Source organism: Bos javanicus, chromosome 8 (genome assembly GCF_032452875.1).
Source record: "Bos javanicus breed banteng chromosome 8, ARS-OSU_banteng_1.0, whole genome shotgun sequence".
NCBI lineage: Eukaryota > Metazoa > Chordata > Mammalia > Artiodactyla > Bovidae > Bos > Bos javanicus.
The window spans coordinates 49,478,827-49,623,005 of record NC_083875.1 but is presented as its reverse complement, the minus strand read 5'-3'; the positions used below and the strand labels follow the sequence as shown (position 1 = coordinate 49,623,005).

Below are 144,179 nucleotides of genomic sequence, written 5' to 3'. Positions count from 1 at the left end.
GTGTGCCTGGCTTCCTATTCCCTGCCCCATTGCAGAGGTCTCCACACCAATAACCAGCTTAATCTGGGACCAATTGAAGGTGACAGCTCACACCATGTGCAACCAGTCTTGCTCTTTTAGTATAATGCCTCTTGCAGCTCAGTTTTGATGTGCTGGCTTCTAACGGATTATCATTCTTTGGCTTAATAGCATGGAGTCTTGTTTTAAAGGGACAATCCCCTTTCTAGTGCATTGGTTCTGGTTTGTGCAAATTGCCCCACAGACCCTCTTGGTGGAGCAGGACAGGAGGTGTTTGTGAGGCAAGACAGGAAATGGCCAGCTTCATTGGTTTGGAGAGCCCCTCCCACCCGCTCCAGCTCCAACAAGAGCATCTCCTTCTGCCTATGCAATAGGTTTTTAGTTGAAAAAGGGTTAGAGAAAGGTTGAATACTTTTGGACTGGATTGACTTCCTCCCCCTTTTGAAACGGGCCTAATAGTTTAGGGTGGTGTGACTCAGTGATCACAGGAGCCTTCACATTCCAACCCTGCATCTCAGATTAAAGCTATGACTTCAACTTCACATCATCTTCCTTCATTCAACCAATAACAACTATCAAGAATGTATTCTGTGCAGTGGATCTGAGCAGGACATGATATCTTCTTCAGACCAGAGTTAGGCCCTCTTTTGTGTGAATGTCTTAATTCTGGTTTCCAGGGACTTAATTCTAGGCCCCCAAAGACCTTTTTAAAAGTGTTTCTCTTAGGAAGTTTTCTGGCTCTCATGCCTGCCTGGGTAGCCCAGGGTCCCAGTGGGATGCACTGTGTGTTAGACTCTGAAAGACCCTCAGGGTCACGAAGAGCAACTTCGTGGCATCATTTAGTAAGTTTACCACTAACAGGTGCTTCTCACATGCACCAATAGATTGTTGTTTTTGTTTAGTTTCTAGGTTGAGTCCTACTCTTTTGCAATGCTATGGACTACAGTCCACCAGGTTCTTCTGTCCATGGAATTTTCCAGGCAAGAATACTGGAGTGGGTTGCCACTCCCTTCTCTAGGGGATCCTCTTGACCCAGGGATTGAATCTGCATCTCCTGAATTGGCAGGCGGATTCTTTACCACTGAGCCACCTGGGAAGTCCCCAGTAGATTATGATGTTTTAAAATTTCTCATTTCTTGCAATGATGGATATGTCTCATTGGAGAGATAATAAACTGGGTCTCATACCACAACGAAATTAGAGAAAAAAGAGAAGAAAAGATTAAAAAGGGAAAGATTTGCAGTGGGGCCTGTAATATCCTCTGGGCACGGTGATGAAATCTAGTCTCCTGCCGGAAGGAAAGAAAAAATACTCCATCCTTTTTCCTAGAGATTTCCCCAGGTTTGAACATAAAACTCAATCTAGCCTGAATAGAGTCCATCCCATGGTATGGTTCAGTGAACCAGTAAGTTACTTTTTAAGAGCTATCTCTGACCTGAGAAAAATTTTTTTTAAACATCAAATTCTTACTCTCTCTCTCTCTCTTTCTCTCACACTGCCCCTATATACACACGCTCACACCCACCGCGGCTGCTAAGTTGCTTCAGTCGTGTCTGACTGTGTGTGACCCCATAGACGGCAGCCCACCAAGCTCCGCCATCCCTCGGATTCTCCAGGCAAGAACACTGGAGTGGGTTGCCATTTCCTTCTCCAATGCATGAAAGTGAAAAGTGGAAGTGAAATCGCTCAGTCGTGTCTGACTCTTCGAGACCCCATCGACTGCAGCCCACCAGGCTCCTCCGTCCATGGGATTTTCCAGGCAAGAGTCCTGGAGTGGGTTGCCATTGCCTTCTCACACCCACACTCACAATCAAATAGGAAACATTCCCATATTATGTTAGTGGCAGTATAGGCTCCAAATTTCCTGCAATATTTCTTCTGCCCTGTACTCCCATATGTTTGATATATACCACTTTTCAAAGTTTTGGCAGCTTCATCTATGCATAATAAAAGAGGGGCTGTAGATGATAGTAATCATCACCAATGATTTCTTCTTGTCACATGTCCCAGAAAAGAAAGAAATCATTCTGGGATAACTCAATACTTTGAAGAATGGCCCAGAAACACAAGAAAAAGGTCTCAGTGCTTGTCTAATTGCTATTGCTACAAGAACAAGGTGTTCAACTCTTCTTCTGAAGAAGCATTAAATGCACCTCACTATTTCGGAATATGTCAAAAGTATTTTAAAATATCACCCTTTGATTTCCTTGTTTTGGTTTCGTCCCGGTGCTTTCGTGGGACAAGAATGAAGGAGATAGAAAAAGTGAAAAGGAAAAGACAGAATTGTTTCTCTTCCTGAGTTCTTGCCACTAGAAGAAAAATGGTATTATAATAATAATAGTTACTGTGTATTAAATTCTGCTAAGCACATCATGGCTTCATCTAATTCCTGAAGCTAGTGCAAAGAAGTTATTATCTCCACTCCAGAAATGAAGACTGTGGCTGGGACGATGAGGATGGAATTAGCCCAAAGTCATGGCATGTTCTAGCTGCTAGGAATTACTATCCTGAACTAGCCACTTCACATTGACTGTCTGGTGAAATCTTCAGAGCATCCCTAGAATAAATATATGACTGAAATTAAAAGATGCTTCCTCCTTGGAAGAAAAGTGATGACAAACCTAGACAGCATATTAAAAAGCAGAGACATCACTTTGCCAACAAAGGTCCATTTAGTCAACGATATGGCTTTTTCAGTAGTTGTGTACGGATGTCAGTTGGATCATAGAAAAGGCTGAGTGCCAAAGAATTGATGCTTTCAAACTGTGGTGCTGGGGAAGACTCTTGAGAGTCCCTTGGACTGCAAGGAGATAAAACCAACCAATACTAAAAGAAATCAACCCTGAATATTCCCTGCAAGGACTGATGCTAAAGCTGAAGCTCCAATACTTTGGCCACTTGATGTGAAGAACTGACTCACTGGAAAAGATCCTGATGCTGGGAAAGATTGAGGAAAGGAAGAGAAGGAGGCAACAGAGTATGAGACAGTTGGATGGCATCATCGACTCAATGGACATGAGTTTGAGCGAACTCAAGGAGATGGTGAAGGACAGGGAAGCCTGGCATGCTGTAGTCCACAGGGTCACAAAGAGTCAGACACAACTGAGTGGCTGAACAACAACCAACATTTTTATAACTGGTCAAAGTTGCAGGCTAAGTGGTAAATTCAGGGTAGAATTCAAACCTAGGTCTTTTTCATTCCAAAACATACACTCTATTGTGCCACAAACATTCTCATACCTTGTCAGAATAAATATCCTGAGCTTAGTTTGAAATGTATAGTTACCATGCACAGTCCACAATGAGAGGATTAGCCTTTTGCTACAGAGTTTCTAAACAGCATTTTTAAAAACATCCTTAAACAAGCATTTGCTGAGGAGTCCTTTGGGCCAAGCCTCAGACTAGACAGTGCAGGTTGGGCTGTGATAGAGGTGACCCAGAACTTGACCCCACGGAGATCATGGTCCAGGAGAATTTGGGGTGGGGGTAGGAGAGGAAGGGAGAAGAAGGAAGTGAGAGCAGAGAACACAATACAATAATAGAGAACACACACAGCATATACTTACACAACAGTAGGTGGCACAGGTGGAATTTGAATCCTGGCCTGTCATCTTAATCAATGCACTGAGATGAACAACATTTTTAAAGTCTTACTAGGCTCACTCACTTTCTTTGCACATCCATAGACTAAATATAGTACTATCAACATAAGAGAATGAATATTTATAAGCTTATATGTAGTATAATCTTTTTGTGGATAGTCTGTCTTATCCATCCTGAAACTAATTAACTAGTTTATTTTGGATGATTCAGTTGGGAGTCATGCCCATATAACCAGGGAAAATAATTTTTAATTTTGAAGAATAGAATAAGTTTCATATCTTGGTTTATCTTTTTGGCAGTCCCAACCTCTGTGTGGAGACCAAAACAATCCCTAAAGATAATAAAATACTATTGACTGAGGAGACTAAATATATTGAGTTGTTTTTATTGGAATGACTTAACAACAGGCCAGAAAGCAAACCTGGAAGTCTCCTCTTCTTTAAATAAATACCTGAAAAGATCGTAAATCAGGGTTACTAGAAAGTTTTCATTTACATTGCCAATTCTGTCATTCAAATGATGCAAGTAAATTTACATTAGTTATATTGTCTAGGTATTTCTCAGAAAATTCTAAGTGGAATAGTTCCTTTACAGGAAGGGTATTTAAATAGTCCATATGCTTGGCTGAGATACCTAGGAGAGAATACTGACCATTTTATATTCATTCTTTTACTCCAGTAGACACTTAGGATCTGCTTATTGATTATTCAATTTTTTCCTTTGTATCTATGGTCTATTAGTACATTATCCAAGATCTAGTAAGTAGGTGTTCCTAGGAACATCAACATAGGAATTAGAATTGTCACTGAAGCTGTATGAAATCGGTGGGTTTGAGACTCCTGTCTGTGAAATCAGGACTTGAGGAAAAATAACATTCTGGCTCAGGGCAGCCAACCCACTAATTTATAAATGGCCCACTACATGTGAGGAGTCAGAGAGGACCAGGACTGAATGTCAGACCTCTGACAGTCAAGTCCACATTAGTGGATACAGTGATACCAGATGCATGTCAGGTGGTGTCTTGGGATTCTCAACGACTTGATTTCAAAGAAAAATCATCTGCAGGTAGAACAGTGTTTATCTACCTGGCTGAAGCTTGCCTTTGTGCCATTTTAGTGGTGAGAAAACAAACCAGATTTGCTAGTTAATGAAATAAAATTCCCCCAAAAAGCAAGGAGTTTGGCCAACTCAAAATGCAAGGCAAGTGATCTTCATGCATTTTAAAATTATTAGGAACAAATGTTAGGGAAAACTGTGCTAATAACAAATTTATCATCTCTACCTTCAATATCCATATAAAGCAAATATAAAGTGAAGACCCAATCTGAATGGACGAGAATTGTTTATTTCACAGATTTCCACAACTAAGGGCTTTCCCTAATTCTGAGAGGATGTCCTTTGTTCACCACAAATGTGTTCACCCATATTAAAATAATCAGCTCTTTAAAGAATAAGCCCAGTGCCCATGTATACATAGGAACTGGTTAAATTTTGCTCAAACACTTTCTAGCTGAGCAAATTTCCTGTTCCACTCTAATTGTGCTGACTGCTAGTTGTCTTTTTAGGTCTAAGTTTAAACATCCCTTAAAAAACATTTTTCCCCAACCTCCTAATTGCTGTTAAGTTTCCATATTACACTCTATCTTAAAAGCTGCATATTTTATTCATAGCATTTATAGTAATTTATAATTGTATGGATGTGTATTTATTTGTTTAATGACTCTTCCCATTTAATGTTCATTTAATGCCATATGCATCCTTGTATCTCAAGTCTTCAGCACCAGAGTGGAGACTCGGTGCATATTCAGCAAATGAATAATGAATAAATGAGAAACAGAAATGAGAGTGACCATGTGTTCCCTAAGAGAGGCAAAGAGCAGCCCCTGCTCCCAGTAGGCCTTTGCTATATTTCGTTTCTTTTCCAAAAATGTCTGTGATATTCCTTCTTGTGTATTTATAATAGTATTCTCTTTTCTTGAGCCAGCTGGAATGAGTCTCTATCCCTTGCAACACAAGTATCCCAAGTCACAGCCAGAGAATTGTGCACTTTGACATAACAGACAAAGCAAGTATGATAATAACAAGGTAACATTTTAAAAGGAAATGTCAGAGGAAAGTAGTCCCCTTGGTATTGTTTATCTTTGCTTCATCCAATCTGAAAATGAAAACTCTCAACTTTCTAAATTTAACCCTTTAACAAACTAGCCTCTACCTCCACCTGGTGGAGACATAGAAACCTGGGGAGACGAACCAATCCAAAGCAGGATAAAAAAGCACACCTAGTGGATTTCTCAAAAAGAAAACACATACTCAAAAAGCCAAATAGATGACCTCCTGGGGTGTGTCTTACCCTGAGAAGAAAAAGGTTGTAATGATCATTTTCGCCTTTTACTCTTGGCTCCCATTTTTGCCCTTTTATGTACTGCAAGGTAGTCTAAGAGTCCAGGGACCTGCATATTCCATTTTCCCAGATTATTTGCCAACAAGCTTCTGGTTAGTTTCTACCAATGGGAAGTACTGATGGAAGTTCAAAGGGCGGGAGTAGGGAAAGGGGGTTTGCTTCCTGTTCTAGAATCTGTTGGTATTTTTCAACAACTAGAGCGCTAACCCTCTATCCTCATCTTCCAGCAATCATGCAGCAAAGAGTCTTAGCACTGCTGAATAGCAGCCTCTCAGCTGTCCCAGCACCCTCTTCATTTGTGGTTTCAACAGTGGCTCAGGCAGGCCCCTTTCTCCATGATCTTGTGTCTTGTAAAACCATTGCCCTCATTTATGTCTTCAGAAGGGTTGTTGATGCTCCCAGCAGCTACTTTGCATAGAGTTACTGGGCATAACCAATTCAAAGAGGCTAAATTAATGTTTTCCTACCCCCACCACCCACATGTATCCAGAATCTAAATTTTGGTCTTTAATACTATTGTGGACTATAGGGGAACAGGGTCCCTCGGAGAGTAACTCTTTCCAAGCCATAGAGAAGGAAGATGAAAGTCTATGTAAATCTGGATTACACTGCTTTTGCCAAAAAAAAAATCTCATAACAACAGGACAATGAATTAGTACTGTTGTCCATTTTAAAGTATACATTATTTCTAGAATTTTAAAAACAAATTTCATAATATTCATAAACTAAACTATCCATAACCAAACAAGGGAAATCCGTTATTAGAAAGGATATATCCCAAGTAAGTGACTCAGTTTTGTGTCATTTTGGGTTCTGCAAACTACTAAGAATCAACTTATCGAGAGAGTGAACCCTAGACCTTGGCAAGTCTGAGTATTCTTCTGCTTTGGGGTTTGGAAAGATTATTTCCTCCTTAAAGGAGGTATAAAAGTCAACATCTCCCCATGTGCTATTCAGTGAGTTGTTATTGATTATCCATTTTAAATATAGCAGTGTGTACATGTCAATCCCAAACTTCCTAACTGTCCCTCCCTTCCCCACTTAACAATCTAATTGGGAAACGAATTTGAAAAAGAATAGATACATGTAAAACTGAATCACTCTGTTGTACACCTGAAACTAACACAGCATTGTTACTCAACTATGCTGAATGCTAAGTCGCTTCAGTCGTGTCCGACTCTGTGCGACCCCATGAACAGCAGCCCACCAGGTTCCTCTGTCCACGGGATTCTCTAGGCAAGAATACTGGAGTGGGTTGCCATTGCCTACTCCAACATAAAATAAAATGGTTAAAAAATTAGCATCTGGCACGATTACTACGATCTTGGAACAGTAAAGCAGAAGAGCAAAAATAAGAATATAAATGTAAAATGAAATTATTAGTAGTGTAGTTATATGTTTTCATCATCACATTTATAACTATTTCAGTTTTACTGTAATACTTGTAATTAATATATTTTATGTGTAGATTTTCTGCTTTTCAAATTGTTTAAAGCCTTTAAGAGAATTTTGTATTTCATGTTTTGATTTCAACTAAATATTTAGAAGAGTAAAATTAAATGTATTCACGATCATTTAAATATTTGAGATATTTTTAACTGAACTCTGTAAGTACTGATGGATTATCCTTGTAAGTAATATAAAAATATTTAGAGAGATTGTGAGTGTTCAATGTTTAAGTGAATGTTTATAACAAAATGGTTTTAGGTTTAATGAATTAAGCATTAAAAAAAATAAAAGAGAAGGTTGCATTTTCCTTCATGGAGCTAAAGGACCCGTTAACACTTTTAACTCTCTGTAAAATGTCACATAGTTAAAGGAGGATGTATTATTCACTGCGGTTGGGGGAAGGATTTGTCAAAACATTAGTCTCCCCCAGCACCAACACTACGGATACTTAAGAGACCAGGAACCTAGCAGGCACGTGGCTTCAGCTATATTCGGCTTTGAATCTAGCCATGCCTTTTGAATTTCTTATTTTTATATTTTACCTATCATTGTTATATGTGTGAAGTAGATGTGGCATTGCCCTCATATTATCTAGTGCCATCTTAACTGGGAAATTCTCTCTTACTGAACTTTTAAAATTAAACTGGAAATACATACTTTTAAGACATCTGTCTCTCCTACTTAATCACAAACTCCTTTAGACATTGTTCTTCTTTGTATATACAGACTCCGGCACATAGTAAAGTGATCAATAAACATTTTTGAATAAATTATTGAGAGGGTAACATTTTATGAATCCTGGAAATGCTGGAAAGGGAAGACAGAAGCTATTGCTTATGTATTATTGATGGGAAAGTAAACTGGTGCAACTCTTTGAAACTGAAGTTAGCAATGTCTTATAAACTTGTTCAGATAAGCTTTGACTGCCTTTATAGGAATCTGGCCTTAAGTAATAATGAAAAAGAAGCAAAACAACAACGACAAAATGGGAAACAAGCTGCATGTTCACTTACGTGGAATTGGTTAAATAAATTATAGTTTATTCATTAGATAGAAAATTAGCCCTCCAGTAAAAATACTTTAAAATATGATATAGAAATTAGAAAAGAAAATATTTATGGCATCAGCTCATTTTAAAGGCAGCATTTGGAACAATTATGACATTATAAAACACATGGGTTAAAAATTAAGGGAAAATAACACAAAAATTGTAGCAGTGTTAATCCCATCCCCTTTCTGTTTTTCAAATTATGTAAAATATGGCTCTGTAAATTGGCCTTATATTTACATTATAATTAGCTGAATTTTTAAAATTTTTTTCCTCTAACTATATATTCAATTGCAGGAATCAAACAGAATATACATTTTTTAAAATGTGATGTTTAATCTAGGAACAAACTCTACTTTCAGTTTTTAGCTCATAACAAGCATGAATTTCAGGGATCCTATTATATACTTTGATATTTTTTTAAACAATTTTTCTACATATGGTTAAATGTAAGTAGATGTTGCAACAGCCTTTGGGAAAATAAAAAGAAAGAGAAAAATACTAAGTTGAAACCACAATGAAATAAGGCTTAGGGAGACTTAAAAATATTATGAAGCCTATCAACCAGTGACCACCACCATCACAAGAGTGAGGCCATCTTGGGCCTTCCAGCCTAGCCCAGTTATTACTTGCAAACCATGACTACATTTTCAGTCAACAGCAGTTTCCCTCTGAAGAAGAGTCCCTGTAGTAGTCCACAGTATTTAATGTTCTCATATGATCTTGATAGTAGAGATCGTTTGGCACTGCCTCAACACTACTAGCAACTGAAATTCTTAACACAGGCTCAACAATCCAAGCAATTCCAGGCTCCCTCTAACTTCACCTCTTCTTGGGATTGGGGCAGGGGTTGGGGGTGGGAGCAGTGGAGAACACATTTTTTCCAGGGACCTCATTTTACATCATCCCATTAGTCTAAATAGACAGGAGTAATTGAATGTTTGGGCACAAATGCATCTACAGAGGCCATTAAAAACAGATTTTAGGGCTCCACTCAGCAGAGGTTGAAAAACTTTAAAGGTAGAGGTATGAAATGTATATATTTAATGAGCATTTTTAATGACAATTCCCACCCTTATCAGTGAATCTGATGAAGATGATGGGACTCATTTGTTGTGAGTGGCCCTCATTTAATCAGTTGAAAGTCTGAATACAAGATGAAGGCTAACCTTCCTGCAAGTAATAGAAATTATGCCTACCTAACTGTCTTGAGCTTGGACCTCAGCTTTTCCTGCCTTCAGGCTAAACATGAAACACTGGTTTTTCCCAGGTCTCAAGCCTGCCAGCTATTTGACAGAAACTACGCCATTGGCTCTCCTAGATCTCCAGCTTGCCAACTAGAGATTTTGGGGATTTGTCACCTCCATAATCATGTAAGTCAAATCCTTATTATAAATGAATAAATACATATGTTTATAGATTCAGGTACACACACATGTACACACATCTTATTGCTACTGCTGCTGCTGCTAAGTCACTTCAGTCGTGTCCAACTCTGTGCAACCCCATAGACGGCAGCCCACCAGGCTCCCCTGTTCCTGGGATTCTCCAGGCAAGAACACTGGAGTGGGTTGCCATTGCCTTCTCCAATGCATGAAAGTGAAAGGTGAAAGTGAAGTCGCTCAGTTGTGTCCAACCCTCAGTGATCCCATGGACTGCAGCCCACCAGGCTCCTCCGTCCATGGGATTTTCCAGGCAAGAGTACTGGAATGGGTTGCCATTGCCTTCTCCAACACATTAGTCCTGTTCTTATTAGTCCTGTTCTATTTCTGTTTCTCTGAAAAACACTGATTAATACAGGCAGGACACTTGGATACCAGATACCCCCAAATTGACAAACGTCTACTACATTAAAACTTCTCATCATTTTGAACAGATTCTTATCCATCTCAATTCCACACCTCATTGAAGAGCTATGAATAGATTAGGATTTACCACTTAAGTATCTCAATAAGTATCTCAGTACCATTAAAGATCTCAATTTTTATCTCAAGCTTATTGTTACTTGTTCCCTTTCAAATTTGTTTGTAATTTTTAATAAGATAGATAAAAATGCCACAGTTTGCAAAACTGATTTCAACAAAAAAACTCAAAATTGTTTCAAAAGGAAATAAGCTTACAGAAAGCAATATGTATTCTTATACCCAACTTGAAGATGCTTTTGACAAGTGAACAAGTATCAATGTATGTGTTCATTGCATTATCAATGCAAATATCAATGCAATGAAAACAATTTTTGTCATGAAACAAAATCAAGAGTACTAGATAAGACAACTAATGCTTTGATCTTAGAGTTCAAGAATTTTAACTTGTAAACATTAAGTATATATGATATAATCTTTACATTTAAAATAATTTTTATTTGACATTTTTCTTTTTATGTCTCCTCTTTCAGTGTTTTCTATAACAAAATATAAATATCAGGTAGAGATGAATCTATTACTAGAAGATAAAAATTTTTTTCGATATACTGGCTTATAAGAATAATAAAGAAAACCTCTGAACTTTTAGCAAAAACCCTGTGAGAAAAAAAAGGGCTTTTGTTTACTATTATGGTCAAACACTACTTCCTAAGGCCCACTTGACTTCTTATTTCAGAACGTCTGGCTCTAGGTGAGTGATCACACCATCGTAGTTATCTGGGTCACTAAGATCTTTTTTGTATAGCTTTTCTGTGTATTCTTGCCACCTCTTTTTAATATCTTCTGCTTCTATTAGGTCCATACCATTTCTGTCCTGTATTGTGCCCATTTTTGCGTGAAATGTTTTGCATGAAAGATCTCTAGCTTTTCCCATTCTACAGTTTTCCTCTATTTCTTTGCATTGATCACTGAGAAAGGCTTTCTTATCTCTCCTTGCTATTCTTCGGAACTCTGCATTCAAATGGTTATATCTTTCCTTTTCTCCTTTGCCTTTTGCTTCTCTTCTTTTCTCAGCTATTTGTAAGGCCTCCTCAGACAACCATTTTGCTTTTTTGCATTTCTTTTTTGGGGGGATGGTCTTGATCACTGCCTCCTGTACAATGTCATGAACCTCTATCCATAGTTCTTCAAGCACTCGATCAGACCTAATCCCTTGACTATTTGTCACTTCCACTGTATAATTGTAAGGGATTTAATTTAGGTCATACCTGAATGGTCTAGTGGTTTTCCCTACTTTCTTCAATGTAAGTCTGAATTTGGCAATAAGGAGTTCATGATCTGAGCCACAATCAGCTCCTGTTCTTGTTTTGCTGACTGTATAGAGCTTCTCCATCTTTGGCTGCAAAGAATATAATAAGTCTGATTTTGGTACAGACCATCTGGTGATGTTCATGTGTAGAGTCTTCTCTTGTGTTGTTGGAAGAGGGTATTTGCTATGAACAGTTCATTCTCTTGTTAAAACTGTTAGCCTGTGCCCTGTCTCATTCTGTACTCCAAGGCCAAATTTGCCTGTTACACCAGGTATCTCTTGACTTCCTACTTTTGCATTCCAGTCCCCTATAATGAAAAGGACATTTTATTTGGGTATTAGTTCTAGAAGGTCTTGTAGGTCTTCACAGAACCGTTCAACTTCAGCTTCTTCAGCGTTACTGGTTGGGGCATAGACTTGGTATGATATTGAATGGTTTGCCTTGGAAATGAACAGAGATCATTCTGTCGTTTTTGAGATTGCATCCAAGTACTGCATTTTGGACTTTTTTGTCGCCTATGAGGGCTACTCCATTTCTTCTAAGGGGTTCTTCCCCACAGTAGTAGATATAATGGTCATCTGAGTTAAATTCTCCCATTCCAGTCCATTTTTGTTCACTGATTCCTAAAATGTCAATGTTCACTCTTGCCTTCTCTGTTTGACCACTTCCAATTTTCCTTGATTCCAATTTCCCTGAATGGACCTAACATTCCAGGTTCCTATGCAATATTGCTCTTTACAGCATCAAAATTTACTTCCATCACTAGTCATATCCATAACTGGATGTTGTTTTTGCTTTGGCTCTGTCTCTTCATTCTTTCTGGAGTTATTTCTCCACTGATCTTCAGTAGCAAATTGGGCACCTACCAACCTGAAGAGTTCATCTTTCAGTGTCCTATCTTCTTGCATTTTCATACTGTTCATTGGGTTCTCAAGGCAAGAATACTGAAGTGGTTTGCCATTCCCTTCTCCAGTAGACCACATTTTGTCAGAACTCTCCAGCATGACCCATCCATCTTGGGTAGCTCTACACAGCATGGCTTATAGTTTCATTGAGTTAGATAAGGCTGTGGTCCAGTTTGGTTAGCTTTCTGTGATCGAGGTTTTCAGTCTGTCTGCCCTCTGATGGAGAAGGATAAGAGGCTTATGGAAGCTTTCTGATGGGAGAGACTGACTGAGGGGGAAACTGGGTCTTGTTTTGATGGGTGGGGCCATGCTCAATAAATCTTTAATCCAATTTTCTGTTGATGGCCAAACTATGGTGGAGGTAATGAAGATAATGGCAACCTCCTTCAAAAGGTCCCATCATGTACTGACGCATTCAGTGCCCCCAACCCTGCAGCAGGCCACCCCGGACACACGCCTCTGCCAGAGACTCCTGGACACTCAGGGGCAAGTCTGGGTCAGTCTCTTGTTGGGTCACTGCTCCTTTCTCCTGGGTCCTAGTGTGCACAAGGTTCTATTTGTGCCCTCCAAGAGTCTGTTTCCCCAGTCCTATGTAAGTTCAGGGAGCTCTGTGGTGAGGTTAATGGCAATCTCCTCCAAGAGGGCTTATGCCATACCCAGGTCTGCTGCATCCAGAGCCCCTGCCCCTGTGGCATGCCACTGCTAACCCATACCTTTTCTTTTTTTTTTTTTTAAACCCATACCTTTTCAGGAGACACTCAAACACAGTTCTAGCTCAGTCTCTGTGGGGTCTCTGAGTCCTGGTGCGCACAAGGTTTGTTTGAGCCCACTGAGCATCTCTGGCAGGTAAGGGGTTTAATTCTAAATGCGATTTTTGTCCCTCCTACCGTCTTGCTGGGGCTTCTCCTTTGCACATGGACGTGGGGTATCTTTTTTTGGTGGGATCCCACATTCTCCAGTTGATGGTTGTTTAGCAGCAAATTGTAGTTTTGGAGTTCTTGCAGGAGAAGATGAGTGCAGTCCTTCTACTCTGCCATCTTACATCCCAAATTCACTACTAATTTAAAATATGCAAATAAGAATTTTTAAAAGTACATAATGATATCATTTCAAGAATTCCTGGGAATCCTGATTCTTCTTTCCCAAATCCTAGAAATACTAGTTTGGAAACCCTATAATAATCTAAACCCAGAAATGGTGAAAGCCAGGAGGCACACAGTACAGGGAGACCAGATAGACAAGTCCATCACGGCTCCTACCCATCTCATGAAGCAGTGCCTGAGGAGATGATGGGCTGCCACCAGGGGGCAGCAGTGAGCACAAGCGCTTAGTTCTGAAACCCAACACAGCCAAAGAGAACTTGAGAGAACCCACATTCAGAAGCCTCTTAGGTTTTTAGTTTTAAACTATCAAGATATTTAACCTGTCAACTGCCTTAATTAACCTATTATGATTATCTTTTCACTTGCTTTTGATTGTTAAACCAAAAAAAAGTATAGTGGTCTCTTGTTTTCAAAGTAGGAAGCATGCCTTAGCTAGAACAGTGGCATATACCTGGCACTCAATAAATAGATGTTAAGAAAATTAAAGTGTGACATTAATTAATGAGAGGAACAGAGAAAATTTTTATTTGGAACTGGCATTTTTCCCATAAGTCAAAATTATGCAAAACCAAATTACCTGTAAAGAAAATGTAATTGAATATTAGATTCTCTGACATAATCCTCATACAAACTTTTATACAATAACTACACACGATTTTTATCTTTTTAAACTTCAACCAATTGGGTGAGTGGAGAATCAGCTTTAATAGGAAGCTTTTAATTTCTTCAGGGATATGGTAAGGATTATCTTAGCTGAAGTTAATAGGAGATGCAGATGTATTGATTAGTTATAAGAAAAGCAGGTTAAAGTAAATAGTCTTGTTTTCTCATCATAAACTTACGTGTTCATCCGAACATAAAATTAGATACAGACTATACTGCATATCTGGCTTCCCTGGTGGCTCATATGGTAGGGAATCTGCCTGCAATGAAGGAGACCTGGGTTCAACACCTGGGTGATGAAGATCCCCTGGAGAAGGGAATGGCTACCCACTCCAGTATTCTTGCCTGGAGAATTCCATGGACAGAGGACCTGGCGGGCTACAGTCCTTGGGGTCTCAGAGAGCCAGATGCGACTAAGCGACTTTCACTTTCACACTGCATATACTGTATATAAAAATGGGATCTGGTTATTCAAAACTCTATGTGGTTTTCTTTTTTTGTATGTAAATACATCAGAGTATTTGCCAAGATTAGAAGTATATATCAAAGTCAAGGCCTGTGTTAGCACTGCTAGTCAACGACTAATTCTTAAATTTCATTACGCTAAAGATAATTCAGAACATAATATTAACAATTTAGCTAGGTATTTTTTTTTTTAAAGTTCTCCTGAACACTGTGAACTATGTCACAGTTTGAATCCCAGGAATGTCACTTCAATAAGATGCACTCATATCAAATGTCTGCTATAATAATTCCTAGCACATATGGAATTCCATGTGTCAGACCCTGCATGGAGCACTTCACAGACTTCAACTCAACAACCTCTTGCTAAGCCTGTGAAGTATTATTATTCTCCTGGCTTTACTGCGGGGGATGCAGGGGAGGAAACCAAGAAAAGAAACAACAAAGAAATCACACCTCCATTCAGGGCTTGATGTGTGGGCTGATGAGAAGTTCATGGAGACTCCAAGAGAAACAGGGCAGATAAAGCTGGAAACCTATGAAAAGACCACGTTCTAAGCCAGAGTGGCATCTTTGGATACCTCAGCCCATTAGGGCTAACCATTGGTTTTCCTTAACATATTTCCTGTCTCAGAGAATCCTGGGTTGTTGTTGTTGTTGTTGTTGTTTCCCTTTTTTTCTATTTTAAATTTAAATTTGAATTCTAAGTTATAGGACTCTATAGAGTGGTTCCAAACTCTATATTGTTTTTGCTTCTTTACTTCTGCCTTGAGAATATATCATGATATAAAAAAGTTAAATTGAATATATAAAGTAAAAACCATAAAATATAAAATAAAAATTAGACTACTAGGCTTTAAGATGAGTTTTAGGGGGGTTTGTAGTCTGTTTTTATAGCTAGTGAAATAGTTCTTAATAAAATCAAGTCACATAGGCAGTTTTAGCAGGAAGAGGTAACCTAAAATGTAGTATGATAATAGTTTCAGGTTTTGCATGAACTAACGTTGATTTCGGAGAAGGCAATGGCACCCACTCCAGTACTCTTGCCGGGAAAATCCCATGAATGGAGGAACCTGGTAGGCTGTAGTCCATGGGATCGCGAAGAGTCGGACACGACTAAGAGACTTCCCTTTCACTTTTCACTTTCATGCATTGGAGAAGGAAATGGCAACCCACTCCAGTGTTCTTGCCTGGAGAATCCCAGGAACGGGGGAGCCTGCTGGGCTGCCGTCTATGAGGTCGCACAGAGTCGAACACGACTGAAGCGACTTAGCAGCAGCAGCAGCAGCAGCAGCAGCAGCAGCAGCAGCAGCAACGTTGATTTCAGGTAAAACTTTAAAAAAAAAAAAAAAGAAGTTTGAGCTCCCCCTTGTGGTAGTTGATGAGAGCTAAACTCAAATTTCTGGTTCCTAGTGAAAGAAAGTACAGATATGTCTTAATGAGCCAGGAGAGAAACCTGCATTCTTTTCAAAGGAGAAAAAGACCTGAAAAATATTGACAAATGGTTTCTAAATGTGCAGAAGACGACTCTTTATCTGAGGGACTTCTAGTATAAGAATATCAGAGCGCACCCTTGGACAACATCCTGCCGAGAGATGGAGTGTATGTGTGTATTAATTTGTGCTAATTACTAACATTTAAAATATTTTAGTACCTGCATGAAAGTCCAGGTTTCCAGCTTATCTTTGACAAATCAGAAGATCTGGGAGCCAGAGGTCTGCAATAGTTAGCAAGAACTGAGTATTCACGTTCCCTAAATACAGGACAGAGCTCATTTCTCCACGGTCCCACTGGAACTGCACTTACTGTACTGTTCTCTTGACTGTTGCTGGCTTCTGGGTTTGAATCCCTGTTAAAGGAGGAAGACGATGACAAAAAGGCTCAGATATGATTGAAAAAGCATAAACCACGAAATAAAAGACCCTTCTGCTTCCCAGCTTTGTCATATGTTGGCTGGATCACTTTGGTGGGGGGGTGGGGGGGGGTGGGGGGCGGGGAATGGTCTATATCTTTTAGCCTCTACGTTTTCATCACTTTCTATGCTCATCCAATCATGCTGAGCTTTTATTTTTACTAAATAGAGTAGTTTGTAGAGAAGGTAGGGATTATACTCTACAATACTATTTTTAAAGTGATGTTGATTTCTCTAAAACGTGCAAATTATGGTCTTTTCGAACTATCTAAATTCATGGTAATTTAAACACTTTTTGTAGCCCCCCCCCTTTATCCCCAAGGGATCTTAAGGAGAAAAAAATTCAAAGAATTTTTTTGTTTGTCCCTTTTTCATCAGTTATCTCTCAACTCTAGTGTCATCCTCTCAAACAAGCTTTCCTGGTTACCTTGCTAAAGCAGCCCTCCCAGCCATTTACCTTATTTTACCCTTTTCTTAGGGCTTCCTAGGTGGTGCTAGTGGTAAAGAACCCACCTGCCAATGCAGGAGACCTAAGAGACTCGGATTTGATCTCTTAGGTCAGGAAGATCTCCTGGAGAAGAGAATGGCAACCTGCTCTAGTCTTCTTGCCTGGGAAATCCCGTGGACAGAGGAGCCTGGTGAGCTACAGTTCATAGGGTTGCAAAAAGTCGGAGGTGACTTAGCACAAACAAGCACCTTTTTCTTAGCCATTATCAGCAGAAGCAGTGGCTGAAACCATGAGTAATGAGTAAATTAATAAATCCATTTCACCTGGCTTCACTAAGTAAGGTCGGTTGACGACTTACACATTCTTCAAGCGGCAGGTAACCTAAGCAAACAAGAAGTTTGCTTGTATTGTCTTCCAGAAACTGGCAGTCAGCTGTGTCTAGTTAGAGCTAGGCTGGTAACGATTGGACAGGACCACCCAGCCTTCAGCGGGGCATGTGCCTTTTGACCTCAGCAGGCAGGAAAACTCCACCCCACAGCATGGAGAGGCCTGTCGCCCAGTTACGCCTGCACAGAACAGCGACTCCCACTGCTTTCTCCAATCACCCTTCCCCCGCTTCCCACCTCAGACCACCTGCTTCGTTATTCTTTATTCTGTATCCTCTCAATATACCCTGAGCCCCCTGCCTTCCAGGAGGTGGATGTTTGCCCACCTGTCTGCTTGGCTGCCTGGTGAATAAACCCTCTCATTGCTATAAACCTTGGTATCTCAGTGTTTTGTCTTTCTGAGCATCAGGCAAGCGAGCCTTTCGGGAACCTTGTTCTTGTTTTAATTTACTCTTTCACTTATTTGGTTCAATAGTTTGTTTTTGTAATGGTTTCTTGTGTGTAATACTTTGGCCACCTCAAGCGAAGAGTTGACTCATTGGAAAAGACCCTGATGCTGGGAGGGATTGGAGGCAGGAGGAGAAGGGGACGACAGAGGATGAGATGGCTGGATGGCATCACAGACTCGATGGACATGAGTTTGGGTAAACTCCGGGAGTTGGTGATGGACAGGGAGGCCTGGCGTGCTGCGATTCACGGGGTCGCAAAGAGTCGGACAAGACTGAGCGACTCAACTGAACTGAACTGAACTTGTGTATTTCCTCCCTATGGAAAGAGATCTGCTATGTTCAGTGCTGTGTTCTAGAACCTATTCCAGTGCCTGATACTAACTGCCCACAGATGCATCAGTGTCTTATGAGGTAGTGTTTCCCAAGCTATACTGAAGACTCGTTGGTTGTACAGTCTCACATGCTGTCTCCAAAGAGATTAGAAGAGGAGGGACAAATGAGTATGTCAGAAGTCAAGCTGATGTTCTCAAGGAAGGCAAAGAGACATCACCTAGAATCAAGGTGAGGATTCATCTTGCTGGGCAGTGCACAAGCAGGTGGGGTTCACATCTCAGCAGTCAGTCTGACCCTGAACCTGACACCAAGATTCCTCCTAAAAAGGCTTATTGGATTCACTTAGGAATACTCGGTATCACTTGTGACTGACTGAGTTGTTACATTTATTGTTGATAATTTTTTGGATCTGGTTCTAAACTTCAAGATGAGTTTTACAATTAAATATCTTGGAAAAATGGGAAGAGAGCTAGTCTCTTCATCCCTAGGGCCAAATCTCTCTTATTAATCTTTTGCAGTATATCACAAATCAGTGTGTATATCAACAACAGTAAGAGGCCAATCAAAAGCCATGTGACCAACGTGCTTAAGAAAAATTAACCACAGATGCTTGTCACAAAATGATAACTTAATTTTTTTTATGAGAGGCTCAGGAAATGGTATGACTTAACATTCAACCTTGTCATTGACTCAAGAATATTACTCTTGTATCCCAGAAAACTCTATGATTCCCCATTTATACTCCACTGGTTATAAAGCAGTAGAAAAGACAGCACAAAAAAGACAATGTATGTTTGTCAGATCTTCCTTCACACCCCGGACAAGACATTTCCCTGCCTCCTTCACACCCCAGACAAGACACTAAGCATGCTGCCTTCCCTATGACCTTAAATGTCATTGCTTTTAAGACACTTTGATTTTAAAAGGTTGTTATTGCTACGTAGCTGAAAAATTTCCCTAGACTTTACCAGGCTTAGGTCCAAAGGAGGTATTCATTAACATTAACATCCCTAGTATTATTGCGCCCACTTTGGGGGAAATGAACATTAATACTCTGTAAAGGGACACTTGTTTGTTGAGCTGTAGTCTATGGACTGATCAGTGAGGCTCATTCACTGTGAAGCTTGCTCTGAACTCTTATTTTGCTCCTCCAGTTCTTCAAACCAGTGCCTGAGAAGTGCCTGTCATGGACGTCTGCCTTGAGGACACCAGAATCCCTTCATGTGGACCATCTCCCCATGCTCCAAAAGCTGTCCCTTGATGATGGTGTCGGAGCAGTGACATGCTCTGTGCGCTGTGAGCAGAATGTCTCTCTTCCCTTCTGTACATTATGTGTGCTTTCCAACAACCAATAGAATGTCAAATGTACCCCAGAATCCTCTCTCTACCAACTGGCCCCATCTGATTGTCTGTAGACTCTGTCTCTACAGGACTCTAATTGATTGCCGTTCTTCTCTCCAGCTTCCTGAAAGGCGGCTTCCCTCCCCCTACCCAACCCCCCAGTGCAAATCGACTACTCCAGGTGAGTAGAGGCCACTAGCTCATATCAGCTTATCAGAAACATCTTCGTAGCTCTGAAGCCCAGCTCTGTGTACAATTTAATTGAAACCTTCACTAAAATTTATTCTATAAACTCAGGTTTTAGAGCAGCACTGTCCAATAGAAATGGAACACAACCACAAGTGCCAGCTATGTGTCATTTAAAACTCAGTAGCCACATTAAAGAAAAAGAAACAAATGAAAAGAATTTTAGTAACTTTTTTATTTAACCAAATACATGCAAAATAATCTCTCCAATAATCAAAATGAAAAAAATTATTAATGACATATTTTACATTAGTTTTTCATATCATCTTCAAAATCAGTGTGTATTCTATATTTACAGCACAATTTAGTCTCGTGTTTCAAGTTCTCAATAGTCACATGTGGCTAGTGGTTACCATATTGGGTCTCTCAGCTTTATAGCACAGGAAAAAATTTTGAAAATTTTGAAATATTTTGCAAATGAGACTTTACAAGGTTACATGACTTCTAACAAGTCAGACAGCTAACCAGCAGCAGACACATGGCTAGAACCCCGAGATCCTGAAGCTCAATCATATGCATTTTTATTCATTTAATGCTGCTCATCTTAAATTTGTTAAGCCACTCTATTACTAAAACAGTTCTATGTAAAAAATAACTAAGAATGTGGCAAAATAATTTGGACCACTGTTTTTGTTGATCTATAAAAGATTTGGTTTCTCCAACTGAATAAAATCTTCCTTGCAATTGTTTTTTGATATCTCCTTACAGTTAGAACTGGACATGGAACAACAGACTGGTTCCAAATAGGAAAAGGAGTACATCAAGGCTGTATATTGTCACCCTGCTTATTTAACTTATATGCAGAGTACATCATGAGAAACGATGGGCTGGAAGAAGCACAAGCTGGAATTAAGATTGCTGGGAGAAATATCAATAACCTCAGATATGCAGATGACACCACCCTTATGGCAAAAAGTGAAGAGGAACTCAAAAGCCTCTTGGTGAAGGTGAAAGAGGAGAGTGAAAAAGTTGGCTTAAAGCTCAACATTCAGAAAACGAAGATCATGGCACCCGGTCCCACCACTTCATGGGAAATAGATGGGGAAACAGTGGAAACAGTGTCAGATTTTATTTTTTTGGGCTCCAAAATCACTGCAGATGGTGACTGCAGCCATGAAATTAAAAGACGCTTACTCCTTGGAAGGAAAGTTATGACCAACCTAGATAGCATATTCAAAAGCAGAGACATTACTTTGCCAATAAAGGTCCGCTAGTCAAGGCTATGGTTTTCCCAGTAGTCATGTATGGATGTGAGAGTTGGTCTGTGAAGAAAGCTGAGTGCCGAAGAATTGATGCTTTTGAACTGTGGTGTTGGAGAAGACTCTTGCAAGTCCCTTGGACTGCAAGGAGATCCAACCAGTCCATTCTAAAGGAGATCAGTCCTGGTTGTTCTTTGGAAGGAATGATGCTAAAGCTAAAACTCCAGTACTTTGGCCACCTCATGTGAAGAGTTGACTCATTGGAAAAAACTCTGATGCTGGGAGGGATTGGGGGCAGGAGGAGAAGGGGACGATAGAGAATGAGATGGCTGGATGGCATCACCGACTCGATGGCATCACCGACTCGATGGATGTGAGTTTGAGTGAACTCCAGGATCTGGTGATGGACAGGGAGGCCTGGCATGCTGCAATTCATGGAGTCGCAAAGAGTAGGACACAACTGAGTGACTGAACTGAACTGAACTGAATTAAATCAATTAATATCTCATTTTAAAAATAGAACATTAATAAATTTTTCAAAGGAAAATATTTTACAAAAAAGGAAAATGAGAGGTAATATTTATCCAGCTTTTAACTAGGTACTAAATGATGTGCTACATGCTAAATGGTGCTCAGTGATTTTCAGCTTCATCTCATGTAATCCCTGCAGCAATTTGAGTGGAGACAATTATCTATCTAAAGATGAGATAATTTGAAGGCTAGTGAGGATAAGTGAGTAGCCTGAGTCAGAAAACCAATAATGACTACAAAAAAATTACATGGCCACTGAGTGACACTCTTTAAAACAAAACTTAAGCCTTGGCCCGGAATCCCAGGCCTGTACTCTTTCCCTCCACCACCCAGCACCCACAATTATTTAGTTGTCTGTGGACTTGAAAAACATGGAACCTTTTCTGTGACACAGACCCAAAGGCTGAGTGTTTCCACTGGCCCTTATCTACTGTTTCCCTGTGGAAAAACATTTCCCATGGAATCAATTCATTCCATGTTCCATTGAGATCAGCTGTAATTCCAGCTCTTGACCCCTTTTGCACCGGGTTAATTTTCATCTGCTGTTGGGTTATTCCATCATATTCCACTACAAATGTATTCATTAATTCTGAAGTCAATCCCCTAAGCACCTTACCCTTCAGGCCTGCTAATCTACCATCTTTTTCAGGGTTATCCTCTCATCACTCATAATAATATAAAATGTCATAAAATGTCATCATGCATAAAATGTCTCTTAATTAATGTCATTCAGTTTGACCTGCCTTAACACATAGAGTCATTTCTAAAAATTTATAAATCCACTTCCTCCGTTTATTTCCATTATCAAGTCATGTGGGAAATATTTGATCCCAAAAGGAAAAAAAAAAAGCACTTTAGGATTTTAAAATTTTAAAATACTCTCTGCTCCTGTTGACTCACAGTCCTTATGTATTTAGCCCATGTATATAATTCCTGAAATACTTGTCATGTCTATAGGCATATAGACATATGCTCTCTAATTTATAATCACATCTGCATTATGTACATGTGTATGTGCTCAGTTGCATCCAACACTTTTGTGATTCCATAGACTGTGGACCGCCAGGCTCCTCTGTCCATAGAAGTTTACAGGCAAGAATACTGTAGTGGGTTGTCATTTCCTTCTCCAAGGGATCTTCCCAACCCAGGGATCAAACCCATGTCTCTTGTGTCTCCTACCTTGGCAAGTGGATTCTTTACCACTGTGCCACCTGCATTACAGATTGCTAATTCCATGCCTGGGTTGCTTGACAAAACAAGTAAGTGGGTATTTAGAGACCCAACAAAGCGGAATTTTTTTTTTCCAGAAAGAAGCATCTTCTAAATGACTTTCAGGAGTCAAAAAGCATGACTTCAGTATACTTGAAAGTTTAGAGTTTTAAGAGTAGTATTTTTTTTAACTTAAAATTAGATATTGGGGATCACCATTAAAATTTCATTTTTCCATTCATAAAAATAATATGACCTTCACAAATTCTCATTTTAACAGTGTTCTCAATTTTTTCCCAGAGTTCAGAAGTACAGCCTAGCAGAAAAAAGGCATCCGAAATGGTTACCAATAATTAGCAAATTGGTGGCTGTGCTTTCCTCTCTGAAGCATTAAATGATCTCTTAATTACTCTTTACAGTTCATCCTCATCATTCCCTTAGTGTAATGTGTTGGCTGGTGTGGAACATTTTTGTTTACAAATGAAAGCTAACACATAAGATGGACTGTAATAAGGGGTCTTATACTGTCTAGACCTTTTAAATCCACTTTTATCTACAGATAAGAGACTGCTCTTAATAGTGGCTTTGATGTTGAGAAAGTAATCAATGAACCTAATCAGTTATTTTCAGGCAATTTATGGAGAGTTACCATTTTAGAATCTTACAAGGAGCATGGGTATTTCTAATCCACTCTCAAGATGCTATTTTCCCCTTAAAATTCTTGGGGAAATCTTCAGAGGGTCAGTTGGGGATTTCAGAACTTAAATCACCTTCTGAATTCAAGCTGGATATATTTGAATGTCATGATCCACTTGACATGATCGACTACTAATCTGCTATGTTGTGGAATATTCTATAACTTCATTTGGATTTAGGGAGTTTCTATTAGTTTACATAGATGCACAATGAGTGATCCAGAAATTAAAAAAATGTCCTGAAGTAATTTTTGTGACATGGGAAAATGTTAAATAAGAAAATAGGATAAAAACTAAATACATCTTGTGACTCAAAATATTTTATCAAGTCTGTGTGTGTGCATGAATCTGAGAAAAAAATACACCAAATGTTAACAGAAGTTATTCCAGCTGCTGGAATTAAGGATTCTTTTGCTTTTTACATTTTATTAAAATTCTCTAAATTTGTTTTAATGAAAATGTACCACTACTGTAGGTTTTTAAATGACCAAGGATTTGTATGAAAACTTCTGGGTGTATAGGAAGATGTGTGTTATATGTGTTATATAATATTTAAGTTCCCAGAAGAGGCCAAGTATTTCAGGTCCAGAGTTTCACAGACACATTGTTCCATTATTCATAATTACTAAGTCACCAGGACCCATTCTGATAAAGGCAGCTGTAGCATCCAAGGCAATCCATGACAAGAGAACTTTGAGAAAAACAAATTTTATATAGGAGCTTAAGAACTCCTGTCACGGTCCTATAATGCTGTTTCCTTCTCTTACTGGTTGTAAAAACAGGTTCGGAAGTGGCATTCCCTCTTTTAGATGCTTGTCCATGTCATAGGATGGGAATATTGAATATTTTCAGTAGCTCTCTGGAAACTGAAAGAACTAAAATTTCTAAAAAATGTTTAATTTAAATCAGGTAGATACTTAGGTCGGAGAAGGCGATGGCAACCCACTCCAGTACTCACCTAGAAAATCCCATGGATAGAGGAGCCTGGTAGGCTGCAGTCGATGGGGTCGCAAAGAGTCGGACATGACTGAGCGACTTCACTTTCACTTTTCACTTTCATGCATTGGAGAAAGCAATGGCAACCCACTCCAGTGTTCTTGCCTGGAGAATCCCAGGGACGGGGAGCCTGGTGGGCTGCCGTCTATGGGGTCGCACAGAGTCGGACACGACTGAAGCGACTTAGCAGCAGCAGCAGCAGATACTTAGGTGCTATAAAAACCTAACTTAGTTTTTAATTTATAGAAAGATTGAAAGTTAGCATGTGGTGTCCTAATGCTTCTTACACCACGAGCACGTGTTTGGAAAATACATTGCCTTGAGAAGGGTTTCCCTTGTTGCTCAGACGGTAAAGCATCTGCCTACAATGTGGGATACCTGGGTTCGATTCTTGGGTTGGGAAGATCCCCCGGAGAAGGAAGTGGCAACCCACTCCAGTACTGCCTGAAAAATCCTATGGACCGAGAAGCCTTGTAGGCTACAGTTGGACATGACTGAGTGACTAACAAAATTAGAAGGTGAAGCCCTTTGGGGACAATTTGTCATCTCATATCATCTTCCTTGTGAAGCAGATCAAGACAAGGGAGTTTCATCCATATTGTAAACTTGGCAACATGTGTAAATCAATTATCTAATCTTATTACTACACAGTACAAAAGTAATCCAAGTAGAAATAAGCACTAGCTTTATTTACTCATCTGCATTATAATCTGAGATAATAAATTCAGCCCATCAACAGAATTCCATTTTGTACAGCATAGTAAAGTTTTTCATACAGATAACAGAAGGTTCTTTTCACAGTGTTATTGCTGTAAGTTAAATTGATTCAATTTAATTAACAAGCATTTATTCAGTGCCTACCTGTGCACAGCACTATAACAGGCATACAAAAATTAGAAGATATGATCCCTGCTCATAGGGAGTGTACAATCTGGATAGGAAAGATGATTCATGCATATAATTTTTTTTAAATTACAAATTACAGAAAAATCAGTAGAATAACAAACTCTAAGTTAAAGACAGGTGAGTCCAAAGGGAGCCTATAAAGAGAGTTATATGATTGGTAATGGAGGCTAGTTAGGCAAATTTGACCAGAGGAAGTAATCTTGAATTTGGTTTGATGGAAGTGATGAGCACATGGATTGGCAGAAGAACAGAGTGCTCACTCTATGGCCAGAAAGAAAAACTCAAAGAGAGAGTAATACAAAATTAGTAAATCAATTGTAGGGAATGGCAGGCAAATTGGCTTAGCTGGGGATGGGGTAGGGGTGGTGGTAGAGACACTGAGTTAAGAGATATAACTGAAGTCATGAAACAAAGTTGGCTGAGTGCATTGATTGTTACTAGTCAAAGTCAATTTCAATTTTAACAAGATAATAATGTTTAAACATAGGTATAAATCACCCCCCTATAATAGTATGTATTTTCCTAACCTTAACAAAAAAGCAAAGAAAAGGTATAGAATTTTAGGCTCCAAACTCAGGAGATATGATTATTGGAGGTCGTGATCAGACTGTGATGGAATAGTACTCACTTAATGGTATCATTTTTCTTTTAACTCACAAAGTTATATTTAAAGTAAGCTGCTGCTACTGCTAAGTCACTTCAGTCGTGTCCAACTCTGTGCGACCCCATAGACGGCAGCCCACCAGGCTCTACTGTCCCTGGGATTCTCCAGGCAGGAACACTGGAGTGGGTTGCCATTTCCTTCTCCAGTATTTAAAGTAAAGTAAGACTCGTATACTTCCTCACGGTGTCAAGACCTTCAACCCAGTGTTGATAAGGCCCCTAATTCACTTGGGATTTTTCTTCTAAAAAACCCATTCCTTCTCATACTGAATTCAGCATAAACAAAAAGGTTTTGGGTATGCATTTGTGGATGAACCATGGATGGGGAGACAGAATGAAAAAGGAAAACAAGATAATTTCAAAAAAGTGAGTTAATGAATGATTACAATGAATACTTTATCAAGATATTTCTGAATTCAGAAGGAAAAAAAAGGGTGAAATACCCCCATTTCCAGACTAAGAAAACTAAGGCAGAAGAAATGTATAAAATGAAAGTCCATATGAGCAAAAGGTTTTTAAATTAACCTAGCAAGTAAGCTAGTGATCCATACTGCAGGATCACCACACTTTTAAACTCAATTCATTAAAGAAAATGTCAGGGGAGTGGTTCAGGGGAGAAAGTGGTGGTGGGGGAACAAATCCTTAATTTGGAATAAGGTAGAGATCCTTGATTTTTAGTTAGGGCAAGTGATGCCTTGATTGATCATCGAGACCTTGAAAATCCATCAGGTTTAGAACAGGGTAGAATCAACTCTTCATGCTTTGTCCTCTGGGCCTTCACGAAAGTCACTGACTTAGAAATGCGTGATGAGGAATACTTCTGGGCCTCCAGAATATCCATGAAAATTACTGGCCACCAGCAGCTGCAGCTATTCAAATTAAATAAATAAATAAGAGAGAGGAAGAAACAGAGAAAGAAGAAGAGATAAGGAAAAACTCATTTCAGTGTGCATAATGGTTCTGAATGAGATGGCTTAAAAATCTGTATCTTCCAAATGTGCTCCATGTTGCCATAATATTTTTTGCCAAATATCTCTATATTTCTTATTTTACAAAATCTGCACAAATTCTAAAGACAAGAGAATAAAAGTTCTCTTTTGGTAACATTTATTCATTCATTACTGCTTATGTAATTAATATAGAAATGTATTCCTTTCAAATTTTTCCCAGTAAAAGAATTCCTCATTGTCCAGTAGATATTTAGTAGGTATTTATTGAGTGACTGATATATAAAGTCCTATATTAAGTCCTGAGGAAACAACTATAAATTATATAGTCTCTGTCTTCACAAAGGTTATACACATTTTTAAACAAATTATGGAAAAATATCAGAAAAACAGCATGCAATAACATCATATCACTATTTAAAAGGATAAAAAAAAACAATATGCCTTAGCTAGAATTCAGATCTTAGAAGTCAGAACATTCTGTCAATTATATCTCAACAGAGCTAAAAAAAAAATTAATGCAGTTAAGAAACAAGTAGCAGAATGCAAAAAAAAAAAAAAAGCACACAAAACATAAGACAAATATAATCCATGGATATGGCATTGGAAGTTGCTACATCCATTTATGCCGCCATAAAGGTTGGCCAACATAATAGGAATGTAGTATTGAAAGACCCACAGAGAAATGGGGCTCAGTCCTGATTGCTTCTAAACTTGGGGTAAAATGTGACTGGAAGTATTACATACCACACTCCTGTTCATTTGTGTGAGCTAATACTTTTCTTTTCTACTTAAGCTAATTTGGATTAAGGTTTTTTATTATTAACATTATTAATTATGGGGGAATGAGGAGTCCTACTAATATAAAGAGTTTTAGAATTAGAAATGAGGGAAGAGTTAGAAAAGATTTTCAAAAAATTCATCACTTTTCCATGTATAAGGCAAAACATATCAGTAATTTTGGCAAATAGTTTAAAAATTAAGAAAGATAGCACTAAGTCATGTCTGACTCTTTGTGACCCCATGGACTGTGGCCTACCAGGGTCCTCTGTCCATGGAATTCTCCAGACAAGAATGGGTTGCCATTTCTTGCTCCAGAGTATCTCCCTGACCCAGGAATCAAACCCAGGTCTCCAGCATTGCAAGCAGAGTCTTTACCAACTGAGCTACACAGGAAGTTAAAAATTAAAGAGGTTAATGAATTCGAGAACGCTCTGGAAAATCAATAAGAGGATTCTCTTAGTATCTTCCCAATGTGTCCATCTATGTATAAAAATGGTCAAAATGGGCAGGAGAGATTGTATATCTGTCTCTGCTATTTGCATAACTATATGGATGTTTTCTTAATCTTCCGTCAATTAGTAAAAGCCCTTTCCTATCACTAATGCTACTTTTATGTTCCTGAATTTTTCTTTGTCTTTTCTTTCTCCCACTGGAAAATAACTGAACTCTCAGGATATGAAGCCTGAAAGGGCTGAAAAGGTGGACTGTAACGAGTATAAGATGACTTGCTATGGCAATAATGCCTCTCTGCACCAAATGCCCCATTTTGAGAGGGGGAAAAAAAAGGAAGAGCATACTGTTCATAGGGAAAAAGAACGCAAACATGACAGAGCTCAAACCTGCTCGTGCAGCTGCCATTTTCTTGTTTCGCATTTTGTTCTCCAAAGCTTGCTAGCAATAAAAAATAGTAAAAAAGGAAGAACATGAGATTTCCTGGTGTTTTCTACAACTTGACATGAATGAAGACAAATATTTCTCTGAAATATATTGTATCCTACCTGTTTCATCTTCTTTTTTAGATCCAAATTTGCTGCCTTCTGGCCCTTTGCAGTAGCATTGAGATAATAGATGGTCAAACTAAATTCAAAAAAATAAAATGTATGGTATTTTTCAGTTCCTCAAGATTCTGCTTAAATTTACATTAATTAAATCATAGAATATTGGCCCTGGAGCGACTTTAGGATATTTTCTACTCTGAACTTCTGTTATGTAGATAAAAGACTGAAGTACAGAGAGGTGAAGAAGCATGTTCAGAACTACACAGTGACTACGGTGGATCTGGGAAGTGGCACCTAAGGCTCCTCCTTCACAGCCTAGGGCATTCTGTCTGATATACCTTACTGCCTAATTTTAGCTGTTCCTTGGAAATGTAGCAATATCATTTTATGTTATAATTGAAAATAGCATTTTAAATCGATACCAATGGCATCCAAGGGAAGAGGAAATCTCTTGAAGCTTAGGGAATGTGTAGAATAAAAAGGAGACTGACTCTCCACTTTAAATTCCCTCCTTGGGCTTTTACAACTAAGACTATAATCCTCAGTCATAGTTAATTAACATGGCCTTTTTATCCATAGGATGTGTTGTTTGCCTTTCTCTCTCCTTCAAAAGAAAATGTCTCAGAAAAGAATAGTCTTGGCATATAAGTGACATTTACATTTTCTCAAAAGAGCAAATTCCAGCCAAACATTTTTGCAAAAATAAACACATTCATCTTCACTTAAAGCAAAATAAACAAAGGGAAAAATGCAGTTTAAAAAAAAGGTAACTGGCATTGCCCTTTATTGCAAATAACTGGATACTGGACACATTGCCTCTACTCCAACATGTCAGATCATAACCTTTATGAGCCATCTGCTGCTAGCATCACAATTATTAATATCGTTTCTGCTGGGTTTATTTCTTACACAAGTGTTAGGAGTTTGAATGACATTATATACCTGAAAACATCTGGTGTAATATCTGGCATGAAGTAGGTGCTTGATATATGTGTGTGTGTATTACAAGAATTTTCTTAGAAAAGTGTCTGGATTTGGAGGAATAACTCAAAGACCTCACAAATCATTTGCAGACTATAATTCTCTATTCATTCATTACTTTTTCTGTCTTGAGATACACCTTCAGTGAGGAATACTCATAGATCTTTTTTTAGTCTCCAAAGGAATGAAACTGCCTGCAGAATTAGCTTAAACTCAGTTACCCCAAAACCATCCAAGCTGATTGAATGTGATTCACTGGGGAAATTCAAAATGCTTGTAAACATTCTCTAATTAAAGGTAATAAAAAGCCAAACCAATTATATGGACACCATTAAGTGTTGAAGATGAGATCTCAGTATCTGAAATATCAAATCAACAATAAACTGAAATTCAGGTTTAAAATCAGAATGTCATAACTAAAATCAACCTTGTGGGACATCTATTTGATCTTACATCCTGCCAGGTTCCATCTGCTGCTGCTGGTGCTGCTAAGTCGCTTCAGTAGTGTCCGACTCTGTGCGACCCCATAGACGGCAGCCCACCAGGCTCCCCCATCTCTAGGATTCTCCAGGCAAGAACAATGGAGTGGGTTGCCAGTTCCTTCTCCAGCCTATATCAGGGGTTGTCAAACTATGGCCTCCAGGGCAAATCTGACTCCCAGCCTATTATGTATGACCCATGAACTAAGATTGGTTTTTATATTTTTAAAATAGTTCTAGAAGTATTTAAATCATATCCTCAACTTTGCCTCTTGGATCACAAAGCCTTAAGTATCTACTATTAATATCTTGGGCCTTTAAGGAAAACTGTGCTGACCATGGGTGTAGAACATCTCAGACAAGTGGCTTCCAACTCTTATGAGCATAATCATTCAGCCTGAACCAAGTGTTTGGTGCTAAATAAGTAGAGGGTGGGGAGGTGGGGAATAAGAAGACATGGGCTTGAATATACTTATTAGCCATTTGATTTGGGACACATCTTCCATGTGCTTTTAATAATATGATTAATGTGGCCAACTTCCTAAGGTTATTGTGGAAATTAAATGAGTTAATAAATGAATCGTGCCTGGAACAAGGGCAGTGTTCATTCCTCTCCTATACCCCCAAGGCAGCTTATTAAATCTTTAATTAGCGGCATTAGAACAATGTTGCTCCTTTGTTTAGAAATAAATCTGTCTCTCACTAAGTTAAGAATATAGTCATAAAATCTGACATTAAGTTTTGTGTGTGTGTTTTAAAACAAGACTTCCTTTATACTACTAAAGCCACATGATACTTAATATGGTCTCCGTAGCTGCTGCATCATAAAAACTTGGAGAAGGAAAATCACTTCCAGGGCTATGCTGCCTCCAAGCAGGTTATGTTCTAACACATCTGCACCAGAGATTCACTATCAGATTCCTAACACCACCCCATGATCAAGGTTCTGTAATATAAAATAATCTGTTTTACTGTTTAATTATCCCTACAAGCTATTAGCTGCCTCCAAGCAGGTTATGTTCTAACACATCTGCACCAGAGATTCACTATCAGATTCCTAACACCACCCCATGATCAAGGTTCTGTAATATAAAATAATCTGTTTTACTGTTTAATTATCCCTACAAGCTATTAGCTCTCCCTCAAAAACAGCACCGTGGTGTAACAGGTGAGTGCTGGATTTACTGTCAAAGGCTTCCTATCATTTTGCTGTATTCTCACCTAGGGAAAAACCAGTTCCTGCCTCTAAGTCCATTTCTCAATTTATAAACTTGAAGATGACACCTGCCATCACAGATGTGGCTTGTGACCACAACCATTGCAGAGACGATCACAACAACTTGGCCCAGACCCAGTTCATTTACTTAAACTACTGGGAGTTCTCCCCTAGTCTTACCTTTATTTAAACAAATCAGAGTGTCAAGAGAGTCCACAAGAGTGGTTTCACTGACTGAGAGCAGTAGCAGTTCCAGACTTTTCATTTATGAAGGACTTGGGGTTTGAAAGGAAGGGCTGGGGCACTTTTTGCAGCTCTTCCACAGGAAGCATATTTTCTTTGCTTAGAATGTAAGTTTATCTGTGGTGGCCAAGAGTCAGAAACCAAAGAAAGTCATATGGGAACAAAAGCACCCTCTCAAGTTGCCCTTTGGGCATCACCTCTGACTTTGAAAGGAAAGACTAAATGACCTTTCCAAGAGCCTTCTGGTCCTCTGATTCTATTATGGGCAGACACAGTTATTGATGGCCTTCTAGGAACAAGGACAGGGTAATTTTTAAGACCCTTTAAGCCTTCAGCCCTGAAACACAGCCCATAGGGCCCTCAAGGGGAATATTAACTTAGAGGCTCATCATTTCTATGTGTTTACAGCCATCTGCTTTATGGAAAAAGAGGTGGGGGCAGGGGCGGGAGGGAAGCCTGATGTGCTGATTAGATTTAGCATTTATGTTTCCCTTGCTTTAGCTGTTTACTGATAATTATTTTGGTTACTTGGGAACAAATCTTATAATCCTAGGCTGGCAAATATAGATGCAGATGGCTATGAATTACATGCAATAGGATGAGAATATGGCTCATGAATTTTAGCTTCTCACCACCGTGTAATCAGTGCTGAATTTGGTTAGGTTACAGCACAACCCCTGGGGAGAAAGAGAGAGTTGAAAACACTGAAATTTAAAAGGAGCAGGAAGAACATCACAAAGGCTCTTTCTATGAGGAGGGAAAGCACATACGCCATGACCAGAACAACAGCAATAACCAGTCCAGGATTAGAAAGCTGTCTCAAGATCTTTGCCATCCAGCTTGGGAAATCATGCTCCAGCGTTTCTCCAATGACTTCAAACATCCTATTTTTGCCACTGAAAAAAAAGAGAGACGTTTATTTTAAACAGATGTAAAAACCATGGTTACATCAAGAAAACGAGAAATCCTTCTCAAACACTGCCTAAGTACTCTTTCAGGTTAGAAATCTGCTGTTTAGCTACAGCTTCTGATACTTCAAACTCATACTGTCAACATATGGATAAGATATGAGAAATGTTATACCAATGCAAACACAGAGACCAAGCAGTTAGGAAATTAATAATAGAATCAGGAGGTTTTTTTTGTTTTTGTTTTAAATTTTTATTGGAACATAGTTGATTTACAATGTTGTGTTAGTTTCAGGTGTACCTCAAAGTAAATCATTTACACATATACATACATCCATTCCTTTTTAGATTCTTTTCCCCTGGAGGTCATTGAGCAGATTTCCCTGTGCTATACAGTAGGTCTTTATTAGTTATCTATTTTATAGATAGCAGTGTGTATATGTCAATCTCAATCTCCCAATTTATCCCTTTCCCTCAGGAGAAGACTTTTTAAAGTTATATTTCTAAGGTTTGGGTTACTTTGTGAATAAATATATAAAATATGAATATATAAAGTAATATCCATCATGCAAAATTATTTTTTTCTGAATATGCATATAGATTTTGCTATAAAATGTGTCATTTTCAGAAAAGATATTGAATTTTTTACCAGCAAATTGTATGTATCATGAGAATAAAGGTTGATATAACACTGAGTAGAATATTTTCACTTTACTTTTGTCTTTTGATCTTTATACATTCTTAACCTTTAAATAAACATGACCCACAAGTTCCAGATCAGATTTTTTCTCTCCTGATCTAACTAATTGTATCTTTTAGTAGACTGAAAGTGACTTCAACTATCTTGTTAGGAGTCACTAGACTACAGAGATATAAATTTTGCTTCACAAATTATAGATCTACACACTAATTAGCAAAACCTATGATACATAAGAGGGAATGAAGCTTATTGACAATTTAAGATTATATCAACCTATCCCACCAAAATGTATCCTTCCTCATCCATTCTAGCTGACCATGCTTTACCATGACATATGGAATATAGCCAGAGTGAGAAGACAGGCAGGGAGGACAAGAGAAGATAGAACTCACCCCCAACCCTTCTCCAGCCTCTCAGGCTGTGGCTAATGAATATCAGACTGGGGAAACTGGAATTTTACAAAATCATTCTTACCCCAAAAGTCTTCTCTGCATCTAGTGTATAAGAAATGTGAAGCTATTAGCATCTTTGAGGATTCTTGGGTGCCTTTTCCAGGTTAGGTCTCTTAGCAGGAGTCCAGATCTTTTATTATACACAAACTTTAGAAGCATCTACAGATCCCTGCAGTCCCTTTTTCTGACAGGTTAACCAAAATATGCCACTTTATCATACTCCCAGAAGTCTCTTCCAATCTGTTGTGAGTATACAGCTAAGTGAAATGCTACTGAACTTAAATTTACAGCTCTCTTGGGCATAGCTCCATCCACCCCAGATTAAAATAGTCTGTGTCTGTCTTTTCAGCCAGATGGAAAGGCCCACCTGACCATAATTGATGCCCAACATACCCCTACATCTCCTCTAGTGCTAGGTGCACAATAAACATTCTTCATTCATTAATTCAAATTACAGGCCCACACTCTACTGTGTTTGGACTTTTGAAATGAAAATATTCTGTCCCCAAGCTGTAGGGCTTCCTTTGTGGTTCAGCTGGTCTCAGGAGACTGGGATTCGATTCCTGGGTTGGGAAGATCCCCTGGAGAAGGGAAAGGCTACCCACTCCAGTATTCTGGCCTAGAGAATTCCATGGACTGTACAGTCCATGGGGTCACAAAGAGTTGGACATGACTGAGCAACTTTCACTTTCAAGCTGTAGAAGTCAGCTACACTATTAAGAAAAACTGATACATCAAATGAGTAATGTAATAACAGTGTCATGATATATAATATAAACCTATACATATTATATGATCTCAGTTTGAAGTCTGCATAAAAAAGAACACCATAACACAAAATGCCAAAATGCTGAGAGTTGTTATTTTGGGTCTTTGGGGTTATGGCTATGTGTATTTTCATTTGAAAATATTTCTATAATTTTCAGGTTTTCTAAGATAAACACATGTTTTCTTTGCAGCTAGATGAAAATACATAAAGTTATCATTACCATAACGTAGCAAGGAGGTGTGTGAGAACCTGTGTGTGTGCACGTTCAGTCGCTTCAGTCATGCTTGACTCTTTGCGAACCCATGGACCGTAGCCCCCCAGGCTCCTCTGTCCATGGGATTTTCCTGGCAAGGATACTGAAGTTGATTGCCATTTCCTTCCCTAGGTGTGAGAAACTAGAGAACTAGAAATTGTTCAGAATTATTAGTGAGGGCACTGTGGGGAGAAGCATCAAGTATCAGGAAATGTGGTCGAGCAATTAGAAAAATTTTCTTCATCTGGACACCAAAGAAATCATTTTTTAATTGTCAAACTGTTAAGGTAAATTCACTTCATGGCCTATTGGAATAATTTTCTGGAAAATTCACCCTCCCTGACCAGTTGTTGTGATACCAGAACAAGCAGAATATCTCATCAAATTGCTTTGCAGAATTGGTCTTCTAAGGTATTGTAGTCATCTTACCTGAAAATGTACCTGCACTTGGGAAAGATTGGCCATGACTGTGTCCCCATTAATTTACTTCAAATGCATGTTTATCAATTTGCTGCCCACCCAGGTGCCAAGTAGGGTCAAACCCCTCTCTAGGCAGGCTGGGCAGACCACCTCGAACTCAGGATCCCTTAGGATGGCAAGTCATGAGGTTCCTACTATTACGTGCTTTCTCACCTCACTACCAAGGTAGGAAAATGCTTTAAACTTTAAAATCCAATGAATAAACCAAGTATACATTCTTTTGCTCCAGGAAAAGTAGACTAAATAGTACAGATATACCCCTTTCCCAGTGCTCCACTAAAAATATTTACATTTCCTTCTTGATCTCAAAATAGTCATATATATATGACCATATGTATATATACACACACACACATATACACATACACACACATACACACACACACACACACATACACATACACACACACACACATATTGTTAATTTGCCAAAGTTTGTCAATTTGCCAAAGTTTGCCAATTTGGAAAGAGTTGGTCAAAATCAGATACTATTTCTTAGATACAGAATAATTTTTATTAATTAAAATAATAGTAACTCAGTGTGATTTAAAGAGAGGAAGAAGAATTAGGCTTCAAAAGCTAAAACTGTGCAGTAACCAGCTCAATGATATTTTTGTCAATGGACATTTCTTATCACTGCCCAGCTCCATGTTGGCCTTGTAGGGTTTCTCTTGAAGACTTCTCTTGAAGTGGATCCTGAGAAGGATCCGCTTCCAATTAAAAAGTTAAAACTTATCCCGGATATTTACTTGTGTGGGTAATTTCCAATTAACTAAAGTTTTTAGATGGCTTTCTATCCTGAGCAATTGCTTTCAAAACTGAAGTTTCACATTTAGCCTCCAGATGTCACTGTTTGCATTATTTATTTCAGCTCACCTGGGTGGGGCAAGGAACCAGGACTTGACAACTTCAGCTTTCTGAATGTATGACAGGACTCCAGCAGTTTGGCTTAATCAATAGGCTTAATGTTTTCTTTCTTTCTTTTCCAGTAAAGCAGTAATAACAGACTATTATTAAAATGAAAATATCTCCTTTATACTTAAGTCTGTGAGCAAGGAAATTTGACTTTAACAATTTAGTTCTGACGGCATGAAGGAGAAATTACGTATGCCCATTATTGCATCATGTTTGTCATTCACATGACTTTTCACCTTCTTATTTCCTCACTGAAAAGTAGAAATAACTCAGATGCATGCTGATCAGTGACTCAACATGCTGAGATTCATGGGGGCACTGGTGGTAGAATGAAATCAATCCTCCAGACCTGGAGCCTTTGCTTTCTTAGGTAAGTGTCACAGACAGAACTCTGTCATAGAGAACTGTAGAGAAGTATATTTCTAAGTTAAAGAGCCTTCTTGACTCTTTATTACTGACTTGAGTGATTTATCCTTGTTATTTGAGGAGCATATACATGAGGAGCATCCTTAAATTTTTTACTAGCATGTAGAATTTGGATTATAAATGATGTGACTATCTTTATATACATTATTATCTAATAAGGATCCCACTTCCTAAGTATCTGGTGGAGTAATCTTTCTTTCTTTCTCCTCCCTCCCACCTTCCTCTTTCCTTCCCTCCCTGCATTTCCTCCCTTCATTTCCTCCCTCTCTCTCTCTCTTGCCCCTTCATCCTTCATCCCTCCATCCCTCTGACCCTTCCTTCCTTCCTCCCTTCCTTCCTATTTTTATTTTTTTCAATTAAGTGGTTCATGTTAGAAGTAATGGTAGCTTTCCAATGTCTGAATGAGATGACCTAGCACCAAGAAAATGTTCACATCTAGACTAGTGTAATCAAACCTTTCTCTTTGCTATCTCCTTACATGCAAATAGCTCAGATTCATTGTACATATTTCATGTGGGCAGAGCCTGAAGCAGTTAAATTAGTTTCCCTTTTATGACTGCCAGTGAAAATCGATGGATCTTGCTTAAGAATTTCCATGCCCTATACTGAGTCTGAATACCCCAAAGATATCATTCCTATAGACCAAAATGTTTTTTGGGGGGAAAAATTATTGCTTATACAATGAGTGACCATTTTTTATCTCCACCTCTGAAAGAAAACTATGCCCAAAAGGAGTCGCAAAGGTAAGAACCTGAAGGGGCCACAATCAAAAGATGGTGGGAGGGACACGATCATGTACAGGACGGGCATGGTGGACAGGAAGAGGATGAGCAAGAGCATTCCCAGGTAGAAGTTATTCGATCTGGAAGCCTTGAAGACCCTGGCCTCGGGAACATTGCAGCACATCACAGCCCAGCACTGGAAGTACATGGATGTATGGAGCCGAAGGATATTGATGCCTGGGAGGCTGGGAGCGAAGAAGGAGCCCATCCTAGAAAGAAGAACAGAACTCTTCTCACCATGGAGCTTCACTCCACAACGAAGTCACCAAGCATCTGTTTATTTTACATCGTGTTTATTTGCCAAAGGCAGAAATGTGTTGCCACTTTTAGTCACATAAACCCTTTACATTAATAAACTTAATTTATTTCCATCTCTTATACACATTCTACCAATTCCCTGATTATTTCAGGTATTGCATATACGTCTTTCACAGAAACTATGTTGATCACTCACTATATCCACTTATCACTGGTAAATTTAAACAACAGACCAAACAATATATTATATTAGTTTTACTTCTCTCTTCTACTTCTAAAAACAGTTTACTTTACCTTAGTGTTCATATCATTGATTAATATATCAAAAAATTTAGCTTCAAAAAAACTGAGTTGGACGCGACTGAGAGACTTCACTTTCACTTTTCACTTTCACGCAGTGGAGAAGGAAATGGCAACCCACTCCAGTATTCTTGCCTGGAGAATCCCAGGGACGGGGGAGCCTGGTGGGCTGCCATCTCTGGGGTCGCACAGAGTTGGACAGGACTGAAGCGACTTAGCAGCAGCAGCAGCAACAAAAATTAAAAATTTCCTTTTTTTTTTTATAAGTAACTCTTAAAGCTATATTATATTCAAATAAACTGCAAATGTGTGTTAATTATTTTGTCATGGCTAGTTAATTTTTACTTAATGAAAGAAAAAGTTAAAACAAGTTTTTCTTATGTTCTTTTCTATTTGTGGTGGTTATGGTATTTTAGAGCTGATGGGAATAATCTGTGCCTAATAAGGACTATGTTTCTTTGATATTCAATTGTAAGCTTTATGTGTTTTTGAGATGAAAATTCGACACATCTATTTAATTTTGTTTATCTGTTTATTCTTTTACTTTAGTTTGTCCTGGAAGTCCACTGATCTGTACATGCAATTTTTTGAAAGTATTTTAAAATGCCACTTTTAAACAGGAACCATTTGGGTAAGGTCACTCTTGCTGACTTCAGTGGTTATTTCAACAAAATAAATTTCAGCTTCCATTGATGAGAAAATCCATTAGCACCATAAAGCCACATTAATTGCAATTTATTAATCCAAAATCCAAAAGTGGATACATGTACACTTTTTTCAGAAATACAAGCAGTGTCCTATCTTTTAAACTGTCCCAAATATAATAAAATCCAGCAATTCTAGTTAGGGTTTGCACATTCTATTTCCTGGTTACGTGGAAAAATTGTTTTAATTAATCCAATATAGATTTTGTATATTATATGGCAGAGACATTACTTTGTCAACATTACTTTGTCAAAGGTCTGTCTAGTCAAGGCTATGGTTTTTCCAGTGGTCATGTATGGATGTGAGAGTTGGACTATAAAGAAAGCTGAGCACCAAAGAATGGATGCTTTTGAACTGTGGTGTTGGAGAAGACTCTTGAGAGTCACTTGGACTGCAAGGAGATCAAACCAGTCCATCCTAAAGGAGATCAGTCCTGGGTGTTCTTTGGAAGGACTGATGTTGAAACTGAAGCTCCAGTACTTTGACCACCTGATGCGAAGAGCTGACTCATTGGAAAAGACCCTGATGCTGGGAAAGATTAAGGGCAGGAGGAGAAGGGGATGACAGAGGATGAGATGGTTGGATGGCATCACCGACTCAATGGATATGGGTTTGGGTAGATTCCGGCCATTGGTGATGGAGAGGGAGGCCTGGCGTGCTGCGGTTCATGGGGTCACAAAAGAGTCGGACGCGACTGAATGACTAAACTGAAGGCATAAGGGGTTGAGTTAGATGAAGAAGTTATTTTCTGCTATAATTGAACTTGTGCAACCCAATATTAAACCATTTCATTGAAAAGTGATAATTTGTTACAGTTTGTGTTGTCTTGTTGGTAGTTCCCATATAACAGGTCTGAAAAATATTTAAACACACTAAATTGACCAAGGACTTTGTAGAAAAATGGACTATTTTTTAAAAAATGGTATGGACTTTGAGTGATGATGATTTGTCCATGTAGGTTCATCGATTATAATAAAGGTACAGCATTGTGGAAGATGTCAACAGAGGCTGTGCGTGGGTAGGGGTAGGAGGTATATGGGAACTCTGTACTTTCCATTCAAAGTTGCAGTGAACCTTTAACTTCACTAACATATAAGGTTCATTAGTTTTTTAAAAATGAAGGTAAACTTTGCAACAACCTGGAACCCCAGAAATGTTAGCAGGTGAAAAAGTGACAGTCCCAGCTGAAGAGTCATAATTACAAAGCACTAGATTATATTCGCAAATGTCAATGTTTGTAATGCAATATACTTACAGATTATTATGCTTGCCTTCTCAAAGTCAGGCTTAGCCACGTGATTTATTTTGGCCAGTAAATTAGAGATAAAAATGAAGTGTCTCACTACTGGATGAAAACTTTAATCATGCTCTGGGTTTTTGTTCTCTTCTTTCTCTACTGCTCTGACCAGTGATGCTCCAGAAGGATCCTGTTCTGTCCCGATCTATGAGTCTATAATGAGAGTAACTTACAGGAGCAGAGTCCTTTACTAACTCACATTTCACATGGAATAAACAAGAAATAAACTTTTCCTTTTCTAAGTCACTAAGATTTGGGGATTGTATGTCATTGGTACACAACTTAGTCTATCCTAAGATACAGTTTTGCACATAATTCAGGGTGCAAACTTGCGTAATTTCACATACATGTGTATCTATACATAGGCATGTGTCATTTATCTGTATGCACACATGTACACTCATATACGTAAGTGCATATATAAGTAAATAAATTTAAGAATTTAAAAATAAATATCACACAGGCATTTCAAACAAATGACTCAAGAACATTAATCTAGAAAGAGAGATGCCAGCACAGTGATATCTGAATCTTAAAGCTCATTCCATCTTTGCCTGCTACTCACTAATCAGCTCAGCTCACTAAGTCCCTTACTCAGACCTGATCCCATCATCTGTCAGTTGAAGATCACTCTAATACCTTAGCCTTATAAAATGCTTTTCTTCCAAGAAGATCAAAGCAAATGAAAGCTTCTTTTATTTAGCTCTCCTTATTATTCTAGTGACATGGTACAGTGTCAGATAAATTACTCACATTTGATCAAGTGAGAAAACAAGATAGCAGACTGTGACAAGACTGGCAGGGAGATACAGGAGACGGTGTTGGAACAATGTCCAAACCCATCTTCTTTCTCACTGTGTGTTCTCTGCTACTACTATATCCTGCTCTGATAGAGACATGATCTTCTTCCATCATTTAAAAATATGATTACAAAATCTGTGCTGTCTGTTTTAAAAATATGTGTGTAATATAGTTTTACTGATCAGTTCATTTCAGTCGCTCAGTTCTGTCCGATTCATTGCAACCCCATGGACTGCAGCATGCCAGGCTTCCCTGTCTATCACCAACTCCCGAAGTTTGCTCAAACTCATGTCCGTCGAATCAGTGATACCATCCAACCATTTCATCCTATATCGTCCCATTCTCCTGCCTTCAATCTTGCCCAGAATCAGTGTCTTTTCTAATGAGTCAGTTCTTCGCATCAGGTGGCCAAAATATTGGAGTTTCAGCTTTAGCATCAGACCTCCAGTGAATATGAAGGACTAAATTCCTTTATGATTGACTGGTTTGATCTCCTTGAAGTCCAAAGGACTCTCAAGAGTCTTCTCCAACACCACAGTTCAAAAGCATCAATTCTTTGGCACTCAGCTTTCTTTATAGTCCAATTCTCACATCCATACATGACTACTAGAAAAACCATAGCTTGGACTAGACAGACCCTTGTTGGCAAAGTAATGTCTCTGCTTTTTAATATGCTGTCTAGGTTGCTCATAGCTTTTCTTCCAAGGAGCTGATACTGATCATATTAGCTAATTCATAACAAAATGGATTTTACCTATGATTGACAATTGTTTATATCTGTGTAAATAGCTTACACTACTCAGAAACTCCTAAAGCAGTTATTGAATGTCTCCAGTCACAAACCAGTAACATTGAACACAAAATCTCCATAATATTTCAATTGTTTCTGTAGAAAATGGCCAAATTCGGGTATCAGATCCTTATGCCTCATAAAATAGTGTGAGTACAAGGGAGCCTACTAAACTTGGACTACACACTCCCCACACCACATCCCTACCCCCTCACCAATGTTCTGGGAAGGAGGAAAAGACCGTTTGTACAAAGGGTTGACCCAAAAGTGAATGATACTTTTTTGCTTCTAGAACTCTGGGAAGCATGTAAATGTCTTATACACTCAAAAAACAGAATCACTTTCTAAAGTCCTCTTCAAACTAACCAGAAGCAAGATTCATCTGAAGGGTGAATATAGATAAAGTGAGAGCATAATGGTACTGCAAAGATTCTGATGATGGGTTTGCCAGAGAACTGAAGAGCATTTTTTTTTTTTTGATATTTAAGAATTTCAGTATGAATAATAGTGGACTAAATAAAGAGTGGCAAAATTACAGGTGAAACCAATCAGGACACAATTTAAGAGCTTTGCTCACAATGACAACAAATTTCTAGGTCAATCTGTTGTCTTCACTATGAAAGCACAGGAGAGAGGCACGCAGCATATGTCTGTACAAATGGTGCCCACCAGGCCTGAGGGATTTATGACACTCTGCATAAGAGCCAAGGAATTTTAAAACTGGTAGAAGGCAGTGGTTTCCCATTACCCCAACAGCAGTGTTAGCCATTTTCTGCCATGACAGCAGAATCCCCTACAGGAGATAAAAGAGCAGAAGGTGAGCCCTTTGCTGTCTCTGTAGACAGTCACACGTTGAGCCACCTTGACTTTCCTCTCTGCCTGAAGAAGGATGCCTTTCACTCCTTAGTGACTCTCTGGACATATGAGCTATAAATAATGTGTAAAACTTGGAGGAAGAGAACAGAAATCACATTTTAAAACATACCTGACAATGGAGAAGAGGATCTCTTTATAGTCTTCTCTTCACAGGGCTTGACCTAGTGAGGCCCAGGAATTTGACAGGCCCCAACACAGGATAATGGAACCCTTGACTATAGCCTTTAGTTTATTTAAGCAAGATCATTTTAACATTTGCAGAGAGGTCTGCTTTCACAAAGGTTTAACGATTCAGACTAGCCGTGGTTATAGGAGTTGAGTAATATATGAAGCTAATGCAAAACTGACTCCAGTAACTAGCATATGTACTTAGGACAATGTTGTGATCACTGGCACAATATTTGCCCTGTGTCAATGGGATAAGGAAGCTCAGTTATAACTGCTTGTTGGTTGATATGTGTTAGTTAATTGTGACAGATTTCCAAGACACATGGGCCCCCAGATGAATTTCCTGCTATGATTCAATTTTTATAGTCAAAAAAGTTTTCTACTGTATCAACTCATCTTAACATGTCAGGATTTACAGTGAAAATGCTTTCATTTAATAAAAGATATGACAATCCTTTGTACAGCAGAAGAAATAATTTTGATGTGCAAATGGCCCCATGAAAGTTACCAAAAAAAAATCATATTTCTAACTAAATCTTCCTAAAACATGTGTTTCATCTCTATCAAGTATTGAATTTGGTAAGGTAATATTTTTTTTAAGTAGCCATAAATTCCATTTAAAACATATTCAATAGTGACCACAAGTAAGTTTCTCAGAAAGGTCTTATATTAATTTCTTTCATTCTTAACATGCATCCATGGGATCATTAACATTTTCCCTGTAAGATCCTAGTGTCACAAGATATAAAACTATAAAAAGCATTCAAATAATCTAGAAGCCAGAACCTAGACTCCCAGTATTTGATGAAAAAGGGCTCTGCAAAACAGAAAGATGCCTTATAGAATTATTAAGACTTCAAATCTGGGCAGAAAAGTAAACTCTACACAGCCATTCACTCTGAAAAACACATGCTGAGTTAGGCACTGACTGTGGACTTCTCTGACACCAGGCTACAGTGCTTTGTGCAATAATGATCTTGCAGGCTCATTTCAAGTGATGAATTGTCCACAGTTGGCTTACCAGATCATTCCTTGATTGAAGATCAGAGCGAGGACATTGCCGCTGATGTCAAACTCAGTGTATGAAGGCTAGAGGAGACAGATATTCACATATGGATTAGCATCTCAAATGGCAAAAATTGAAAGGCAAGTTTTTCATATTTTTATATAATAGGTATGATTAGACTCTCAACTTCTTTCTAGAAGCAACAACAGCAGAATAATCAATATAATAAATAACTAGCAATACATAAAGCATCCTTTTTAACACCCCAAAACTCATTTTTAAATGCTATCATTTGATGTGGAAATGTGGTGAGACAGGCTCTCATACATTGCTGGCAAAGGTAAAACTCGGCGTATGTTTATAGAAAACAATTTGACAATATCTGATTCTCTTTGACCCTGTAAATTTACTTCCAGAAATTTGTTTTAACAAATTAATCCTAAATGCTGACAAATTTTAAGAAGCAGAGATGAAACCATCTAAATGTATAACTATGCTATGATATATATTGCAGCTAATACAATCAGTGTTGGAATGATATTTACCAGAGAAAACTATGCCCTAAGGTTAAACAAAAAAAATGTTAACATTATTTTTTCAACTCAATACAGAACTATTCATAAAGAAAAAACTTAAAAGTAATCAGTATATTAATAGTTGTTATACGTAGGTAATGGATTATACTTTATTTTCTTAAGTTTTGCATACTTAAAATACTTTTCAACAAAAAATGTGAATTTCTTTTACAATAAAAAAGAGCTAAAAATTCAACAAAGTTAAAAAAGTTATTCAAATCAATGTCCAGTGTTCATATCCTAGATAATACCAGCATGTTCAGGGCAACAGCACCTGGTTGTTCGTTGTATGCAGACACCACCAACTGGAAGTGAGCTGGGCATCTCAGCCAAAGGTTTCCTAGCAACACATTAGGCTTCTCAGAAGGAAAACTCTACCCATGGAGTAATGCTAGTTAGCCACAATAAAGCAGGCTCTATTTAATTTGATATAGGGAATAATCAATCAGGAAATCGGCTAATTGGTACCAAGAGAAGAGAACAGCAAAAAATATAAAGTGAGAGGACCACGAAGACAGAGTAATAGAGTGGCAGGACCCGATTACTGCCCCAGATCCTGACATTGGCAGATGTGGCTTCAGACCATGTGTATCCTCATAATAACTCCTCCTCAGCACATACACACACACACACACACACACGCATACACACAGAGATAACCTGAGAGTGTCTCAGTTCTTCTTAAACCCAAGAGTCCAAACATATGTTTGTAAGAAGACAGAATAGGTCTCTGATTTGGAACCCCAACAAATCTTTCACAAATTTTGAACACTCTGCCTCAAGAATTCTTGAATCCAGGCATCAACTTTGTCATTTCCCCAAAGGCAGCAGTACTCTCCTACTTAACTGAAAGATATGGATGATGTGCCTCGTGACAGATTCAGGGAGTAAATGGCAAATCTGACATAACAAGAATGGTTAAATAGCAAAATATAATAATAATATGATACATAATGAAATAATAAATAGCCCTATATATTTGGCAGAACAAAAATGACAGATGATTTCAAGGTAAGTTCACTAAGGATATTACTAAAGATTATACAGTGTTTCACTTAGTTTGCAGATGAAGCTTAATGTAAGATGCAAAGAGATTCAGTTGACAGTGTTTGTTCTAAAATCAACAACGAGAAAAGTGTGGTTTTCATGGAAAAATGAAGAAGATGAATTGCTTCTAATCTGGAGAAATGTTAGCTCTGAGTCTTTCTCTTTTTCAGGAGCCCTTTGCTCTGCATCAACTTCCCTTTTCTCCTGGAGCCCTGTGAGATCACAGAACGCATGTGACAAACGCTCAGTCGGTGGCCGGCACCATCTGTGGCCTTGAAACGGCTCTTCTCTGTGTCCATTTACGAATCAAACCTTCAACCTTGGCCTCTTTAGAAGAGTGTCAGATTTAGCCCACCAAACTGAGGAAAATGAAAAAAATTCAAACGTTCAAAAGTACATTTCTTTTATTTTCATAAGCACATAAACCTCTTAAAGGCCATTTGAGATGAGATATTTTTATAACCAAGTGACTAGAAAAGCACAAAGGACACACTAGGAACCCCTGGCTTCATACCGTGTGTGCGGCAGGGGCAGCTGAAGGAATGACAGCTTTGATGCATAAATTGATTAACTCGATTCAGAGAAAGGGTAGAGGGCCCCTACTGTGCCAGCAGGTTTGTGCTACGGACACTCGCCTGGGATTCGGATCCTAGTATGAGACTTTGCCTGCCATTTCCTAGCTGGGTGAGCTGAGCCAGTCACTGATTAATTCAGGCCTCAGTTTCCTCACAGATAAATTGATGGAATGAACTAGATCAGAGATTGGTGCATTATGGCTTAGGAGCCAAATCTGGCCACCACCAATTTTTGTGGATAAAGTTGTTTTTTAGAACATGGCTGCATTCATTCATTTATGTATTGTCTATTGCTGTTTGGGATGAAAACAGGAGTTTAATAGGTACAACAGAGATCATATCACTTGATGCAAGGAAAATCACTCATTTTCCTCCATGACTACACTTATTCATGATACTCCCCCAACCCCCAACCCTGCAAACCAACTGTTTCTCTCTGTAGACATCAACTGAATGTCCTACAATTTAACTCAATTCAGACACTAACAGACCCCACAGGTTAAGGTCTCATTCCCACAAGACTCATTCATTGAAAGCTCAGGTTGTCATCTATGCTGATTAGAGATTCCCATGACTCCCTCCTCAGGTTTGATCATTTGCTAGAACAGCTCACAGGTCTCAGGAAAACTGTTTACCAGATTACTGGTTTATTATAAAAGGACACAACTCAGGAATAGCAAGTTAAAAAAAAAAAAAAGATGCATGGGCAAGGTGCAGGGGAAAGAGTACAGTGTTTCTTTGCCTTCTCCAAGTGCACCCTCTTCCCAGCCCCTCAGTATATTCAGCAACCTGGAAGTTCTCCAAACCCCAAGGTTCAGAGATTTTTATGGAGACTTCATCACATGGACAAAACCAATCATTAACTCAGCTTCCAGCCTCCCTCCTTTCCCTGGTGGATGGGGGAATAAGGTTGAAATTTCCAAGCTTCTAATTATGGCCAGGTCTTTTGCTAACCAGCCTCCTATCCAGGAGCCCACCTGGAGCTGCCTCATTGGAACAAATAATGCTCCTATCATCCAAGATATCCAAAGGAATTTAGGAACTCTGCATCAAGAGTCAGGACTAAAGACCAAATATAAGAATACAAGATGTTCTTAGAACCTTCAATGCTTAGGAACCTACAAAGATTTTAGGAGCTCTGACCAAGAACTGGGATGAAAACCAAAATACTTTTCTTACATCACAATAACATACCTGCAGAAGTGAAAATATTTACTATGCAGTCTTTTACAGAGAAAGTTTGCTTACTTCTAGATAATTTCTAAGATCCCTTTCTAATCTAAAATCTATTATTGATTGACTCAGTTATTAAAGAATTGCTTCTCTCTAAGCACCTTAAAAATGGAATTTATATTCTATGTATTAAATTCAGAAATCCACACTCTAAAAGCAGAACAAATGTAAGAAAGCAAACACACACACACAGAGTGTGAAATTCAAGGCTCATTCTTTTTGAGGTGAATTTTTTTTAAAATATGAGATAACATTATAGTTTCATTTTTAAGACAATGCATTCATGAGTGTAAACCAAATTGCAAAGTTTGCCTCTAAAATATAAAAAGGTTAAAAGTAAATGATGCTTGAGGAAAAAAAAAAAAAACAAAACAGGTTTTCTTGAAACCTGAGATAACAAAATGATTCAAATGGAATAAACGTAGAGAAGTCTCTAAGGGCTGCTCACCAGTAATAAGATTTTTAGGAACTAGCAACAGGAGAACCTACTTGGATTTTGGTTGAGGTCCATAATAGTCAAGGAACTAGAAATTATCTTGCTTTATTTTTAGGCCTTTGTTTGCAGTGGGCTAGAGTCACAGTTAGCTACCCAGAAAGAAGACATATGGTGCTCACTGGACTAAAAAGTCTGAGAAAATCCATTCTCTCTCTGCGAGTTTAGTTATTTCTGGCAAATCATCAACCTCTGGATATTGTGACATGAAATTCAGGATCTCAGAGGTAATTCTGTCACTGCAGTGACCTGCTTTCTTCACACAAATCTCATTCCCCACAGCTGGAATCACCCTGCTGAGAGCTGCAGGCTGGCCTGGACTAGGGCTCCGGGGCAATGGTATGCGATGGTGGCCCCCAGACCATCCACACATAAACACCTGGGAAGTTCTTAGTAAATTCTCAAGCCCCATCCAGATCTACTGAATCAGAAACTCTGTGTTTTCATGTGCCTTCAGAGCACTCTGATATACGCTCAAATTTAAGAACTACTAACCTAGGGCAAATCCAAGCCTTATCTTCTAGGATAATTCAGCACCTCAGGGCTTTGTCTAACCCTCACTGCCTGTAGATAGATTCCATCCAGCCCAGCCTGTTCTTGTCCCTTTGCGCATGTTCTCATCCCCTCACTGGGGACCCATGACTTCTTACTGACTCTTTATCATACCCTCTTCCCTGGACCCCTGAATAGTATCTCATTCCCAGATAAGGAATATCTCCCTATCTCCTAATTCTACATCCCAGCTCCTCCTGCCATTTCCATTCTACAGTAAGAAACCTGTCTAAGCATTTGAGTAACAAATGCCATGGGCTGGCTCATGAATTAGTCATGCTTTGGCAGAGTCCTTGATGTTTCTAGGGGTAAGCATTACAGCAAAAATTCAATATGATGGAAGGCTGGTTCATGGCTTTGAAGTCAATCAGATGTGGGTTTCAGTCCTAGCTCCACCACTAACCAGTTAAATTGTCTTTGAGCAAATTATTAAGCATCTCTAATTCTCAGCTTACTATAAAGGAGGAAAATATCTACTTCATAGTGTTGCTGGCATGATTATACAGAATAACATATGTATTTTGTAGATGTTCTAACACATAGTAACCACTACAGAAAAATATAATACAGTGTAATATAACTAGGAATATCCTCTGATGGTCTGTGAATCATATGCCTCTTATTTATAGGTAATCTAGTACTCTTTTCATCAGATCTCAGGGAAATCTTCCATATTTTCCACTTACATAAAGTGGAATTTAGTGAGGACCACCTTAAAAATGATGGGGGAGCCTGGTGGGCTGCCATCTATCGGGTCGCACAGAGCCGGACACGATTGAAGCGACTTAGCAGCAGCAGCACCTTAAAAATGTAATTTTAAACAAAACACTGAGGTTTTAATTTGATTGAATATACTCTTACCTCATGCCATGTATTCAGTCCATGTCTTCCTGGATGCTCTTTACTTACTTCATTGACAAATGGCAAGGATGGTGTCAACATAAATTAAAGTGAGAGTAGTATCGAGCCATTATAAAATCCAGAGTTTACAAGAGGCCTCAGGGTGATTTTGCTGAATCAGGGTGGTTAAAATTCTTTCTGTGAGCAAAGCATTCCACTTCCACGAGCCAGTGAACTCTTTAGAAACATTGAGAACCATCTGCTATGCTCAGAGAAACCTTACAGAAAGATTAACTTATATTACATGGTCTAATAGTCTGCTCCTAGCCAGTAATTTTCCTACCTCAATTCATCCTCTTAGGTTTGTTGTGATGATACTTTGGCTGTGAATTTACAACTGGAAAAATATATAAGGTCACTTTAAACCCAATTTACTCAGATTTAATCAGTATGTAATTCAGTATACTAAACATAATAACTTTCAAAAAAGAAAAGAACACTTCATTGTCCTTATTTATCCTCTGACTAAATAACTTAAGCAACTCACTTCAATTCACAGACTCTTGATTTTTTTTATGGGTAAAATAAAAGCATTATGATTTATTTTGTCAAAATTTCACCTAACCTTAACATTTTATGGATCTCTGAGTCTAATGCTGGAGTCTGCAGAGTTTACATTTTATAGAGGTTAGCTGTAGAAAATGTGAATGTACTTTTTCAAAAATATCTTCTCTATGAGTGGTCAATTCAATTTAGAGAAATTTCTCATAAGGAAATAATTTGTGCATACCACTATGATTTATTTATGGAGATATTTATCTGCATGGATATAAATAAATGTGATCACAGTGTTTATTATAATAATAAACCATTAGGTACAATTAACTGATAACAAATAAAAAATAGCTAATTATAGTAAATTCATATGTAGAATCATACACTGTCATTTAAAAATTATAAAAGACCAGTTAATAACATAGAGAAAGATCACCATTAGGTGAAAAATGCAAGTAACTAGTCAATAAGATACATGCTTATATGTGTTTACAAAAGTCTATAGTAAAACATATAAATCTACAGTACGTGTTTATCCATACCTAAATAAATATTTATTTAGGTATGCTGGCGTGCTGCGATTCATGGGGTTGCAAAGAGTCAGACACGACTGAGCAACTGAACTGAACTAAACTGAAATAAATATTAATACTCTACAATTCAATGAAGTAATGTCCTGAATGATAGTATAACCTGTTATTTTTATTTTCATAGTAAGTTTCTATTACCTTTTACAGACTTTTTAACAATGAACTGGCATTATTTTTAAAGTTCAGAAAAAAAAAATTCTTTAGTAGCAGAAATGGACATCTTTTCTTTCATTCCTGAAAGGATTCTTAAAAGTATCTCTTCTGCCCATCTCAGGTTCTCCTTTGCTTCAAGCAAGGTACTTTCTGGACTCATATTGCCAGTCAGGAAGTCCAGAAGATCAGAAACACATTCTCATCATTCTCTTCTTCGCTAAAGCAGCACCATTTAGATTCTGCATCTCTATCTGCACTGTCCATACTTGCTAGCTGCTGGGCCCTGCCTTCCATCAGTCTGTCCACTGAGAATGCGTTCTTCCATCTCAATCTTTTGAAATTTTGATTTTTATTCAATATTTGGCTCAAATGTTTCTTAATTCATCCTGTCTTTGCATTTCTATTGATCTCTACCTCACAACCCCAACAAAAGTCATGGTGTCTCCAATGTGCAATTACATTTCCTGCTCTGTGCTGACAAGGGAAGCTTGTAGCAGAGTGTGAAGAATTGGTGAATGAATATTTTACCGAAAGAGGGCAGTATCCTCAGCTCCTGCCATTTTCTCCAGCGTGGGAATATGGGCCTTACAATATGTCAGGAAAAATAAGAGATCCATATTTTTTAAATGTAAACCTCCAAGATTTAAAATATTAGCTCATCAAAAAAAAAAGAAGAAACAATACTGCAGACCAGAATAAAAATATCTGTCAGCTGACTCTAGCCTGCAGGCCCACATTTGCAACCTCTCCTTAGGCTTACAACTTTTACATCTCTGTATCCTCCTATCTGGGGGCAGGAGGAGAAGGGGATGACAGAGGATGAGATGGCTGGATGGCATCACCGACTCGATGGACGTGAGTTTGAGTGAACTCCGGGAGTTGGTGATGGACAGGGAGGCCTGGCGTGCTGCAATTCATGGGGTCGCAAAGAGTTGGACACGACTGAGCGACGGAACTGAACTGAACTGATCCTCTTATCAGCTGGCACAGAGGTTTGCTCATGATAGTTTGTGACTAGTAGGCACTCAGCTCTGTAAACTATCCACCTGGTGGGTCAGTGATAATAAAATCCATATTAAAGATCCAGCGTCCAACTTTAATGTTTCAAAACTTGTTTCACTGCTGAGTTTCTCTCTGATGAGCCTTCCAAAGGTAACATGGAAGAAAATTCACTCGCTGTGACCTCAAACAGATTTTGTCTGTTTTCCTATACTTCATACTAACCCAAGAGCACTGTTAGCACTCAATAAATAATAAATTAGTGATTTAATTACAGCTTTTATGCATACAGGTCATGTTATATTGACTTCATATTTGAAGCAAAATTTTCTAGCACTTAAGAAGAAAAAAGGGATAAAAGGCAAGCATAAGCTGAGTGATGGTCTAAGAAAGAAATAGCAATTTTTATGCTTGCTTCAGAAGAGCTGAATCAGGCCAGGAAAATAGAAATGAAACCAAGCCAGCTGAATACTTCACAGCAGAGAACGGGAAAGCAACACAAGAGCATTCTGGATCTATAGCATTACCTCACCATCGTCTACCAAACAACATGACCTTCTGGCTCCTCCAAGAAGCACTTTCCGGAAGAAAGACAGAGATGACCTCATAAAAGGTACAGTCTCAAAGTCAGGTAGAGGATCTAGCCTGGAGTCTTAAAAATAGTTCTGAATATAGGACTTGACCAGAAACTAGAAGGCATGAGACAAGAAGAAGACCAGCAGGGAAGAATATCCCTTTACTGGGGAGAAGAAAAACATCATTAGCTCAAGAATACTAGGGCAGAACTTGACTCCAGGGCACATCCAGGAAGCAAGCAGAGTTCTGTCAGCAGACAGTGTTGCCTTAATGGTGTTGAAATGTGGAGGTTCAACACTGAGTCAGCCAGTCAAAATAACTCCTGCTATGTGACAAGCACAGCTCAAAGCATGAGGTCAAGGCCTCTGTTTTGAGAAAGCTTTCATTCCAACAGAGGGAGACAGATAATAGCACTTTCAAAACAGAAGATGTCAAGTAGTTATACATTGTATAAAGAAAATAAAACTGTGCTGAAACAGAGAGTGCCTGAAGGGCCACCTTAGATTGGAAGGCCAGAGAAAAGCTTGAAGGAGGTGACTTATAAGCTGAGTCCTTAATGATAAGAATCAGTCCCAGCAAATTCTAGGAAACTGCACCCCCAGAGGAAGAACAGCTAGGGCAGATGCAAGGAGCATCTGTGTTTGAGCATAACAAAGAACCCCAATGTTTATAGATTTTACAAAGCAAGAGCAAAAGTGATAGGAGATGAGTTCAGAGGGGAAAAAAGCAGAAGATCACAAAGGGTATCGATAGCCCTGGACAGAGATTCAAATTCATTCTAAATATTTAGAAACCACTGGAAATATTTGAGCAAATAAGTACTATCAACTCCTCAAGTCCTGTTTCCCAAAATAACAGTTTCATGTGCAAAAGGAGGACACAGAGATGTGTGTTCTGCTACCACTCTCAAGCTTTGTAGGGGATCTGGCATTGAACAAAGACGGGGGTTAATGATGGAATCAACACCAATGGGGCTCAGAGAAACCTGTGCTGTTGCTATGGGGAAGCAAGTCAACTTGCTGGAATTCTACCCCACCACTTACCAGAGCCCTAGCAGCACCCTGGGCCTCTTACAGCCCCCTGCTGTGTCTCTGCTGAGTGCTTATTAGACTGTGAGCTTTATGAAGCAAGCAGCATAATCACTGATGCCTTCATCCCCCAACATACTGCACAGTGATGCACTTGATAAGTGTCTAGGAGTTTGCTTAGTATTTTCAAAGGAATTAACAGAAAATGTACAGTTGATACTACTCATCTTGCCCTGCTTCTAGAAATGCCAGCAAACTTCATGGGAAGGGTACAGACTGTGGACCCAAGATTTACTGAGTTCACCAATTTAACATATGGGTTAAAGTCACTGCTTTTGCCACCTATAATTTTACTAGAATCTAATTTTGTTAGACTACTGCAAGCCATGATATTCAAGTCTTATCTTCTTCTGAATCAAAACTGTCCTCATTGGTCTTTGCTTATTGACATCTGAAAGACCATCCTACCTCCTAATTCTTCTTCTTGCACTGTATGTATAAATGATGAGTCACAAAGGAATGATCTGCTAAGAGAAAGATGAATATCACACTTACATATCCGTATTCCAAATCCCAGCACCAACAGTAGTTGCAAAACCTCACAAAACATGCTCGGAGAAAGTCCCCAATGAGAATTGTGACATAGGTGGTCAGAACATCAGAAACAGTCAGTCGCACAAATTCCTGTTGAAATAGTATGTGTATTAAAACAAGCATTTCTCCCTTCATGTGGTCCTAAGGTTGACATCAAATTTATCATGCTTTCTAAGCAATATTAACTTGAAACTGCAACTAATGGTAAACTAGTTAAGCATATCGAGCCAGTTAAAAATGTTTCACCCCTATTTTACTAGTTTAAAAATAATTATTTCCTGTGCTCAAACCACTGGATCAAAAGGCTTTTTACTGAGAAACTTTTATAAGCCGATACAAGAACACAAAACAGGAAAATACTGACAACACGGAAAGTTAGCAGTTTAATCTGACAAGCAGTGCTATTTATAAAATTAAAAGACAAACTTGTAAAATGTACTTGTGGCATATATGATAGAAGACTAGTTTTTCTAACACATTAAAAACTTTTACAAATCAGTGCAATAGATGGGCAATTCAAAGGAAAAGAATGGCAAATGGCACATATAAAAAATAAGAAAATATAGTTAATTAAAACATTCAAAAGTACTTAATTCCTTATAAAAATAAAAAAGGATTTAATTCCTTATAAAAATACAGTTGTTATTTACACAGTGATAAATATTTTAAACCCATGCTCTCCCATATTGATGAGAGTACGGTGAAACAGGCACTGCCATAAACTGATGGGGAAATTAAACTGGTGCATCATTTGGAGTGGTGGGGGCAGGACTTTTGTGAAGATCCATCCCATTGTAAGTGTGTGGAATTTGATGAAGAATATCCACATCTAGAAATGTATCTTATGGCAAGTGTCAATCTATACATATAATTATGAAAGCATTGTTTCTCCCAGATCAAAACTGGAAACAATTTAATAACACTCAAGGGGAAATAAAAATGGGTGTTAACACAAAAAAATACTGTGAGCTCTTAAAAAACAAATGCTATTGTGATTAACAACATCAGTTCAGTTTAGTCGCTCAGTCGTGTCCGACCCTTTGCGACCCCATGCCAGTCCTCCCTGTCCATCACCAACTCCGGGAGTTCACTCAGACTCACGTCCATCGAGTCAGTGATGCCATCCAGCCCTCTCATCCTCTGTCATCCCCTTCTCCTCCTGCCCCTATTCCCTCCCAGCATCATGGTCTTTTCCAATCAGTCAACTCTTCGCATGAGGTGGCCAAGTATTGGAGTTTCAGCTTTAGCATCAGTCTTTTTTTTTCCCCAGATGTTCAAGCTGTTTTTTTTTGTTTGTTTGTTTGTTTTTTTTTTAATTTTATTTAATTTAACTTTACAATATTGTATTGGTTTTGCCATATATCAAAATGAATCTGCCACAGGTATACATGTGTTCCCCATGAACACCCAGGACTAATCTCTTCTAGAATGGACTGGTTGGATCTCCCTGCAGTCCAAGGGACTCTCAAGAGTCTTCTCCAACACCACAGTTCAAAAGCATCAATTCTTCGGCGCTCAGACTTCTTCACAGTCCAACTCTCACATCCATACGTGACAACTGGAAAAACCATAGCCTTGACTAGATGGACCTTTGTTGGCAAAGTAATGTCTCTGCTTTTCAATATGCTATCTAGGTTGGTCATAACTTGTCTTCCAAAGAGTAAGCGTCTTTTAGTTTTATAGCTGCAGTCACCATCTGCAGTGATTTTGGAGCCCAGAAAAATAAAGTCTGACACTATTTCCACTGTTTCCCCATCTATTTCCAATAAAGTGATGGGACCAGATGCCATGATCTTCGTTTTCTGAATGTTGAGCTTTAAGCCAACTTTTTCACCCTCCTCTTTCACTTTCATCAAGAGGCTTTTTAGTTCCTCTTCACTTTCTGCCATAAGGATGGTGTCATCTGCATATCTGAGGTTATTGATATTTCTCCTGGCAATCTTGATTCCAGCTTGTGCTTCTTCCAGCCCAGCATTTCTCATGATGTACTCTGCATATAAGTTAAATAAGCAGGGTGACAATATACAGCCTTGACGTACTCCATTAACAACATAAACATTTACTAAAAACCATTGAATTCTGTACTTTAAAGCCCATGCAACCTTCTCAGATGGCATGCACTGCATTCTTGTAGTGCTTTGTTGACACTATAAAATTGTAAATGTTATCAATTCAGTTCAGTCACTCAGTCATGTCCGACTCTTTGAAACTCAATGGACTACAGCATGCCTACCTCCCCGTCCATCACCAACTCCCGGAGTTTAGTCAAAATCATGTCCATCAAGTCGGTGATGCCACACAACCATCTCATCCTCTGTCATCCCCTTCTCCTCCCAATTCAATCTTTCCCAGAACCAGAGTCTTTTCAACTGAGTCAGTTCTTCGCATGAGGTGGCCAAAGTATTGGAGTTTCAGCTTCAACATCAGACCTTCTGATGAATATTCAGGACTGATTTCCCTTAGGATGGACTAGTTGGATCTCCTTGCAGTCCAAGGGACTCTCAGCAGCCTTCTCCAACACCACAGTTCAAAAGCATCAATTCTTTGGCACTCAGCTTTCTTTATAGTCCAACTCTCACATCCATATATGACTACTGGAAAAACCATAACCTAGACTAAATGGACCTTTGTTGGCAAAGTAATGTCTCTGCTTTTTAATATACTGCCTAGGTTGGTCATAATTTTTCTTCCAAGGAGCAAGCATCTTCTAATTTCATGGCTGCAGTCACCATCTGCAGTGATTTTGGAGCCCCCCAAAATAAAGTTTCTCACTGTTTCCACTGTTTCACCATTTATTTCCCATGAAGTGATGTGACCAGATGGCATGATCTTAGTTTTCTGAATGTTGAGCTTTAAGCCAATTTTTTCACTCTCCTCTTTCACTTTCATCAAGAGGCTCTTTAGTTCTTCTTTGCTTTCTGCCATAAATGTGATAACATCTGTATATCTGAGGTTATTGATATTTCTCCCTGCAATCTCCATTCCAGCTTGTGCTTCTTCCAGCCCAGTGTTCCTCATGATGTCCTCTGCATAGAAGTTAAATAAGCAACTGCTTGATGTACTCCTTTTCCTTTTTGAAACCAGTCTGTTGTTCCATGTCCAGTTCTAACTGTTGCTTCCTGACCTGCATACAGATTTCTCAAGAGGCAGGTCAGGTGGTTTGGTATTCCCATCTCTTTCAGAATTTTCCACAGTTTATTGTGATCCAGTCAAAGGCAGAAATTGTCAATAAAGCAGAAATAGATGTTTTTCTGGAACTCTCTTGCTTTTTTGATGATCCACCAAATGCTGGCAATTTGATCTCTGGTTCCTCTGCCTTTTCTAAATCCAGCTTGAACATCTGGAAGTTCACGGTTCACGTATTGTTGAAGCCTGGCTTATAGAATTTTGAGCATTACTTTACTAGCGTGTGAAATGAGTACAATTGTGTGGTAGTTTGAACATTCTTTGGCATTGCCTTTCTTTGGGATTGGAATGAAAACTGACCTTTTCCAGTCCTGTGGCCACTGTTGAGTTTTCCAAATTTGCTGACATATTGAGTGCAGCACTTTCACAGCATCATCTTTCAGGATTTGAAATAACTCAACTGGAATTCCATCACTTCTACTAGCTTTGTTTGTAGTGATGCTTTCTAAGGCCCACTTGACTTCACATTCCAAGATGTCTAACTCTAGGTGAGTGATCACACCATCATGATTACCTGGGTCATGAAGATCTTTATTGTACAGTTCTTCTGTGTATTCTTGCCACCTCTTCTTCATATCTTCTGCTTCTATTAGGTCCATACCATTTGTGTCCTTTATTTAGCCCATCTTTGCATGAAGTGTTCCCTTGGTATCTCTAGTAATCTTGAAGAGATCTCTAGTCTTTCATATTCTATTGTTTTTTTCTATTTCTTTACACTGATCACTGAGGAAGTCTTTCTAAGCTCTCCTCATTATTCTTTGGAACTCTGCATTCAAATGGATATCTTTCCTTTTCACCTTTGCTTTTTGCTTCTCTTCTTTTCACAGTTATTTGTAAGGCCTCCTCAGACAGCCATTTTGCTCTTTTGCATTTCTCTTTCTTGGGGATGGTCTTGATCCCTGTCTCCTGCACAATATCACAAATGTCCGTCCATAGATCATCAGGCACTCTGTCTATGAGATCTAGTCCCTTAAATCTATTTCTCACTTCTACTGTATAATCATAAGGGATTTGATTTAGGTCATACCTGAATGGTCTAGTGGTTTTCCCTACTTTCTTCAATTTATGTCTGAATTTGGAAATAAGGAGTTCATGATCTGAGCCACAGTCAGCTTCCAGTCTTGTTTTTGCTGACTGTATACAGCTTTCTCACCTTTGGCTGCAAAGAATATAACCAGTCTGATTTCGGTGTTGACCGTCTGGAGATGTCCATGTGTAGAGTCTTCTCTTGTGTTGTTGGAAGAGGGTTTTTGCTATGAACAGTGCATTCTCTTGGCAAAACTCTATTAGCCGTGCCCTGCTTCATTCTGTATTCCAAGGCCAAATTTACCTGTTACTACAGGTATTTCTTGACTTCCTACTTTTGCATTCCAGTCCCCTATAATGAAAAGGACATCTTTTTTCAGTGTTAGTTCTAGAAAGTCTTGTAGGCCTTCATAGAGAGATTCAACTTCAGCTTCTTAGCATTACTGGTCAGGGCATAGACTTGGATTACTGTGATATTGAATGGTTTGCCTCGGAAATGAACAGAGATCATTCTGTCACTTTTGAGATTGCATCCAAGTACTACATTTCAGACTATTTTGTTGACTAAGAGGGCTACTTCATTCTTCTAAGGGATTCCTGCCCACAGTAGTAGATATAATGGTCATCTGAGTTAAATTCACCCATTCCAGTCCATTTTAGTTTGCTGATTCTTAGAATGTTGACGTTCACTCTTGCCATCTCCTGTTTGACCACTTCCAATTTGCCTTGATTCATGGACCTAACATTCCAGGTTCCTATGCAATATTGCTCTTTATAGCATCGGACCTTGCTTCCATCACCAGTCCCATCCACAACGGGTTATTGTTTTTGCTTTGGCCCCATCCCTTCATTCTTTCTGGAGTTATTTCTCCACCGATCTCCAGTAGCATATTGAGCACCTACCGACCTGGGGAGTTCATCTTTCAGTGTCCTATCTTTTTGCCTTTTCATACTGTTCATGTGGTTCTTAGGGCAATAACACTGAAGTGGTTTGCCATTCCCTTCTCCAGTGGACCACATTTTGTCAGAACTCTTCACCATGACCTGTCCTTAAATGTTATATATTTATTTAATTAATGGTTTTGTTCTTCCTAAGAGATGGTAATTCTCACAAGGACAAAGAAGAGACCCACTTTTGTTCCCCACTGGACCTCCAGTGTCTAGCACAATGCCCACCACTTAATATGCACTTAATAAACATGGAGTGAATGATTGAGTAACAGTAAATTCTTGCAGTTATTACTGAACATAACTTTTCTTTTCCCTACTCTTGTTTATTCTTCTTTCTATTCCCCAGGAAACTTGAGTTCAGATTCTAATAATTAGCATCCATTAGTGGCAGGCTATGAGGGATATTTTTAGGTTTCCACCATGAGCTTGAAAAGACTTCCTCAGTAAGAGATAATTTCAGAGTGATTTTGAAGTCCTCCACAAACTCCTAAGCACCCTCATCCCAATGGTTGAAGTCTGATTCTTCCCCTAACCAGTGTCCTAACTTTTACATAAAATAGCAGAAGAGGATTCCAACATTATGTGAAAATATTTATTAACACACCATAGAAGGAATATACTGCTTTATAAGAAAGGAAATTCCCAAAATGGTGGTCTAGCCCACTAAGGGAACATCATTCAGTCCCAGTTCCTAGTGTGCTAGTCAGGATGGAGCATGGCTTCCCTGCAGGCCTTCTGCAGACCACTGCACTCCACACCTCACACTTCACACTCCTGACATGTAGTAATAAAATGCTTGGGAAGCTTTGATCAATAAATCTAAGACTATCATTAACTAGCAGTGTTAGTGTTAGTCTCTCTCAGTTGTGTCTGACTCTTTGCAACCCCATGGACTGTAGCTCATCAGGCTCCTCTGTCCATGGAATTCTCCAGGCAAGAATACTGCAGTGGGTAGCCAGTTCCTTCTCCAGGGGATCTTCCCAACCCAGGGATCAAATCCAGATTTCCCACACTGAAGGCAGATTCTTTACTGTTTGAGCCACCAGGGAAATAATAGAGAAGGCGTATCACAAAGACTATAGATTTTCCATGGCAGGATCCTGGGGAGCATGCACTGATGCTAGTTATGTTTCTGGAGGATGATTCAGCACTGTGGAGGATACAAACTCTGATCAGACTCTGTAGGTCAAATTTGGGTTCCTATCACTGGCTTCCTTTAAGGTCTCCTTTAAGGTCTTCCTTTAAGGTCCCTTTACTTTTCTAAGTTATGGTCTCCTCATCTATAAAACGGGGATAATGATATAACTTGGAGGGCAATTTATTAATAAAAATTCAAAGAGATAATGCCTGGCACACAAGAATTTGATAACTGTGAGCCATTGTTGTCATTATCTTCAGTAGTAGTCTGCTTTCTCTCTGTCCCCAAAATGCAGACCTCAGTATACAGCTTCAAATAGTGATCTCCCAAGAATTGTTCTGCTGCCTACCTATCAAATGCCATTGGAGATGAGACTAAGTGACTACATCTTGAGATTTCCTGGAGACGTAAAGGAGTCACCAAATCCTTATAATCAAAGAGAGCCTGAGTTCCACGGTATCCTTGAAGGAAAACAGAGGAGAGGACATCCACAGAGAAGAAGAGGAAACATCTGGAATGTTCTCAGAGAACAATGAATAATTCTTTGGGATGCATCTCTAGAAGCTGCTGATACTATTTCTTCTGGAATGACTTTGTTTTAAAAGTGCTTAAAATTAATGTTTCCAGGTACATGGATATACCTATTGATCTCTTAAACGCCAGACCTTCCCAGCACTCAGGGTTTTTACATCCCCTGTGTTCTCTTTGCCCCCATGGATCCCACCTCCCTCATCAACATTCTGTTCAGAATCACAGCCCTTCCCTCCTCCAGCTCCCACAAGCTTTCCCACTAGTGCTGCCTGTTCCTTTAAAGAAAGGAAGGTGAAACAGAAAAGGGAAGCCCAACTACAAACAGCAGTCAGAAAAGATAATGAAGCAAAGAAAACCACTAGGGACAGGATCTTAAAAAAAGAAAAAGACAAGCAGCATGGTACAGGGGCTCCAAGAAGAATAATTAAATAAATATTTTTTATTTATTTTAATTCAGGATGCAGAGGACTATCCCAGAAGATTCTGAATAATCAGAAAGATGTTTTCTAGATTGCATTGACATTCATGTCTAATTAGTTGCTGCTTCCTCTTCAGAAGTGAGCAGCTTCCACCTTATTCTTTACAGTTAGTTCTATTAATCCTGTTTAATTCAGGTGTTTTCTTGGTAAAGAATACGTTTCTTAGCCCTCATGCCAGTCTGCATTCTGGGATGTCTATTAAGAGAATGTCTCAAACTCTTTGAGTCTGTGAAAACTACTTTTTTTTTTTTTTTCATTTCTCTCAACTTTTGCTGAAGATTTAGGGGACAGCTTAGAAGTGATAAAAAAAGACTCAGTAAAAACAGGCTCATGGCCCCCTTCCTTCACTTTTAAAGAGCATCACTCCAACCTCTGTTTCCACTGTCACATCCAGTTTTTCTCACTCTTGCCTCCCATGTATAAGCATGTTGCGATTTTGTTAGGCTCACCTATATAATCCAGGATACTTTTCCTATCCCCAGATATTTAGCTTACTCACATTGGTAAAGTCCATTTTGCTATGTAAGGTAACATATTCACAATTTCCAGGAATTAGAACATGGACATTTTGGAGTAGCTTTTATTCTGTCTACCACACCATGTATCACAAATTTCTCTCTACCAAGTGCAGGCAGTTTTCCTTTCATTTATTACTTCATACACTGTATGATCCTATACACATGTATAAAACATGGATGTCTGAAAACTGAGAATTTAATAACATGTAACTGGAAAAGGAAGGCCTATCTGGTCCCTGAAAGCTTAAAAAATAGAGTCCTTATTTATACTCTTCAGACTTGGTTCTCAATGATATCTGTCTAGCATTATACACATTTTCCTTATTTTTTTCCACAGTTGAAATCACAGATGAGTTGCTTAAGTCAGATGAGTATCTGAAGCTAAGGACATCATATCTATATTTGTTTAAATTAGTTTTATAAAACTAATGCTAATTTTCAATTTTCCATTTATCATACAAAATGTATACAAATAATAATATGAATAATTAAAAACTAAAAAAAGATATATTCAAATAATTTCCCAAAGATTACATTACTACTGAAACTGAGCTGTTGTCTGACAGAAGCACTGTGACATGTCTTTAAATGTCTATTCACCATAGTCCAAAATCAGTTTATGAAATGCACATGAGGAATGTCAATTCTAATGAGATAAAAGTAAAGGCATTTCAAAATATAAATTGGATTTGTATAGATATAAGAGACCTGAAGTAGGTTTTTGTTTTTGTTTGGTTTGGTTTCCCTTTATTGAACAGAAAGCCATAGGAAACACTATTTCTTTTATCTGCTAAAATACCATTAGTCTTGGACTGGGGTCATTTACACAGTCATCTGAGAACAACAAACCTAAAATAGCAGTTCCTTTCATGCTTAAGGGGCAATTATTTGACAAAACTCAACATTATTGAAATAAACTTTAGTGTATGCTCCCAAATGAACTTTTTCTCTTCTTTTATAGAAAACAGGTAACACTAACTAGAGTGCCATTTAAATATTTGCTTGGGCCTAGGTGCTAAATCTGGGTGCTTTATTATAATATATATAGAAAATATCTCCTCAGGCCATTTTAAAACATTCTTCCTTTATATGCTACCAAACTGTGGTGTTGGAGAAGACTCTTGCAAGTCCCTTGGACTGCAAGGAGATCAAACCAGTCCATCCTAAAGGAAATCAGTCCTGGGTGTTCATTGGAAGGACTGATGTTGAAGCTGAAACTCCAATACTTTGGCCACCTGACGCGAAGAGCTGACTCATTTGAAAAGACCCTGATGCTGGGAAAGATTGAAGGCAGGAGGAGAAGGGGATGAGAGAGGATGAGATGGTTGGATGGCATCACTGACTCAATGGACACGGGCTTGGGTGGACTCCAGGAGTTGGTGATGGACAGGGAGGCCTGGCGTAAACGGACTACTTACCTGAATGGATGCTTGTGACGACTGCAAGAGTTAATATATGTGAAATTCACAGCCAGCATATAGTGAGCAGTCAGTAAGTCTTAGCAATTTTCATTAATAAGCAATATAAACCAGGTCACACTTACAGAAGAAATTTCTACTCTGCTCATTTTTAATCCAATAATTGTTATGCACTCCTGTGTGTGACATTACCTGCCCCACCATTGTTTCCCAGCAGGGTCCTCGAGGTACATCTGCAGGGTGCACAAAAAAGGGTGGCCCAGTGGTATTTCCAGCAAGGGAAGCATTGTAGGCCTTGATCATGTTGGCTTCCCATAGGGTAATATTGGCCTTTACTAGCTTCTCCTCTTCAATCTAGAAAGGAGAGTATTGGAAACAAAACTGAAACAGATTTCAAAGGCATTTCTGGCAATCTTGAGACTGGGAATGTAACAATGTGCTGATGGCAAGGACAATCCAGACACAAGATTTACCTTGTTGTTAATCTCATCCATCAGGGCAAGAATAAATACATACAGGTTGCCTAAAAGAAGAGCAAAAATGCGTCCCAGTAGCCATTTCAGAGCAATGAGCGGATGGTAGTCTTCCAATTCAGCAAATAAGTCAAATAGTGTTGGACAGAACATCCCCAGGAGGGACATGACCATGTTCATCTATAAGAAGACACAAGGGTGAACCAAGTTGATGGTGTTTAAAAATTATTATTGTTTTCTTCCAAATTTGCAAGATTCCAACTAGATTCCTTTGATATTCTATAAGACTAAAAATTATTTCATGCATTTTTAAAATTTGATCTTAATACAATAGGGACCATATTCAACTCACACTTTTAAGATGTACATGTGCACGAGTTTGTGGACATGCCAGTAATAATAGTCTGTTTCCTAGCATATGAGGGATGTGATTTACTTTACTTTTTATGCAGATAATATGTTGGTCTACATGGTACCAATTCTGCACTTCACAACAAGATTTCCAAAGAAAATGAAAAATTGTCTGCTTGAGGAATGGGTTCAAATAGGAAATACTAATTTGACAATCATCAACATATAGGCTAGTTTAATCAACTAGAATGGATGAATTCCTTGAGATGGGCTCAGGACTACTGAGTTAGGGGGAACACAAATTGTTAGGGGCAAAAAGAAAGAAAATGGAATAGATTTTATCAAAGAAAACAGAGAGGACATTCAGAAAATATAAAAGGAGAATACATGGCATAATGTCATCAAAGCCAAGGCAGAACAGTTTCAGAAATGAAGGACTGACTTATAGTGCCAAAAGTAAGAAAAGTATGAAAGACAGAGAGAATGAAAATATGACAAGCTGGAAATTTGTGGTCCATATCTCCAGATTGATTGACACACTTATGAATATATTATTAGGGTAAATTAAGCATGTGCCACATTTATAATAGGGGAGAAAAACCTTTAAATAAAAATTTAAAAAAGGTTCCAGTTGGCACTGGCAATTTCTTTGCCTGAATATCTGGCTCAAATTGTCACTTCTGTGAGTTCCCTTTTCCCCTGGTGGACTCCATGTTTTGAATGATTAGAACTACCAGGCTATATTTAGAAAATAATTATCAATATTTTTTTTTGCTTTTGACTAAGAACATTATATAAGTATGACTAGCGGGAGCTAAAAGTCAGCATGATGTATATAAACTCAGCATAATATAATTTCAGCCTAAAGTAAAAACTTGGAAGAGCCTATGCAGTCTAAGGTAAGTTTGAATTGTTTCATCAAATTTGTAAAGTTTTTCATGAATCTGCATTATTACCTTTGTTGGCCCCTAGAATCAGGGGTCCCCTAAGATGGATGTTTTTTAATCCACCTGGGCTGGAGGAAGCACAAGCTGGAATCAAGATTGCTGGCAGAAATATCAATAACCTCAGATAATGCAGATGACACCACCCTTATGGCAGAAAGCAAAGAAGAACTAAAGAGCCTCTTGATGAAAGTGAAAGAGGAGAGTGGAAAAGTTGGCTTAAAGCTCAACATTCAGAAAACTAAGATCATGGCATCCAGTCCCATCACTGCATGGCAAATAGATGGGGAAACAGTGGAAACAGTGGCTGACTTTATATTTTTGGGCTCCAAAATCACAGCAGATGGTGATTGCAGCCATGAAATCAAAAGACACTTACTCCTTGGAAGGAAAGTTATGACCAACCTAGACAGCATATTAAAAAGCAAAGACATTACTTTGTCAACAAAGGTCCATCTAGTCAAGGTTATGGTTTTTCCAGTAGTCATGTATGGATGTGAGAGTTGGACTATAAAGAAAGCTGAGTGCCGAAGAATTGATGCTTTTAAACTATGGTGTTGGAGAAGACTCTTGAGAGTCCCTTGGACTGCAGGGAGATCCAACCAGTCCATGCTAAAGGAAATCAGTCCTGGGTGTTCATTGGAAGGACTGATGTTGAAGCTGAAACTGCAATGTTTTGGCCACCTGATGCAAAGAGCTGACTCATTTGAAAAGACCCTGATGTTGGGAAAGATTGAAGGCAGGAGGAGAAGGGGATGACAGAGGATGAGATGGTTGGATGGCATCACCAACTCAATGGTCATGAGTTTGGATAATCTCCGGGAGTTGGTGATGGACAGGGAGGCCTGGCGTGCTGCGATTCATGGGGTCGCAAAGAGTCGGACACGACTGAGCGACTGAACGGAACTGAACTGAACTGATGAAATATCTGTCTTCATAGTCTCTTAAGTGTATGATCTCCCATCTTCAGCATTATTGCTTCTGAAATACCTAGAATGTTTTTGTTTGGAACCTTCTGTTTTAAGTGTGTTATACCATTTTCTGTCCAAGATTTTTCTAGGAAATTCTATGCTTATGAATACTTTCTTAATCTGTTTGGCCTATAAAGCTTTGCAGAAGTTTCAGTACTGTAAATCTACACTTCCCACTGCTTAAATCTTCATATTCTTTGAGAACTCCAGTTCAAAATGATGTCAGATTGTATTATGGAACATTTTATGAAAGGGAACAGTCCCAAGAAACAACACATGACCAATGATCTCCTGATTCTACATGTCTATTTCTGACCTCTTTTCTTGGACCTGCTAAATGGGCAGATACCCTGAAGACAAATCACAATGATAATATTTAATTTCTGGCAAAGATCTGGCCTTCCTCATTTAACTAGCTTTTGGAGGGGGAGGTAATAAGGTAGGGGGACAAGGAGTTGGAGTAGTTAGGCTGCTATAGAGAGGCCCGGTTTTGCCCAAAGTATGGGAGGCAATCTGAATGTTTCCAATGAGATTAATATAAGAACCCAGGGCTTTATCATCCCCATTTCAAAGAATTCAGGCAACAAGTGGATTTTTCAAAGACAGAAGCAAGATCTACAGAAAGCATAAAATAGGGTCATGGAAAGAGTGTTGGGCTTGAAATCAAAATTCTTAAATTTTAACTCTCATTGTTCTCCTTGGTTCTGTGACCATGAACACATCACCTAACCTGAGATTCATTATCTCTGTCTATAAAACATACCGGTTGGAATATATGTGTTCTAATCTCTCTTCCAACTCTGCCTAATGTCATAAAGTAAGAAACAGACACACATTAGACAGATGTGGAAATAAGGCTGGAATAAAGAACTGTGTGCCAAGGCTGGTTCACTCTCAGGGCAAGATGACAGGGGTAGGTAAAAAGTGGCTGCATTTTATGTTCCAGCACTGAAACACAACCCACAAAACCTTAAATGTCAGATGCTAAGCACATAAAAAACACGCAGAGACGAACTTCATTTTTTTCCCACCACCCAAGGGTGTCAGGATCTTGCTGCGCAAATTCCTGGGATCGCTTCACAGCCCAAAAGATGAGGTATCCACTCCCGCCAAGTGTTAGAAACACGAAGAAGTTAGCAAGAAACCTCAGGAATCTGATCAAGTGGATGTTTTCTTCTACTTGGGCTGCTCTTTCTTCTATTATAGCTTCCTGTATCCAAGGAAAACAGGAAAAAAAATTATCTGATTTACAAAAAATATCATGAACTTAGGAATTATTTTCACAAACATTAGAATGTGAGGAATGAAAATGTAAACTAAATCTGGGATTCCACAAACCAGGTGAATATTGTCAGCAAGTAAGAAAATGTAAGAGAAAAAAGGAAGAATTCTTACAAAGTCTGGTTGATCTAATATTAAGACAGTCTTCATTCTAAAGTCTCTTCTAGTATGGCTTTTTAAAATAATTACAAAATAATACTTTAGAGTTATTTTAAATATTGAGCTGATGTATTCCTATAAATAATAAGTTAGCATAGTTCTATTATTTAAAATATCTGATTCTGATTACAAATGGTTAGCTATTCCAAGCCAATGGTGTTTTATTACCAAATTTAGAGAGAAATAGTGCTGTCACCAGCCATCAATCATTTTCCAGTCATATTCAGAACCCTGCCCAGATCCTGGTAGGAAGAAATGATGAGTTAATCTTTCTTTTAATTGTCAAGATACTTGGCTACACATACCATTTGGAATGATTCCAATTTTACTTTTACAAATACCAAGAAAAGTCTCTTGAAGTTGTTATCTTTACCTTAAAGTTCATTGTGATAGAATTGAATTTGTTGTCTGCTGTTTCAGGGTTGCCAATAAGGTAGTCCCAGCTAGTGAACACCTTCCAGCTAAAGTTGAAAGTGTTATCATCACCACCTCCATCATCACCAATATTTTTGGTCATCCTATGCAAACAGGAGGTTTAATCCAGCAGCCAGAATACAAGCAGAAAGGGAGAGATTAGGGAATAGCAAGACATCATAATTTTAGGGATATTGGAGAAGCAGTATCTAAAAGACATATACTTTCAATTAAGTTTGTTCTAATAACCAGAAAAGTTTGTTTTAAAAAAAAATTGGTTTGTTTTAATTTTTTAAACTTCATTTCTAGGCTTTCAAGATTAGAAAACTACTAAGCATTGACGGTTTTAACAATTAATTTATAGGTTATATAAAAATAGTTCTTTATTTGTTTTCCTAAACTGTTTTCTTAGGGTCATATACTGTACTCTGAACCTTTTATGGGACAAGGATCTCTTTAGAAATCTGATGAAAACCAATGGACCCCTACCCAGGGAGAAAATATGTACAGGCTCTAAAACAATTGTACACAATTTTAGTTGGTTTACAGTTGAAAGCCTAGGAATAGATTAACCCAGTTCAGATCAGGAAACTTCTTTATAGGTTTTAAGTCCTCTAAGAATCTCCTCCCAAAGAGTGATTACACTGAATGCATGAAAGTTTTCCATACTCTACAACTCTTGACCAAAAATCAAGATTTTTATACAACTTTAATGCCAAGTGGTTACATATATTCTAATAATTTATGTTAAAAAATTTTTTTTTGCTTGGACCATTTAAAATACATTTACTTAAAGGTTTATTTCAGTGCTTAAAAATCTATATCCTACTTACTTCACTTCCTTGTTTCCCCTACCACCATAAATAGCAAAATTAAAATTTTATATGATATATATTACAGAATGGTCCTATAAGGTTTTGGTTTTTTACAGTGCTATGGAATTAAAAAAGAAAGGACAATGAGGACATAAAGATGACATTATAATTTGGCAGACATCTCTCAGGTCATCTGAATTCCACCACTGTTAGTCTTATCTCTTACAGAGGTTTATATATTTCAAATGGGCTCATGTGTTTGAAAAATAACTAAAAATAATTATTACTTACCTCAGTCTACCACTTTACCCTCTGCAAATGGTATTTATGTGTATTATCATATTTGTCCTTCTCAAAAACTTAAAGAGAGGTCAAGGTAGTTGATATTGTTCTCTGTTATAGATGAGGAAGCTGAAGGGTAAAATTATGAAGTGATTTCCTGGATGTAATTCAGAAGTAAACCACAGGGGTGGGTCAAGAGCTTGGGTTTTCTGACTTCACTCTAGTACCCAAGCTAGGACACCATGAGATATGTTGAACCATACAAGACGCCTTTTTGTAGGTCAAAAAGTATTGAAATCAAACATTCCTAATGATTTAACCTAGGGAGAAAATTATTTTTTTTACTAAGATGCCATCATTCCTTTTGTGCATAGTCATTGAGCAAAGGGCAGAGCCTCAGGTAAAACTGACCACTTGACAGATGATTTTGCATGGACCTTTATCACTGGCAAGATTCTATACCTGTAGTCAGCCTCCTGGAGAAGGGAGCTCAAGCTTGACAAGTAAACTGGGAACATCTAGCATGTGAGAATTGTCAAGAAAGGGAGTAGAATGCTAAACACATAAGGAAGGATACTGAAGACAAACTCTACTAACAACACATTTTTATTCAGATGGCCCTGACAGCTATAAAATGTTCCATGTACAGCTCCACCCCTTGGTTGCAGAGAAAAAATAAAGTGTGCATACTTAAACAAAAATTCTTCCTTTTTCAAGGGGGCTATAGTTTTTAACAACTGTATCTCAAGCTATCTCAACATATAATTTGCAAGGACGGAAGGAGTGGAGGAAGAACGAGTGACCAGTCATCTTGCTTTGTTAGGGACTGAGTCGTTACCCAGGACAAAAGACTTTTAGTGCTAAAGCCGATGGAGTCCTGGGTCAACAAAGTTAGCCATCCTATCTTAAAATTTCAAAGTACTTTCTTGTATATCTATCTAATATTCCTTCCAATTTCCCCATTGGTGTTGGTTTAGTTGCTAAGTCTTGTCCAACTCTTGTGATCCCATGGACTGTAGCCCACCAGGGTCCTCTGTCCAAGGGATTCTCCAGGCAAGAATACTGGAGTGGTTTGCCATTTCCTTCTCCAGGGGATCTTCCCAATCTTGGGATCAAACCTGGGTCTCCTGCACTGCAGGCAGATTCTTTACTGACTGAGCTACCAGGGAAGCCAATTTCCCCATTAATTAATCAAAACATGTATCTGCTTCCCTTTTATGGATGAGGACTCTGCGATAAACAGTATGAGCAAGAGGACAAAATCCCTCAGTTGCCTGATTGATTTTAAGTACTCAGTTTTAGTTTCACTTGATTTGAGGCATGTATCCCATAAAGCCACTCATGTTTATTCCAAGAATGCATTTGTTTGGCACTGGTGGGGGACAGGGGGAGAGATGATAAAGGATTCTGTGCAATCACTTATATCCCACCAATTGTTTTTCTACTAAGCTCTGCCCCCAGGGCTAGGAGCAGCTAGGAGTCATAAATGGCTTTGGAACTGTCTTGCCATAAAGGCCAATGAACTTAAACCACTTGCCAATCATGTATTGAACAACCAAAGGTCCCCTGCCAGAGGGAGGAACCACAATCAAGCTGGTTTAGGTGGTATAACATGGATGACTTTGAGGGCGAAATGTGGAACTGGTGCCCTGCAAGTATCCTAAATGGTGTCTTTGAGTTAATTCGAAATAGCTTCCATTTCCTGGAAAGCTGCACTAGCTAGTAAGTTTGCCATCAGCAATATATGGTTACTGAGCACTTAAAATGTAACTGGTGTTTCAAAGACTTAGTATCAAAAATAAACAGAGAATATCTCAATAATAATTTTAGATTGATTATATGTTGAAGGAACTGTTTTGATATATAGAGTTAAATAAAATATATTATTAAAATATATATTCTACCTATGTATTTGTTTAGGATAGCTGCCAGAATATTTAAATTACATGTCCCTTGTCTTATATTTCTTTACATAATGCTATTCTAGATGCTTTATACTCATCTGCCAGAAATTATAATAAAGTTACAAATCTATTAATGTACAACTACATAACCATGCATAACTACTTTATGAGGGCTATCATATGGCCTCACTTGCTATCATGCTGGCTTTGTTTGGTTTATCAGTAAGCCTATGAATCATAATCCTAATAAAACAGTTAAATTAGCATATGCTAGCCATGTTCTAAGTGCTTTTACTGTATTAACTCATATTGTCCTCATAGCCATCCTAAGGTGTTATTACACCTCTATCAGAAATAGGAAAGGGTTTCCATGGTAGCTCAGCTGCTAAAGAATCTGCCTGCAATGCAAGAAACCCTGGTTTGATTCCTGGGTTGGGAATATCCCCTGGAGAAGGGATAGGCTACCCACTCCAGTATTCATGGGCTTCCCTGGTGGCTCAAACAGTAAAGAATCTGCCTACATGGTGGGAGACCTGGGTTTGATATCTGGGTTGGAAAGATCCCCTGGAGGAGGGCATGGCAACCTACTCCAGTATTCTTGCCTGGACAAGAATTCATCTCTCCTTGGACAGAGAAGCCTGGCAGGCTACAGTCCATGGAGTCACAAAGAGTCAGACACGACTGAACGACCAAGTCACTAAGCACAGCACAGAAACAGGAAAACAGAGCAGTTGAACAATTTGTCAACGTTCTTTTATAATGGGCTAGAGCTGGTATTTGAATTCATGAAGAATGGCTCCTGCTAACCCACTCCAGTATTCTTGCCTGGAGAATCCCATGGACAGAGGAGCGTGGCAGGCTACTGTCCACAGGATCCTAAGAGTTGGACACAACTTAATGACTAAACCACCACCAGAATGGCTCAAGAGACCACTAGAGTATATAGCCTCTGCAGAGTCACTAAAAGCTGAGGAATTGGACATCCGTAAACATGCTTCCTCAGGGAAAATGGAGACTAAAGGACCAATTTGAAATGATACTCACAAGGCCCGTGTGATGTAACTGATACCCCTGACTTTAATCCTGCCAAATCTAAATGGCTAAAAGACTAGAAATATGTTAGATTTTTTGGAATGAGGTACTATTTTAGCAGGTAGACAGTTATTTTACATACTTAGGCTCTCTGATTACACTTGGACAAGTAGATAGAGATTTTGGATACAGGGTCTCCATTAAGGCCTTTTTCAAGTTCTGAAAGGGCTTAAAAATCTAAACGTGATAGTTTTTCTGGAGGAACCAATAAGTTTGGCAGGGACAGGACACAAAGCATGTTTCAGACTGCTCCAGAGAGCTCCTGCTGAAGAGGACTTGGACCTTCAAGTAAAGGTCTTCCCTGCAATGAAGCAAAAGCTCAGTTTACCTTGTGCATGGTTAAATAAAAGGAAGACTTCATTGAGATGTTTCAACACTTCTGCTAAACTGGTTCAGAAAATTAGCTAAAAGTTGGGTTATTCATAACCCTAAATGACTGTGTGAGGTTTCTGCAGTGTCTTCAAGTGAGGTTTTAACAATATATTTCAAACAAGGGGAAAAAATAAGCTGCAGTTTCATCAGTTCCCCCAATGAAATTCTTTCCCATGCTCTAATAAATCCTCTTCCAAGATAAAATATGATTACACAGTTGATCATGATGATCTCGTTGAGGGCCATTTGTTTGCGCTGTCTTACACAGCTGAAATTTTTCGGATGAGTGATTATTCTGCTTTTTTGTGGGGTTTTTGTGTTGTTTTTTAATGAACAGAGAACAACAGATTCTGCCTATTGAGCTGATCCTGCAAGTCACAAACCTCTCTGCACACTAAAAGAGGGGTCAGCAGCTGTTTTCCTGTCTTGTTTGCAACACTGACTTACACCTTAAAATACAAAAGAGCACAATTTTAAAATATGCTTAACCACAGAATAGGTACACAACCATCACTCTGACCCAGTGATATGATCAAAGGCTTGCCCTTATTTTCAATCCTTTTGCGTGGGAAATGTAATAGTCTAACATTAGTACAGGTATTAAAACCACATTTTATCTTTTATATACTCTGCATTCTCTAGACATGAAGCAGAAAAAAAAAAAATACAATTCCCAGATTAACTTTCCCATTTGATTCCAGCAATCATTGCTTGCTTCCCAGGAGATCAATGAAACTTACGCTTTAAGGACAACCAGAAAACTGTATCCAATGCACATGATCCCCACGAGAAAATAAGAGAGTGGCAGTCTGAAATTCATCCATCCAATTGTTCGTTTATTGTCGTAATAGCCATAAAAGAGGACGGAATATTGAGCCAAGCCCTAAAATCCAAAAACAAAGCCGTTTAACAGATGCTGTGAAGAGCAACTCAAAGAAAAAAGATCGACTTCTAAGAAGAATAACAAAATGACATTAATTCTCAAACTTGGGAGATGGCTCTGACATGAGCCCTATTGTTTTGTTTCATGGAGTGACTGTTTCAGCTGCCACATGGACTGACAGCCTCTTGGTTTACTTGAAATTCAGGGACTTCTAAATAGATCAGATTTTTAACCAAATATAGGCTTGCTCAGCTGTGGAGCCATTACCGTGAAATGCCCATTGATTGAAACATCAAAACACACTTCATGGTGTCATTAGATTTACAATTTTAAGAGCTTGCTTAATACTGGGGGGAAATCTGAAATGTGCTTCCTCAAAGTTTCATGGCAGATTTCCACTTTCAGTCACCTAAGCCACAGTCAGATTTGTTCTCCATAAGGTACAGAGGCCATGTCTCAGCTCATACTTAGAAAAAACAAGGAGCAGATGAGATGACACTGGAACCAATATATACAACCTTCTATTCATCAAGATTATTATCCCCAAATGAGCATGTTTATTCATACAACTACATGCTCTTTCCCAAAAAGTATCTGCCAGGGTTGGCATCACTGTCTTCCAAAGCCAATTAAGTAACTGCTCTCTGTACATAGAACATGGCATATTTTGATGCTGTTTCCCTGATAATATTCTTCCTCTTTCTCTCCTCTCATTCACTGTGTTCTTCACTCTTATTTTGGAGGCATTGTTTCTGTATTACTATGCATCTACTTCCCCCTTTTCTCTTCAATTTCATCTCTTTGGCAATAATTTAAAACTTCTATGCTTTGTGAAGTGAGAGGATAATTGCAGTAATAATATCAATCAATAAATTTGACTGAGCAGGGACTTCCCTGGTGGCACAGTGGATAAGAATTGCCTGCCCGTGCAGGGGACATGGATTTGATCCCTGCTCTGGGAAAACTATACATGCCATGGAGCAACTAAGTCTAGGGGCCAAAACTACTGAGCCTAGAGATCCCCAGCAAGACAGGCCACCACAATGAGAAGCCCCCACACCACAACAAAGGCAAAATATAGCCAAAAACAATAAATAAAATAAATAAATCCTTTTTTAAAATAAATAAAAATAAACTTTATTGAGCAGTTAGAGTTTGCTGAATACTTCATCTTACAGAATCCTCACAAGCACCCTCTTGAAGTGGCTCCTGTTAGGGGCAATCATTTTCCTCCAGTTTTGTTACTGTCCACATGGAGAAGACCCATGAGTGCAACACTCCCAGCCTCTCTCCACTGCCTCATACTAGCTCCAGGGAGGAGAACCTCATCTGATAGTAGAGCATGGCTGAGGAATGGGGACAAGCTGGGGCACCACTCTTCCTTCTCCTTTGAGATCACCTTCTGTGTTCTGTCCCTGTGAGGGGTACCCTGTCCTGGTCTAGGACAGCTGGATAAGACAGTCTGTTCTGAAGCTCACTTGCCCATGAAAAGATGCACATTCTTCAATATCCTAGCTTTAACAATGATAAACGTGACATGTTGACCTCCATCTGTCTGTTTGTCTTATTTCTGGTGAGCTCACAACCTGAGTTGACAACACACGTGGTATTATTTACCATGACTCTCCCCCTGCAAAAAGACACTATAGCTTTATATCTACTTTGCTAATGAAGAAACTGAGTTTTAGAGCAGTTAAGTTACTTGTCCATGTTCACACAGCTAGTAAGCAACAGTCTGAACCTGAACTGGGTCTAATTTTAAATCTGTATACTTAACCACTGTGCTATACTGCTTTTCCTATGTTCTCTTTTCCTACCAGGTCTTGCATCATACTAATGTCTTATTTATCCAGGAAAACAAAGAAACTGAAGCCCCAGGACCCCTGGATTGATTCAGAGTGGTTCCAGGATCCCCGGACACTCCTTTTGAAAAGATTTCAAAGGGCCTCATCCCCATCCTCGAAGGGCCTCATTCTCACATGTATAAACATTACAAGCTGACTTCTTTTTTTAACTCACAACAACAGTACTGGGATTAAAAGCCACCTTCAAAACAACATAAAAGGAGAAAGGAGATATGTAGCAAACATCTGGTGAGCTTGTTAGGTTAGCACAATAGCTATCAGGGCAGCTAACTCATCTGGCATATGTATTATTCAGTATATGTTCAATGGTGGCACTACATAAATATTAGATCACAACCAAAGTGGGTAAGGTCCCTTTTTTTGGAATCCTGATTATTTCACAAAGGTTTCTTCAGTTGGCCTATTTCTACCTATGCAGTGAAGCATGTAAATGAAAGAGGGGGTACTATTGAAGAACACAATTTTTTAAAGCTTTATCCAATCCCTCTCAGTAGCATATCGAGGGGTGGTTTTAAAAACACTGAAAGGCTTAAACGAGGATTTCCCCTTCCCTTCCACCCTGTGGGCCCACCACAAGCCATACGTCATTCCCTTTCCCTTAAAACTCCAACAGCAGACATCTGGAAGTGACTAAAATAGCAATGACTCCTAGCCTAGGCAAGGTTCCATTCGGTTTCCATGTCAGCGCACATGGCTTTTCCTGTGGGAACACTCTTCCATCCCCAAATCTGTGACAGAGAAACCACAGTCAGAGCCAAGTTTCAAATGAGCACAGAAAATTCTTGTCCAATTCTGGGTTCCATGCTTGCACATCATCTACTAAGTCTCTAATTTCGGTCTGAATGCTATGCTGCATAGTCTAGTGCATAGTCACCGACACACATCTATGAGAATGTTATGATGTTTTGGTGATGTGGTCACAGGTAATCATGTACTTATTTATCTAACTAACTTTTAATGAGCACTTATTCGCTAAATATTATACGTAGATACCACAAACTCCTTATTGCCAAATTCAGGCTTAAATTGAAGAAAGTAGGGAAAACCAGTAGACCATTCAGGTATGACCTAAATCCCTTATGATTATACAGTGAAAGTGAGAAATAGATTTAAGGGCCTAGATCTGATAGATAGAGTGCCTGATGAACTATGGAATGAGGTTCGTGACTTTGTACAGGAGACAGGGATCAAGATCATTCCCATAGAAAAGAAATGCAAAAAAGCAAAATGGCTGTCTTAGGAGGCTTTACAAATAGCTGTGAAAAGAAGAGAAGCGAAAAGCAAAGGAAAAAAGGAAAGATATAAACATCTGAATGCAAAGTTCCAAAGAATAGCAAGAAGAGATAAGAAAGCCTTCTTCAGCGATCAATGCAAAGAAATAGAGGAAAACAACAGAATGGGAAAGACTAGGGATCTCTTCAAGAAAATCAGAGATACCAAAGGAACATCTCATGCAAAGATGAGCTCGATAAAGGACAGAAATGGTATGGACCTAACAGAAGCAGAAGATATTAAGAAGAGATGGCAAGAATACACAGAAGAACTGTACAAAAAAGATCTTCACGACCCGGATAATCACGATGGTGTGATCACTGACCTAGAGCCAGACATCCTGGAATGTGAAGTCAAATGGGCCTTAGGGAGCATCACTACGAACAAAGCTAGTGGAGGTGATGGAATTCCAGTTGAGCTATTCCAAATCCTGAAAGATGATGCTGTGAAAGTGCTGCACTCAATATGACAGCAAATTTGGAAAACTCAGCAGTGGCCACAGGACTGGAAAAGGTCAGTTTTCATTCTAATCCCAAAGAAAGGCAATGCCAAAGAATGCTCAAACTACTGAACAATTGCACTCATCTCACACGCTAGTAAAGTAATGCTCAAAATTCTCCAAGCCAGGCTTCAGCACTATGTGAACCGTGAACTTCCTGATGTTCAAGCTGGTTTTAGAAAAGGCAGAGGAACCACAGATCAAATTGCCAACATCACTGGATCATAGAAAAAGCAAGAGAGTTCCAGAAAAACATCTACTTCTGCTTTATTGACTATGCCAAAGCTTTTGACTGTGTGGATCACAATAAACTGTGGAAACTTCTGAAAGAGATGGGAATACCAGACCACCTGATCTGCCTCTTGAGAAATTTGTATGCAGGTCAGGAAGCAACAGTTAGAAGTGGACATGGAACAACAGACTGGTTCCAAATAGGAAAAGGAGTACGTCAAGGCTGTATATTGTCACCCTGCTTATTTAACTTCTATGCAGAGTACATCATGAGAAATGCTGGACTGGAAGAAACACAAGCTGGAATCAAGATTGCCGGGAGAAATATCAATAACCTCAGATATGCAGATGACACCACCCTTATGGCAGAAAGTGAAGAGGAACTCAAAAGCCTCTTGATGAAAGTGAAAGTGGAGAGTGAAAAAGTTGGCTTAAAGCTCAACATTCAGAAAACTAAGATCATGGCATCCGGTCCCATCACTTCATGGGAAATAGATGGGGAAACAGTGGAAACAGTGTCAGACTTTATTTTTCTGGGCTCCAAAATCACTGCAGATGGTGACTGCAGCCATGAAATTAAAAGACGTTTACTCCTTGGAAGGAAAGTTATGACCAACCTAGATAGCATGTTCAAAAGCAGAGACATTACTTTGCCAACAAAGGTTCGTCTAGTCAAGGCAATGGTTTTTCCTGTAGTCATGTATGGATTTGAGAGTTGGACTGTGAAGAAGTCTGAGCGCCGAAGAACTGATGCTTTTGAACTGTGGTATTGGAGAAGACTCTTGAGGGTCCCTTGGACTGCAATGAGATCCAACCAGTCCATTGTGAAGGAGATCAGCCCTGGGATTTCTTTGGAAGGAATGATGCTAAAGCTGAAACTCCAGTACTTTGGCCACCTCATGCAAAGAGTTGACTCATTGGCAAAGACTGATGCAGGGAGGGATTGGCGGCAGGAGGAGAAGGGGACGACAGAGGATGAGATGGCTGGATGGCATCACTGACTCGATGGACGTGAGTCTCAGTGAACTCGGGGAGTTGGTGATGGACAGGGAGGCCTGGCGTGCTGCAATTCATGGGGTCGCAAAGAGTCGGACACGACTGAGCGACTGATCTGATCTGATCTGATACATAGATGGAATGGGAGACTGGATTACATAGCCCCTTAAGAAAAGTTTTACATCTAAATCCCTTTTTAACCGTACTGGCTTCTGTAAAGAAAAATCCCATTTGCCTTTTGTGTCATGATCCACAATAACAAAAAGGTGGAAATTCTAGATCATATGCTCAACACCTATTACACATCTCACTTCATTTGAATGTTCCACAGGAATCTTGACCTTAGTACATTTAAAAATTTTCCCAAACATTTTAAAAGCTTTTCCCTCCGTCCTCAGGAAATGATCCATCAACCCATGATTACCTCGGCCAGAAACTTGGACATTTTCACTATCTTCCCATGTGTGTACCATAAGATGCATGCAGCCACTCACTAAGCCCTTAGTTTCTGCCTCATTACATATCTGATACTCATCCCTTCTCTGTACACCACCACCATTTATAGGACTCCCTGCCTTCAACTTATGAAAACAAACCTGTACCATATTGACAGAGAGTCTTCTAAAGGGTAACTCTGACCATGTTTCTATCCTAATTCAAAACCATCATGTTCTCCACTGCCTAGTGAATAAAGTCTGAGTCTTCAGCATAATGAATGAGACTGTCCTGCCTGATTATACCCTTGTTTTTCATATGGCATGCTCATCTTCCACCACTCTTATCTCTCCTTACATACCAGCTTGGCGGAATCACTCATAGATATTGAGTGCACAGCACTGTTTATTGCCTCCACACCTTTGTACATACAGATCCCTCTGCTAAGAATACTATTCCCTGTTACTCTCCCCATTTCAGAGCCTAGGTTATTCCTACTGTTTCTTTAAAATTAGGTGAAAAAACTTTTGTAAAGTCTTCACTGATTTCTAGGCCACAGTCAGGTGAATGAGGAAATGAATGATCGTTTCTTTCATTTGCACAGAGTGCCACTAGATGAACTTCATCCCATCCCTCCTCTAGCTTTTTACTCACTCCACCCCAGGGAAGATATAGTGGCATCTCTGATAGATCAATGAATTAACTTGGCTCGCCTTTCAAATTTAGAATTCAGATGAGAAACAGAGTTACTGTTTACTGGATCCTCTAAGAAAGCCAGTAAACTGAATCTCAGTAAATTCCAACACTGAATCCTCCTTCATTATGCCTCCACTTGCCCAGGACACACATCTGTGAGCTTGAGATTGTCACCTTGTACGGCATTCATTTGTTTGCATGTCCAAAGAGACCATAATGTCCCTGTAGACAAGGAGTATATATCAGCTTTGTATTTCTAGAATCCCACACTCATCTTTGTGGAATGATTAAATGAACAGAGAAATTGCTTCTCGTAGTCATTAGCAATCCTCAGTTAAGTTAAGCTCTTTCAAATTATCATCTAAACTACCCTTTTCTATCATTCTGCTCTCTACTACTCATTTTAATAAAATAGAGTAAATCATTCAAGACAGAAACATGAAAATAATGATCTTATGTTGGGATTAAATGAGTCAAAACACCAAGAAAATATCTGACAAAACTCTTCAATTTTTCCTACTGTTTAATTGCCTAAAACTCATAAATGAGACAATCCTGGTGCTGTAAAATGAGATGCTACATGTGATTTCTTTCCACATAGGAAAAATGATCTTTTGTTTCACAAGAGGAGATTAAAGGGATTATATTATGGGGTTTTGTCATTCTGTATAAATCTGCCCACTACTTCTTTCAAGTCATGAAATGTCAAGTCATACGTGAAAAGTGATGTGTGTAGTTATCTAGACACAGGTTGTACTGGGAACACTTTAGTATTATCTAGTATTTAAATATTATCTTAGTATTTTAAAAGGAGTTTTTGAGGAATAAAAATACCCCCAAAATGTAGAGTAAATATTGAAATGGCTTAGAAAAAATTTAAATCCCCAGGTTTTAAAATCCAATATGAACAGCATACATTTTATTTCAAATATTTAAGATTATCAAATGTAAATAATTTCAAGTACAATATATAAGCAAATAATATCCATAAGTGATATATGATGATGAAATATCGGATAGAGTTTTTACTGAATTGCTTTCAAAAGTTTGTAAACTTAAGTAATCTATTTGTCACAGCTGAAGTTAGACTCATAACTTGGGGTTGCTTGTTTATATTACAGAATATAATTTAATAGGTTGTAAGGTTCTAATCTAACTCAACAACTCAGCCTTTCAGCTGAATTTACCAAGCTCAGCCTACTAGGTTGGTGCCAATATTTAGATATCAGCAAATTCCTCCCAGGTAAACTGAGCTCCTCTTCTTTTTTTTTTTTTAAATTTTATTTTATTTTTAAACTTTACAATATTGTATTGGTTTTGCCAAATATTGAAATGAATCCGCTACAGGTATACACGTGTTCCCCATCCTAAACCCTCCTCCCTCCTCTCTCCCCATACCATCCCTCTGGGTGGTCCCAGTGCACCAGCCCCAAGCATCCAGTATCGTGCATCGAACCTGGACTGGCGACTCATTTCATACATGATAGTATACATGTTTCAATGCCATTCTCCCAAATCTTCCCACCCACTCCCTCTCCCTCTCCCACAGAGTCCATAAGACTGTTCTATACATCAGTGTCTCTTTTGCTGAGCTCTTCTAAACAATCTTAGTCTCTCACCTCTGGACATATTGATAGACTCTCCTTTGGTCTCCTCACGTTAATCTTGCCTTTCTCCAACCTGTTGGTCTTTTCAAAATCCAAGTTTGATAATGTCACTACTCACTCACCACTCAAATTATGTTCAATTACTCTGAGAAAAAGTAAAGTGTTATGGTCTAGATTCTAGATGGTCTAACATGTTTTAATATCCTTTTATCTCTCTAACGATATCTGTCCCTGATGCCCCTTCACACTCTCAGCTTTAGTTTCGCCAGCTTTCTCTCTGTCCTTTAAATAAGGCAGCCCTCTCTCATCACAGGACATTTGCAGATGCTGTTCTCACTGCCTATAATGTCTGTTTTCCCTGGTTCTTCAAAGCCCAATTCAAATGTTATTTTCTCAGAAAAACTCCTGCTCTTATCCACCTCCCTCTCTTAGGCCATAAACCAAGTTTCCTGATACATGTTCTCTTAATACTGTTTAGCTTTCTTTCATAGCACATGGCACAGTTGCAATCACATTTATTTTTATGATTATTTGATTACAGAGATTTTGTTGGTTTTTGTTCAACTTTGCTTAATGCCTGGCACACTACCTGGCACCTGGCAAATCTTCAATAAATGTTCACTTAATTAATGAGAAGACTTGTTTCTGTGATGGTTTCTAAAGAAGAAAACAACGTTTTCATGTATTGGTATTAGTATTAAAAACTAATACTCCTATAGTATTAGTACTCCTATAGAAATGTTTTCATGTATTAGTACTAAAAACTAATACTAATTATTAAACTAATTAGTATTAGTTTTCATGTATTAGTATTAGTTTTCATAGTATTAGGATCATAGGCATCCCAAAGTTTTGCAAAAAGAAAGCTCATCTTTGGTTTGGCAGGTACAGCTTAAAGGAGATACTTAAAAATAGGAGTTGTTGCTGAAGCAAAGAAAGACGATCCCAAGGAATCAGTTCTCCAAATTCAGGATAACAAAAGGATACCAAGAAAGCCAAGAGTAGACCCAGGGATCTTTCCTATTACAGGCTATAAAAGTGTCATAAACAAGTCCTTAAGAAGCCTATGAAGCAAGAAAAAGACCTATGAATGGGAACAGAATTTGATATGCCTCATTTTAAACAATACTGAATGAGCCTCTTGAATCAGAAGACCTGCATTGGACATTGAGGAAGTGAAGCAAATGTGGGAGCCAGGGGTGAACAGCCCTTAGATGCTGCCAATCCCAGCACCATATGCCCGAGCGGCACCTGCCTCTGTTCAGTGCAGCCTTTATAGGAGTCTCATCATGTACACAGGTGAGAGGATGCTCACCCCTTCCGACCTTAGGATCTCCATTCCAGGGAAGAGCCATATCTCTGGATGGATTTGGAAATCTACAGGAGGCTTAGCAGCCTGGCATGGGGTACTACTTTTGCCCTCACCGGGGAATTATTTATGTTCTAGGAGTTCAGGGTCTGCTGAGTCAGCTTTGAGCTAGGCTGAGACAATAGCTTTGGCTAAGGGGCCATGCCTTGAAACTTGTTGAAACTAAGTAATCCCAATATGGGCTTCCTTGGTGGCTCAGTGGATAAATAAGAGACTGCCTGTAATTCAGGAGACACAGGCTCAATCCCTGGGTTGAGAAGATCCTCTGGAGAAGGAAATGGCAACCCACTCCAGTATTCTTGCCTGGGAAATCCCAGGACAGAAGAGTCTGGGGGGCTACCCCCCATGGGGGTCTCAAGAGTAGACACCATCAACAATAATATAGCAGCTGCTCAGACCCTCTTCAAAAGACAGTGACATGGGTAAAGGGAGGCAAAAAATACAAACTTCCAGTTATAAAATAGGGAAGTCATGGGGATATAACATACAGCATGGTGACTGTAGTTAATAATACTGTATGCATACTTGAAAATTGCTAAAAGAATCATGGACAAAGCTGCCTACCATTTCAGTAAACAGAGGACATGGCAGCCATCAAGCCATTTGCTGCTGCAGGTACCCTCAACCATACACTTTTAAGACAATTCAGGAGAGAAAAATTGGATACCAGTCCTAGATAGTTAAGAACCATATAGTTAAGAAATGAATCATTTCAATGAAACCAGACTCTTGCATCTTCCTCACACAAACAAATGCACTAAAATTATTAACTTGAGAGGTTTGTTCTTTTGTGACTAGCAGCAATCCTTTTATGTTCCACTATATGGGCTACGTTTTGTTTTTGTTCTTTCCCAGCAAAGATTCCTATATATCCTGACTCTTCCCTTACCTCGTTGGAACAATCCCCAGAGCAATCTGAGAGACTGCCACCCCAGGCTATGAATCTCAGTAAAGCCACCGAATAAAGCATAATTTTAAACTTTTAGGTTATGCATTGTTTTCAGCAGACGGAGCGAATCTTGAAATTTCTCATCACAAGAAAAACAAATTCAGTAACTATGTTATGTACAGTAAAAGTCATTACTAGACTTATTGTGGTAACCATTGCAACATATATAAAAATACTAAATCATGATGCTATATACCTTAAAACGAATATAATGTTTTAGTCAATTTTACCTCAATTTTAAAAAGGGGAGCTCTCTAAAAACAAAGATACATTTGAACTACTGAAACATTTCTAAAGAAAGAATGTATCATTCCATATGTGAATCACAAAAATATCTCTTCTAAATGTGGCTGGTACAGTAAGAGATGAAGGAACTTCAAGAACTGAGACTGTCTGAGAGAGGATGCCCTGGCTTTAGAGGATCACTACTTAAAAGAAACATTGATGCCAATAAAACAAGGGCCTGAACTGCTGTTTATTAACATTTAGACTGTTTGTGACAGTCTCCTTTGAGGATAGACCTCAAAAATGAGATGTGGCAAAAGTGGGCAGAAGGCATAGGCTTGGGATGATATGATAGAATAAAACAAACAATTTTACATTGTCAGCCACATTTTAGTTTGAATTTCAATACCTTCTTTAATTATCTGTGCCGTCTTTGGGAAACCCAGTGAACCTCCCTGAGTCCCAATCTCCTCAAATATAAAAAGATTATTGATCTTCATCTTGAAGCATTGTTATATAAAGATAAAATTTAATGTATGTGCCTGTTTAATACATAATGGGTATAAACTCTCCTCTTCTCACCACATCTCCCTATCTGTGATGACCAGGGGAAAAGGGAAGACAAAGTTTGACTCACCATTTGTCTCCATCCACAATGTATAAAATGCCCTCAAGCTGGAAAGCTAAATGCATTTCCCTTTACTCACAGCTCAAATCTTTACCCACATGATCTCACTGTCTGATAACAGCTCAAGCTCATTCCAAATTCCACCTCAGTTGCTCCCTGTCTCTCTCACAAGAATATCAAAGCTCTATAGTCTCTTCATCATTCCTACATCATTCTTGTGTCTCCAAATATCATGCCAACGAAGACAGCCTCTTACTGACTTAAATCTGTTCTTCTAATTCTATTGCTTCAAATAATACTATTTCTGTCAATTTGATTCATAATATCCATATTATACCACCTTTCTATTTCTTACTATTTTAATAAAATATACTTTTCTCTTACCCAGTAAGACCCACAACAGGGTATATAATAAAAATAAATTAAAAATATGGTGCTTTGTAAATGGTGACTTTGAGAATCCATAAGACTGGCTGGCCTTGCATATATCAAATGGTACTCAACTGCTATTAATTAAAGGGAATTTGGATGAGCTCCAAAGGGATACTTCTGAGTGAGGAGGGGGAGTGTCCAGAGAGACATTCCAAGGTTCTAACATAAACTCAACAGAGAAGCAGCTCCCCACAAACTTGCCACCTCCACCCTGAAAATTTTCTGATCCTTCTCGACTTATAGGATCTTATACCACAAGAGGTCATGCTTGCATCTATTTTACAGTGTTCTGTAAGTTGATTGTGCTTTTCTGTATCTGCGTCTATATGATACTGCTTAACTAATCTGATATATTAACATTCTTAAATGAAGGGAAAAAAGCTCATGTTCTGATTGGACCATTTAGGCACCAGTCATCTCTACCCTGGGCCTAAAACTTTTTCTCCTGGCATCTCTGGGCTCTTTGGAAGTACAGAATTCTGGGTTTCCAGGGACCTCAAGGATATCTGGCCAAAGGTTTCTGCCATGATACTATGATAGATGAAATAGTGAGCTGTCGAGTTAGATCACTTGATAATACAGAGAGGGCACCTCTATGAGGTAACTCTTCAGAGCAGCAAGTAAAGAATTCAGGCAAGGTTAAATATTGAACCTTTCTACTTGAGAAGCTAATTTAGAATTGCATGTTTATTACAAAAGGTGGAAAAGGGATCCAACCACTCAACTCCTTTTCCCCTTGCAAGATACAGCATTAAATGGAGTCAGTTTTTGTTCCAGAAACTGTCAATGAGAAGGATGTTAGAAATTATGACAAAAAACTGACTGATGTGATATAGGACAGAGAAAGAACACTAGATTAAGAGGGTTTTATTAGCCATAAGACCTCAAACATGCTTCTATGACTCAATGTTTCCCTAACTTTATAATGTGAGACATGGGATAGAAAGTCTGTATGAGATTAAAATTCTCATTACTCTCTTAAGTCTCTTATTTGTGATATGTCAAACAATTGAGTGATCATGGTCCTCAGAAAAAAATTAAGAAAGAAATAAGTGCATACCATTACTTTAATGACTTTTTTTCTTGACCTTTCAGTAATCTCTCATGGCCTTAGAATAATTTCTAGGTTGGCCTAAGTGAATATTATAGGATCTTCCTGTTTCCATCTTCCTCTAAGCCACAGTAAATAGTATTCCACCAAACTGGGAACTTCCTTACTGGTCCAGTGGCTGAGACTCTGTGATCCCAGTGCAGAGGGCATGGGTTCAGTCCCTGGTCAGGGAGCTAGATCTCACATACTGCAATGAAAAGATGCTGCATGCCACAACTAAGATCTGGTGCACAATCAAAAAATAATATTTCACCAAACTGAACAGGAGAAAGCTGTTGAGGGCAATAATAAAAATCTTAGAAAGCATACTCATTGCCCAAACCTTTCCTCTAGTCTCCTGTGTTCATCTCCTAGACTCTCTAGTCTACTCCTTAGCAACTCTCCCAGCGCCACCTTCCTCTTTGTCTTTCTCAGTTAATTAATACCTCTAAAATCTCAAACAGACATTGTTTGCAAAATGGACATTGTTTCATTTCAGTTACTTGACAAATTTGTAAGTGTAGAAACTTCAAAAATATGTGTTTAAAAGTCAAAACACCTTTTATTCATACTTTTAGTTCTTCCTTTCCCTGATATGACTAAAACATCAGAAAATGCCAGTAATATTATTAGTTCTTGGTCTTATTAACCAGACTGGAAGCTTATTATGTTACTAATCAGAGGAGAGAATGAGAAATAAAATAGCATGGGGGATGCATAGTAATAAATTAATTGAAATGTAAATGAGGGGGGGAGGAGAGAGAGGGAGAAATGGAAGAAGTAGAAGTAATAGAAAGAAGAAATAAAAGAAAAGAAGTCAAATCTAACTCAAAGGCCATATCTTCTCTGAAACCCAGGCACGCAAGCAAAATAAACAACCTGCTTCCCCAGGGCTCCCCGGTATTTTTTTCTCCTTCATTTTACTAAGTGCAGAACATATTGTATACTAGTTGCCTGTGTAAGAGCTTTCTTCTACTGTCATAGTTACCTTGAGGTCAAGAACCATGTCACATTCATCTTTGTAAAACCAGGGCATGTTTATATTTAATAAACATTGAATTTAAGTGAAAATTCCAACTGACAGGTGTGAATTAAAATTACAAAGGCCACAAAGTTGAGGCTGTCACTCTGCTTGTGCTTATTCTATAGCTGCCTTGTTGAGTCAGAGGCTGGGAACGTTTCCTAAAGTTTATATTTGCTGGTACTGCTCACATCAGTTAAATTCTTTGGTTCTTATTTCAACGCTCTACAAATCCTCCCCCTTGCTCAGGATTCCCAGGAAACAAGATTCATTAAGTCTCTACTGGTTGAGTATTATGTCAAGGGCTTCAACGAAGATGCAGCAGATGTTATCCTTTCTTTAGGAAACTCACAATTTAGAGAGGTTGAGGGTAGAATTCAAAACATCTGTGAAATATGCATATTAATAGTATAAGTATGAAGACCACTATTTTTCTCTCCTTCCTTCATTCCCTACTTTACATAAAATTTTATTCTCATTTGCTACCCTTCAAAGATTCCTGAAGTATTAATTCCCCAATCTCCACCTACTTTCTGATCCTATACACTTCAGAACATCTCTAATCTGGCCACTACACATTTAAGAAGAATGTGTAGAATTGAATCATTGTCACAGACTTGAATCATGCTCCAAAATGATTTTTCAATAGGCAAAAACGAATCCCTGCCATAATAATCCCCACCCAAGGGAGCTCAAAATGTAATATACTCATTTTAGTGCTATGATTGAATAATGCTCATTTGGGTATAACAATCGAGTGATAATCATTTTCATTTTATATAACAGTTAGAATTAGGTATTGTTTAGTATTTACTATCTAGTTTTATTTAGTATTGACTCTTCAATAATGCTAAATAGACATGTGTAAGAGGGGAAGATGCTAATACAAAATATCAAAACCTGAGGAATACAACAAGATTTTCCAAAAAGCACATTTGCAAACTCTTGCTTTGTCCTTTTCCAAACAGTGACAATAATATTTACATGAGGAAAACTAAGATCATGGCATCCAGTCCCATCACTTAATGGCAAATACATGGGGAAACAATGGAAACAGTGAGAGACTATTTGAGGGGGTGGGGGGGCTCCAAAATCACTGCAGATGGTGACTGCAGCCACGAAATTAAAAGACACTTGCTCCTTGGAAGGAAAGTTATGACCAACCTAGACAGCATATTAAAAAGCAGAGACATTACTTTGCCAACAAAGGTCCATCTAGTCAAAGCTATGGTTTTTCCAGTAGTCATGTATGGATGTGAGAGTCAGATCATAAAGAAAGCTGAGCGCTGAAGAATTGATGCTTTTGAACTGTGGTGTTGGAGAAGACTCTTGAGAGTCCCTGGAACTGCAAGGAAATCCAACCAGTCCATCCTAAAGGAAATCAGTCTTGAATATTCACTGGAAGGAATGATGCTGAAGCTGAAACTCCAATACTTTGGCCACCTGATGCAAAGAGCTGACTCATTTGAAAAGACCCTGATGCTGGTAAAGATTGAAGGCAGGAGGAGAAGGAGACAACAGAGGACAAGATGGTTTGATGGCATCACTGACTCGATGGAAATGAGTTTGAGCAAGCTTCAGGAGTTGGTGATGGACAGGGAAGCCTGGCGTGCTGCAGTCCAGGGGTTAAAAAGAGTCGGACATGACTGAGTGACTGAACTGAATGTTCATTCAATAATCTATATTCCCATTTAATCATCTTATCATATTCCTAAACTCCATTTACTTTTCCTCCCTTTTTCTTTTCTTTTTTTTAAAGAGGTCAGAGCCCTCTCTCTTAAGACCTTTATTCAGTTACAGAAGAGGGGCCATGGAATTACAGAATACGGAAAAATCTGTCACCACACAGCTATGTGGAAATACTTACATTGAAGTCATACAGGACACCAAAGTTGGCTGCTGATGCCTCCTCAGCCCTGGGAACCGTTTTCCTAGGTAAACTGCCGTATGGCAAACCCCAGAGGTACTACATGGAAAAACAAAGAAAGCAGTTGACAATTGGAAACAAAGTCTGAGCCACACATGTGATCACAAATGGTTTCGGTTAGAACTCTTCTGAAACTTTTTCATGGGGACTCTGTGGGTCTCCATGTGGGGTCCCCTTTTCTGGGAACTGACTACTAAATTCAGAGTTAAGAACAAAGGACCCTGCATTCTGACTTCAGCAGACCACCAGCAATCTAACCAACCACTTTTCCCAGAGGCTTGCTGAGAGCCCTACTACCCACCACCACTGCCATACTAGTCTCATTTAGGAGGTCAGGAAAAGAGAGAGGTGGCCTTTGGGGGACAATAGTTTTCAAAGAAAAACATACTACCCACATAGTCAGATGGGAATACCCCTCAGGGCTGGGGGTGGAGGAGAATCTCTCTTTCATGTCAAGGAAGAGAAGAACAAGGAGATCACTCATACAATTAGAGGGTGTCAACTAGCAGGGGCTTCCCTGGTGGCTCAGATGGTAAGGAATCTGTCTGCAATGCAGACCTGGCTTCAATCCCTGGGTTGGGAAGATCCCCTGGAGAAGGGAGTAGCTACCCACTCCAGTTTTCTTGCCTGGAAAATCTCACGGACAGAGGAGCCTGGTGGGATACAGTCCACAGGGTCACAAAGAGTTTCACACGACTGAGCAACTAACACTTTCACTTTTTAACTAGGAGGGAAGACTGCACCCTGACTGTGATGTCGGCTTCATCACTGATTCAGGTTTACTGCCCAGACCTTGTGCTACCAGGTTAGAAGACATGTGATTAGGGGTAGAAGAAGTCAGTGATGGAGCAGAGTAGGGAAAAAACTACCCCTCTAGCCCCAGCATAGGCATGAAGTTGGCCAAGCAGATGCTACTTCTTGTGCAACATGAAAACATCCCTTCTCTGGGGCTGTGGCCGGAGGAGGAGGAAGAACGTGGGTGGAAACCTAGGTGCATAGATTGACTGGGCAACGGCTGCGAATCAGCCCCTGCTCCTTCTCTCCACCCAAACTGCACAGCTTCCACGGCAGTTCTTCTGGCTTCCTTAGACAGAACAGAACAGAGGGTGGGTTCTACTCATGCTCTTTTTCCCCAGAGTTGGAGGCCACAGAAAACAGAGAAGATTAGGGTCTCCGGTTTGCACAGGGAGCAGGAACTTAGGGCAAAAGGGCAAATGCATCGGAGGAATGCTGAGTAAGGCTGCTGGGTGGAGGCCCCTGAAAAATCCAGCATTGCAGCCAGGAGGCAACCAGTCCCGCCCTCTGTTGATTCTGTAAAGTCAGCAATCAGCAAGCCCATCCTCTTCTGTTTGTTTGCTGGAGTTGATAATCAATGCCCAGAAAACAGGATGCCCCTCAATATCTAACACAACCTGGAAAAAAGCATCCAAAACCAATATGCTTCCTAGTTCTGGGAACACATCGAATTGAACACATATTGGCTTCCTGCACTACATATGAGTGCTCAGTGCTCAGTCACTCAGTCATGTCCTACCCTTTACAGCCCCATGGACTGTAGCCTGCCAGGCTCCTCTGCCCATGGAATTTTCCATGAAAAATACTGGAGTAGGTTGCCATTTCCTTCTCCAGAAGATCTTCCCAACCCAGGAGCATCCTACAATTTTCTACAGTTGGAATGAATTAGCAATAACCTTTCATTCCTCCACATGGAGGCAGCATGGTGTAGGGGGAAAGAGTAAACGCAGCTGATAAGATTCCGTGTATACCCTGCATCTGACACGGAGAAGGGTCATAGTAACTGGTGATAGAGTTTCAGGTTTCCTTAGAGAAGAGCAAAAACAAAGTTGGGGTTAACTCAAAATAGGTGAAGTACATTCTGCTGCATTGCTTAAAGTTTTTGCTTAGGAGTTGTACTATACTTATGACCTCAGACATCTTAGGACTTTTGATCTAAGTCCACCATCTTTCACGAGCCAGATAGTCATATAACCCCCCAAATTATCTCAAAGATTATAAAACTAGCAAAACAGGGTGCAAAAGCTTGTTACACAAGATGAACGCTCATTCCAGATAAGCTTAAAAAAAAAAAAAATCTCTTCACTCTGTGATATCAGCTAAGTCCAATGACCATTATGTGACTCAGATTCCACATTTTTAAAATGGAGAAAGAAAACTTGACTTTATTCTACTTTATAAATTTGTTGTGAGACTCAGTGAGTAAAAGAAGTGAAAGTACTTTGCACATTAAAAGCTGAAACTCATTAAGCATATAAGACACTAGTATTATTCTTGTGGGGTGGTGGCTTGATGCAAAAGCTGGCTCTGATTTGAAACCACAGGGATAAAAAGTCACTCAAAACAATTAGTTTTGGCTGTTGCCAATGGTGTATTGAACAAATTGGCTTTTGAAATACTGATATCTGGAAAGATCCTTTGTAGGTTAAGTAAAGCCTAACCCAACATGTATGGTAAGCATCCAAAGAAGTCAGAGTCATTTAACTTCTTACAGTTAAATACACAACCTCAGTCTTGTTTCTTGGTCTTAGTTAATTGGTCTTAGTACAGCCTTGATGTACTCCTTTTCCTATTTGGAACCAGTCTGTCGTTCCATGTCCAGTTCTAACTGTTGCTTCCTGACCTGCATACAGGTTTCTCAAAAGCAGATCAGGTGGTCTGATATTCCCATCTCTTTCAGAATTTTCCACAGTTTATTGTGATCCACACAGTCAAAGGCTTTGGCATAGTCAATAAAGCAGAAGTAGATGTTTTTCTGGAACTCTCTTGCTTTTTCTATGATCCAGCGGATGTTGGCAATTTGATCTCTAGTTCCTCTGCCTTTGCTAAAACCAGCTTGAACATCTGGAAGTTCATGGTTCATGAATTGCTGAAGCCTGGCTTGGAGAATTCTTAGCATTACTTTATTAGCATGTGAAATGAGTGCAATTGTGCGGTAGTTTGAGCATTCTTTGGCATTGCCTTTCTTTGGGATTGGAATGAAAACTGACCTTTTCCAGTCCTGTGGCCACTGCTGAGTTTTCCAAATTTGCTGGCATATTGAGTGCAGCACTTTCACAGCATCATCTTTTAGGATTTGAAATAGCTCCACTGGAATTCCATCACCTCCACTAGCTTTGTTCGTAGTGATGCTCCCTAAGGCCCACTTGACTTCACATTCCAGGATGTCTGGCTCTAGGTGAGTGATCACATCATTGTGATTATCTGGGTCATGAAGATCTTTTTTGTACAGTTCTTCTGTGTATTCTTGCCACCTCTTCTTAATATCTTCTGCTTCTGTTAGGTCCCTACCATTTCTGTCCTTTATTTAGCCCATCTTTGCATGAAATGTTCCCTTGGTGTCTCTAATTTTCTTGAAGAGATCTCTAGACTTTCCCATTCTATTGTTTTCCTCTATTTCTTTGCATTGATCGCTGAGGAAGGCTTTCTTATCTCTCTCTCTCTTTGGAACTCTCTCTTATCTCTTATCTTTCTCTTTGGAACTCTGCATTCAGATGCTTATATCTTTCCTTTTCTCCCCTGCTTTTTGCAAAGTTGCACTAAATAGTATCTTTTTCAAAGCTAACTTGGCAAAATAAATACATGCAACTCACAAGATGTCAAAGTCTTTCTCTTGAGTAATTAATATTTGGGCATAGGGACCACCTTATGAATCTGATAGAATCTGTGAAACTTTCCACAGATAAATGTACATTTAAACAGGCACACACATTTTATTTATTATTTCAGGAGGCCACATACTCCTCAGAGAAGAATTAGGACCTTTGGTTGATGGACACCATTTTGAAGATTAATTTGTTACAAATACTATTACTCTAACAGCATAGGTAGCTAGATAGGCATTCTGCTCTTAAAGAGTGGACTTTTTTTAGTAGAGTGCTTGCATAAGAAGCTTGTTACAGCATGTTTTATAAACTAGAAGTCAGAATCTTACCTCTGGCAACATGATAAGGCTGAATGTCAGGATAAAGAGAACCATGTTTACTCCATACATCCATCTCAAAAAGAGGAAGTATGAAGCCACTGATGAGCCAAACTGACCTATTAAAAAGAAAATAAAAGTTTGAGAGAGGGGGCAAAACAAGACAAAAGCCAAGTCTTGGTGTCTTCCAAATTGAGTCATCTCATTGCATCATTGCAACACATTGATTTTTTTTTCACTTTTACAGGCTCTAGCATTTTTTTTTTTTTTCTATCCAGAAAGAGAAAATGTTAACATGATAAAAGTAGATGTGCATTCTGCACAATTACTACATCTTTAGAGTCCATCTTCCTGCCTTTTGCTCAGCAGCCAGAGTTGCCATTTGAAGAGTTCATTTTATTCTTTGAGTTAACACAGTTAAATGAGAAAATCTACATAAACTGGTTATGTTATTGAGCCCAAGCTCGTACTTCTCACCACACAACAGGTCAATAAACCAAGAGATGAGTTGTTGGTAATGACTTTATTCAGAAAGCCAGCAAGAAGATGGTGAAGTTATGCCCCCAAAGAACTATCTGGCCTGGTTTAGAAGTTAGGTTTCCTTTATACTAAAAGCAGAGGGAAAAAAGTCAAACACTTCCTAATTCCAGCTAGCTTCCAGAGGGAATGTGTTAATTTCTTCCTTCCTTTAGTCATTCATAGGTAGACCTGATGAGAATGTTCCTCATGAGCTAAACAGAGATATTTTAGCTTAATGCTCATTACCTGGAAGGCAGGATTCCCAGAAACAGGCCATTATGTATAATTTAAACTTACAGGCAACATCCCTTTAGTGGTTAACATAACAGAACACAAAAATTCCTCCCTATTACAGTTACTACAATGCCTGGCCAGTGGTTAGCTATCATTATAATTACTGTGCTTCTTCCTCTTTTTTCCTCAAGCAACAATATTCTTTCCATAGTTTACCACATCTTTTATGGAGAGGAGCCTGGCAGGCTACAGTCCATGATGTCACAAAGAGTTGGACATAACTGAGTGACGAACACACACACACATCCTACAGACCATTCCGTGCTGTTCTGAGCAGATGGGGCATTTCATAGATAGTGTAGAAGCTGAAGTCCATTCATTCATTTTTCACATGTTTACCTTCTGTCAGGAATTATCTTAGATGTGAAACATAATATCAGAGACAGGATTGCTGCCCTAATACAAATTATATTTTATTGAGGTGTGGAAATAAGAAATATGCAATAATTTAAAAAGACATAAAGAAGTATACATCCATCATAATATATACTACATTACATTATGATCATAAATTTATAAAAGTATATATAATAATTTATCCAGATCAGTCCTAGAGGGAAGAAGGTAAAATATTGAGAGGGGTTGCTTTAGATGGGTTTGTAGAGGAAGGTCTGACTCTCATGTGAGCTTGGCCTCATCTTAGTAAGCAGAGGCTGAAATGAAAGAAGGTAACATTTGAGCAGAGATCTGAAGTTGAAGGAACAGGCAGCAGTGTCCAGAGCTGGGGAAGAGCAGCTCAAGCAGAGGAAAATGCAGGGACAAATATCATGAGGGAAGCCAGAGCCCAGGACAATTGAGGAACAAACCTAAAGGCTTCCGGTTGGAGTACAATGAAAAAAGGAAAATGGAGATGGATGCAGATGAAGAAACCAAATGACAGTGGGTGTAGGGCCTCTTAAGGAAAGGTAAAAAGTGAGCGTTTTATTTTAAATGTGACGAAAAGTCATTGACAAGTGTTAAGCAGTGGGGGTGGGCAGGGAGACTTCACATTTTAACACTCACTTCAGGCCTGGGGAATTAATTGGGAGGGGACAAGCAAGAATGTGCTGTCAACTCACACCTCAGGTAAGTAAAGTGATCTGTCCAATTCTTATTGACGAAGAAAAACCAAATAAAAGCATTCTCTTAAATCAGAGAATGGAAAAGGAAGAAAAAACTGAATTTGAGTCTCAGGTTGAAATTTCACAGATTAATAAAAGCCAATGTCCTTTGATAATCATTTAAGATTCAATAGCAAGTTGCTAGTTTCCCCAGTCTTCCTAATTTTCATTTTCATTGCCCAAGAAAAACCAGGGAACATTCTCAGCTACTATCTGCATCAGGCCCTTTGTCCTGACTCATTCAGCAAAGCACCTCCTGGGGAACACTGGTTTTTTTGGGGTCTCTAGCTTTGAAGCATTGCTGATGGGGAAGCATTATTACCGGAGGAGGGAAGTTAGTGTGGAGCAAATTTCAGCCTCTGCTTACTAAGATAAAGCCAAGCTCATATGAGAGTCAGACCTCTTATTTCCAGAATTTAGTCCATTCTTTAGGTACCATCTTACTTACTCTCAGAACACAGTGACAGTTTTTATAGAAACTTAAAAGGAATTCAGTGTCTAATTGGACATTGTGCATGCATGAAGGCATGTTAAATTGCTTCAGTCATGTTCAACTCTTTGCAACCTTATGTATGAACTGTAGCCCGCCAGGCTCTTCTGTCCATGGAAGTTTCCAGGCAAGAATATTGGAGTGGGTTGCCATGCCCTCCTCCAGGGCATCTTCTTGACCCCAGGATTGAATCCATGTCTCTTATGTCTCCTGCATTGGTAGGCAGGTTCTTTACCACTAGCATGGCCTGGGAAGCCCCAGTTGGACATTTTGTATTTGGATTCATTTCATTTTGTAGAGGGGTACTGAGTTCTACAAAATTTCAAAAAGTGTGTGCTGTTGATAAACATGCCCGCCCCCTGCCAGGTGTTGTAACTGGATGCACTGGTCTATCTGCAGAAATGCTGGAGCAGATCCTCCTCTCCGAGGACATCTGATCATCCACCTGGCTCCCAGTGATTTCATATCATTTCATGGTTGTTATCTGTGTTCTCTGGTAACAACTACCCAAGGGCTGCCTCAGCCAGGTTCACTTATCATGTTTTATTGAAGGCAGTGGACTTCCAGCTTATTAGTCATTACAGTTATTCATTAACTGGAGAATATTTGTCTCTAGGTTTCCGTGGCAAGCTTTTCCCTGAAAATACATGTGAAACCCTCTGATATAGAGTTCTGAGCATAGGATACTGACCCATCCTTCCCTCTTTCCCTCCATCCTTTTTTCTTTCCTTCCTTCCTGGCCTTTTATGCTTTTGCTCTTCTAATTAGCACCATGGACCACCCTTTCCCACTCCCCCATACACAGTCCCTGGCAGATAAGTGTAAATATACCTAAAAGCAAAAAAGAAAAGCAAATTAAAATATTTCAGAAAATACCCCTTACATAATATATGGGCTTCTCTAGTGGCTCAGATAGTAAAGAATTTGCCTGCAATGCAGGAGACCTGGGCTCAATCCCTGCATCAGGAAAATCTCTTAGAGGAGGAAATGGCAACCCACTCTAGCATTCTTGCCTGGAGAATTTCAAAGACAGAGAAGCCTGGCAGGCAGGCTACAGTCCATAGGGTCGCAAAGAGTCAGACACAGCTGAGCAACTGAGGATGCACAAACACATCCACCCTATATATAATCCATATATATTATGGGTGAAATATACATTCGATCCCAAAGCTTATAAACTCGAGTTTTTAGACTTGAAAGTGGCTTCACCACAATTTTTTGGGGAGGTAGAGAAGTGAAAACTAAGGCTTTTCTCTGCAAAATCCTAGGTATAAAGAAAATGAATTGTAGGAAAATAGATTTCATCAAAGTTAGAGTGATCGTAGGAAAGATCCAGACACAGGTCAAAGAGACCGAGAAGTCCAGAAGGCAGTGTTCCTTCTGTGTGACATCTACCAATGGCAGAGGAGGAAAGAACACTAACAAAACAAAAACAAAGATCACAAAGAAGAGAAAACAAATCCATGGGTTGACATCAAAGTTCCATATGCCCTTTCCCTTTCTCAACACAAAAAATGAAAAAGAAAACCTTTTCCCTCTTCATATTCACTTAGCCCAGTGGTTCTATCCTCCCAGGGATTGTTGACTGAAACTGGCATTTCCTAAAAAAAAAAAAAAGAAACCTTTCTACAGTGTAGCTAAATGAGCATAATTAAAAGAACAGTAATTTCCATGTGCTTAGACTTATTCTTGTAGAAAGTGAAAGTGAAGTCACTCAGTCGTGTCCGACTCTTTGCGACCCCGTGGACTGTAGCCTACCAAGCTCCTCCATCCATGGGATTCTTCAGGCGAGAATACTGGAGTGGGTTGCCATTTCCTTCTCCAGGGGATCTTCCCAACCCAGGGATCGAACCTGCAACTCTTATGTCTCCTGCATTGGCAGGCAGGTTCTTTACCACTAGTGCCACCTGGGATAATCATAGTTAAATTCATTTTAAAAATGTTTTTTTTAAATACTATTTTATGCTATATAGAATAAATATGCAATGAATGTGTGTGTGAGAGAATAGATATACGTAATATCCATCAAACAGCTAAGGCTGATCAAATTTACAAATCTGGATTGTGCCCATCAATGACCAATTCCTTTCTCTTTAATCTAATGAATAAATTCTGTTTCATTAGTAAATTATTAATATATTAAAAGTCTTTGGTATTTATTAAAATGAAGTCTAAACCTTATACAATATTCTTTTTCCTGAATTTTCTTGTGTATCTTTTAAATTAATGTTAAGGTTTCATATCTCCCTCTGGATATTTATTATTAAGACAGAGTAATTTGTAGTTTGTCATCGTGATAATTTCCTCTTGAACAGATGGGTAATAAGACAAGCAGATAAATATGAGCATTTCTAAATGGGAAAAGACCAATTAAATTACCTGCTGTAAAGTACAATATAAATACCATCTTGTTAGGCAAGGATTCAGAGCACAGTTTCTGTCAAACTGATCTAAGGATGGGGAATTAAATGTGGCAAATTTAATTTACATTTTTCTGGAGCCCTTAGGCCAGCAGGGAAACATGTAGTTTAAACTCTGTGCTTAAGGTTGCCTGTCTAAAGCTATTTCTGGTCTTAAAAAAAAAGTAGTCTATCACACCTTAGTTTTTTTTTTTTATGTCTCCTGTTTCTGAAAACTGTCTTTTTTTCAACTTTTTATTTTGTATAGCTCATTAACCATGTTGTGATAGTTTCAGGTGAACAGTGAAGAGACTCAGCCATACACATACATGTATCCATTCTCCCGCAAACTCCCCTCCCATCCAGGCTGCCATATAACATTGAGTAGAGTTCCCTGTGCTATACAGTAGGTCCTTGTAAGTTACCTATTTTAAATATAGCAGTGTATACATGTCCACCCCAAATGTCCTAACTATCCCTTCCCCCAACCATCCCTGGCAACCATAAGTCTATTCTCTAAGTCTGTATCACACTTTAACTTTGATGCTGTAATTTACTATTAGGAAGAAGTAGATTTTGATTCCGAGAAAGGCTTGTAATCTCCAGCTTGAAAGAATTCAATGATTTAATCCATGGTTTTCATAGTAATACAGGAGTCAAGTAAGTATAGGTTATATTTGTACTCCTGGAGTACCAATGTACAGCTTCTTCAGCAAAATATGCAATCCAATGTGGTTGATAAGGTGCTTCTCAGCAGGTAACCATGGGGTTTTAGGCAAGGTCCTTTTACAAGGCTGGCATAACAGTTAAACTCCATGGCATCACCATATGACACAAAACTTCACAGCAAGAATTATCAAATCTATTTTTCATATGAAAAAAAGTTGAAAGTCAACAAGTGAGTACCTGGTCCACATTAGTATTGGGATCCAGGCCCTACTGGGATCAAAATGGAAACAGCAAGAGTTTTAGAAATTTATTTTTCCATTTCCATTTGGAAATTTAATTTTATTCAGCACATTCATTAAGATCAAGCATATTCTAGGTCTGGGGGTCCAGGAGTGAACAAAACAAATGTTCTGCCTTCATATCTATTGGAAGAAATGAACAAGATGAAGTGAAATGACTGTATTTTTCATTTAATTATTTTATTTATTATTTATTTAATAATTTATTTTTAAATTAAATGAAAAATACTGTATTTTAGATAGTGATAAGTGTTGAGAAAAATACAGCAAGAAAGGGCTGGTATAGGAATATGTGGGAGGAATTAATGAGCTGATTTATTTTATTATGTATTATGTATTCGATTAATAAGCTGACATATTTTAATTCATTGCCATCTGATGATGAGAGACAGAGGACTGAGAGGTAGTCACTCCTAAAACGTGCCCAATCTTGTCAGTGAAATATCCATCAACTGTGTTATCTCCCTATGGAGCCTCCACTTTAATTAGGCAACACCACATTTAGCCAGCAGGAAAATCTGCCCTGCTATCTGGAGGGGTATGGAGGAAAATCAGATTCTACTCAAAACTATTAGAAATCAGAATATAACACAGGTTATGCTCAAAATCATATTTACAATATTAAAAAATTTTTATCTTCCTTATTATAAGCCTAGAGCACTATAATAAATAGGTTTTTGATTGGGTATATTCTCCTGCTTTCTCTGTACACTATGAACATTGTACAAAATGAAGGCACAATATGATATTCGGATAGTGAGTTTCTGGATGATTATTGCTTATTCTCCCTTCAGAGGTTTGAAAATGATGCTTTAACATTTCTTCACTATTTTTAGATATGTCTCATTTTGATTATTGTCTAACATCCAAGTGAATGTATATTTTCTTTTTTTGATATTTCTATATGAATTTATTTTAAATTGAAGTACAGTTGATTTACAATATTTCAAGTGATTATGTATTTTCAATGTCATGTTCATTTCCAAAATAAAATCTCTGCTTTCCCAATGATATGACTCAATGTCATTGTGCACAATACTGACTTTCATGTGTAGAAGAAAATACAAGGTCAAAATGAGAATATTTTGGTCTAATGCAGAAAAGGAGAGTGGAGTCTCCAGTGCTGCAGTTAGTAAGTGCTAGCAAAGCTTCACAGTGAGCAAAGAGGTCATAAAAATGTCTTTATTTGTTTGTTTTCTTGTTTTCAATCTTTTCAGTAGTACAGGACTGAGAAAACCACCTGATAAGCTTATGAGACATTTATCTAGGACAGTATTCCTCATCTAATGAGATAGAATGAGCACTTACTTTCAATTGCCTTGATTTTATTTTCCCACGGGACACAAGCAGCTTTGAAGTTCTCAAAATCTCGGAGAAATTTTGCCCATTTCTGAAAAGAAAGCCAAGTACAACAGTAAAACCCAACTGCTTGTTTGTTAAGATGTTTATCCCCCATACTCATCCCAAAATATCACATGACAATGAGCTTGGAAAGATTGCTCTGGCATCACATAGTGCTTTTTGTAAAAGGGGAAGATGCTGGGTTTCACTTGTTCTCCTGTTCCCCACCTACTCCTGGACCAATTTAATTAAAAGATATTTACTGGCTCTCTGTTTTACAGAAAACATGCCAACCACTGAAAATGATCTGTTTATTCTGCTACACAGTAAGAGAGCAGGGACTGAGTTAGCACCTAATAAGGTATGTGTTTAATTAAATATTCATTGCATGAAGAAATTAAGGAACTATAAATAAGGCACAGTTCCTGCTTTGAAGGGCTTCTAGGTCAAGTACACTGTACAGTATGTTAAGTGCTATGACTTTTCATTCTGGTAGAGATAAAACAGTTGTCTAAATGGAAAGGCACGGTGTTATAGGAAAGGGAAGGAAAAAAAAATCATAAACTAGTTTTTGTAAAAGATCTTCCTTCCACTTTATCCAACAATGTTGGGTTACCCATAAGAAGAAGAATGAGGATGGGACAGATAACTTTGCATATGTATAGATGATGCTGGGATAATGGATGAGCTAAACAGGCATGTTTAGGAGTAGCTAAATAAGATTTGATACGAGTCTGAAGTTCAAAAGATTACCTAAACCAGAAACAACTCAAATATTCATCTATAATCGAATGGATAAGTAAATTACAATATCTTCATATGATAGAATATAACATATAAATAAAAATGAACTATAACTCCCACGACATGGACATATTTCATGCAAATAACATTGCTCAAAGAAGCAAGAAACAAAAGCATAAATACTGTATGATTCCATTTATTTAAACTGTAAAAACAGGTAAAACTAATCCATGATATATAAGTATGTATCAGATCTACCTATAGATTTCATATTTAAGATAAATAAACTTTATTCACAAAACTCCATCTCTATGGGAACATATTTAGCATCAGGTGGTATAACATTTGTAAAGAGGAGATAATAATGTCTACATACCTACTTTGCTGTGAGAATTAAATGTGGAAGCACTTTTATAATAAGGACTCAATTTTTATAGAAGGATTTAACTCAGTGCTTGGAACATAGTAAGTGCTAAATAAATGTTAGTCTCTTTTCTATCTTTTCCAAAAGTTTATATTGGCATATCATTTGTTTTCTCTTATGTTCTATCCAATTTATAGTTGATGTACCTAGTAGAGAAGAGTTATATGGCTCTGTAACTTGTAGACATTTTGAGAAAGAAACCTTGATCCAGAACCACATAACTCCCAGGGAATGAAAATGAAAGGGGCACAGTCCATTACATTTGGAAGTGATAAAATTATACAAGTCAATCTTTTGCCATAAATCAATGTATCTCAACTTATTTTTCACTTTAACTCCTTTAAAGAGCCTTTCAGGACAAAAAAAAAATTTTTTTTTTTTTTCTGAATCACCCCTTTCTCCAAATTTCAATAACACAGAGTACTGAGTATCTAGTATAACGTGCCTAAGTATACACGTAACATGTTGGATTTTTTTTTCACTCTCTCAGAACAGAACCAATTTTACAACCCCTTGGGGCACTGTGGCTTCCACAGAGCTTATATGGCATCAAACTGACTGAGCTATGAAAATACTTACCTTGGCCATCATCATCTTAAATGCAAACCACTGTTTCCCTTTTCCTTTCCCAAGAGCCCCTTCATTTTCACTCACAAATTTTTTTGCTTCCCTGAGAAAATAAAACAAAATAAAATGTGGGTGGAGATTTATATAGTATATAGGTAGTGGATATTTAATTTTATTAGGTCTACTGCTTTATTTCTCCTTGACCCTTTTAAACTCTTAACAAGTGACTGAATTTCATAATCTTGGGATTTGTAAATGATGTTTAAGTTTTAAAATCTAGCCAAGTGTTTAAGTTTTTAAAATTCTGTCCAGGAAGAATAAGATGTTTTAGTCTCACTTGTTAATCAGCTGGAGTTATCAAAAAGCAAAGAATTTATGCTAAACATCAAAATAGAGAACCCCAGTTCTCATTTCTACCACATGTAAAATTGAATCTGAAGTTTATTTCAGATTCTGGCAGTCAGAATGTTTATTTTAAAATACTTTCCTTCTTTTTTAAGGATTGCTTAAAAAAAAAAATAGTGCAGAGAGTTTGGGACAAACTGACATAGAACACACTTATTGACCTGGTATTTAATCTCATAAAAGCAATTATGACTTAAAACAGAAAAATCATACTATATAAAGCAAAGGGGTTTAGGGAAGAGAGAAAAGGAAAGGAATAATCTTTGGCCTCACATTCTCAAAGGGTTTCAAATTTAAACTTTAACATTATTCCCAAATATTTGTACTTTTACAGTAGTCACATCAGTGTCTTTGTGTGCGTTAAAAAGCATCAACTCATCAAAATGGATAAAGTGAACATGTTAAATACGCTACAACTTTTATAACCTTTTTTAGTCATTTTTGCTATCGTTGCCTGTTTGCAATTTGGAAAGAATTTTACAAATAGAGGCAGTCCAGGCTTGCCCTGACCTCTCAGGGGCCATAAAAGTCATAACCCAAGAGAACCAAGAGATAATCCAAACCTGGACATTGGTTCTACAACACTGTCATCAGTTAGGTGGCCCCTCAATACATGACTACAAACAACACACAAAGTATTATTTAAAAGGTGAAAGATGAAACTTCATCCTTAAGTTGATGAAGGATATTTTTGTGTTCCTCAGAATCAGTGCTAAACTCATGATTTTACAATAACCAGTGATCAAAACAGCACATGCCTGCTACTTTAGCCGATAACTAAACAATGGTGCCCTATTATTCACCCATACATGGGCACCTACCCATGGTCTGCCATAAAAACACAAGCACAATGGAGAAGATTCTCTTCAGACATCAGACTCCCCACATCATTTCTTTGATGGCAGGGACAATATCTTACCCTTTTTTTCTCCCACAGCACTGCTCACTACTTGGATCATAAGACGTGTTTAGTAAACGTATTTTCAAGTAAACTTGAAATAGACATGACTGGCATAATTCAGGTAGATGGAAATAGGGAAGTGTCTAAAAACTGTATTATCCACATCAATTAATGCTCAAAGGCAGTCATTCTAGACTTTGGAATCACACCCTTCTCTCCTGCCTTCTCAGAAACTAAATAGGACAGCTTCCTAGAAATGAAGAAGAGTTATTAGGCTGGCCTTGTGAAACACTCTGACATTCAACAGGACTTCTGGGCTGTGAAGATTAATTGAAAAACAGTTTCTAAAACATTCTACAGTCTAGGATGTTTGATAAAGCCATATCAACAAGTATAAACTGAACTCTCATGGCTGGGTTTTAAATGCAGGCAATCAAAAACAAGCATATCACAGTTAAACTTAAACTATGTGTTATAGAGATGAGAAGACAGAAGTGAGTATGGTACCTAACAGACACTTTATAAAATGCTGAACTGATATAAACTGAAAATCAAGTAACCTGAGTTTAACCCAGCCTCTGTGATTTGTCTCTATAACCTTGTCCATGTTTTTGTCACTCTCTATACCCGTGCTCGGAGAAGGCAATGGCACCCCACTCCAATACTTTTGCCTGGAAAATCCCATGGACAGAGGAGCCTGGTAGGCTGCAGTCCATGAGGTCGCTAAGAGTCGGGCACGACTGAGCGACTTCACTTTTACTTTTCACTTTCATGCATTGGAGAAGGAAATGGCAACCCACTCCAATATTCTTGCCTGGAGAATCTCAGGGACAGGGTCACACAGAGTCGGACACGACTGAAGCGACTTAGCAGCAGCAGCATACCCATGCTGGGGCTTCCCTGGTAGTTCAGACAGTAAAGAATCTGCCTGCAATGCAGGAGACCCAGGTTAGATCCCCTGAAGGAGGACATGCTGCTGCTGCTGCTGCTGCTGCTGCTAAGTCGCGTCAGTTGTGTCCGAATCTGTGCGACCCCATAGACGGAAGCCCACCAGGCTCCCCTGTCCCTGGGATTCTCCAGGCAAGAACATTGGAGTGGGTTGCCATTTCCTTCTCCAATGCAGGAAAGTAAAAAGTGAAAATGAAGTTGCTCAGTCGTGTCCGACTTTAGCGACCCCATGGACTGCAGCCTACCAGGCTCCTCCACCCATGGGATTTTCCAGGCAAGAGTGTGGGTTGCCGTGTCCTTCTCCAGAAGGAGGACACGGCAACCCACTTTAGTATTCTTGCCTGGAGAATTCCATGGAGAGAAGAGCCTGGCGGGCTCCAGTCTACAGGGTTGCAAAGAGTCAGACACAATGGAGCAACTAACACTTTCACTTTCTTTCATACCCTAGCTGAGGAGAATCCTGTTTTTCCAAAGAAAGTGCACTTGCTCAGGACTTGCACACACCTGAGCAAGTTCTGCACAGATTCCTTCAGTTACTGTGTAGCTTTTAACAGGTCCAGGATTCTCAAACAAACAAAAATTGAACAAATGCTTCCTGCTTGCTTGGGTGGTGGTGAAAATCTAAGGTGTGACCATAGATGTGAATGCGCTGAAGGCATTACTACACTGTCAGTTCCACTGTAACACTTGTTTTGAAACCAAGAATCTGTTCTAACATGATTGTTATATTATGGAACAACCTGAACATAACACAAACTTTGTGTTTGCTTATGTGTGATTTTTATCTACAAGAAACGCTAAATGAATGCAAAAAAAAAAAAATCACATCCACCTAAACCTAGAAGGGTATACACAAAACATACACACCTCATCAACCAGCTACTTCATGACATCCCATGTTTCAGAAAAGCCACATCCATTCAGAGCTGACTTACAATGACCCTGCTTCCAGGCTTCACAATAACTCACAAACTGAAGTTTTACCATTTCCACAAGCAAACTTCAGATCTTTTTAAAGGTAAACAGCCATATTTATTGCAATATTTATGCATTTCTCAGCCATTTAACATGTGTAAAATGTTGCTGCCATTTTCTTAAATTTCTCTTTTTAAAATATGTCACCTATGATGTTCCTGAATGTTATGCCCCATTCCCATTATTCTGTAAGCCCTGTAGTTTTCATTACCCAATTTTCAAGGTGTGGTGATTTTTAGGAACCCATTCATCATGTTATAACAATTATTTGGCATCAAGAATTTTGAAATTCTTAAGACCAAGTATATGTAGGAATTATCACATCATTCTCTATAAATGGAGAACCAAAAATTCTTCTTAGTAGTAAAATCAAAATTTGTTTTTCAAATGTAATAAAGTGACCACTTTACAGACATATCCATAGCTCTTGATATTTAGGAGATAATTAAAGAACATCAGTTTGGCCTATTAGAGTTATATTGCTTTCTATTTGAGTGGCCAATTAGAAAACAAGACTGCTCTAAGCAATCAGAAGTGTAAAGGAATAGCTAATCTACTCCATAGGTTTTAAATTTTGTGAGCTGATAATTATGTTACAGGAACAGTAAACTAGCAAAATTTAAGAGACAGGGAAGTCAAGGTTATAAACAAGTTGAAATCACCAAAAAATTAATTGTAAATTAAATTATAAAATACAGAAATTTATTTATATGGCTTCCATAAGAGTTTTTAAATCAGTTATTACATACATACTTCTCCTTTGAACAATCTAAACAAGTTTTTATTTTTTGTCTCTTAAATTGCCAAATTTTCCCTGGTGCTAGGCATAGTTTCATATTTGTCTTCCAGTATTACCCTACCCCACCCTCAACATTCTGAGTTTTCAAACAAAAGTCTGGACTTCACTCCACTCCATATAATTTCAAGTATGAATTTTTTTCTCCCAGTAGCTCAGCTGATAAAGAATTCGCCTGCAATGCCGGAGACCCCGGTTCTTTTCCTGGGTTGGGAAGTTCCCCTGGAGAAGGGCATGGCAACCCACTCCAGTATTCTTGCCTGGAGAATCCCCATGGACAGGGGAGCCTGGCGGGCCACAGTCTATGGGGTTCCAAAAAGTCAGTCACAACTGAATGACTAAGCACAGCACAATGCCCTACCCCCTCCTCTATTCTCCAAGAGGTCTTCTCCAAGTTTCATAGTTTCATACCTAAGGGCTCCTTGGCCAGCCATTCTAGCTCCTCCTGCTCCCCACTGCCTACCAAGGCCAAATAACTACCAGGGGTAGTGGGCAGAGAATTGTTAAGCAAGAACAGAGGGGTATAAGCATCTTGCTCCTTTCAAGCATAGAAGAAGGGAAATTGAGGTGGAAGAGCTCAGAGAAAGAACAAACCTTTACACTGTTTTCAGGGCTGACCTTTACAATTAGCTGGCATGATTTTAGGATGGAAGAAACTAGCATCACCCAATCCCATCCTTCCTGATAACAGATTTCTTAACCAGAAGACAATATCTTCTAACTGTGCTGTTAGAAACAAGATAGAAAAAGAAAATATCCAATATGGAGATAAACACTAAGTGATACTTATCACACTAAAGTAGCCATAACAGATGTCAGAATGCAAGAAAACAAACAGCAGAGTCTTTGAAAACCAAAAGGCAAAAAAAAAAAAAAAAAGTTTTTAATATTTTTCTTGTAATGAATCTACTTTCCTACCCATTTGTATTGTTCTAGATAATTTAAAGGGATTTTTCTAGCCATTTTTTATGGCTAACATGAAATAGGTTTTTGTGGATAAATTCTGAATACCCACTAGCCTCAAACCAACCAAATATCTAACTGAAAAACGTGTGTCATCTCCTTGAACTGCATTCAACAAAAGCTGCCTGCCAAGTCTGTAATGTAGTCTCCATGTCTCAGAGCTCAAACCCCTGGTACAATATGCACAGCTCTCTGAGCTGTAACCCCAGACCCAGGGATAAATAATTGAGCAAGGTCTATTTAATGACAATAATACCTGGCTTCATCATTCATTTATCAACCCCTTTTGTTGGTAATTAGAATAATAAGGTTTCATGGGTGTTCAAGAATGCTTTCACAGTTAGTTGAAGGAGCACACTTTGGCCTAACTTACAAAATAGATAATTTACCCTTAACACGTGATACAACCCTGATTCCACAAGAGAGTTAGGACACGCTATGCTGCCTTTGACACATTCTCATCCCAGGAAACGTGCTCCTCATTTGGGTTAGATTAAGTTGACTTTTCTTTCCTCTTGTTTTCAGTTTGATGGTATCATTGAGCAACCCATTTATTGCTCAAGTAAATGAAAGACATTTCAAAACTGGTCTTTAAGCCAACTGTCATCAAAACTTGTGCTCATGAACACTACTTTCCAATAAAGCAACCAGAAGAATGAAAAGTCTTTTTCTAATAAGTACCACCATTAAAAAAAACAAAAAACAAAAAAAACTGACCAATTTAAATTGACTAAAACTTAGAGCTCTGACTTTTCCTAAAATATTACTGAGTAATTGAAAGAAAATTGAGGAGATAAGAAGATAGTCTAATGTACAGAAATGGAAAATAAGGATTATAGGCCTTCTTAGATAATATAACTCCATAATTAGACTGATAGAATTCTTTTAAATCATCCTAATACTGGAACTGATGATCAAAACATGTGCTTTTAAAACAAGGATGCTGGTGACAGTAGTCATAATGGGTAAGATGTTCAGCTGCTTCATCTTTAAAATAGAGATAGTAATAGCTATCCCAAGGGTTGTTTATGCTTTATAAGAAAGAATGTCTGTAATGTGTTTTGTAATAATGTATGTAATGTGTCCATGGCAAACAGGAAGATCACCATAAACAGTAACTATCATTAACAGCAATAGAACTAATAGGGCTGACCAATTTTGTGCTGACTCTCCAAATAAGTAAAAAGTTGAGGACTAGAAACTTCCAGGCAGTTGCAGAAAGCCAGTCCATTTCCCCTTAGACTGTGACCCTAGTGAGATGTGAATATAGTGGGAATTCATCTTATTACCAAAAAAGCAGGAGAGAATTCAGCTTTACATCTGAGACCTGATGAGGGGGCCCAGGTGTCTGGTTTCAGAAGCCCCAGATACAATGCTCCTGGGAGGAACGCTAGGTGCCAGCCCAAGTTCTGCTCCTGCCATTCTGTGCTATTGCAGAGAGTACAGGATGCTTGGACCGCGGGGGAATCTGTGATAAGAGACAAAAAGAGCCTCCCTGTGGCTCAGGCAGTAAAGAATCTGCCTGCAATGCAGGAGTCCTTGGTTTGATCCCTGGGTCAGGAAGATTCCTTAGAGTAGGGAATGGCTACCGACTCCAGTATTCTCACCTGGAAAATTATATGGGCTACTGTCCATGGGGTCACAAAGAGTTGGAAACGATTAAGCAACTAATACACACACTCTGTTGACTAGGACCACATTTCTATTCAATTCTGTGATCTGTATCATATAACTGAGACACAGATTTGAATCTTGGCTCTGTCACATAATATTAGCCGTGTGCTTTTGGGGAGCTGTTGTTGATCCCAAACTTTCTCGCCTATAAAATATGACCAGGGAAAGTCACAGCAATGACAGTTAATGTACTGAATGTTTGCCATAAGCCAGGCAGTTTACATCCATCATCTCATTTAATCCCCGCCAAATCCTGCAAGGTGGGAATTATTTTTATCCCCATTACAGAGATGAGGAAACTGAGGATTAGGTCAGTAAAAGAGGTGTCCAAATTTACCCAGACAGTAAGTGGCACAGCACAGCTAGGAATTGAGCTCAGTATCTCCAGTTTCCTCAGAATAACATTATTACTTACCTCATGGGATTGGTATGCTGCTGCTGCTGCTAAGTTGCTTCAGTCGTGTCCAACTCTGTGAGACCCCAGAGACGGCAGCCCACCAGGCTCCCCTGTCCCTGGGATTCTCCAGGCAAGAACACTGGAGTGGGTTGCCATTTCCTTCTCCGATGCATGAAAGTGAAAAGGGAAAGTGAAGTCGCTCTGTCGTGCCCGACTCTCAGTGACCCCATGGACTGCAGCCTACCAGGCTCCTCCGTCCATAGGATTTTCCAGGCAAGAGTACTAGAGTGGGTAAAGACATATAAAAGTTGAGACAGCATAAACAAAACAGTTTCTTGGTATACCAGGGTTATATGGTACCTTTGATTAGTATTCAAAAATATTTATTATTTTTCTGGGGAAATGTATTTGATACACTGAGTAAAAGGCCAGAATAAAGAACGATTCTGACATGACTCAGAAACTGAGCATGTATGTACGCTATCTTTACAACTCTGTAAAAATTGTATGTGCCAATGACCAAAGACTGGGCAATTATGCAAATAACTAGTTCCTCTATCTTCTAAACGTATAATATTGTCATACAGTTTTGTTTACAGTAATAAAATAAGATTTACGGTAATAAAATACAGGGTTTTTTTGTTTCAAGGCACTGTGCCATATGAAGGAAAAAAAAGAATGTGGTTCTGTGCTTTTCTGTAAGGCATTTCTAATTTCATAAGAAAGCTAAGACATAGATAAATATTAAGGGAATCATTTAATTGCTACCAAATGAGTAAACTGTGGTGTTGAAGACTCTTGAGACTCCCTTGGACTGCAAGGAGATCCAACTAGTCCATTCTGAAGGAGATCAGCCCTGGGATTTCTTTGGAAGGAATAATGCTAAAGCTGAAACTCCAGTACTTTGGCCACCTCATGTGAAGAGTTGACTCATTGGAAAAGACTCTGATGGTGGGAGGGATTGGGGGCAGGAGGAGAAGGGGACGACAGAGGATGAGATGGCTGGATGGCATCACTGACTCGATGGACATGAGTCTGGGTGAACTCTGGAAGTTGGTGATGGACAGGGAGGCCTGGCGTGCTGCGATTCATGGGGTCGCAAAGAGTCGGACACGACTGAGCAACTGAACTGAACTGAGTAAATAGTAAAATTAAGGGCTGGAAAAAGTCAGATGAAAGAGTAGGCTGGTTAGAAGGAAACTTGAACAAAAGGATTCAGATACATAGTCAAGGTTGCTGGAAGGACATTACAGTGCAGGGAACTGGTGTGAACAATGGTGAAGAGATGGAAATATATCTGGGGCCTTCAGATGGCTGATGAAGAAAACAGTCTAAGTGCTTAAAGGAGGAGTAGGCATGCCCAATGCCAGGTTAAGCAGTGCAGAATTCATTCTGATGTTAATAAGGACCATGAGCATTTTTTTAGCGGGAGACTGATAAGTGCAGTACAGTATGCTATCTGAAAAATGTTGCAACAATGATTTGCAAGATGAATTAGAGGAAAACCAAGAGAGGCTGGATGTATTAATAACTTGTTTTCTAACGCCTTTATACAACCTGCTTCCTCTTTCTGGAATGCCCTTCCCCTCTTCGCCACATGATTTCCTCCTTTTCATTTTCAGTTCAACAGCCAGGTCCATACTACAGCTCTTCCATAAGCTCTTTCCTGGTTTTCCTTTCTAACACTTACCTCCAGCCACATGTCAGGGTGATTTAACCTCTGCCCTTTATGTAGTAATTACATCACATACTAAAGTTAACCCATGGTCCATTTTCACCTCTGCACTGGGATTTCTTTAAAGCAAGGTCCATTGTCTCAATTTCTAATTTCCCAATATTTAATATAGCACCTGGCATAGAAGTAAGTTTCAACAAATGTTATTTGAATGAATGAACACCTCCAAGACTAGATGATAGTCTGCTGTGGGATACCTGTGGGATCTTTTAAAAATTCCAAAGGCCAAGTGTCCCCATCTCCAGTCCACTTAAGTCACAGTCTCTAAGGATGGGACATAGGCATCAATACTTTTCAAGGTCCTTAAATGATTCCAATGTAAACAAGTTGAGGATCAAATTCAGAACTAAACTAAATTTTATTTGTTGAGACTAGTAAATTTAAGAGATTTTTATGTGGCCACACAGTTGCTGGAGGGTTGGGCTAAAAAGTTACTATATCAAATATGATTATTTTGGTGACCCCTGGCATTGACAATACTCTATGTATTTTGAAACATGATAAATTTATTTTGGTGAATGACTTCATCTTGAAAAATAACTAGCTCACTCTATCTTGTATCCCTAAAGGACAACTGAAAAATTTGTTTTTTCAACAACTAAAAATTTCTGAAACAATCTGAAGACAAGCAACAAAGAACACCAAAAATGCTGGCTGAATATTCATATAACCTCTTAGCCTGTATGTGTGGCTTATTTTGGTCTGCCTCCTTTTAATAGCATCATTTCACAGATTTAACAGATTTTACATATATATTAGAGAGAGAGAGATCATTATGACCTCTAAACATTTCATCAGCAATAAACATTATAATGATCTGTTTTTACCAGCTCTGATGACATTCATGAAGATATGTCAAAGCTAGCTGCTGATATTAGTTAAAAACTAAAGCAAAGCTTGGGTAGGTCAAACCTGTATTAAGTTCAAAGTTACTACCCATAGAAATTCTTCAGAACTAAGATAATTTCTTTGCTCCCTGGGAGTATAAAACAATGCTAATTTTCATGGCTGGCTTAAATGTCAATTAAAAACTCAAACATAATTTAGTTGTACCCTAGAGGTCAGTCAGGCATCTCAGAGTAATTTTAGATGAATCAAGGGAGAAACAACATAGCTGGGCTTTAGTAGTTTAATAAAGAAAGAAAGAACACTAGATCCTCTTTCTACTTGCTGATTAAATGTTTTCCTAATTCTATTCTACCTGATTAATTTAAAAATCAATTTATGTTTAACAGTATTCCTCCCATGGATGGAGGAGCCTGGTAGGCTATAGTCCATGGGGTCGCTAAGAGTCGGACACGACTGAATGACTTCACTTTCACTTTTCACTTTCATGCATTGGAGAAGGAAATGGCAACCCACTCCAGTGTTCTTGCCTGGAGAATCCCAGGGACGGGGAGCCTGGTGGGCTTCCGTCTACGGGGTCGCACAGAGTTGGACACGACTGAAGCGACTTAGCAGCAGCAGCAGCAGCAGAGAGAGGAGAAAGAAGACAATATAGATTTTCCCAGGAGGTAAAAGTTTGTGCTGAGTTTTAGATATTGGTCACAACATAAACTAGTTTTCTGCTTTATGAGGACACCAAAAAATTTTAAGATTTGTAAATTGTCAGCAGAGATGATGTGCAAATGAGTTGCTAAAAAGAATTCTTTCTCCATCTAAAACAATCTATAACAGTAACTTTATAAATATCTCTCCAGATCTTATTAAGCTCTATATCAAGGATTTTTTGTTTTATTTTTGTTTTTGTCTTGTTTTAATGAATCAATGAGCATGCAATTAGCAGCACTAAAATCTGAAAGTAGGGGTGGCATTACATGGGCTGCAGAGTTCTGGGCCATATCCCTAAGACATCTAGGTATATCCCAGTATATTGCTATTGCTTTGACTTTGGGGCAGAAATGAGATTTAAGAAGACCAAGTCCTTAAAGACACAAATGAATCTTAAAATCAAGAGGTTAAGAGTAATAAGAAAAGTGAAATATAAAATCTCATCTTGACTAATCTTAACCCCAAAGATTTTCAAAATGGCAGAGTATCCTCTCCCTACCTTCATTGTGGGAAAATTATACTCACAATTAGGTAGAAATAGCACTGAAAATGTAGATTGCTACACATAGATGTAAGAAAGACCTATCTGAAATTCTGATCAACAAGGAAATTTATTTCTATAATTTTTTATTCTCCTTTTTACTCAGCCATTTTTTCTAAGTATTCATTGAGTGTGTTTTATGTTTTTAGCAGACTTAAGTGGTTCAAAAAACTAAAGAAACATGGAGATTCCTTCCTGAAGCTTAAACCCTATTAAGAAAAAATGAGATATAGGCCCACAGAACTGTTATACAACAGTACTAGACAGCCTTGAAGTGAAAAGGGAGAGGTTAGTGGAGGCTTGAGAGCTTGTTGAAGACATTGTAGATGAGATAAGAACTAAACAAGACATTAAAGGGCTGATAGACTTGAGTAGGCAGAGAAAGGCATTTCAGGCATAAATTTGCAGAAATTTCCTCAACAAAGGAGACATTTCCACCATGAATATCAAGTATAATCTCGTATTCTTAGATACACTAACATTCAGGGATTGGTAGACAGACTGTGCTAATTTCGCTTGGTTGGTTTATATGCATTCTAATGAAGCATGTTTAATGAATTCTGAACACTGTGAAACAGACGGATTCACAGGGCACTGCCTCAGAATGAGAGGAACCATTCTGTTTTGAAAGTTTTGGTAAAATATTTCTGCATAACACCTGTGTGTTCATATTTAGTCCCTGGTCAACATTTCTAAGTATTGTGAAATATTTTTCTTCAAAATTTTGTGTGATGATATTTAGGAATGCTAGAAAGCCTTAGCTTTCTGTTAGAACAGTATGTTCTGTCTTTTGATCCAAGAGTGGGCAAGAAACTTTAAATGATGGCAGTTCAGTGAACTCTACAAATAATGAAGACTACCTGGTAAATTGCTTGCTACAAGATACACTTAGATCTAGGTCTCTCCTGAGCATTTGTCAACACAACTTACGCAAGGTCATCCACAGAGCATAGTATATTCCGATGTGAATTAATCTTTCTGCTGAGCTGACTTGGAGTCTTACTATTTCAGTCTCTTTCCATAGCCTTCCTTCTAAGCTTTCCTGACCCATATGACCAACCACTGGCCAAGAAACACTATAATAGTATGCTTAAAATATAAAAATTAATTCATCCAAAGAATCACGTATCTCTTATAGATATTTGAATGTGAATATGTATGTATATGGTCAGTAGCATATACATACACGTGTGTACATATATTACAAAAGCATAATTAACAGGACTATTTGAAAGAAATAATTTATATTTAGTTTAAAATTTTCTAAAATCAGGACATCTTAGACATAATATACTGAATATGAAAGACTATTCTCCTTTCTTCAGCTCATCTTATTTTTTATGATATTCTAATAGACTGCTCTTTGAATTTACTTTTAGTATATGCATTTTAACAAAATGTAACCATTTTTGTTCTATAGCCATAAGCTTATTTAAGTCCCCTGAAGTACTGTTCTACCAGCCATTTCTTGGTTATATAGATAAAAACATTTTCAAAAATGCCTTAGTTATTCTCTTTTATTATAAACCTGATAAAGTTAAGGGTTGTCTTCATAATTAGTATCTTATCTGATATCTGTATCATATTTTACCCAAACAACAAGGACACATTTCTAAAATTAAGTTTATTTTGTGCTCATCATGTGCACAGTTGCTTTCTTTTTACTGTTAATATATTACATTAAATATATTTAATAGCATTCTTAAATACTAGCAGAGACATTACTTTGCCAACAAAGGTTCGTCTAGTCAAGGCTATGGTTTTTCCTGTGGTCATGTGTGGATGTGAGAGTTGGACTGTGAAGAAGGCTGAGCACCGAAGAATTGATGCTTTTGAACTGTGGTGTTGGAGAAGACTCTTGAGAGTCCCTTGGACTGCAAGGAGATCCAACCAGTCCATTGTGAAGGAGATCAGCCCTGGGATTTCTTTGGAGGGAATGATGCTAAAGCTGAAGCTCCAGTACTTTGGCCACCTCATGCGAAGAGTTGACTCATTGGAAAAGACTCTGATGCTGGGAGGGATTGGGGGCAGGAGGAGAAGGGGACGCCAGAGGATGAGATGGCTGGATGGCATCACGTCGATGGATGTGAGTCTCAGTGAACTCCGGGAGTTGGTGATGGACAGGGAGGCCTGGCATGCTGCGATTCATGGGGTCTCAAAGAGTCAGACACGACTGAGCGACTGATCTGATTTGAAATACTTTTAAGTCATAGTTGATGAATTTCTCCTTTTAATCAGTTTCCGAAGATCATGTAATTATAGATAGTCTAAGAACAAGTTGTGAAAATTAGCTATCACTTACAGCTAAAATTCTAAGGAGTGCAAGTTAGGTAAACTGCTATTTATCAAAAATCTTAGGAGGCTATGTTACTTTGGTAAGCTGGAAAAACTAACTCATTGTGTCTTACCATATACAAAACACTGACTGATAATACCATGAGAAAGTAGTGTACAATGAAATGCAATTAAGAAGAAGATGAAAATAACAATATGTCACCTATCTAAAAGAAAACTTTGGAACTTCTTTATTGCTAACATTTATTTTAAATTATTATCTTATAGTGTGCCATTTTAAAAATCCCTGTTTCTTTGAACTATAGGATTATTTGAATTCTGGATAAGCAGATGTTCATGGAAGGTAACAAATAAGATTGCCAAGAATCTTGGTATGCATCCTTGAATATTGGCATTTTTAACCCATTTTTTCGGTGACTAATACCTTTCCACCAGCCATATGGGCAGAATTTCAGGCTGATTTAACTAGCCTGTGTGCTCAGGATTTTGAGATAGAACAGTCATAAATTCCTTCCCAGCTCTCCAAAAGATACAGGAGCGTGGATACAGGTCCATGTGCCACCGGAAAAGCTGGCCAAACCAAGATGAAGAACACAACATCTCCAGGAAACCATGGTAAAATGGTACAATATGGATAAAAAAAATTCAATGAGTCATGAAACAAATAAAGAAAGAGAATTCTTGGTAGACAAAAGTATGTTTCTCTCAAATAATTCAGAACTATTTTAACAATTGAAAAAGTTTCCAGAACATACAAGTCCCAAGCAAAAAAAGTCACTTTCTCATTTGGTTCCTTTCAATATCCTTCAAGGGAGAATTCCAAAATATTATTAGAAATTTTTTGTGGTTATTATTAAAATAACCACAATAATTTTCTAAGGACTCACAATAAAACAGCAAATATTAACAGTCTAAATCCCAAGACAGAAAGACTTGTTGGGGACACTGTTCTTATTTAATATGGAAAGATTCCTTCTAAGACCATGAAAATGATAAGACAGACAATTGTGGCAGGTGAACTCTAAGGTAAACAATTTCTGAAATCAATCAAGAACTGAATACTCCTGAATAAAAGCTTTTCCTCTTTAAGATGAATTTTGAAAAGAACAGAATAGGAGGAAAGAAGAAAGAAAGATTGAAAATCTCTAGACATGTTAAAAAAAGAAATTGAGCATGGTGATAAGATAAAATAACTAGGATAAGAGGTTACTAATGCATGGCGGCCAACAAACAAACAAACTGCTGTCACTTCAGTGAACAAAGAATGCTGCCTGCTATCAAGCCGTCAGTCACTGCAGCCATCTCCTAACTTTGCACCCTGAGGGAACTTCAGGTGGAGAAAAACTGAATACTGACCCTAGATAGTTCAGATGCACATCTAAGGAATAATTTCAGTGAGCCTGGACTCTTGGATCTTCCCACACATAAAAGAGCACTAAAATCATTAAAGTGAGATGTCTGTTTTTCTGTGATTAGCAGTGATCTCATGTTTGACCACATTTTTTGTTTGTTTTCAGCAAAAACTCCTATATATGCTGGCTCCTCCATAAACTCTTTGGAATAGTTCCTCAGACCTGTCTGAGAGGCTGTCTCCCAGGCAATAGTACTCGGTAAAGTCCCCAAATAAAGCATAACTTGCAACTTTGGGGTTGTACGGGGGACTTTTTGTTTTTTATTATCAGTTGACAGCACTTTTGAACTTTAGAGTCCAGAAATTATAGAATAATGTTTTTTTCTCATAGGTAGTCCTAATTAAAACATTTCATTGTTGATTAGAATTTAAATAAAGGAAATATGTTCTATCATAATAAATAGGTTCTATTCTTTAGCTTCTGCTCTTAACTGCTCCAGATTAAGATCTCTCTAATATAAGCTTAATCAAAGGGCATCACTAGATCCCCCCCGCATTGGGGTGCTGCAGCTGACTCAGCCACTGACTGTTAAATTTTCAGGACTTATGTGAGCTGGTTCTTAAACTGTTAGTAGCTTGAAATTAATCATAATGGGGATATTTACACCATGGAAATTGGCAAACACTATGAATCAAAGTTTCAGCACATTCCTGCCTTTTACTCACACATTTATCTAGGCTTTTAACAGGTCTCAGTCATGTTAATGATTCTCTTGCTTTGGGAATGTGTGTCCAACAACAAAAGAAATCACCATGAACAGTGATACTCAGGGGACAGTAATTGAATGCTTATCATGTACAGAGCACAAGGCTAGACCCTGAAGTAGTAAAGAGCTATCAGACCCCTGTCACATTCTTAGGAGTTCAAAATCTATTCTAAAGGAAAAGAGATTTATATACAATTTTAAAATGAGATATAATGCAGCACAACAACAGAGCCAAATGAATAATAGACAGACTATCTGAGTTCTCTTTCTATAGGATTTGGCAGAGAAAAGACCACAGGGAGACAATAATTCATGAAGGGGATAGAACTCAGTTGGAAGAAGCATAGGCTGCAGACAAATGGAGAGGAGACTGAAGCAAAGTGAGAAAGGCCACCAGAGTGTCTAGGGAAGACTGTTTATTTTGCTGGAAAACATGGTTCAAATGAGAAGTAGTATGAGAGTAGGAAAATTATGAGGTTTTGCAGATGAAGAAAACTGGATTTGAATGTTCACCTTAATAGTTATTAGCTGTGTGAGGCTACCTTACCTCTGTAAAGTTTTCTCATCTGTACAACAGGAATAACTTTGCATTTTAAGTTTCTTTTGAAATACCACTTTGAATATGTCATCTCTATGTTCAAAGCTTTCAATATCCCTGGTAATTATAATAACAAAATTTTAAAGTTTTTGATTAAAAAAGTCAGTGAGCTCCACGATCTGAATTCAAAATCTGAATTCCAGCTCTTTGATTTAGAAACAATTAGTTATTGACAATGATGACCATGAGGGTTTGGAGATGGACAAGACCATCTCCAAAAATTTTTGAGAGTCCCAAGATGAATTATGGCTTATGAGAACTATACCTGGGTCTCCCACAATATATATCCTCAGAACCATAAACCTCCATTCCTGAGGCTTTACTCTAAGACACATCTTAAAACCCTTACCCTCTGTAAATATCTGTTTTAGAAGTTTCACAAGTTTTTCAGAGTCCAGAGCCAGATGGGAAGACTTGGAACCCAGATACAGATCCAAACCCATGAGGAAAATATCTGTTCCAGTTATATCGAGCCTAGTGTCTTGGATTCCATTGACTTAACCAGAAGTGATGACTGGAGGCTGCTTCTGGGAATAACATAATCCACTGACACTCTGTCAGAGTTTGAAGTCTCTGAAAGGAATAAATGGTGGGAGGAAAGACGCCTGGCTCCCATGTTTTAATAACACTGGGGTAGGGAAAACTTTATTGTTGTTGTTTAGTCACTAAGTCATGTCCAGCTCTTTGTGACTCCATGAGATTTCCCAGGCAAGAATACTGGAGTCGGTTGCCATTTCCTTCTCCAGAGTATCTTCCCAACCCAGGGACTGCATCCATGTCTCCTGCACCTCAAGCGGATTCTTTACCTCTGAGCTATCAAGGAAGCTCCAGGGAAAACTTTACCTGCATGTAAATACTATGAAGTATTGATTCCAGTATGTAACTGGGACCCTTGGGGGAGAACCTCAATACAGCATTCAGAAACCTGCAAAGGGAAATAGGTCAGGCACTGTAGTATCAACAATTTTATCACAGAGGCTGAAACCAAGAGAATCAGGCTGATCATGGCCAATGGCACCAGCTGTGCAGAATACTGCAAAGCCACAAAGCAGGAGCCATTTCTGGCTATGGAGAATCATCACAAGACAATGGGCATTGCTGACAGGTGAGAAGCCACAGTTGTTTCTTATCTGGGCCTAAATCTGTGCTTCCATTCTGCAGTCTGGCTTTCACCCCAACTTTCTGAATCACTGTCTTGGTAGCATGCCTAACTTGCTCCCCAGATGCATGTGTAGGAGGCAACAAATGAATGCTTATAAGGTCCAGCTAAGAAGCATGAATAAGTGATGTGGATTGTTTGGGAACTGTGCACACTGAAGAGTGAATACCCTATTAGTAGGGGATAGCAATTGCTTAGTCTCAGTTATTATTTTCACGTAGGAATGTGGACCACACTTTCTTCTTATCCAGGAGATGAATATCTGAATTTTAAAATGTGAAATCTTCTACTTTTTAAATTTAAGAACAAAGAAAAAAATTATTATTTTTATTAAATGATTAAAATGTTAAATTTTGTTACATATATTTAATCATAATTAAAATAATAATAATAAAAGAAAAAGAAACAAAAAGCATGTGGGCCAAATAAAAACCATTTATAATCTAGACTCAGCTGCAAACTCCCCATTTTTTACCTCTGCTCTAGTAATAGGACCTGTGTTGCCCTTCCTTCCATCCCAATCTTTATCTCTCCCTGTGTCTAAAAATGGCTAAATCCCTGGACTCCAGTCTAAGGCCCCAGGATCCAGAATCTGCTACAAGATGACTTTGTGGGTACATTTTGAAAAATGTAGAAGTGGCTGACAATAGATTCTGCTGAACTGTAAAGATACCCTCTTTTCTTTCTTGGAGCATCAAAATCAGTTGTCCATCCTGCCAGACTGTCCAGACTGCTATACCGATGTGCCACCATCCCCCAAGGCTCCTGGGGTTGCCTATGGCTAAGTCTGCTCCCACCCATTCCTGCCAAGCCCTATACCCTCCCCATCGCTCCTGTTATACTGCAGGAAATCAGGCAACACTGAGTCTGTCCTGAGATACAATGATAATTACAAGTTGTGTTTCCCAGCTTTGTGCAATATTCTGGCACACTGATTAGTGTTTCATATGAAATAACGTACTTTATGAGTCCAGTAACCCTGTAAAATAGTAAAATTTCATATGAAACCTGAGGACTACACAGTTCATTCAAATTTGCACAGCCTTTAAATGGGAGATCTGAGATTCAAACTCAAGCCTGACGCCCATCCCTTCTCCACTGCTCTGTATGGAAAATGCAGACAAGGAAGAGCAAGGGCTATTTCTACACCTCCATGCAGATGGAAAGGGAGGATATATTTCCTGGCATTTTTACTCAATTTCACACCATGCTTTGAAAGTTCAAAATATTATTACTATATAATTTTACAACTTTCCACATACAGTTACCTGTGGTTTCAGGTTTGGGGATTTCATGGTCAGCAATATTTTAAGACATATTTTGGGAACCAACATAAGGTTGCCAAGCATCTATTTTGCTAAGTAAGGATATTTTTTAAACCTATTATTTAGCATCACTATCACTTCATTGAATGAAAACTATTTTAACACACATACACTCACACACGGACAGGCACATGTATATACATTAATAGCTTCATAGAACCAGAAATGCTACTTGTCTTTGACCTCATTTATGACTGGTGTACATGCACAAACATAGGGAGTTTCCAGCCTACAGCTGTGTGGTGTTCCAGAAATTTTCTGGGAAGACCACTCTTTGGAACTCCAAAAACAATACTGTTAGAAATGATACCTAGGTTCCCACCTAGGTATACCTAGGTTACCTTTCCCATAGGGTAAAGCTGGAATATCTTGTTTTATTTTGGATACAGGGTGACTGAGGTCCCAGAAATTTAAGCTATTTCCTTAAATAATGCACAGCCTCTTGCAGAGCCAAGATTAGTAGTGAATTACCCTGATAGCTGCTTCAGTTCTTTTTTCATCACCCGAGACAGAAACATTTTTCCCTAATTTTAACATTATTATATATACACTAAACATTTAATGTTATTATTTAAATAGGCTTGTGGAGGGATAGCTTTGGAAATTTACCACCATTTATAAAAATGATTCTGTGGGGAAACTGCAATCAGTAGCACATCTGTGAGATGCAAACACGGTTGTTATCACAGACACGTCCTTTTTATTCATGCCCCGCTTCCCCAACCACTATGGCAAGGAAATAAAGTGTGATCCTCAGAGGCAAATCTGCTTGCAGTCCCAGGAAAGGGATAATCATTTGACTTTTTTTATCAGGAGTTTATAAATCTATGTGTCTCTGAGTGCATCAACACTCAACATAAGAGTGAAACTGGGTTGCTGACATGTTACCAGGGAATAGCTATTAGCATAACCCTTAATTGGAATCCCATTTACTGTTCAGTTGGCTTAGTATCCTCCCTGTGCTTTAATAAGAGCTGTCACATGAATATATCATTTGATGCTGGAACCCTGCAGAGAAACTAGAGTGTGCAATCCAACAAACTTGTAAAATTCAAATGTAGTATCTTTTTCAGAGAGATAGTAATGAATGTATTAAACTAAGGAAATTCTCAGTTCAAGGAGCAAATAATTAAAGGTGATCAGAGGTTGTAAGATTCCAAAAAATGAATTTAGTTATGGCTGTTTTCTTTTATAATCATTATCCCAGCCTCTCTAGTGATATATATATATGTATATGTGTATGTGTGTGTGTGTGTGTGTGTGTATATGTACATATATGATATGTTAACATTTGATACATTAATTATGTATATATGGCCATGAACATTATATATAATGAGTGCTTTATATAAATGATGTACTACATATAGTATTATCTATAATGTATAGGAAATAGAGAATTTTGGAAATCAGTAGCAAGGAAAGTGTTTCTAATTATGAAAAGTGGCATCATACTTGAGAACTTCAATTTTCTTCTCCATTTTCCAAGGCTTGCATTTGACAGTAGCGATCATTTGTCTTTTCTCATCTAACTCTGCCTTCAATCTTTCCAATTCCTCTGCATCTATTTCTTCTTCTTCTTCCCTTAAAAAAAAAAAAAAAAAAAAAAACCTTCTTTAGTAAAGTTAAGATTTTCTTGACTTCCAAACTTAAAGAATGCTATCAGATACTCAGCTGATTAATGCATAACAACTTGGTTGTATACAATGAATGCTGAGATCCATAAGCTTTAGAGCTTACAGCTGAATGCTGATGCAGGGTTTCTGGAATTACTGTAACTTTAAAAAATAGTATTTATTTTCTCAAGTCCTGAAACCTTTTTATGTCCATAGTCTCAAATTTTCAGAAAATCCATGGAAATAAAAAGCTATTAATATATTTTCTTCTCTTCTTTGTTCCCCTGTACATCTTCCCCCTCCAATTCTACATTTCATTTAAAAACTTTATTTTTCAACAAGGATAGTAAATTAGAGGTGAAAGTGTCTTTGAAGTGCCCTTAAAAAATTTGTTAGCCCTGTCTCAAGAGAAAGAGAAAAACTGAAATAGGAAAAAATAAAAGGAATCTATTCCTCTAAGGTAACTTAATCTGTTAATTAAGCTCAAAACTTCAATTGATAAAATTGAACTCAAAGTGTACTTGATAGAAGTCAATCCTTTGAAGAGGGCTTCAAAGGAATTTAGTTTCTCACTGAGCAAATGAGATGGATCTTTTCTCTTCTGTGTTCCTAGTATTGCAAAAAATATCAAAGGTTCCAAAACTCAAAGAAAACAAAATCTAAACATGAGCGACAAAGTTTATAAATTGAAGAATGTGATGCCCTGTTGTAGAGAACAATGTTTTTGGTAAGAGATTGTTTCAGTTATGAGTTATTGTTGCAAAGAGATCAAATCAGTCAATCCTAAAGGAAATCCACCCTGAATATCCACTGGAAGGACTAATGCTGAAGCTGAAGCTCCAATACTTTGGCCACCTGACGCGAAGAGCCAAACTCACTGGAAAACACCCTGATGCTGGGAAACACTGAAGGCAAAAGGAGAAAAGGGTGACAGGAGATGAGATAGTTAGATAGCATCACTGATACAATGGACATGAATTGAGCAAACTCTGGGAGTTGGTGATGGACAGGGAAGCCTGGCGTGCCGCAGTCCATGGGGTCTCAAAGAGTCAGACATAACTTAGTGACTGAACAACAACAACACGGTCACTTAACTTCAAATTTACCCTTTTAGACTTAATATTGTGATTCTGTGGCTGTGACTCTGTAGGACACATTTCTAGTTTGTCAGTTGGCTCAATATTCTGCTGTCATAATTGGCTGCCAATAGAGTATACTAAGAAGGGACTTGGTTTTTCCTTTGGCTTCCCGTTTGCCTCTTGTGGGATGCTTACTCTTCAGCAATTCTTTTTCACCCCAAGAGCTGCAGGGCCTTCCCATAGCTGCAGGTGAGACTGGTTTGCCAGTTTTTCCAACATTAGCAGAACCAGCTTCATCACTCACCCTGTAGACACCAGCACCACTTGAGCATCGCCCCCTCTGCAGTAGTTTCAGCTCCCCGGGTCTCTCCTCTATGCTTTTAGGTTTTAATTTCAACCTCTTTCCATTGTTCCTCCAGCCCATGGTGTGCTATTTGCTTCCTATAGTTGCTATTACCATGATGCTTAGTGTTTTCATCTTTCCAGTAACCTATTTATTATTAGCCTAGTGATTATTTGTACCTACTAAATCAGTTAGTGCTGGGAGAAATATCAATAACCTCAGATATGCAGATGACACCACCCTTATGGCAGAAAGTGAAGAGGAACTAAAAAGCCTCTTGATGAAAGTGAAAGAGGAGAGTTAAAAATTTGGCTTAAAGCTCAACATTCAGAAAAATGAAGATCATGGCATCTGGTTCCAACACTTCATGGCAAATAGATGGGGAAACAGTTGGAAACAGTGTCAGACTTTATTTTTGGGGGCTCCAAAATCACTGCAGATGGTGACTGCAGCCATGAAATTAAAAGATGCTTACTCCTTGGAAGGAAAGTTATGACCAACCTAGATAGCATATTCAAAAGCAGAGACATTACTTTGCCAACAAAGGTCCGGCTAGTCAAGGCGATGGTTTTTCCTGTGGTCATGTACGGATGTGAGAGTTGGACTGTAAAGAAGGCTGAGCACTGAAGAATTGATGCTTTTGAACTGCGGTGTTGGAGAAGACTCTTGAGAGTCCCTTGGACTGCAAGGAGGCCCAATCAGTCCATCCTAAAGGAGATCAGTCCTGGGTGTTCTTTGGAAGGATTGATGCTAAAGCTGAAACTCCAGTACTTTGGCCACCTCATGCAAAAAACTGATTCACTGGAGAAGACTCTGATGCTGGGAGGGATTGGGGGCAGGAGGAGAAGGGGACGACAGAGGATGAGATGGCTGGATGGCATCACCGACTCGATGGACAAGAGTTTGGGTGAACTCTGGGAGCTGGTGATGGACAGGGAAGCCTGGCGTGCTGCAATTCATGGGGTCGCAAAGAGTTGGACATGACTTAGCAACTAAACCACCACCAGAGTTTTTAATCAGGTCATGGTTACTGAAACAGAAATTTAATTAACCCTGTAAAATAACATCTGTCATTGATAGCTTGGTTGGGTTTTTTTTTAACCAATTAAGATATTTTTCTTAGAATAGTAATCCTGGTTTAAGTGAACTATGGAAGTGCACTCATACTAAGATACAACTCTGAATGTTGTTAAGTTGTTTCTATTTTAAACATTTGATGTTTATTATATAAAATCCTTCCCTGGTAGCTCAGATGGTAAAGAATCCTCCCGCAATGCACGAGACCTGGGTTTGATCCCTGACTTGGGAAGATCCCCTGGAGGAGGGTATGGCAACCCACTCCAGTATTCTTGCCTGGAGAATCCCCATGGACAGAGGAGCCTGGTAGGCTACCATCCATATGGTTGCTGAGTCGGACAAGATTGAGCGATTAAGCATACATACATATAAAATCCTATGGTGCTGTTCAAGGATAACAAAATACTTACGCAGAATGAAAGAATGATCTATTTCATGTTTGGATTTACCATGTAATTAAAGCTTATTTCTCTACATTTCTCTACGTTCCTAAATACTAATTATGTAGTTTCCTGCTGTCTTAAACCCAGTACTTTACATGTTTAACATATTCAGATTCTATGACTCCTTCAAAAATCATATGAAATGTCTTCAATACCCTTTTCTGATTGTCCTTACGAGATAGTTTTCTTTAAGACTCTAAATCACTTTTTACTTCCCTGGCACATTTATACAGTCTTATTTCATAATAATTGTGTCTAAGTGGCCTCTCCCTTACTATGTTATTAATTTGTAGAGAATGGAGGCAATTTCACATTCATATCCATATCTTCCAAAGAAATTAGCAAATTATCTTTGACAGAAGTGGAGCTGAATAAATATTTATTAAATAAATGTTTATGTACAGAATTTTTCTGGATGACAGGATTACCAACAAGTACACTAAAATAAAATATAACAATGTCTTCCAAGTTATGGAAAGATATTTATTCCTACACTAAAAGATCTCAGACTGGTATATTTTTAATCTTTGTGTTGTTAATTGTCGATTGCTCCAGTAAGATCATGCTGTGCTACAATGTATAGTTGTTCTCAGCTAAATTACCTTCAAATATGCAGGTAGTTAAGATATTACATTTTTTGTATAATTTAAATATAATAATGCATGATTAAACATTGCATTACAGGGAAACAGCTTTTCCAGGAACCACTCAAAGAAAGTGCTAATCATATTAAAAAAGTGTAGCACAGGCATGCTTTGCTTCTAAAATGTAGGGCTAATTTGTGTAAGAATGGCTTTCTATCTTAGTTTTGATTTATTTAAACAACAGTTGTTAGGAAAAAGGAGGCATAATGTGCTGAATTTCTCACTGCTATAAACGTATTACTTATTCACTTAAAACTGGGTCAAGAAAAGCATATAATATTATTAGAAATACTTCAAAATGCCAAACAAGGCAGTTTTTGTTAACCATCTCCAAAGACAGTTAACATTACAACCTTGGATTTAGTTGTTTTCAAATGTTTTTTCAGTGCAAGAAAAATTCCCTAAGGCGTTTTACATGAAAATTTAAATAAAAGAAGATCATGAATTAGTTAACCTAAATAAATGTGCCATGATTTGCCTACTAATCTTTCTCAAAACATATTTGCTAATACATTTTCTTAAAAACAGAAGGGCTTATCTTCAAAGTGAACAATGGAATATGGACCCTGAAATAGTGATCAGAACTGTCAATCATCATAAGTAATTTATATTATTTAAAATAGTTGTAAAAATTATGGCGATAATAATATAATTTACAAAACCTATGGAGAGAAAATTCATTTTAGTCAAGACTGGTTCTGCAGAGGAGAAGGGAGGATGGGAGACGGGTGCTTCTGGCTTCTCAGAATCAGGATGAGAGTGGGACCAGCTAAGGACAGACCCTGTCACAGGGACAAGATTGCCCCAGGTAACAGGGGCCAAGACCCAGTTGATTCACATGGTCCTATTTCTAGAGGTTGAGCCTTGACAGGAGGCCCTTGAGCAGACCAAGAAAGCAAAGGAATTCCCATCTGAGTCATCTTTTAAAAGCGACATCTCTGAAGCACAGGTGGAGAGGAAAAGGTAAATTCTGGAACACAATCTATATCATTTATATGTCTATTGGTGATGTTTCCTCAATGAAATACCACTGTCAGAAAGCATCACCTTTGCTAGTAGGAAATATTACTACCTAATAATAGAAATAACAATCATAATAAGACATGAAACTTAAAAGGGTATTTTGTTTTTGAAAAGAATGAAACATAAAAATACTTGAAGACAGACATAAAAAATATCAGAGTAAAACAGAAAGCAGGTGATGTCTTAGTATTCAAGGATAGAAGAAAGAAGAGGAGATTGGGGAGAGGGAGAAAAAGGAAGAGAAGGATAAAGAAGAGTAAGAGAGAGATTTAAAACCTTAAGTCAACAAAAATACAATGAAGAAATGGGTGGGGTTACTCTTATTATAAAAGGAACCATCAGAAGGATGGTATGGGGAGGGAGGAGGGAGGAGGGTTCAGGATGGGGAACACATGTATACCTGTGGTGGATTCATTTTGATATTTGGCAAAACTAATACAATTATGTGAAGTTTAAAAATAAAATAAAATTTAAAAAAAAAAGGAAGCTAAAAAAATGAAAAAAAAAGATAATAAATACAGGAAAATGACAATCAAAAAAAAAATAAATAAATAAAAGGAACCATCATCAACTAATGCTAAACTTCTCTGTTGATAAAATATTCACAAATAATAGTTAGTTATTGAATACCACAAGGTGTCATCTTGGGAGGAAATCTTGGAAAGTTTCTCAGCATTTAAAGTTCTAGGACTGTTTCAGAGGACAGAGCCTATCACCTCATGGTGATTCCCATGCCCCACCTAGGGGTGGCAGAGGAGTTATTCTCTTGAATCCTGTCCAAGTGGCCTAGGTTTCCTATTAGTAAATGAGTTTCACATACACAGTTTTTCCACCTTCCTGCCATCTGCCATTTTCCAGGAAGCAAAAACCAGAAAATTACTTTCTTGAATTTTTTCCCTAAACAGCATTTAATATATTACTCTAGACAAAGGTAGCAATCAGAAAATCATTGGCCTGCTAGAAGTGAAAGTCATAGAGTTATATTAAAAAGGAAAGGACAATCTAATCCTCTGTAGGGACAGATAGTTAATACTTTAGACTTTGGGAGCTACATACAGCTCTGTCCCATATTCCTCTTTGTGTTTTTTTTTTTTTTAATTACAGTTTTATTAAAATGATAAGAACCATTCTTGGCTCTTAGGTTGAAATTAACCATAGTTTTCCAACTCCTGCTCTGTAAGATACGTGATTTGGGATCATGTTTGTAAGTTTTTCATTTAACTTCATTAACGATGCATTTAACTAACGGAATAACTTTAAAATATTTAAATTAACTATAATATGTTAATGACCCATGACAATTTAGATCTCTCATAAGGAAATCTCTCATAAGTCCATTCTCAATATATATTCATTTAAAAATTCTATTTTAATATTAAAATACATTTAACTAAGTGGAATAAAATGGTGGCATCAGACTAAGCTTGTTTTTCTGAAAGTAGTTTTAATTACCAATTTTAAGGCTAGGGAGTGCCTAAAGAGTGATCTTTCCGCATCAGGCACTTTTGAATGAAAAAGAATGTCAATTATAGATCAGAACTAACTTACGCTCCTCTCTTTAACCTCCTCCTTCTCTCTTTCTCTCTGGCCTTCCTTGTTTCTTCATCCTCTGGTTCAGGTTCTGGATCATCTTCATTGATAACATCTCTGGTCCGTTTCCTCTTTGGTCTCAAGCTCTGTCTTCGAGGTAGTTTGTTTTCCTCCTCTTCCTCTTCGCCTAAACACAGCAGTTAATGCTTCAGTGAGTAGTTTCAGAAAAGTGCTTTCCCGATACCAAATGTATTCTTACTTTTTAATTATCATTGTCACACCTCTGAAACCATAATCTAGACATTTGTCATATCAAGATAAAATGCACCATGCCATATATATTTCATAGTCTGCCACTTAAATACACTTATCTACATTCTCATTCTTGTGGTTTAGCTACTCAAATAAGTGAGTATCAATCCCCCAATTCTAATATGCTTAGAATTCCAGCCTTCATTTACTTGCATAACTAGATGACTTGGGAGTTTAATATCATACCATGACCTCTCAGACCAAGTTTGTAGATTATCAACTCAATACATAAGGGTGGAGTGTTTAATCACTATGTGCTAATATTACTTCTATCTTAGAACAAATGATAAGAATGCAAGGAAATGCTATAAACTAGAATAATTTTGAAGAAATTAATTTATACCTTGACATAATTCAAATTGTAGATTATCAATTCAATACATAAGGGTTGAGTGTTTAATCACTATGTGTTAATATTACTTCTATATTAGAACAAATGATAAGAATGCAAGGAAATGCTATAAATTAAAATAATTTTGAAGAAATTAATTTATGCCTTGACATAATTCAAATACCTTTCTAATTCAAATCATTCTCATTCTTTTCTTTTTAACTTTTTAAAAAAACTTGAAACATAGTTGATTTACAATATTGTATTACTTGTTTGGGTGTACTGCAACTGGTTCAGTTTTATATATATATATATATATATAAAATACATATATATTGTAGATTATTTCCCATTATAGGTTTTTACAAGATATTAAATACAGCTCCCTGTGTTACCTGGTAAATCCTTGTTGCTTATCTATTTTATGTAAAATCATTTTCATTCTTAACTTCAAATACTTATTTTTCCTAAATTTCTTTCTCTTCCTTAGATGAAATTGATAGTAAATAACTTTGCTTGATCATTCTATCTTTTTGATTAGAAATAGATAACTAATAAATTTAATACAAGATTGAGAGAAATAATATTATTTTATTTTATTCACCAACTGACAATTAATGCCTCACATGTCCATAACTTCTTTGGAAGCTTTCCAGTAAAGAGTAGGAGGAGAATTCAGTTCCTTCCTTCACTGTTTATGACAGACAATCCTACTTCACCTTCACTTTTGCTTTTTAACTTCTGATATTTAGAGTTAATTATTATTAAAAAACAAATATTACTCATAATTATCACTATCTTTTTAAATAGAAGCTACTATAGGGAAAAAATTGTGCTTTAATGGAAAACTATGAAATGTCTGTACCATACCCTTTTATGTTGTCTGATGCTAATTCTATGGAAGCTATCTTGTAACTTTGTAAATTGTAGATCACTAGATAGCAATGGAAAATAGTTCTTGTCTGTAGACAAGCAAGTAAACTCAGTGCAGACAACTTTCCACCACCAAAAAAGAAAGGAAAGAAAAAAAAAACCCACAAAACAGTCATGTCTTCACTTACACAATCAGTTCAATATTCCTGATCTATAAATGAATCTGTTCTTTGAATTTTCCTTTGAATTGGTAACTGCTATAAATAGTTCACCAGATTCCTCATTTATTAGTTAAATATGTTCATTTTTACATAGTGTGTGTCATTTTATTTTTTTATAAATTTTGTTCTTTTTAACATTACTTATTAAACTTTAATTGATATTCCAAATCTAAATAAGATCTAAACATTACCAATATTACTAAAGTTTGACTAGCACAGAGAAACAGGAGAATAACTTTTCTAATTAGGTTTTGAAAACTGTACTATTGTCATCAAGACCAAAAATTTATTAAATACTGTGGCAGATGTTGCATGATTCAAACCCCACTTTGGCATTTTGAAAATCTACCCAGCCTTTATTGTTCATTTTAGTCACTAATCATAGAAAGAACAAGGGCCTCATAGGAACTGAGAAACAATTTCACCCTCAAATAACTCAAAAATTCAAGAAGCCACTTGATATTCTGCATTTTAGTATATTTTACATTAAAGCTAAGATATTAAACTTGCAGAGTTTTACCATGGATGAAAAGTATATCATTATATTTATCTTTTAGCACTTAGGACAAAAAGGCTATCTTTAGTGTTTTCACTAGTTTCCAAATATTCAAATTCTTAAAAAAAGAAGTGTTTTTACAGTTGCCTACTAAATGTGGATTTACATAAACATTACCTTTTGGAATGGGCTCAATTTAGTTTTGAAAGGTAGCAGAATATACCACCTCAGAAAGACATTCAGAATATAACACCCCAAAATATGCCACCTCAGTGTATTGACTATTTTGAGATGTGGCACTTGAAAAACAGCAAATGCAGAAAGAGATTTTCTCTGAATTCCTCTTGTCTGCCTGAAAACAGAGCTTCCAAAGGAACTCAATTGTCATAAATCCCCTCCCCAGGGATTTCATCCCCAAGGAACACTATAGAAGTGTTCTACAGAGGAGACTAGGTCAACACCACATACAGACATATTGTATCATAAACTATCATACCTCCTATCTATCCTCTTAAAACTTATTCTCTCCCAAGAGACCTACATACCCCTCACTTTTCCCTATTTAGATGGCATTTAAGTCTAAATTTTAAGCCACCTCACACAATTACTCAGTTTTTTTCTGGGTATCATCCATGTATACATGAGGTGTATGTGTTAATAAACTTCTGTTTTGGTTTGGTTTTCTTGTTAAACTGTCTTAGACCATAGGAGTATCAGTTAAGAAACTCAGAAGGGTAAAGGAAAAATTACTTTTCCTCCCCTATAGTAGTCAAGTCAGAGCCTGTAGGATCTGTGTGAGACTCTGGGCTGTTTACATGCAGAATGTACCAAATTAATGAAAACAACGGTCACCATGAACATTCACTGGCTGTCATATTGGGCTCAGGTTTTTAACTGATGGTGTTGATGTATTCTCTAATTGAACTCTCCTTGAAATGCTGCACTTTCAGTTTTGATCAACTCAAAATTTTAGCTCATAAAATAATCTTTCTCTGTTCTTGTCCATGAGTGGTTTGCATGCCTAGGAACAGGTCACAATCCAGACTCTTGAGCTGAACCTATTCAAAGTAAAAACAACAGGGCAATTTAGACAAAATATTCATGAATTCAAAAGAACAGAGTTATTCATTTTTATTCAACAACCTGATCACTTTAGTCAAAAAGGCCAATCTGTTATATTGTAATAGATACAGCCTAAGGGAAAACATTTTAACAAAGAAAATAGTAAACAAATAAAAAAGCAAAATTTTCTGGACCACCATCCACTTCAGATGAGATCAGATCAGTCGCTCAGTCGTGTCCAACTCTTTGCGACTTGCAGCACGCCAGGCCTCCCTGTCCATCACCAACTCCCGGAGTTCACTGAGACTCACGTCCATCGAGTCAGTGATGCCATCCAGCCATCTCATCCTCTGTCGTCCCCTTCTCCTCTTGCCCCCAATCCCTCCTAGCATCAGAGTCTTTTCCAATGAGTCAACTCTTCGCATGAAGTGGCCAAAGTACTGGAGTTTCAGCTTTAGCATCATTCCTTCCAAAGAAATCCCAGGGCTGATCTCCTTCACAATGGACTGGTTGGATCTCCTTGCAGTCCAAGGGACTCTCAAGAGTCTTCTCCAACACCACAGTTCAAAAGCATCAATTCTTCGGCTCTCAGCCTTCTTCACAGTCCAACTCTCACGTCCATACATGACAACAGGAAAAACCATAGCCTTGACTAGATGGACCTTTGTTGGCAAAGTAATGTCTCTGCTTTTGAATATGCTATCTAGGTTGGTCATAACTTTCCTTCCAAGGAGTAAGCGTCTTTTAATTTCATGACTGCAGTCACCATCTGCAGTGATTTTGGAGCCCAGAAATATAAAGTCTGACACTGTTTCCACTGTTTCCCCATCTATTTGCCATGAAGTGTTGGAACCGGATGCCATGATCTTAGTTTTCTGAATGTTGAGCTTTAAGCCAACTTTTTCACTCTCCACTTTCACTTTCATCAAGAGGCTTTTGAGTTCCTCTTCACTTTCTGCCATAAGGGTGGTGTCATCTGCATATCTGAGGTTATTGATATTTCTCTCTGCAATCTTGATTCCAGCTTGTGTTTCTTCCAGTCCAGCGTTTCTCATGATGTACTCTGCATATAAGTTAAATAAACAGGGTGACAATATATAGCCTGGACGAACTCTGGAACCAGTCTGTTGTTCCATGTCCAGTTCTAACTGTTGCTTCCTGACCTGCATATAGGTTTATCAAGAGGCAGGTCAGGTGGTCTGGTATTTCCATCTCTTTCAGAATTTTCCACAGTTTATTGTGATCCACACAGTCAAAGGCTTTGGCATAGTCAAGAAAGCAGAAATAGATGTTTTTCTGAAACTCTCTTGCTTTTCCCATGATCCAGTGGATGATGGCAATTTGATCTCTGGTTCCTCTGCCTTTTCTAAAACCAGCTTGAACATCAGGAAGTTCATGGTTCACATATTGCTGAAGCCTGGCTTGGAGAATTTTGAGCATTACTTTACTAGCGTGTGAGATGAGTGTAATTGTGCGGTAGTTTGAGCCTTCTTTGGCATTGCCTTTCTTTGGGATTGGAATGAAAACTGACCTTTTCCAGTCCTGTGGCCACTGCTGAGTTTTCCAAATTTGCTGTCATATTGAGTGCAGCACTTTCACAGCATCATCTTTCAGGATTTGGAATAGCTCAACTGGAATTCCATCACCTCCGCTAGCTTTGTTTGTAGTGATGCTTTCTAAGGCCCACTTGACTTCACATTCCAGGATGTCTGGCTCTAGGTGAGTGATCACACCATCGTGATTATCTGGGTCGTGAAGCTCTTTTTTGTACAGTTCTTCTGTGTATTCTTGCCATCTCTTCTTAATATCTTCTGCTTCTGTTAGGTCCATACCATTTCTGTCCTTTATCGAGCCTATCTTTGCATGAGATGTTACTTTGGTATCTCTGATTTTCTTGAAGAGATCTCTAGTCTTTCCCATTCTGTTGTTTTCCTCTATTTCTTTGCACTGATCGCTGAAGAAGGCTTTCTTATCTCTTCTTGCTATTCTTTGGAACTCTGCATTCAGATGTTTATACCTTTCCTCTTCTCCTTTGCTAATGATGAGCAATTTATAAATTAGGTGGAATGTGTGTTTTGCCAGTTGAATGGACTCTCAAGTGAAGAGTCTATCAGATGGACTTGATCGCTCTTGTAAGACCATTGAAAGTCATCCACATGTGCTCCTGTGTTTGCATAGGGTCGCATATTCCCACAAGATAAGAGGACAAATCCCCTAAATTCACTGAAATTCCACAGGAAACATATCCCAACTGGGTCCATCCCCACTTACTTGAACTTTCCTCAGTATCATCTTCTTTCTCCTCCACTTGGATTTGCACTGTTGAGGAAAGAAAAAAATATAGCAATTCTTTAAATGACAGCACAATTGTTAATAACTGGTTTTTACTGTTGTTACTTTCATTGTAAAGTTTTCTGTGCAGTTAATATATTTTTTCAATGAACTTGTCAAAATGAACATTGTTTATTAAAGATATACAGCTACAGCATCTTATAGAGTGTTGTGCAAGGACTTCCTGCTTCATCACCTTCGACAATTTGCAAAACATGTCAATCATAAGCCTGTCAGCTCAATTCAAAATAACTTCAACCAAAATAAATTCTATTCTGCAGTAAGTCAACTTAGGGTTTGTTGGGTCATTTCATTGTATGATAAAGAAAGTTGTTAGCAAAGCTGTATCCACATGCACAAACCATTTGGTTATTATAACCAAATTAACTTATTAAAATAGAGAATATTTCATTCTAACCAGCTACCCAGTGTCAAAGAACTTTTCAAAAATGCTTAAAAGTTGATATTTCCTATTTTAATTATTTCTATACATATTATATGCAGCCTAAATTTTTCCATATATGATTTACCTTGACAATGTGGAGATAGGTGATTTAATAGTTCTTTCAAGACAAAGAATGTTTTTTCTGTTTATTCCTCCCCTCATCCTTAGGGTCTTGTTTTCAGATTAGCTCCATTTTTATAAAGGCATATACAAGTTTTATAAAATTTTAATGGTACAATAATATCAGAAAATATATTAATTGGCAGATTTTTCCCCTTGTCAACTACTATCTGTTCATCACAGGTTGAGTCAGCCAGAGACAAAGATCTGTGACTTGCCATGACAAAAATCAGAGCAGACTATTTGCTTAAAGCACAGTTTAGTAACTCATTTAAAATATTAATTTACATATTTTATTTAAGGTGGATGAGCCTAAGTCCAAAACAGCAAAGATAATAAACAATGCTGCTGTGAACAGAGGAAACAACCTCTGGTTTTGTTTCTGCTCAGCACTGTCAAAGGTTATTATTCAGAGCTTGACAGGCATATTGAAAAGGCAGCACATACAGAATTTAAATTCTATTCACAAAGATGATTATTGTAAAAGCACTTTTTGCCTTTAAACAGCATATGCATAAAAATTTTTACGATATGCAAAAATGTTATCACTCAATGTCAGCCATGGAATAGGAAAATAAGTGTTCTTTTATTCAGAGTGGACATATGCCTTTGTCACTGGCTGTAACTGGATCTGCAGGGGACAAAAGTCTTTATGTCACTACTGAGAGTTCACAATGGTGACAACAGACACTTCTCAGAAGATATTTTATATTCAACAATAAGTCATGGTCTTTACTTGCAATTAATGCTACCACCAAATTTCTTCAGTCAAAGAGGAATTCACTTAGGAAGGCAACTTAATGATATAAGATTAGCCTTAGACCAAGGTCTGATCAGTGGCATAATATAGGAACAGCTGAGGACAAATAGCAAAGGCTGACACACAGCCTCTTTTTGCACCATGCATACTCAAAGCAAAAAATCACACAAAATACTAAACTGATTTTTAATAATCAACTCACTAGACATGATTAAAGTTAAATAATGAAATGGAGGAAAATACTAAATAAATAGAGATACAAGCAAATCTTTAGGAAGGATTACAATCCTATTAAACAAAAACAGCAAAATGAAATGTCCCAAGCCAAGGAGATGAGTGACAAATCAATTTCCTCTGCTAAGAAGAGAGAAAATGCAGGGCTGGAGTCATGGGTCATCTTCTAAGGTACAGGAAGGATAGTTACAAATTGCCATTAAGTAAAACTGCATAAGCGGAGATAACACTGCTGTGGTTGCAAGTAGAGAAGAAAAAAAGAGCTATGGTTTCTGAGTGATGTAATGGACAGTATTGCAGAAATAGCCTCTTTGTTCCTCTGGAGGTGACTCTCCAATAGCGATACTCATCTGTGCATGATCATCTACACATTCTCAGTAGGTGCATTCTTTGTTTAGCAGTGTTTCTTTTGTCTGGCAGTTGAGTCAGGAGCTACGGAGCCATTGTTTTTATAGGTATTGTGACCATAATTGGTTTATTCTTGATTCAAACCCTCAGCAAAGGCAGCATCAGCATCAGGAACTAAATAGCAGCACCATGACCAGGAGATTGAAGACCATCTAGAGCCTCAGAGGAAGCTTGATTTTAATGTAACACTATTTAGTCTGAAAAGCTACTGTCAATGCTGATCTGCATCTCCTGAAACTCAAAGTAATGCTGAAGAACCAAGCTAAGAAGCCCCTCCCAAACAAAACCCTGTGCAAAAGAATAACTCAGAACATTTAAATGCGAGTTACAGACTGTCTTTCCCCCCTCAGACAATTTTTGGCATGGCTTGTTGCCATCCCTTCTCTCAGCAATCCCTGGTAGCTTGCTCCCAATCATATGACCTTCTCATGTTCTGGATGTTTCCCAAAGCCTATTGATTATGTACTTTAAAAATGACCTTTCCCCTGGGGAGTGATGGGAGGAGAGTGGGACAGTTGGGGGTGGGGGTGGGGGGTCCTGTCTAAATGTTGAAGGCAGCAAGCAAGACTACACCGAAGTATGCTTATTTAAGAGTAGAATATGAAATAGGAGCAGATGAACTCCTAGGCAACCCAGATCCTCATTTCATGCAAATAGACCCAGTAATTAGAAATAGTAAAAGGAAACAACAGCAAAATGTCACATTTTAGAGGCACTGGAATCGTTCAGAAAAGTGAATATTGTTCCAGGCTTTCTTTTTCAGTCTATAGCACTGAAAATATTGTATGGTTCTTCAGGATCAGAGTGGCCAAGTAGCTGAAAGAGCTGAATGATATCACCTGTTCCTCTGACCCACATTTAGCTCATGAAGGGATTATTGTAGCACCAGCTCATTCCTTTGGAAACTGAAAATTCATTTATTCAGTTAACATTTATTGTGCATTTACAAGGGTCTATAGAATGGGGGAGCCTGGTGGACTGCCATCTATGGGGTCGCACAGAGTCGGACATGACTGAAGTGACTTAGCAGCAGCAGCAGCAGCAGCAGCATAGAGCAAAGCGTTCTGGACTAGGAGTTCGTAGACTATAGAGGAAAAGTGATAGTACTTAAGGAGTCTAGCTATTTGATGCAAAAGAACGACTTTATAACAATAAGATTCAAGTTTAGGTATGAATATCTTATCTAGTTTACTTGAGTTATTCCAGCAATGTACTAGTTATGTTTATTAGCAATGTGAGTGAGTGAAGTCATTCTGTCGGGTCCGACTCTTTGTGACCCCATGGACAGTGGCTTCCAGGCTCCTTCGTCCATGGGATTTTCCAGGCAAGAGTCCTAGAGTGGATTGCCATTTCCTTCTCCATATTAGCAATGTACTAGTGTTATTTGTTTAGGGTTCCTTTGTGTATGAGCAAATGTCAACATCAGTTCTTCCCATATAAATGGGGTACATTTCAAGGGAATACAGTTAATATTTCATAATAACTGTAAATGGAGTATAACCTTTTAAAAATGGAAAAATGAAAAATGATGTAAAACGTTACATACAATCAGATCAGTCGCTCGGTCATGTCCGACTCTTTGCAACTCCATGAATCACAGCACACCAGGCCTCCTTGTCCATCACCAACTCCTGGAGTTCACTGAGACTCATGTCCATCAAGTCAGTGATGCCATCCAGCCATCTCATCCTCTGTCGTCCCCTTCTCCTCTTGCCCCCAATCCCTCCCAGCATCAGAGTCTCTTCCAATGAGTCAACTCTTCGCGTGAGGTGGCCAAAGTACTGGAGTTTCAGTTTTAGCATCATTCCTTCCAAAGAAATCCCAGGGTTGATCTCCTTCACAATGGACTGGTTGGATCTCATTGCAGTTCAAGGGACACTCAAGAGTCTTCTCCAATACCACAGTTCAAAAGCATCAATTCTTTGGTGCTCAGCCTTCTTCACAGTCCAACTCTCACATCCATACATGACCACAGGAAAAACTATAGCCCTGACTAGACGAACCATTGTTGGCAAAGTAATGTCTCTGCTTTTGAACATGCTATCTAGGTTGGTCATAACTTTCCTTCCAAGGAGTAAGCGTCTTTTAATTTCATGGCTGCAGTCACCATCTGCAGTGATTTTGGAGCCCAGAAATATAAAGTCTGACACTGTTTCCACTGTTTCCCCATCTATTTCCCATGAAGTGGTGGGACCAGATGCCATGATCTTCATTTTCTGAATGTTGAGCTTTAAGCCAACTTTTTCACTCTCCACTTTCACTTTCATCAAGAGGCTTTTGAGTTCCTCTTCACTTTCTGCCATAAGGGTGGTGTCATCTGCATATCTGAGGTTATTGATATTTCTCTCTGCAATCTTGATTCCAGCTTGTGTTTCTTCCAGTCCAGCATTTCTCATGATATACTCTGCATATAAGTTAAATAAGCAGGGTGACAATATACAGCCTTGATGAACTCCTTTTCCTATTTGGAACCAGTCTGTTGTTCCATGTCCAGTTCTAACTGTTGTTTCCTGACCTGCATATAGGTTTCTCAAGAAGCAGGTCAAGTGGTCTGGTATTCCCATCTCTTTCAGAAGTTTCCACAGTTTATTGTGATCCACACAGTTAAAGGCTTTGGCATAGTCAAGAAAGCAGAAATAGATGTTTTTCTGGAACTCTCTTGCTTTTTCCATGATCCAGCGGATGTTGGCAATTTGATCTCTGGTTCCTCTGCCTTTTCTAAAACCAGCTTGAACATCTGGAAGTTCATGGTTCACATATTGCTGAAGCCTGGCTTGGAGAATTTTGAGCATTACTTTACTAGCGTGTGAGATGAGTGCAATTGTGCGGTGGTTTGAGCCTTCTTTGGCATTGCCTTTCTTTGGGATTGGAATGAAAACTGACCTTTTCCAGTCCTGTGGCCACTGCTGAGTTTTCCAAATTTGCTGTCATATTGAGTGCAGCACTTTCACAGCATCATCTTTCAGGATTTGGAATAGCTCAACTGGAATTCCATCACCTCCACTAGCTTTGTTTGTAGTGATGCTTTCTAAGGCCCACTTGACTTCACATTCCAGGATGTCTGGCTCTAGGTCAGTGATCACACCATTGTGATTATCTGGGTCATGACGCTCTTTTTTGTACAGTTGTGTGTATTCTTGCCACCTGTTCTTGATATCTTCTGCTTCTGTTAGGTCCATACCATTTCTGTCCTTTATCGAGCCCATCTTTGCATGAAATGTTCCCTTGGTATCTCTGATTTTCTTGAAGAGATCTCTAGTGTTTCCCATTCTGTTGTTTTCATCTATTTCTTTGCATTGATTGCTGAAGAAGGCTTTCTTATCTCTTCTTGCTATTCTTTGGAACTCTGCATTCATATGCTTATATCTTTCCTTTTCTCCTTTGCTTTTCGCTTCTCTTCTTTTCACAGCTATTTGTAAGACCTCCCCAGAGAGCCATTTTGCTTTTTTGCATTTCTTTTCCATGGGAATGGTCTTGATCCCTGTCTCCTGTACAATGTCACGAACCTCATTCTATAGTTCATCAGGCACTCTATCTATCAGATCTAGGCCCTTAAATCTATTTCTCACTTCCACTGTATAATCATAAGGGATTTGATTTAGGTCATATCTGAATGGTCTATTTAAAACAAAAGCACTGCCTTTATCAAAACTGGGCATATACACACACTTTCATGTCCGCCTGCAAAATGGTAAGAAACTGCTCATTAATACAATTAGAATTGTATTATTTAAGAAAAAATTTAAAAATAAATTAAAATATAAAAAATTAACCTTTTAGCTCAGACTAAACTGCCCTGAGACAGACATTAATCCATGCCATAACAAGCACATTTCCAAGTCTTCAGTGAAGAACCCATGTCATCAGTATGTGGTATGATGTGGGATGTGAGAGGAAGAGAAGAATCAAGGATAATTCCAAGGATTTTGGCCTGGGTAACTGGGAGGGTAGAGATGCAAGAAAAAGAGATAGGAGGCTCCAGGGAAAATAGGTTAAGTAGCAACTGTTGAAGTTCAGGAGTTTAGTCTGACTAGATGAAATCACCAAACCATATTGAGATATCATTTCCCCTACAGAGAGTGGCTCAGCACTCAGCTTCCATTAATTTATCAAAACACTATCATTGGTGGATGTTAAGTAGGTAATGGAAGCCACTGTCCATGAAAGTGAACAAAAATGATGGAATGTGATCTTTCTTCTTCTCATATATCATCTACCAAGGATATAAGATCTGATTCAGTTTAACTCAGCAGCTCCATTTATTTTTACTAGTTTTAGGTCAGGATAAGAAAATATTCAGGCTTCCCAGGTGGTGCCAGTGGTAAAGAACCTGCCTGCCAATGCAGGAGACATAAAAGACTCAGGTTCAGTCCCTGGGTTGGGAAGATCCCCTGCATGAGGGCACAGCAACCCACTCCAGTATTCTTGCCAGAAGAATCCTATGGACACAGGAGCCTGGCGGGCTACAGAACATAGGATTGTAGAGAGTCAGACATGATTTAAGTAACTTAGCACACATGCACTCAAAAAGATATTCAGGACATTTGTTTATAACAACCTGAAATCCTTCATGTCATGGACTTGAGCATGATATTCTGGAAGCCACAGAGTAAAAAGAATAATTATTTAGCTATTAGATCAATCAAATACGTTAATGAACTGGTAAACTATAAGACATTTTAAAAAATCCTCTGAAGTGGTAATAACAGAATGAGATCATTACACAACTGTCAGTAAGGTATCCTGGGAAAAGGTTTAATTTGACAGACCTAGGCTGATATTCTTTCTCCAGGTGCCAGCATCTTTCCTTAATACTATTAAAAACCTTAAAATCATAAGGTCTTCTATAAAACCACTGAAAAAATCATGGGGTGCATACATTCAACAATACACTAATGGAAATTTGTATAATAAATGCCAAAAGACTGGTTATATTTTCAAACATTATAATATCTTGGAGATACTAAATAGTTATTTTACATTTGTGGTTACAAAATCACAAAAAAAGAAGAAGAATTTTGGTTTTTGTTAAGACTCACCTAAGGAGGGAGGGGGGCAGGCAAAAAAATATATATCACTGCCTCTAGTAACTGTCATTCTCTAATGTCTTTCCTTTTGAATTATATTTATTTTTAAGGCTCTGTGGCCCTTAAGAAATAGAAAATAAATAGCTGCTGATGCCTGCTTTATTAAAAACACAATATAAAATATTGTATTTGCCAAATGGAAGAGAATTAAGTCTATGGAGAAACACATTTTACCACAAGGTTCCAGAGAGACAACCCTGAGATTAAACAAAGAGAAAAATAGAAAATTCACTCAAAACAAAGATAAAATAAGAGAGGATGCACACCAAATTTTTTGGCACTTTTTCCTTCTGTTTCCATAGTATATAACATTAAAATTAAACAGGCTGAGTGAAATGGGTAGCTGGTATTCTAAATTCTACCACTCACCCCTGAACTGTCAAGTACAAATATGAAATGACGAATCATCGTTCTTCAAATGGCAAAATATATACAGGAGTGTTTGCAAAAAGCTGCAATCAAATATTTCCTGACACCATGGTCTACAGAAAGAACAAAGCAACTCTTATTCTATGTGGTTTGGAGGGTTGCCTTTATTTTAACTATATCCAGGAAATAAATAGGTATTTACAAAGGCATTAGAGCTCTCTATAGTTACAAAAAAGTAAGTGGTGTCTTTCTTCTTCTTTGCATTTAGATTATTTTTGGGGGAAGGACATTTCTTATTTAACTATGCTGTCATAACATATATTCAGAGTGTGTGCTCTCACACTACAATTACCATGACAAAGGGCAACCGCTGTAAATAAATGTGCTAAAGTGAAAATACATTCTCCTGTGTGAGTTTTTGTGGCTATTAACCCAATGAAAATAGTGTGTTATACACCCTTGACGACTTTGCTTCTATATCCTTGGATTGCTTAGAACAAAAAGGAATCTTTCTGTCACCCATGAAATATCTGTAATATTCCCAGTCATGAAGAAGAAGGGTTGTCCGGATTCATGAGTAAACAAACAAAACAAAACAAACAAAAAACTATGAAACAACTGAAAGATGACTGTTCTCAGAGCATAAAGAAGTCTGAAGCAAGGCTGACTGAACTCTATACAGTCTCTACCCATCCTTCTTAGCACCAGCCTTTGTTCACACAGAAGATGCTAATTAATACTCATTAGCATACATTAGCAAATGTTAATGAGTATCTTCTAAAGAACAAAAGGCACTGGGGGCAGAGAGTCAGGATGAAAGCTGAATGGTGAGAGAAGGGCTCCAACAAGACAGGCAGAAAAAAGAAAATGAGGGCAGCTTAGAACTGAATTTATTTTCTGAAATTTAAAATTTGTTTCTCTGACAAAATATTAATAGGATTAAGGATGAAATAATTTATTTTTCCTTAGAAAAAGTAAGTCATTGACTAGAATGAATCATTCTTTTTTCTGCTCTTTAGCTGTTTGGGAACAATTACACATTATAGGACTTGCTACTCAGCTAGGGATATTAGATAACAATGGAGAAGGCAATGGCACCCGACTCCAGTACTCTTGCCTGGAAAATCCCATGGATGGAGGAGCCTGGTGGGCTGCAGTCCACGGGGTCGCAAAGAGTCGGACACGACTGAAGCGACTTAGCAGTCATCAGTTAATGAAAAAGAATTCTGAATTCTAGGTGTCCTCAGGAGTTTATATAGCTGCCAGGCTCCTCTGTCCATGAAAGTCTCCAGGCAAGAATACTAGAGTGAGTAGCCATCCCTTCTCTAGGGGATCTTCCAGATCCAGTGATCAGACCCAGGTCTCCCGCACTTCAGGCAAATTCTTTATGATCTGAGCCACCTGGGCTTCCCTGGGAATGCAGGAGACCTGGGTTCAATCCCTGGGTCAGGAAGATCTCCAGGAGAAAGAAATGGCAACCCACTCCAGTGTTCTTGCCTGGAGAATCCTATGGACAGAGGAGCCTGTCAGGCTACAGTCCATGGGGTCACAAAGAGTCAGATATGACTGAATGACTTAATACACTTAGGAATTTGTAAGTATTGCAATCAACTATCCACCCATGCCAATTTCTTCCTCACAGACTCAATTTATAATATTCAATAAGACCAAACACTTAAGTAATTTGTAGGTAGTCTGTCATTTTATTAAAATAGCTCACATAAAATGTGATATATGTGTTCATTTATATCCTAAGGGCAGTTGGTTAACATCTGAGTACTCTAGTTAGTAATCCACAATGGTAGAATGAAGTTTTAACATCCAAAAGACTAGTCAGAAGTACTTCAGCCATCTCTACCTCAAACTAACACTAGATGATTTGTTAAGTGAAGTAATGCTTCTTAGAAGTGAACTTCATGAAATCAAATGTAAGAGAGAGAGAACTATTGGTCTGCTTCTCTAAAGAATCCTAATACAAAGAGCATCTGCCTTCAGGGTCATCTTGATGGAATTAGACAAACACTAGAAACAATAACACAAGATATAATGGCAAGTTCCCCAGAGACATACAAGCATAAATGTCTATTATAAATATCTATTAGATATTAGAACTCTATAAATATCTATTAGAGTTCATAAGAGAGTGAGATTATGCTCATTAGGACTTTCAGGATATTCGATTTTTGCAACATTTCTTCAAATATTTCTGGAAATAGAACATTAATCAATACAAATGAACACATTTCACTACTTAATTCCATTTGTATTAATTCCAATTCCTTCAAGATCATGGTCATAAAGAACAAAGTTTATTTCTATCACTGGCCTACTACTGAAAAATAGGAGCAAAAAAGAAGGATTTATGCTCATTTGGGTTCCTAAGACTATTGCATTCACATAGTTGGCAGCTGGCTCTAGTAGAAAGAGCCTGAGGTTTTAAGTCAGACAAACTCATATTTGAGTTTTGGCTCTGCCACAATTTTATGCCATAACTTTGGATAATTCATTTAAATTCTCTATGTCTTAGAGAAAGGAAGGAGAACTAAATGTAATATGCAGGCACATAATATAGTGCCTCACACATAGCAAAAGTTATAGTAATCTACAAGGACGGTTCAAATGCTTTTATGCATAAACAAAAATTTTGCATCTTTCACCTAAAATTCTAGGAACACAGGAAGACACAACGACTTTGACCTTTACTTTAATATCTCGCACTCTGCAAGTAAGAAAATTGCCACAATGTTCAGTCTGAGATTATATTTAAGACTAATCACCAAAAGATGAAAACAAGGAATAAAATTTGACCCAAAACTTTCTGTCTCTTGATACTCTTAGCTTTACTCCTCACCACACCTGTTTATGATGCCAGCCAATGTTGAAAGTCATGCTGTCTGAGCCAATAGTCAATTTCATTAGCCAGTTTTTGCTTGTTAATAATTGGAGCACTTGTAGCACAGGTTTAAGTTGAACAAAAAGCAAGGGACCAATAGTCATTGTCCGTAACCATCTTTCAGTGACACAGAAAATTAGTTTCATACAAAAAGATAGAAGTCTGTGGACTTCGGAATGAGAGATTTTTATATCCTTTCTTACTCAGCTTCCAAATTCCTTTCTTGTCAGTACTCTGGCATCCAGAGGACAAACTATTAGGACTATGTAGCAACAGTGTTCTTGACTGGAGAATCCCAGGGACGGCGGAGCCTGGTGGGCTGCCATTTATGGGGTTGCAGAGAGTCAGACACGACTGAAGCGACTTAGCAGCAGCAGCAGCAACAGAAAAGAGAGAAGCAGTATGAGGAGCACTCAGTAAGTACCTGACAGTCTGCTAAGTCTACTAAAAATTGGAATCAGCATCCTGATTATAAGTGATTTTTTTGTTTTCAGTTAAAGGTAATCAATTTTATCTTGATTAAATGCCAGAAGGTTGGGACTATGATTGTAACTATTACTTCTTACAGAGAAGGGCAGTGGTCAAATATTAAGATCTAAATTCAGTCCTATGACAGCCAGGTGGGAGGCAGGAGAGAAAGCTGATGCTGATTAAAAGAAACCCCTTTAAAAGAAAAACAAATAAATTCAGGTGCTCATTACATTTTCAAATTCCCATAATTCCTTGCTTTTCTTTCCATAAAATGGACTTACTTTGATTATTGAGACAAACCACATCCTAAATCAGTTTCCTAATCTAGTATAATACATTTTTTTCAGGCAGTTGAAGGTAGGGCTAAAACTGTAATGGTAGCCTCAGAAGCTATTTGGCCTACCTAATGTAATCAGGTATTCCCCAAGAAACTAGTTTCTAGGTCTTACAGAGCCAGAATAGCCTCTCAGCTCTTTGCTCTTAGAGGTGAGATCTTATCACTCAGACATTCATCAGAACTGCTCAGTTTCACATCCTGTCTCATGTGTCATGAGACGTCACTGTGAAAGCGTGTGTGTGTATGTGGAAGAGAGGGAGAGAGAGAGAAAGGGAGTTTTAAAAGCCTCAAGGAAAATTTCAGAATCCTATATTTCTCTTTATAGCCCCTGCATTATTCTCAACCATCTATTTGGTTGGCCAAATATTCTTTTATGGATCAGTTTTAAAAAGTAAATTCAATTTCTATTCAGGTTATCTATCTCTTCTTGAGTCAGGTTTAGCAGGCTATCATACAAGTAATTTGTACAATTTACCTAAGTTGTCAATTTCTTGTCATGAGTTGTTCATTGTTGTTGTTCAGTCACTCAGTCGTGTTCAACTCTTTGCGACCCCATGGACTGCAGCACACCAGGCTTCCCTGTCCTTCACCATCTTCCG

General features: G+C 38.3%; 1 protein-coding gene across 1 annotated transcript; it reads right to left on the bottom strand.

Moving 5' to 3' along the window:
• Positions 1-25,231: 25,231 nt before the first annotated feature.
• Positions 25,232-139,918, bottom strand: TMC1 (transmembrane channel like 1). Its single transcript, XM_061427074.1, has 21 exons — positions 139,880-139,918; positions 134,633-134,711; positions 132,397-132,444; positions 126,849-127,017; positions 120,531-120,659; positions 100,707-100,797; positions 98,927-99,008; positions 91,861-91,967; positions 87,852-87,950; positions 72,527-72,669; positions 67,281-67,425; positions 66,483-66,677; positions 63,202-63,381; positions 62,921-63,082; positions 53,443-53,571; positions 43,687-43,754; positions 37,440-37,679; positions 32,556-32,681; positions 28,867-28,945; positions 28,708-28,759; positions 25,232-27,007 (listed from the first exon to the last, which is right to left on the bottom strand). Exons 1-21 carry the CDS (start codon positions 139,916-139,918, stop codon positions 26,985-26,987), a joined length of 2,385 nt encoding a protein of 794 aa, XP_061283058.1. The 3' UTR covers positions 25,232-26,984.
• Between the last annotated feature and the right edge of the window lie 4,261 nt (positions 139,919-144,179).

Excerpts from the sequence above, each read along its gene's own strand:
- TMC1 (XM_061427074.1), bottom strand. The coding sequence starts at position 139,918 with ATGATTCGTCATTTCATATTTGTACTTGACAGTTCAGGG. Across the intron at positions 99,009-100,706 it reads TTAAGATGATGATGGCCAAG|AAATGGGCAAAATTTCTCCG; the intron begins GTAAGTATTTTC and ends CTTTCTTTTCAG. Across the intron at positions 32,682-37,439 it reads TTTGATTGTGGCCCCTTCAG|TGGCAAAAATAGGATGTTTG; the intron begins GTTCTTACCTTT and ends CTTTTTTTTCAG.